Source organism: Pristiophorus japonicus, chromosome 6 (assembly GCF_044704955.1).
Source record: "Pristiophorus japonicus isolate sPriJap1 chromosome 6, sPriJap1.hap1, whole genome shotgun sequence".
Taxonomy (NCBI): Eukaryota; Metazoa; Chordata; class Chondrichthyes; family Pristiophoridae; genus Pristiophorus; species Pristiophorus japonicus.
The window spans coordinates 83,604,954-83,727,597 of record NC_091982.1 but is presented as its reverse complement, the minus strand read 5'-3'; the positions used below and the strand labels follow the sequence as shown (position 1 = coordinate 83,727,597).

Sequence of the window (122,644 nt, the reverse complement as noted above, 5' to 3'; positions counted from 1 at the left end):
TCCCTCTCCTCCTCTCCCCCTCCCTCTCCTCCGCACCACCTCCCTTTCCCCTTCCCCCTTTCCCCTTCCCCTTCCTCCTTTCCCCCTTTCCACCTTCTCTCCTCTCTCCCTCTTTTTCCTCTCCCTCTCATCCTCTCCCCTCTCCCCCTCCATCCCCCTCCATCCCTCTCATCCCTCTCATCCCCCTCATCCCTCTCATCCCTCTCATCCCTCTCATCCTCTCACCCTCCCTCTCCCTCTCCTCCTCTCCCCTCCCTCCCTCTCCTCTCCTCTTCCCTCTCTCTCCTCCCTCCTTCTCCCTCCCTCTCCTCCTCCTTCTCCCCTCCCTCTCTCCTCTCCTCTCCCCTCCCTCTCCTCCTCTCCTCTCTCCTCCTCTCCCCTCCCTCTCCCCTCCCTCTCCTCCCTCTCTCCTCCTCTCCTCTCCCTCCCTCTCCTCTCCTCTCCTCTCCCCTCCCTCTCCTCCTCGCCTCCTCCTCTCCTCTCCCCTCCCCTCTCCTCCTCTCCTCCCCTCTCCTCCTCCCCTCTCCCCTCCCTCTCTCCTCCTCTCCCCTCCCTCTCCTCCTCTCCCCCTCCCTCTCCTCCTCCTCCTCCTCCTCCTCCTCCTCCTCCTCCTCCTCCTCCTCCTCCTCCTCCTCCTCCTCTCCCTCTCCTCATCCCCTTCTCTCCCCCTCTCCCTCTTCCCCTCTCCTCTTCCCCTCTCCCTCCCTCTCCCTCTCCCTCTTCTCCTCTCCCTCTCCCTCTCCCCCTCCCTCTCCTCTTCCCTCCCTCTCCTCCTGCATGTTACTGGGGGCACCTATGATCCTGTCTGATGATGGATTATTTTATATCTTGGCTATAGGTTGTTTTGATATAGTGATGGGTTTTGTTTGTAAAAGTAACCTTTCTACACACATCAAAAATGCTGCACAATAATTTGAAAAATGTGACACTGCCATAAAATTCAACAGAGTAGAGTGTGTTCACTCTGAACTAGAAAATGTTAACGAACAATAATCTATTTGGCTGAAGTCTAAGGTGAATTTTTTGTGTGCAGGTGCAGGATGGTCAGCAACATTATCAACGGGGCAATGGTGTCATCTATGAACAGAACAGTGTGGGTCAAGTGGGACTGCCGAACCCCGCAGAGGTATGAGTGATCGTTTTACAAGAATGTCCAAACAGAACCTGTTCTTATCTTGACATTTTTATTTTTGCTATATAACTTTAAAAATGGTAGAGTGGCGGATTTAACCCGAGTTCGCTTAATGATAATTGTGCATGAGAACAAAATAAAGTTAAACCTAAGCTTATTTGTTTGAGTTTTTGTAGAATCTACTGAGGAGGTAATTCCTTAGAATATATAAAATGATCTTTTTGAAGATTTGTTTATTTTTCAAAACCACTTGTGTTTATTGCAATATAATCTTTACAACAACAGTTGTATATCTTTAATTCTGCCTAAGGGAGTGGTTATACTACATTACTATACGGAGACAAGTAACCTCAGAGTGTGAGCCACAGCTGCAAGGGAAGAGTTATATGGGGCAGTTTGCACTCTCCCCGTCATTGTAGTCATCATCATCATAGGCGGTCCCTCGTATCAAGGATGACTTGCTTCCACGCCAAAAAAGGATGAGTTCACAGGTCTTTCAATGAAGGACCTAATATTCCAGGTCCAGAACTACATGTTGAAGGGTGGAAGATGCCTGTGCATGGATTTCTTTTAACGTGTGGTGGCCGTTGCACACCAGCCACCACACAGGCTTGACAGAGCTAGGTCTTGGTCCAGTGGCAAGGAGTAACCAAGATGATTGCATGGACCTAGTGTGCACACACATTGCTGCGTGGGCTGGTCTGTACTGCCCCTGGGCCCTCGCCTCTTCTGGGCCCCGAAGTATGTGCTTATCTGCACGTGTGAAGCTTTGCTCCCCAGTGATTGTCCACAGGACAGAATGGGTGGCAGCATCACTTTCTCAATGCTGAAAACAGCTGAAGCTCCAAGAGCTCCCAACAGTTTCACAGCAGAGTGAAGTCGTACAATACTGAGTACAAAATTCAAACAGTAATACATCTTCCTTGGAAAGGGTCCCCACTGATTGGCTATAATGCTCTTGGGAATAAGTTCAGGGCGATGTTATATATGCAGACTACAGATATACTCTCTGTATAGTCACTGTATAGTTGCAAAAGATGGAGACTGGTTTACCTGATGTACTCTCAATAAGGTTTACACTGTCTATATACTTTGCTGGCATCACTGGAGGGTGCAACTGGTGGAGACCGGGGTTTCCTGCCCTGGTGGCAGAGGCTGTATAAAAGTGTAGCCATCATGTGGCTGCCTCACTCTGGAGTTACGAATAAAGGACCAAGGTCACTACAGTTTGAGTACAACACATTGCCTCGTGGAGTAGATTACAGACATAACAACTGGCAATGAGTATACGGACCTTCACACGATTATGGCTACCTTTGGCACACTAAAAGACTTTGCAGAGGGTGATGATTGGGATGCCTTCACGGAAAGGCTCGAGCAATAATTCGTGGCAAACGACCTGGCAGGGGAGAAGGACACATTGGCAGAGAAGCGCAGATACTGCTGACCAGTTGTGGGCCCAAGGTCTACCGCCTTGTCAGGGACTTGCTGGCACCCACGAAGGCCAAGGATAAGACATATGATGAGCTGACTGAACTAATTTGCAACCAACTAAAACCAAAACAGAGCATCCTCACGGCCAGGCACAGATTTTACACTCACCGCAGACCTGAGGGTGAGGAGATTGCAAAATATGCTGCCGACCTCAGAAGACTTGTGGCACTGTGTGATTTTGACACGCACCTCAACGAAGCATTGTGAGACATCTTCGTTATGGGAATTGGCCACCTTCACAAGCTATTATCTGCTGACACCACAGTCAACCTGCAGAAGGCCATCAGCATCAGTCAGGCGTTCATGACCTCGACCTGCAGCACCAAGCAAATTATTCAGCCCGTGAACTCAAACCCGGCAAGTACTGTACACAGAATGGTGCCTTTCACAGGCAAGACTGTAGAATGTGGCTCTGCCCAGGACAGAGAGCACAGACCTCAGGGTTCCAGAACTCAGAGTCCGCTAAGGGGTGCTAATCGAATAGCATCATGCTGGCGTTGCGGAAGAAACCATAGGATGCACCAGTGTCGGTTTGCTGAGTACGTATGCAAAACTTGTAACACGAAGGACCACCTCCAGCGTATGTGTAAAAGAAATACGACTCACCGTCTAGCAGAGGAGTCGGTGGGGGGTATGATGATTTGGCCAGAGAGACAGCTCAGCCCCAAGAAGAAGTTTATGGAGTGTATACCTGCACCACCGATTGTACTCCAGTGAAGATGGAAGTTGAGATAAATGGCGTTCCAGTCTTCATAGAAGTGGACACGGGAGTGAGCCAGTCAGTGATGAGCCAGGTTGCCTTTGAGAGGCTATGGAATGAAAAATGACCCGAGCTGGTTCCAGTACAAGAAAAGTTGCGCACCTACACCAAGGAGCTGATCCCAGTCCTTGGTAGTGCGGATGTAAGTGTAATCCATAATGATGTGGTGCACAAGTTACCTCTGTGGATTGTTGCAGGTAATGGTCCAACACTACTTGGAAGAAGGTGGATGGGGAAGATCCAGTGGAAATGGGAAGACCTCTTCACTCCGCGTGCTCAGAGGCAGAGCAAAACCTCACCTTCGCTTGGGCCAGGCACTAGAGAACAGATCAGCGCAGCACCAGAAGCACAGACCGTCCATCACGACTGGTGGCAATGATCCGACCGGAACGAACTAAAAGCACCTTCCTGGCTCCAGTGGCAGGACTCCTGGGGAGGAAGATCGAATTCACAGGCACTCTTCCAGCTTTTGTGGCAGAATCGCAGGAGAGAAGGATTAAGGCAGTCGACCTCGAGGACAGAGGCATATGACGTCCCTGCTGCAGCGAGGTGCAGCGTGGCTGAAAAAAAAGATGGCCATGTCAATATCACGAGGTGCAATGCTGAGGGACCAATACGTGGTGTCTAACAAAGGATTTGATTGGGATAAAGCCAGCAATGAACCGAACTTAAAGAGACATTGTATGCATTGCAATCAATGTAACAAACCGATTAAGATTGTGAACAAAATATTGTTGCGAGATGTCGAGAATAGAGTGTCCCCAAAAGTAGCAAGCGAGTGAATTCGGGAGGGTGAAAGCACTGATCCTGATACCCTGCCCTAGGTCTATCTCATGCTGCAGGCACCCGATGGCACCATTCGCCACGGACCTGGAAACGAAAACGGCGTCAATACGTGTAGTCGGCCGCCGTTGCCCACCACCCGGGTGGAGACGGCGCAGCCCCCAGACCCAGTCGCTACCTCGGCCATGTCCGGGAGTGAAAGGTCAGAACCAACCAGTTCCCCAAACGGAACCTGGAACAGCCAGTTTCCCAAGAACATTAGAAAGCAGGCAGAGGATTCTGCAGCCCTCAAAGGAGGACAGGGAGACCATACACATCTGTGGCTCTGCCCACCACTAGGCAACGGCAAAGGCCCCCAGTCCTGGCAAGGTGAGCGAACCAAGCCCACCCCTCTAGCAGGGAGCACAGCGCCTTCATCAGACGACTAGGACCCTGTCCGGTTGTTCTGGAGCCAGCGTCCTCGCATACCTGTACTGCTACCTCAGTACTGACCATGATTGAACCATGAATGCAATCAACCCAATCTTGGCGCATGACCGTAAAACATAACTAATGTAAGTCACTGAACCAAGGTGTCACGATACAAACTGTGTCTGATCTTGCTGTGGGTGGTGGGTGGGGTTGGAAATGGATGTATGTAGCCATGGACACACACATGGATCACACCCAGAACCCACTGGAACCTCCACTGCATCATCGAACCATCCAAACTGGTAACCACTACCCAATGTTGTGACAAAGGAACTTGGGGGTTAACAGGAAGAGAGCCAAGCTAAAGAACAGCCAAGGTGCAAGGGCTATTGGCACTCAAGTCGCGGGAGAGCTAAGCCAGAGCACATAGTGCAAAGGTAATTGGCACAAAGGACTTGGGGGAGAGTGATGTTATATATGCAGACTATAGATATACTCTCTGTGTTGTCACTGTATAGTTGCATAAGATGGAGACTTGTTTACCCTCTCAATAAGGTTTCCACTGTGTATATACTATGCTGGCACCACTAGAGGGTGCAACTGCTGGAGACCAGGGTTGCCTGCCCTGGTGGCAGGGGCTATATAAAAGGGTAGTCACCAAGCGGCTGCCTCACTCTGGAGTTACAAATAAAGAACCAAGATCACTACAGTTTGAGTACAGCACATTGCCTCGTGGAGTCATTCATAAGTACATAAGTACCGGCATGAGTCCAGAATTATCTTACCAGTACCATGCTTGGGCTTCAAGATTCAGTTGTTTTAAGAACTTTACCAACTGTTTATAGTTCACACATCAAAATCCATGGAATCATAAGCAGCCAGTGGATATCTGACCACGTGAATTCACACTGCTGCCTACTCCCATTGGGAGAATGCCAGTGGACACATTATATTGTATGTCCATTTATAAAAGTTGACAAAAAATTATTTGTAACCAATGTGGCTTCTAAACAAAAAGTTGAATCATCAGATTAATTCATTTGCAACCACTGTTATGTTCTTTTTACTAATGTGGTTACACTTGCATTAAAGCATGAGAAAAGACTTATCCCTCCATTATGTTTGTAATCATTGCACAATCCGTGGGTCCATTTATTAGCTGTGAAGTGCTTTTGGGACATCCTGAGGATATGAAAAACTCTATATAAATGTAATTTATTTATTTTGTTTTCAAAAATGTTTTCTTTGTTTTGATTGGGTGATGCGTCATGGTGTGTGCATGTCTGGGCTGCTGAAGCCTTGGCTGTGCTGTGGGTGCGTAGGTGGTTTCAGTTCATCACTTTAAAATCTTGCCTAAACTACCATTTGTTTGTGGTACAGATACAGAACAGACAGCATCAATATGTACTGGCTCAAAGCATGAAAGGATTAAATATTCCGAACGATTCTGAAGTCATAGTGCATAAAACCTATGTGACATTTGATCCAACCACTCCTGTACAGGTATGAATTATCATGATGCGATTGTCAATTTTATAACCATATCAGGGCATAACCTTTTTTATATTCTCTTAGAAATTGAAGAAGTAATAAAATAGCAGAATTAATTCCAATAAATGTAATTTCCATTCGCTTGTATCTTTTATAATAAAGTTGAATCATTAGGTTAATTCATTTGTAACCATTGTAAGGCAGATTGGCCTATTGAAACTTGTCCCTCTAATTGTGCTCAATTTGGAGCCTGTGGGTCGACTGGGCTTCTGTTGCTGTCTCCAGGAAGATTGAAGTCAGTCCCTCTTTTTCTCCCCATTGCATTTTTGTTCCCACCAACCAGCTGATGTCCTCATCAAGACTGTTGATTTTGGTGAGGTTTTTTGTCATATGAATGAAACCCTTTTGACTGGACAAAATATATTTGTATACAAAGAGCAACAGACAATGGGGGCAAAATTCGATAGCACCCCATCCGCTAACTTTTAAAAGGTTGAAAAGTTAGCACCAAGCACAAACGATTCTGAACCAGTGTTAAATTGGGCTTTAGCATCCCTGGAAGAAGGGGGGCGTAAATGAGGTGCTAATAGCCTCAGTGGGGTGGTGCAGGGGGGCTAATCACAGAGCACTAATCAATTTCAGCTGACTTGTATTCAGCAATCATCCTTCAATCCTGCACACTGGTTGATTCCAGCTCTTAAAGGGGAGGTACTATCAAGCTGCAGTTGCTCATTTTCAGAATTGCTACGCTTGAGTGAGATCTGTGAACGACTGAGAGAACTTTGTCGGATGGCTGGTGGAAATCCTGCTGTAAGGGATAGGGCCAGGTGTTTCAACGACATGGCATTGAAGATACTGGTGGGGGCAGTGGAGCGAAGGAGGGAATCGCTGTTCCCTGCATCTGGATGGAGGCCATCAGCACGGGTCTTCAGGGCTATATGGAGAGAGCTGGCCGAGGAGGTGTCGGCCAGCACTGTTGTTGATCGAACTCTGACACAGTGTCGCAAGAAGTACAACGACCTCAGTTAGGTGGTCCCGGTGAGTACATGCTTCTACACCACCTATATACCAGCCACTGAACCTCTGTCTGTGCACACTGAGCAAACCACCACTCAACCACCAAACATATGCAGCTACTCAGACTTGCATCCTCCTCTCATGCCTTCCCTACGTTCACAGCTATCTTCCACATACATGGCTGGACTTGTACTCGCAAGTTCACTTCTTTTGCGGGCCAAGATGGCACATAACAGGAAAGAGCAGCAGAGGACTGGCGGGGTTGAACCTGAACTGCGTGAGCTAAGTGACCTTAAGGAGTGAGTGCTGTGGCTCATTGGCCCATGGGTGGTGGGTGCCATAGCCGGTGATGATGTCTGCCCTGCTGGGGACATCAGTATCTTTAACTCCTCTCCTTTTCTCATCCCACTTTCCCGTCACACCAAAAGGCTTTATCGCTTTCTAGCTTCTGATACTGTCTGCCTTCGTTGCTTCATTCCTGCTCCCCTGCCCTCACCTTAACATGAGTCTTGCGCCATTTATGCTTTCAGATAATCAGCAAGCAGTTGTGCAGCCTGTACCTGAGCCAGCACCTCCCCCCCCCCCCCCCCCCCCCCCCCCCCCCCAGTACATTCAGGAGGTGGAAGAGGAAGAGGACTCAAGCACTGCATCATTGCGCATCTCACCCACAGGCACCAGCTCAGAGATTGACACTACGTGGTCCTTCGAGGTTAGCTTAGCAGAGGGGTCTGCACTGGGTGATGCACTGGGGCCTAACGGGCTGCAGCAAGATCAAGGGGAAAGAGTACCTCGGGAGCTAGCTCTGCTGCAAAGGAGTCAGATGAGGACATCGATGGGGAGGCAGTCACAAGAAAGGTGATGGCTGTAAACTCTGACATGATGGGTGCAATGGCAAGGGTACCTGAGAGCCTCTCCGCTATGGTAAGGAGCATGAAGGAATCCGCCTCCAGCATTGCACAGAGCTCTGCGCACACCATGGAGCCCATCATTTCCAGTCTGCAGACAATGGTGGACTCCCAGAGAGACCGTGCAGATTCAGACCTCATCAGCGATGTGGCAGCTTCCATTGCAGCACTGGCAGAAGCAACACAACGTCTTGGTGCTGTAATGCAAACAGTGGTTGGTGGCATTGAATCTCAGACTGCTCTCATGCAGTCTCAGCTGGATGCCATGCAATGTCTTGGTGCTGTCATGCAGTCAATGACAGCTGGCATCGAATCTCAGACTGCTCTCATGCAATCGCAACTGGATGCCACATGCACTCTGACTGCTGCCATTGCCGCTGGGTCCACCACAGTCCACCGGGGATTGCTGAGGTGCTTCCCCAGTGGAGTTGCAGTCGAGTGGATCAGTGGAGCACGATGACAGCATTCCTGATCCCATCACTGCTACCCCGCCATTGCACTTGTCGCTGCCTGTCACCCAGCCAGCCCAGACTGCCGCCGCCCAGCCTGAGCAGTCTACACCCAGGCCTTGCAGGCCCAGAGCTGGTCGAGGGCGTCCTGCATGGCCATCTGTAATCTCTGGCCCTAACACACAGCAGTCTTCCACCAGCCGTGTTGCAGCCACAGGGGACATACTGCGGAGGTGCTGTAGAATAGTTAACAAAAGAGGGGATATAAGGAAATGCACAAGAGTGATTCTTAAATACATTTGTTCTTTATGATAACCTTAAATGTTATGACAAATTTTAATTGGAATATTTTATCTTTGCTGGTGCCTCTCATTTCAGTTTTGGGGCTTTGGTATGGAAGGGCAAATTGATGTGGTGATGGAACTGGGAAGTGGGATGGAATTCACTGGAACTGAAGTCTGATGTGTATCCAGGATTGTTTCTTTGAACAGTATGTTGCAGAACAAACCAGGGAGCAGGCTATTTTAGATCTGGTACTGTGTAATGAGACAGGATTAATAAATGATCTCCTTGTAAAGGATCGTCTAGGAAAGAGTGATCATAGCATGGTTGAGTTTCAAATTCAGTTGTAGGGTGACAAAGTTGGATCTCAAACCAGTGTCCTAAGCTTAAATAAAGGAGACTACAAAGGTATGAGGGCAGAGTTGGCTAAAGTGAACTGGGAAAATACATTAACGTGTGGGACGGTTGATGAGCAGTGGTGGACACTTAAGGAAGGAGATATTTCATAACTCTCAACAAAAATATATTCCAATGAGAAGGAAAGACTAAAAGAAGGGATAACCATCCGTGGCTAACTAAGGAAATAAAGGATGGTATCAAATTGAAAACAATGGCCTACAAAGTGATCAAGATTAGTGGGAGGCCAGAGAATTGGGAAACTTTTAAAAACCAGCAAAGAACGACTAAAACAATTATAAAGAGCGAAGATAGATTTTGAAAGTAAGCTAGCAAAAAATATAAAAACAGATAGTAAGCATTTCTACAGTTATATAAAAAGGAAGAGACTGGTGTTAAAGTAATTGTTGGTTCATTAGAGGATGAGACTGGAGAAGTAATAATGTGGAATAGGGAAATGGCAGAGACTTTGAACAAATATTTTGTATCAGTCTTCATGGTAAACAACACTCAAAATATCCCAATAATGGATAATCAAGGGGCTATAGGGAGGGAGAAACTTAAAACAATCACCATCACTAAAGAAGAAGTACTCGGTAAAATAATGGGACTAAAGGTGGACAAGGCCACTGGACATGATGGCTTGCATCCTAAGGTCTTAAAAGAAGTGGCTGCAGAGACAGTGAATGCATTGGTTGTAATCTACCAAAATTCCCTAGATTCTGGGGAGGTCCCAGCAGATTGGAAAACTGCAAATGTAACGCCCCTATTTTTTTTTAAAAAAGGAGGCAGACAGAAAGCAGGAAACTGTAGACCAGTTAGCCTAACATCTGTCGTTGGGAAAATGCTGGAGTCCATTATTAAGGAAACAGTAGTAGGACATTTGGAAAAGCATGGTTCAATCAAGCAGAGTCAACATGGCTTTATGAAAGAGAAATCATGTTTGACACACTTTCTGGAGTTCTTTGAGGATGTAACGAGTAGGGTGGATAAGGGGGAACCAGTGGATGTGGTGTATTTGGATTTCCAGAAGGCATTCCATAAGGTGCCACATAAAAGGTTACTACACAAGATAAAAGTTCACTGGGTTGGGGGCATGGATAGAGGATTGGCTAACTAACAGAGAACAGAGAGTCAGGATAAATGGGTCATTTTCCAGTTGGCAAATAGTAACCAGTGGGGTGCTGCAGGGATCAGTGCTGGAGCCTCAATTATTTACAATTTATATTAATAATTTGGATGAAGGGACCGAGTGTAATGTAGCCAAGTTTGCTGATAGAAAGATGGGTGGGAAAGCAAGTTGTGAGGAGGACACAGAAATTCTGCAAAGGGATATAGACAGGCTAAGTGAGTGGGCAAAAATTTGGCAGATGGAGTATAATGTGGGAAAGTGTGAGGTTATCCACTTTGGCAGAAAAAATAAAAAAGCAAATTATTATTTAAATGGAGAAAAATGACAATGCTGCAGTACAGAGGTCCTTGTGCATGAAACACAAAAAGTTAGTATGCAGATACAGCAAGTAATCAGGAAGGCAAATGCAATGTTGGCCTTTATTGCAAGGGGGATGGAATATAAAAGCAGAGAAGTCCTGCTACAACTGGAGTGCTGCGTACAGTTTTGGTCTCCTTATTTAAGGAAGGATATACCTGCATTCGGGGCTGTTCAGAGAAGGTTCGCTAGGTTGATTCCGGAGATGAGGTTGTTGACATGAAGATAGGTTGAGCAGGTTGGGCCTATACACATTGGAGTTGCGAAGAATGAGAGGTGATCTTATCGAAACATGTAAGATAATGAGGGGGCTCGACAAGGTAGATGCAGAGAGGATGTTTCCACTCATGGGGGAATCTAGAACTATTGGGCATAGTTTCAGAATAAGGGGATGCCCATTTAAAACTGATGAGGAGGAATTTCTTCTCTGAGGGTTGTAAGTCTGAGGAATACTCTGCCCCAAGAGAGCTGTAGAGGTTGGGTCTTTGAATATATTTAAGGTGGAGATAGACAGATTTTTGAATGATGAGAGTTAAGGGTTATGGGGAGTGGGCGGGGAAATGGAGTTGAGGCCAAGATCAGATCAGCCATGATCGTGTTTGTTGTGTATCTGTAAACCATGCACTCCCATGTTCCGCCACCAGGGAGCGCATCCCCTGAAGTCCCAAGGGATCCCAGCATCCCTTGGGAGCTCTGTATATAAGCCGGCCCCTAAGGCCTGTTCCTTACTCTGGAGTGTCTTATTAAAGACTGAGGTCATTGTTACTTTAACCTCCCTGTGTGCAGTCTCATCTGTGTTAGGAACACAATAACTGGCGACGAGTATACGAATCCAACGCAAAGATGCAGCAAACTTGGGCATCCTGGAGAAGTTCTCGGAGGGTGAGGACTGGGAAGCCTATGTCGAACGGCTAGACCAGTACTTTGTAGCCAATGAGCTGGATGGAGAAGGAAGCGCTGCAAAAAGGAGAGCGGTTCTGCTCATGGTCTGCGGGGCACCGACCTACAGCCTCATGAAGAATCTTCTGGCTCCGGTGAAACCCACAGATAAGTCATATGAGGAGCTGTGTACACTGGCTCAGGAGCATCTTAACCCGAGGTAGAGTGTGCTGCTGGCGAGATATCAGTTCTACACGTGCCAGCGATCTGAAGATCAGGAAGTGGCGAGCTACGTCGCTGAGCTAAGGTGACGTGCAGGGCAATGTGAGTTTGATGGCTACCTGGAGCAAATGCTCAGACTTTTTTTATACTGGGCATTGGTCACGTGACCATCCTACAAAAACTTTTGACTAGAGACACCAACCCTCAGTAAGGCCATTGCAATAGCACAGGCGTTTATGCACACCAGTGATGACATCAAACAAATCTCTCAGCACACAAGTGCTAGCAATATTCATAAATTATCTGGAACTATGTTTGCGAGCAGAAACCACGAGTCTGCAACTGCCAGCAGGCCTCCGATGACCCAGATGACTGAGTCTGCAACAAAGGATGAATGCAAGGCAATTCACACCTTGTTGGCGTTGTGGAGGCTTCCATTCAACCTATTCATGCCGCTTCAAAACCTGCTAACCACCATGTGGCAGAGGAAGATCGGTCCATGGTGGATCAAAGCAATTTCAAGCCTCAAAGAGGAGGCAAATGCTGAAGTACACAGGGTGCACACATTTTCGACAAAATGTCCACTTATAATGCTAAACGTAAAATTGAATGGCTTACCCGTAGCCATGGAACCAGCCAATCCATCATCAGTAAAAAGATGTTTGATAGACTGTGGTGCAACAAGACACTCAGACCAGCCCTGAGCCCCATCCACACGAAACTGAGCATGTATACCAAAGATCTCATCACTGTCCTGGGCAGCGCCATGGTCAAGGTCACCTACGAGGGCACGGTGCACGAACTGCCACTCTGGATTGTCCTGGGCGATGGCCCCACACTGCTTGGAAGGAGCTGGCTGGGCAAAATCCACTGGAACTGGGATGACATCCGAGCGCTATCACATGTCGATGAGGCCTCATGTACCCAGGTTCTTAACAAATTTCCTTCCCTTTTTGAGCCAGGCATTGGAAACTTTTCCGGGATGAAGGTGCGGATCCATTTGGTCCCAGAGGCACGACCCATTCACCACAAGGCGCGAGCGGTACCTCACATGATGAGCGAGAGAGTGGAAATCGAGCTGGGCAGGCTGCAACGCAAGGCATCATCTCCCCAGTGGAATTCGGCGAGTGGGCCAGCCCGATTGTTCCAGTACTCAAAAGTGATGGCACGGTCAGGATTTGCGGTGATTATAAAGTAATTATTAATCATTTCGCGCTACAGGACCAATACCCGCTACCTAAGGCAGATGACCTATTTGCAACGCTGGCAGGAGGCAAGACGTTTACCAAGCTCGACCTGACTTCAGCCTACATAACGCAGGAGCTGGAGGAGTCTTCGAAGGGCCTCACCTGCAAGAACATGCACAAGGGACTATTCATCTACAACAGATGCCCGTTTGGAATTCGATCGGCTGCAGCGATATTCCAGAGAAACATGGAGAGCCCACTCAAGTCGGTACCACGCACGGTGGTTTTTCAGAACAACATATTGGTCACAGGTCGGGACACCGTCGAGCACCTACAAAACCTGGAGGAGGTCCTCCAGCGACTGGATCGCGTAGGACTGCGGCTGAAGAGGTCAAAATGCGTCTTCATGGCAAAAGGAATGGAATTTTTGGGGAGAAAGATTGCGGCGGACAGCATTCGGCCCACAGACGCCAAGACAGAGGCTATCAGGAACGCGCCCAGGCCACAGAACATCACGGAGCTGCGGTCGTTCCTGGGACTCCTCAGCTATTTTGGTAACTTCCTACCGGGGTTAAGCACCCTCTTAGAGCCCCTACATGTGTTATTGCGTAAAGGTGAGAACTGGGAATGGGAAAAAAACAAGTAATTGCTTTTGAGAAAGCCAGAACATTTTATGCTCCAACAAACTGCTTGTATTGTATAATCCGTGTAAAAGACTTGTGCTAGCATGTGATGCATCGTCGTACGGAGTCTGGTATGTATTACAATAAGCTAACGTTGCGGGGAAGTTGCAACCTGTCGCCTATGCTTCCAGGAGCTTGTCTAAGGCCGAGAGGGCCTACAGCATGATTGAGAAAGAGGCATTAGCGTGTGTGTTCGGGGTAATGAAAATGCATCAGTACCTGTTTGGCCTCAAATTTGAGCTGGAAACCGATCACAAGCCCCTCATCCCTGTTTGCTGAAAACAAGGGGATAAATACTAATGCCTCAGCGTGAGTACCCACCTTTGTATGCGGGCTATCAGCGTATAACTATACCATCCGCCACAGGCCAGGCACTGAGAACTGTGCAGATACTCTCAGTCAGTTACCATTGCCCACCACGGGTGGAAATGGCGCAGCCTGCAAACTTGTTGATGGTGGCGCAGCCCGCAGACTTGTTGATGGTCATGGAAGCGTTTGAAAATGATAAATCACCTGTCACGCCCCGCCAGATTAGGACTTGGACCAGCCAAGATCTTCTGCTGTCCCGAGTAAAAAAAAAACTGTGTACTGCAAGGGAGCTGGGCCAGCATCCCCGTTGAAATGCAAGATCTAATCAAGCCGTTCCAGCTGCGAAAGGCCGAGCTGTCCAATCAGGCAGGCTGCCTGTTGTGGGGTAACCGCGTAGTGCTACCCAAAAAGGGCAGGGAGACGTTCATCTCAGATCTCCACAGCACACACCCAGGTATAGTAATGAGAGCGATAGCCAAATCCCACGTGTGGTGGCCCGGTATCGACACTGACTTAGAGTCCTGTGTACAGCAATGCAGCGTGTGTGCTCCGTTGAGCAACGCGCCCAGAGAGGCACGACTAAGTTTGTGGTCCTGGCCCTCCAGACCATGGTCAAGAATCCATGTCGACTATGCGGGCCCGTTTCTCGGTAAAATGTTCTTGGTGGCGGTGGATGCTTTTTCCAAATGGGTTGAAAGTGAAATAATGTCGGGAAGCCCCGTCACCATCACCATTGAAAGCCTGAGGGCCATGTTTGCCACCCACAGCCTGCCTGACATACTGGTCAGTGACAATGGGCCATGTTTTAAAGAATTCATGACCCGCAATGGGATCAAACATGTCACCTCGGCCCAGTTTAAACCAGCCTCCAATGGGCAGGCAGAACTGGCAATACAAACAATCAAACAGAGCCTCAAACAAGTCACAGAATGCTCACTCCAAACCCACCTGTCCCGAGTACTGCTCAGCTACCACACGAGACCCCACTCACTCACAGGGATGCCCCCGGCTGAGCTACTCATGAAAAGGACACTTAAAATCAGACTCTCGCTGGTTCACCCCAACCTGCATGATCAGGTAGAGAGCAGGCGGCAGCAACAGAATGTAAATGATGGTCGCGCCACTGTCACGGGAAATTGATCTGAATGACCCTGTGTATGTGCTAAACTATAGACATGGTCCCAAGTGGATCGCGGGTACGGTGATAGCAAAAGAAGGGAGTAGGGTGTTTGTAGTCAAACTAGACAATGGACAAATTTGCAGAAAGCACCTGGACCAAACGAGGCTGCGGTTCACAGACTATCCTGAACAACCCACAGCAGACACCAACTTTTTCGAGCCCACAACACATACCCAAAGGATCAACGACACCACGCCGGACCAGGAAATCGAACCCATCACGCCCTACAGCCCAGCAAGGCCAGGCTCATACAGCAGCTCTGCAGGGCCAACAACACGCCAGCCCAGTGTGGGCACAGCCAACACACCAGAACAGACATTTGTACCAAGGCGGTCCACCAGGGAGAGAAAGGCTCCCGACCGCCTCACCTTGTAAATATTTTTCACTTTCACTTTGGGGTGAGTGATGTTGTGTATCTGTAAAGCATGCACTCTCATGTTCTGCCACCAGGGAGCGCATCCCCTGAAGTCCCAAGAGATCCCAGCATCCCTTGGGAGCACTGTATGGAAGCCGGCCCCTAAGACCTGTTCCTCACTCTGGAGTGTCTTATTAAAGACTGAGGTCACTGTTATTTTAACCTCCCTGTGTGCAGTTCATCTGTGTTAGGAACACAATAGTGTTGAATGGTGGAGCAAGCTCGAGGGGCCAGTTGGCCTACTCCTGCTCCTATTTCTTATGTTCTAAGACGGTCAAGAATTACCCTTTCAGAATTGCACTTGTTTGCCTGCCTCCTTCATTGCTGGTATTGCTGCTCCTGCACCTCTTTTTCTTTGTCCTCATCCTCATCCTCATCCTCTTCCTGAGGTGCTGCTGTTAAGTCTGGTGGCAATGGCTGCGCCCTCATACTGGCCAAGTTGTGCAGTACACAGCAGACGATGACGAATAGGGACACATGCTCAGGTGAGTACTGGAGGACTCCTCCCAAGCGGTCAAGGCAGCAGAACCATTGCTTGAGCCCTCTGATGGTCTGCTCAATGATGTTCCTGGCAGCGGCATGTCTCTCTAGGCCGGAGCGTTGGGGTTGCAGAGAGGTCATAAGCCAGGTGGAGAGCGGATAGCCCTGGTCTCCGAGCAGCCAGCTGCGAGCTTGATGTGGTGACTGGAAGAGAGCTGGCACTCCGGTCTGGAGCAGAACGAATGCATCGTGGCTGCTGCCAGGATAGCAGGCATTGTCGGTGAGGATTTGTCGTGTGTGGTCGCACACCGACTGCACAGTAAGTGGTAGCCTTTGCAGTTATGGAATACCTCAGGATTGTTGTGCGGTGCTCTCAAAGCGCCGTGGGTGCAGTCAATGGCGCCCTGCACTATAGGGAAGCCCACTAACCTGGTAAAGTCACATGCACGCTGCAGCTGCTTCTCTCTGATCATGGGGAAGGAAATGTATTCCCTTCTCCTTCTGTACAGAGCATCTGTGGCATTGCAGATGCAGGAATGGATGGCAAATTGGGAGATGTTGGAGATGTCTCCTGTTGCTCACTGGAAGGATCCATTGGCATAGAAATTGAGCGCGATGGTGACCTTGATTGCCACTGAGAGCCGTCCTCACCCTGGTCTGAGGCTCGAGGTCTGGGTGCAGGAGGTGGCAGAGCTCTGTGACCAGGTCCTTCCTGAAATGCAGCCTTCGAACACACTGTGCCTCAGTGAAATTGATGTAGGAGAACTGCTGCCAGAATATCCTGGGAGGGTAAGGTCTCCTGTTGCCAGCCCTGTTGAGCCTCCTCTCTCTGGCCACATTTTGTTGTCCTTCTCCCTACCTTTCTCTCTGCCTTTCTCACTGCCTTTTGCCCTCTATTTCTCTCAGCCTTTCTCTCTATCTAAGTTGCCTCTGACGGTGACATCGGAGCATGAGGTCAAGTGCCAATGCAGCCCCCATGAAACAATATAAATGTTGTCGTTTCAAATCTGCCCTCAATGAAACACATGAATGGTTAAAAGGCAGAACACACCTTCAACTGAAAATTGCTCACAACAGCCAGTCTGCCTATGTGTTAGTATGCTGCGTCAGTAATGGTCGACAAAAATGTTTTCTAAAGATAGCATCTTTTTAAATAGTGCTCCTCCAGCTGACTGAAACTCAACGCTGAAGCTGTCGTCAGCGCCAGGCATTAAGTTAGGGGGCGTGACCTGATTTAGCTTCCAGGGCTGTAACAGGACGCTGCGCTCGGCGATGACGTCATCATCGCTGGGCGCAGCCGAGCGGGGTGCTACCTGTTGGCGCCTTCACAAACCCCCGCCCAATTTAGCAGGAGGCGTTGTTCTTGCTGCACCCGGGTGAAAACTCATTTACACCCCATTAGTGCCCCCCCAACGGGCGCCAACGGGAGGCGCAAAGTGCCCATATTTCACCCGCAATGATTTTAGACCAGTCTGCAAAAGAGTAAATGCCCCTTAAGATAAAATTTGTTAATTCCAAAACCAGCGTCTCTTTTTTTTATTAGTGCAATAAAGAATATATTCTAAACTCTTTTAAAAACCACATGCTGTCCTATAATTTGACCATATTATATTTAGTTTTCTCTTCTCCAATATGTTCATAAATTAACTGCAATTTAGATGGCTATTGTTTTATTCAGATTTAGATAAGGGGAGCTGTTTAAAAAAATCAACATTTACACACTACAGTAGTTCAATACAAAATCATTCAGGCAATTGCTGGGGTGTCTGATCTATTTCACTATCATTTTATAGAAGTTGAATAGTCTATTAATTGACCCTAGTAATCAAAAATGCCTGTGGATTGAGAAGATTTTGTTCAATGGATTAAGAGTACAGGCGGTTCCTATCTTTAATTTTCAGGGGTTCAGTCCTTGAAAACTGGTATGACAAATAATACAGTATGGGATATTGAGTTTGGATTTAAGACACATTGGGGGTCATTTTTACCTTCAGTGCCTAGACAGTAACCTGGCAGAGTGGATTACCTGTCCATTGTAGAACCCATTGTATAAAGCAGGTGGATTTTAGAATGGGCAGAGGAATCTGTTTCGCCAGATGTTACCATGCAGGTAATGAAGGTGAAGATGACACTCAGTATCCGGATAGGTTTGAGGAGGTTTAACCTTCTAGCTTATCTATACTGTACTGGATCTGGAAGTGTTCAGTGCTAACATCGGGAGGCCGATGTGGGGGAAATTGTCAGCAACCGTATCCCTAAATTTGAGCATGATTTAAAAAAAAACCCTCAAGTTTTTTGAACAAGTTAATCACGCAAATTGAATTTTAAATATTCGTTAATAGTGAAGTTTACAAGGTGGATGTTGTCTGCGATGGCGAGTTCTGTCTTTTGAAGCCACCCTGGGATGATGAAGTCAATCCTAACTAGCACTTACTTCTGTTACAGACATACAACAACACACAGGATTTCCAATGGTGTCCGAGTCAGAGCACGGGATGCTCGCAAACTAACTGGAAAAATGTCCACAGTCAGCAAAGCCACATAATAAATGTGCAGAGTCCTGTACAGGTACAAATGACTACCTGATTTCAAGTTTTTTAACAATGTAGTTTTTCATGCTAGTTGGTGAGAATTTTAAAGACTATCGTCGTATTGTAATTGACTTCGATAAGAGTAATAGAGGCCCCCATTGGTTATCTCCATGTTTACATGACTAATGCATTCTGGCTGCAAATTGGCAGCAATGAATAAAATAAGAGATTAGAGGTCGGTGAGTAGGCGCACTGCTTGATAATTGTGGATTTCCTTTGATTTGGTGCGGCTAGGTTGGAGCTTTCTCTTCTTGAGGCCAGCTCTGAAGTAAGGACCTGTGACATCCTCCGCTTTGTGAAAATTGATGCACTGAAATTAATGAGCAAAACCTTGCTTCAGTTCACATTATTTCTTTTGTTGGATGTGGCTTCACCAAAAATCCAGACTAAGATAACTAATTCAATGTCACATTCTCCTCAATGTGACTTAATTTGCATAGTTTTAGTATAAATAACCTGGGTCAGTGTTTTCTATTCATAAGCTGAATGCATTTAAAACCTCTTTACCAAATATGATTGTTTTTTGTACTTTGTTTAGAAATGGGACAGCATATTCATGTTATGAGTTTCAAATCGAATAAAATTATTTTATGGAAAAGTTTTGAGCAACCTGTTAACTTGAAAAACAAAATTAAAATCCAACAAATGAATTGTAAAATGACAAAATTGATGCAACCAGTGGCTACTAGTTTGGTGCTTGAGATCTGCTTGGAGATGCCTGGCGTTGGAGAATGCAAGTCTGAACTAATATTTGTTTGTGTTGCAGATCGTGAGCTCTCCAAGTGAACACATAAGGTCTCTGAGTGCACGAAGCTCCGTCACTTCCCAGGATTATGATCTGCACTATGATGAAACCCAGTTGAGAGGCTCAGGACAACGGAGTCCTATACCACCCAGAGTGCTGAGTCCTCAACTGACCCAGGTACTATACTTGCACGGGAAAGGTGGCATAGTGGTTATGTCACTGGACTAGAAATGTAGAGGCCTGAACTAATGGTCCGGAGACAGGAGGTCACATCCCAGCATGGCACCTGGGTAATTTAAATTCAATTAATTGAATAATTTTGAAATTAAAAAGCCAGTACAGGGGTATCCGTAATGGTGTCTATGAAACTACCAGATTGTCAGAAAAACACATCTGGTTCACTGATGTCCTTTAGGGAAGGAAACTTGCCATTCTTACCTGGTCTGGCCTATACGTGACTCCAGACCACACAGCAATATGGTTGACTCTTAACTGCCATCTGAAATAGCCTAGCAGGTCACTCAGTTGTCAAGAAGGCTTCTCACTACCACCTTCTTGGGGACGGGGCAATTAGAGATGGGCAATAAATGCTGGTCTTGCCAGCGACACCCACATCCTGTGAATTAATTTAAAAGAATTTGAAGATTTCTAATTATGCTGTCTGTTTCACATTACTGTTAGGTATTTAAAGACTGTATTAAACTAAGACTGTTCATTCCAGAAAGAGGTTTACTTTCTTCAAAAAAAATCCAAAAAGAATAATCAGTACTGTGCCTGCAGTTTGGAGGGAAAATATTTGAGGTGGGGTTTTATAGCTGGTGTTTAGAGAGAGCCTTTTAGAGGTTGGGTATTGTGGCTGCATTGCAGGATGGGGAAGGAGTGAAGATGCATGAAGTCAGGTACCGTGGCTGTGGTCCTGGGATAGGGTAGATGGCATAATTGAATTCATGTAGTAGTGAAACATCTTTAGCTTGTAAGGCACTCTCCATAATCCATCGCTGAAGTCTATTCAGACTTTATATAATAATAATTTATAACTTGAAATTGTTCTCAGTAATTGGTTGTTCTATCAGAGATCAATCTACCTAGCAATCGGGAATTGCCATTGGATTCACCCGCCCCCAGCTACAGAACACTAAAGTGACTTTACCTTATCCGAATGCGTATTGGCATAATCATAATTTTAATTAAGTATCTGCAGATCTTCGTACAGTGTTATGAATTGCATATATGTCGTATTTCTCCCATTAAGTTACATACAGGTATCTAATGTATATTACTGTACTTTACTTTCCTAATTACACCAATTAACCATGAACATTTCCAGGCTAACTGAAGTGAGTGTCCCCATTATTTTGTATCATCCATCCTGAAAATATTAAGATTGAGAATGGGTTGTTTTGGTTAAAGCTTTGAAGGCCCGAATCCTGTGTATTCGCAAAGTCAAGAGCTTGTGTCTGAGAACAAGGTCTAACATTTAAAGAACAGATGAGGGAAATGCAAAGCATTTGGTTCTGGGATAGGGTAGCTGACATAATTGAATTCATGCAGTAGTGAACCATCTTTAGCTTGTAAGGCACTCTCCATAAATCATTGCTAAAGTCTGTTCAGACTTTATATAGTAAGATGAATAATGTATAACTTGTAATTGGTTGTTATGTCAGAGCAACTTACCTAGCAATTGGGAATGTGACTTTAAATCTGAAAAATAAGTTAACACTTCAAGTGTAACTCCACCAGAACTGGCCAACTCTCTCTGATGGCACTCTCAGTCTTATTCCTGCTGAGTAGATCAGTATTAGATGCTTACTCAGTATCAGACTGTTGGAGAAAATGGCCAGGTATAAGCAAATTTCAGGATATTTATACACTTTCAGGAAGGCAGGGAAGAGCGTACACCTTCATAGTCCTTCCACTACTCAGCAGCAAGATGGGCAGACTGTTCGAATTGTTCAGCTCTGCATAAATGTTGCAAAGTTTTTTTGTAAAGAGCTGAGATGTGCACATCACTGTTATAAAACCTTTCTCTGCCCATTTCATCAGCTAGACATCCTGTACTTGTTTCACAATCTCCTTGGCCACGATAATGTCCTCTATTTTGGAGAAGTTCAGCCTATAACAGAATGCATTGATGGTTAGGAAAATTCTGGGGATGGAGGTAAAGTGTTAGTGACAGGGGGATATCATCTAGTCTAAGACTATATCTGTATTGTGCTGCTCCAGTCTGCATACCATGGATACTCATTAAAATGGAAAATTTCAGTTCTGGGAAAAGAAACATTTATCTCCTTTTGTCACATTGTATCAACATCTCAAATGCTCATATCAGGTATAATATGCTTCAGGTTATACCTGATCATCTGGTGATGAACATATAGGCAAGAGTGGAACCATGCAGTGGCAGTCTCTCAGAGCTGGGCAACAGAGCTAGAGGCACTGGAAAAGGATGACATGGTCAATCATGTCAAAGGTTGCAGAAATCTCGAACGATTATGCACTATGGTGACAATCTCAGAGAATGCCATTTATGACTTTGGTGACTGCCACTTCAGTGTCGTTGGAGGGGCAAAAGCTGGAGTGGAAAGATTCAACTGGCGTTGTGGAGGAGATGGGCATGGAGCTTGGAGGCAACAACACAAGAGCGTTGAAGATGAAAGGGAAACAGGAGATAGGGTTGTAGTTAGTGAGGACAGAGAGTAGGTTTCAGTTTTGAAAGGGAGATTTGTGAGAGATAATAAAACTGTTACTTAAATGCAAGTTTCTCGGTTTGAGTTAAGTCAGGTTGAAATTCAAATTCCCTTAATGTCAAAATTGGTTTGTTGTTCATTGTTTTTCCAGTTAGTCTGTTTTGTTGGCATTTAGAGGTTGGAGTACTGAAAAAGTGGACACCATTTTTTGAGGAGGGGTTGTCTGCTTTGGGTGAGATTGCTAACATTAGGTATTGTGGCTGCAGTTTTGAGGAAATGGCTGAGTTTGTGAAAATACAGCTGTAGTTAAGATGGTGATGCCATTACCTGATGTGCCCAGCGGTTGCATGTAATGACTGAATCACTGCTGAAATAATTATCAATGCTGCAAAAAACAATGATTTCACATAATTTATTGTTTTGTAGATTAATCTACACAGTAATTGAGCCCTCCATTTAGATGCTAATTCCACACCCTATGGAGCATAAAATCTGATATTTATATTCACTAAAATGAGCATAATTGTAATTGCTCTGGAAACAATAATCAACTTTCAACAAATCCACCCAGAATAATTGAAGGTTGGATGTGACTAAGCTAAGCTTTCTCATCGAATTCAAGCCAAGTTAGCTTTTCAGCCAAGTAATGAGCTCACTCTTGGAAATTATTTGGCTTTAATAACCCCAGTATGAAATGAATCATTCAAACTCCATGCTTCTCATGCTATGTGATATCTTTTTTGACAACTTGTGTGACATTAGTATCTGATTACATATCTTTGGAATAATGATGCAACATGAATGAACATACTGGATTTAGTTCCGAAACTATATCCTGTACCCTGATGGCTTTAGGACTTTATCCGTTAATTAGCAGAAGCTGCAGACCAGGAAAGTTCCAACCTGTACTTATCACAGGCTGATCTCATCAAGGGCAGCAGTGAGGGTGCTACGATTGTTCTACGTGTCCCCAGGTTAGCGAGGGAGAAATCATTATCTGGATTATTACCCCTATTTGCCATCCAGTGACTTCTACTGGAAGTGCACATATATAGACATCAGCTGAGGACAGAATTAAGCTCAGTTGTGATTCACAGCCAAGGCTGTCACATGAATCGTATTATTTGGGCAAGGTATAAGTGAATGCGTGACATCTGTGGAACCATAACTAGTTCGGAGTCAACTTCTTCTTCAGTAGTAGAAGAAAGAAAACAAACTCATCTTGGGAACAATAACATGAGGTTTCCAGAAAGTAGCTAGTGTTGGATGATACATCTGCAAATTAATCATAAATTTCAGCCTTCAGTGGGTTTGCTGGAAAAAATGCTATGCAGTTTCCAACCATGCCAAGACATATAAGCCAAAGGTTAGAAAAGACCCCCGTACCACACCAAAATAAAAGCAAGTCTTTTTATTTTGTTTATCTGCTATGTTCCTACATTCTAAATTTATATAGAGAATATTGCTGGGTGGTTTGTTTGCTGGGCTACCAAAATCTGTATTCTGTTAGACCTCTTAGTTTTACAGAATGCAAGAACTCTTGAATTCTCTAAGCCCTGTTTTTCTCAGAGTTGACAAATTAGATTAAATTCTGATCTTCTTTGGGTGGGGAGAAAGGTGGTTCTTTGTGGCGTGCTTTTTAGGGTGGTGCTAAGTTATCAGTGTAGAGAGATTGTGGGTGGTGAAGTTGAAATTACTCCCTATGTCTAATAGAAATCATGAGGCTGGTATATATTGCACATTGTCATTCTTCAGCAAAAGCAAATGTGCTGATGTTTTATATGCTTTATTCAACTATAGCTGGTGTTCTTTGCTTTTTAAAAAAAAATCAAACATCTTTCTGTTTAATTTTAAAAAAAATACATTTTAACAAAAAGCAAATTCAATTACAAATAGTTTAATAAAAAGGAATTGATGAATGAATTAAAGTCATGTGAAATTAATTGTTTGGGAATGTTTCCATTTAAAGCTGTACATAAACTTAAGTTGCCAAAGAGAGTGTTCTGGTTAAATTAACTCAAAATGATGCAATTTAGGAGGTGTGGTTTTCATTAATGCCTTCTAGCTGGCCTGTTGAAACATTTATGAATTGCAACATTGTATTGCTGTGAACACCTTAAAAGGAACAGATTCTTTTGTGTGGTCTTGTGCTTAGTCTAGGAAGAGTTCCTGTTGTCATCCAAATTATTTGTTGTGGTCCTTTTACCAAATGGTTAATCGAATCTGCTTTGAATGAAAGGATTTTGATGTAAAACAAAGCCAGGTGAATTTTAAAAAGCCTAGAGTGTGTGAGATGAAGCAATACATTTTGTTACATCACACACAAATCTTTTTGATCTCCTTGCATGATGTAACTATTATGTTTATTCTTTACAGGATGCTTATTATTAAAGAACATTCAGCAGACTTGGTGTATTCCCCAATCTGTTGTTATAGGTAGCTAGTTGCATTAACGATAACTTGCAATGGCCCAGAATTTATGATTGTAATGACAGCGTTCGCCATCATTACTGTGTAAAACTGACCGCAACCTCTCGCACTCGCACATGCGCAATTAAACGCCGAAATCCAGAAGTTGCTGTCTGAGATATGCTACTCCTCTACAGGGTGCGCTCTTGCAATCTTCGCACTTACAATCAACACAAAATCAGTGATATGACGTGAACTTCAATCTTTTACGCACTAGTCCCGCTGTAAAATCCATTGAAAAAGTTAAGCCTTGTTGAATGAGTTGTAATTGAGTTTTTAATGCCATACTAAGTCGGAATTACTGCTGAACAAGCTCTCTGGCCCTGAAAATCTAATTTTAAGTATGGAGTGTCATTCCCTCCATTCAATAAAAAAATCCATAGATTTTTAAAATAATAAAAATGAATTTTTATTTGTTTTTCAGTTTCAGCTTCTACCTTAATCCCGTATGCATGTCCCAATCTTTATTTCACTTTCTGTAAAATGATTAAAAAGTTAATGATAAAACCCGCTTTTTACTTCCTGGTTTGCTGTCTGAGAATTCTTCAGTATGATTGGCTGCTCAGCCTGCTTCATGACATCACTGTTGCCCTATACCACAGATCCCCGATAGATAGAAAGTCACATCGGAAAAGGGGAGATCGACGCCACAAATCCCGCTAAAAATTTGTGGGCATCTTTCTTCAAGGTTATCGGCAAGCGCTGTCACTTATCCCCTGACCGCAATATTTGGGCCTATCTCTTATAAGCAATTGAAAATTCCTTTGAGTTTGAAAGTCCAAGTGTTTGAGTATTATTTGGCTTGATGTATGTGAACAGATGTTGACATTGCTGTAATAAAATCTCAATAGCAATCAGAGCCATTATATAAAAACTAGATTCAAGAGTTAAATACTAAAATTAATGCTACGGTTTTTGCCCTTTGCACTGATGGTCTGATGTATATCTTTAAGTGGTATTTGCTATTGTTAGCATGAGTAATTTCTGATTATTAATCATAGAGCTTGCATTACTCTCCAATTTAAAAATAAATTATTCCTCCTTCCTGTGAAGAATGCAAGTTAGGAAAAAAAATAAAAACATTTATTTTCTTCTCCTTATCCGTCCCCTCCCTTGCAGGCTTCCACTATTCATTTGCTTCAGCTAGAGCAGTGGGATGACTACTTTAGTCCTTGGCTGTTTGAGCAGCTCTGCTCCAATAAAAGTAATGTTGGGTGATGGTTCCTATCCAGGTGAGACAAAATGTGCTGATAGTAAATGGAACCTATCACAGCAGGAAGTTCAGTCCACTTGTTAAAGCCACATTTGTATCTTATTTTTTCTAAAATACCTTGGGCTGGATTTTCTGCTTTGACGATTTTGAGCCAGTAATGGCGGTGGGGTGGTAAGGTTTGCGCCCAGTGATAGTTTGCACCTCAGTCATCAAAATTGGGCAGCTGGGCCGTGAGTCTGGGGCACAGTGCTAAGGGAGGCGTTGTACACCTCTCTCAGGCGTTTGCATGGGATGATCCTGAACTGAAGAGCCGGCCTGGGAGCATTCCAAGAGATGCCTGGGGAGAAAAAAAAAACCTCTGAAAAAAACATTCCCAATACATAGCCCATGCCACCACAACATAAATTGCAAAACTAATTAAAAGAAAAAACAATCACACTTGCCTTGGGACGCTATTACTTACCTCTCTGCAGTTGGTATAGGCAGGCGGTCACTGCAGGGTGTGCTGCGGGGCATATGGGTTGGGCAGGAGTCAAAAAGCACGCCGGTATTGCAACCAGGGGCTTCGCTCTTCTGGGTGGTGCTACTCCGTACCACCACAAAACCGGCCCCGAAAACTCCCGTTGGGCACTAGAGGCTGACCAACCGCCCAGAAGACTCCACTGCCACCATTGTCACTGCTCCGGGGCAAAAAATGGATGCAAAAGACCCAAAAATCCACCCCAAGCTTGATTTTTATATTATTTATAATGAAATAGGAAAATATAGGGCACGAGGGATGCAGAGAAGTAAAGTTAGATGAAGAATTGGAGTTTTCCTGCAGTACAAGTTGAGGAGCAGGCAGACACAAAACTTGGGTGTTGTAAGTTATCACTGGTGGGAGTGACACATTTACAAAGACAGATTTTATAGTATAAATGTGGATATAGACATTTATATATATCTCTAATCCCTCTCTATACTTTAAACAGTATATTTCTGATAATGCAAAGTTGTTTTTGCATATAAAAATTTGAATTATCGGATAAGTTGAATGAAGCGACTTGAAATAAGAGTGTATCATTTGTCTAGTTTTACAGCATTTTACAGAGGGTATGATTTTAGCCCTATTTATTTTGTCCATGAATCTTGTTGCTTCTGGCTGGTTGTACTGATTTACCTACATAGCACTGTTTGCCAGCACCACCTATTAAAAGTTGTTGCAGTTTGGCAATACTTCAAAGCCAATGCTTTTTAGAGCTCAATTTGCATATTCTTCAGCTAGAATCTTGATTGACTGGTTGGAAATTGTTTGCAACAAACGCCTAAAACGTGGGAACAAGACACGTTGAAAATATTTTAATCATAACAATTTTTTATTTATCAAAAAACCATTGTACTTATCTTTATAGATGACTAGCCATTGCCTTATTTAAATGTTGTGCTGGAATAGTTATTTAACAAATTTATAGGGTTTACAACTAATGCAAAATAAAATACTGCTTTGTGCTAATTGCTAAATTTCTTTGGCATGATGGAGGAATGGAAATGGCAGAACTCAAATTCCAACAGCAATGAGTTAAACCGAATTCCACACCTGAAATGGAAGATTTGGATTTGTGTAAAAAGCCTGAAAATGCTCTAAATTTAGATCAATTCAATATCAATGGGGAAAAGGGAAAGCAATCACCTGTACTTGCAGCATCATTCTGAACTTGCTCCTCTGAACAAGAAAGTAGAGATGAAGACCTTCCAATTCATATGATCTAGCCCATAGTTTTAGATCCATATGTTGAACCTGTTTTTATTCCTTTCTTAAAGGTATTGGGAAAAGGAACATCTATCAATTTAGATTTCATCATTCTGGCCTAGTTTGTTTCAGCAGTTCGTTACTTTTCTTGCTGGTTATCAGGTAACCAGTGATTAAGTTTTTGAGGTTGCTGAAGCAGTACACAATCTGAAAAATTATTTTTGGTTACCTGATGGGATATTTTTCAATATGACAAGATATTAAAGTAAATGCACGAGAGTAAGTGAACACTTCAGAATTTTCCTTTGGTCTTGTACAGCATTACAAAGGATGAAAGGCTGTTGCAAGCACATGAATTACAATTTCCTGGTGTAGTTTTGTAAAGGTCCTAAAGAGTGGTGAGCAACTCTTTGGCCAAGTGTAAACTTTTTACCATAAGTCCTGCAGGTCTCAAACACAACAAGTAGATGTATTTGCATAGTGCCTTTCATGTACTAAAAACCCCACGATGCTTCAGAGAAGCGAAAAGGACCAAGTGCTAAAGTATTTCAGAGAGTTGGTCAGAGGTAGAAACAAAAAAGTAGGTTTTGAGGACATTTTTAAAGGAAGGGAGGGAAGTAGCATGACAAATGTAACCCCGCTAGTCAAGAAAGGAAGGAAAGAGACAACCGGGGACTACAGGTCAGTTAGCCTGACATCAATCGTCGGAAAAATGCTGGAATCCATTATTAACGAAGTGGTAACAGGGCACTTAGAAAATCATCATATGATTAGGCAGAGTCAACATGGTTTTAAGAAAGTTAAATTGTGTTTCACAAATTTATTAGAGTTTTTTGAGGATGTAACTAGCAGGGTAGTCAAAGGGGAATCAGTGGATGTATTGTATTTGGATTTAGAAAAGGCATTCGATAAGGTGTCATATAAAAGGTTGATAAGCAAGATAAGGGCACATGGGGTTGGTGGTAATGTGTTAGCATGGATAGAAGATTGGTTAATAAACAGAAACTATCCAATGAGGCATAAATCTGTCCTAGAATTGAATACTTCTGCCACAGCTTGGTCTCCTCAGACATACCTATTGGGTCGGATAGAAGAAAGACCATATCATGTGCTATCATCATCACATCAGTCTTCGATCTTCTTCATTCACTTTTTCTTTCTGTGTTTGTGTCTCCTCTCTTTTTCTTGTCTCTCGATTTTACGACTCCCCTCTCTCCTTCCTATTAAATACCACATAGAGCATCCTACATGCTCCTCAGCTTCACTGTGCTGAAATCATGACCCGTCATACAATCTAGGTCATTATTTCCCAGGACCTCAAAATTAGTGAACTTCTTACTTGCCTTGGGCTTCCCTTCCTCATACAATCTAAAGGCTTTCAAAATCCAAGCTTGGTAACACCTAGTTGCTTCTTGATTGTGTCTCCTTTCTCTCTTTTCAACCTTGTTTATGGCCTATGCTATGGGGCTTTGTCAAATGTAAAAATTTTTTTGTCTCATCATCCATCAAAGGCTGTCCGTTGAAATCGAAGAATACTTGCTTCCACTCTAAAAGTGAGTTGTTAGGTGACTGAACAGTCCAATCCAGGAATTACAGTCTCTGTCACAGGTGGGACAGACAGTCGTTGAAGGAAAAGATGGGGTGGGACTGGTTTGCTCCTTCTGCTGCCTGCGCTTGTTTTCTGCATGCTCTCGGCGACGAGACTTGGTGCTCAGCGCCCTCCTGGATGCTCTTCCTCCATTTAGGGCAGTCTTTGGCCAGGGACTCCCAGGTGTCAGTGGGGTTGTTGCATTTTATCAAGGAGGCTTTGAGGGTGTCCTTCAAACATTTCCTCTGCTTTCCTGGGGCTCGCTTGCTTTGGGAGTCTTGTGTTAGGCATGCGAACAATGTGGCCCGCCCAATGTTACTTTTGTGAAGTGCCTTGGGACATTTCACTACGTTAAAGGCGCTATATAAACACAAGTTGTTGTCTTAGTCTTTCACCTAGGCTTTTCAAAAAAGAATGACCTAAGTAGAATATGATGGCCCTGTACACTCCAATTATTTTTTACTTGTGTGCAAGTTTATTTTTACCTTTTTAGAAATGTTTCAATCGGAATGTTACCAATCTGGTTTAACCAAGCACTAACTGAAGAATTTTAAACTAATATTGGTAAACTTATCCAGACATGCAGGCACTTAGTATGGAATATTAAGATCCACGCTCAACTTATTACCAAGTAGCTTTCAATTGTGAAGCAATCGAGTAAAACCTAGCACTCCGTTCTAATGATGGCTCTAGACAGTTACGTTAATATATTGCCTCACATATTTCAACCTTATTTGTAAATTGTTTAAATTGGATAACTATGATAGTTGGGATTAATGAGTTAGCGCTTGGTTAAATTAGAATTTAAAAAAAAGCCAAGCCCATCAAACTGGGAGCCAAACCAAACTTTAAATCTCCTTGATTGGTAACACTAGTCCATTGAAGGCCGCATTCAAAACTGAGCATTCAGAGACGCCACCACTTGATGGTGAAGCCAGCCTACCCTTTTTAAAAAAAATTCATTCATGGGATATGGGTGTCGCTGACAAGGTCAGCATTTATTGCCCATCCCTTATTGCCTTTGAGAAGGTGGTGGTGAGCCGACGCCTTGAACCACTTCAACATTGGAGTGGTTTGCTACAACAGAGTGGCTTCCTGGGCCATTTCAGAGGGCAGTTAAGAGTCAACCACATTACTATAGGTCTGGAATCGGGTAAGGATGGCAGATTTCCTTCCATAAAGGACATTAAAGAACCAGATGGGTTTTTCAACAATCTGATAGTTACATGGTCACCATTACTGATACAACGTACTAGTTTTTTATTACAGATTTGTTTAATTAAATGAATTTAAATTCCCCAGTTGCTAATAATTTGTTGTGATTTGAACTCATGTCTCCGGATCATTAGTCCAGGCCTCTGGATTACTCATTCAGTAACATAACCACTATGTTACCATTCCCAAATTTTATGCAAGAACTGATTTTACCAATAGAAAGGAAGAAAATGCAATGGTGAAAAACATGATACCGGCAAGCTTAACTGTTTCCTGCCCTGCTGAAACAATGCTTTTCCTCAATTGTACTGTCCTCCCATTCAGTGGTTTTAACGGGCCCAAGTTTCCACATGATTTGCGCCTGATTTTTAGGAGCAACTGGTGGAGAACGGACTATCTTAGAAATCGCAATTCTCCACATTTTTTTTCTGCAGTTCTAGTCAGTTAGAACAGTTTCACTTTGGAACAGAATTTTTTCTTCAAAAGGGGGCGTGTCCGGCCACTGACACCTGATTTGAAAGTTTCCACAGTGAAAACGTACTCCAAACTAACTTAGAATGGAGCAAGTGAAGATTTTTGTAGAACTGAAAAAACCTTGCCTACACATTAAAAAATCAGGCGCAGGTTACAAATTAGGGGTCCAGAACGTGGTGGGGAGGGGGTGGAAGGGAAGTCATTCAATTCTACAATAAATCCTTATTTATACTTATACAAATATTATACAAATAAATCCAACCGGAATAAACATTTATTAGCAAAGAAAAGATTAAATAAACCATCTTCCTACCTGTGTGAAAGTGCTTCAGTCAGCTCAGCAGTGTGGCATCGTTCCCGCGAACGGGAGGGAGGGAGGGAGGGGCAGTCGGGCAGTAAGCAAGCAGCCTTCCACTTGAGGTGGAAGCCTTACAGTCACCTCAGCGGTGTGGCGTCGTTCCTGCGAACTGGAGGGAGGGGCAGTAAGCAGCCATTTGTGCAGCCTTCCACTTGAGGTGGAAGCCTTACAGTCAGCTCAGCGGTGTGGCGTCGTTCCCGCGAACGGGAGAAGGGAGGAGGCAGCCGTTCCCGACGGCGGGCGGGGGGGGAAGGAGGCAGTGAGAAGGCTGCAGGAAGCCTCAAAAGTTGAGCAGCCGTTTCCCGACGGCCTCTTCCCCTCCCCCCTGCCGTCGGGAAACGGCTGCTCAACTTTTGAGGCTTCCTGCAGCCTTCTCACTGCTGCAAGAAGCCTCAGTGCTGATCATAGAAGGGCAATGTGCTTTTATTAAAAAATGTTCAAAAATTAAACAGCTACAAAGAACTACAAAAATGGCCGAGTGCCAATGTTTCCTTCACACTGCGCATGCGCGAACGCTCCAATGCGCACGCGCAGGGTTGCCGGCACGAAAAAAACTAATTTAAATGGTACCCGCCTCCTCCCACTTACAAAATCGGCGCGAGTGGTAGGCTCCGCCCCACTGGGCGCCGCGCCAAGCAGACATGGAGCTGCAGGGCGCTCCAGAATCACGCGTTTTTTTTCAGGCGCCGTTTTTGGCGCGAAAAACGGACGCCCAGCTCGGAGGGGCGCCTGTTTTGTAGCGTGTGGAAACTTGAGGCCAACATGTTAGTGCATGTATTGATTTTGTATACACATTGTTCCATATTCCTTCTCACCTCTACATTTTTAAATATGAAGGCAAGCATAAGAAGAAATACCATCATGGTGAAATGTCCTGCATCATAGTAAAGAAGTACAGTTTAAAAATGCTCACATTTAGTATAATTTCAGCTTTCACCAACGTAACTATAGGACCCATTAGTGAGCAACACTATGTAAGGTCATTGACATTCTTTGTCATCTTGATCCAAGACTGTTCAGTGCCTTGTGCCCATTTAAAAAAGACAGCAGGCTAGAATTTCCAGTGTTTCACCGCCCGGTTTCTTGGCGGTATTGGCTGTTTTGGGCGAGAACTGGATCAGCGAAAAATTCCCCAGTTGAGGCACGCCGGCGGTTTTGAAGTACTGCTGCGGACCGGTCCGCTGGCGTGCACCGTCCACCGATCGCCCTGGCACGATCTTTGGCTGAGCGGGGACGCTGACTAGGATCAGCGGAGCTGGGCGGTAGGTAAGTTGGTCTGCAAGAAAAAGGTAAGTGATTGGTTTTTTTACTATTTATTTTCAAAATCTGTTGGGATAATTTGATTTTAAACTGTCTTGGGAATGTTTTTAAGATTTTTTTAGTTCAGTTTTTTGAAAAATTATATTTTTTTGGTGTTAGGCCCAACCCATAGCCTCGGTATAAATTTTTATAGATTTAAAAAAAAAATTTTCACCCATTTTCTTTAGGCACCGCCAATCTAGCCAAAATTGCACTTTTCCGCCCAGAGTGGGGGTGCAAGGCCCATATTTTTCGCCGGGTGGATTTAAAAAAAAAAAAAAATTTCGGTAAGTTTTCGCCGGCGATAATCTTCCCAGCCTTAGCGTTCTTTTGGGCAGCAATTGGGCGCTGGCGGGCTGATAGGAAATTCTAGCCCACTGTCTTTACGGAAAGGCAAATTTCAGCAAAGAACCAGAATATTAGTGACATTTTCATCATGATTCTGCTACGAACAGATGTACAAATTTGGCAAATAACCAAAAAATGGAGATTTTAACTCTGCCCAATGGAAACCAGATGATATCCCAGAAGGGATGATATGTTAGAGGGGTCATCAAACGAGGCCATTATGGTTTGAATTGAAGACGGAAAAAAAGGGGTGATCACACTACTGGGAGTGTACTATCGACCCGCAAACAGTCAGAGGGAGATAGAAGAACTAATATGTGGGCAAATTGCTGCGAAGTGCAAAAACTATAGAGCTGTAATAGTGGGAGATTTCAACTACCCTAATATTAACTGGGAAAAAAGCAGTGTGAATGGTATGGAGGGACTTCCAAAATTGAGTCACTAGGGATCAATATATGAAGAATAGAAACACTGTGGTTGATCCTGTAATCATCCCCTTGTAAGGGGTTCTCAGGGAGTGTTGTTGTGCCTTGGGTGTCTCCCTCTCTGGGCTTCTGCCCTCACAGCTTATGCCTGGCCGAGCACCCCTGGAGAGATTGTGTCCACAGCTTATGAAGGGGGTTTTGAGACTCGTGCATCCCCACAGCTTATGCCTAGCCTGTGAGGCACCTGTGAGCGTCAAACACTCCTAATCCCTTCTTCCTTGGCCTGTGACACACAGTTGAGCGTTTTCGAGGCGCTCCTAGCTTCCCTTACACTGTTCTGCCATAAGACTCATGATCAGATGTAGAAACATAGAAACATAGAAAATAGGTGCAGGAGTAGGCCATTCGGCCCTTCTAGCCTGCACCGCCATTCAATGAGTTCATGGCTGAACATGCAACTTCAGTACCCCATTCCTGCTTTCTCACCATACCCCTTGATTCCCCTAGTAGTAAGGACTTCATCTAACTCCTTTTTGAATATATTTAGTGAATTGGCCTCAACAACTTTCTGTGGTAGAGAATTCCACAGGTTCACCACTCTCTGGGTGAAGAAATTCCTCCTCATCTCGGTCCTAAATGGCTTCCCCCTTATCCTTAGACTGTGTCCCCTGGTTCTGGACTTCCCCAACATTGGGAACATTCTTCCTGCATCTAACCTGTCTAAACCCGTCAGAATTTTAAACGTTTCTATGAGGTCCCCTCTCATTCTTCTGAACTCCAGTGAATACAAGCCCAGTTGATCCAGTCTTTCTTGATAGGTCAGTCCCGCCATCCCGGGAATCAGTCTGGTGAACCTTCGCTGCACTCCCTCAATAGCAAGAATGTCCTTCCTCAGGTTAGGAGACCAAAACTGTACACAATACTCCAGGTGTGGCCTCACCAAGGCCTTGTACAATTGTAGCAACACCTCCCTGTCCTTGTACTCAAATCCCCTCGCTATGAAGGCCAACATGCCATTTGCTTTCTTAACCGCCTGCTGTACCTGCATGCCAACCTTCAATGACTGATGTACCATGACACCCAGGTCTCTTTGCACCTCCCCTTTTCCTAATCTGTCACCATTCAGATAATAGTCTGTCTCTCTGTTTTTACCACCAAAGTGGATAACCTCACATTTATCCACATTATACTTCATCTGCCATGCATTTGCCCACTCACCAAACCTATCCAAGTCACTCTGCAGCCTCATAGAATCCTCCTTGCAGCTCACACTGCCACCCAACTTAGTGTCATCCGCAAATTTGGAGATACTACATTTAATCCCCTCGTCTAAATCATTAATGTACAGTGTAAACAGCTGGGGCCCCAGCACAGAACCTTGCGGTACCCCACTAGTCACTGCCTGCCATTCTGAAAAGTCCCCATTTACTCCTACTCTTTGCTTCCTGTCTGACAACCAGTTCTCAATCCATGTCAGCACACTACCCCCAATCCCATGTGCTTTAACTTTGTAATACAATAGAACTGAGACAAGGTGATTCCAAGAGGAACTTAGGCTTCCAATTTATTTGACAAGGTGTATCTCAACAAACAGCAATACACCAACAAAACAATCACCCTAAATCCCACTAAACGGACACAACGAAAATCTTTACACAAGTTTAGCAGTACAATGCCCAACCTTCCACCTTTCCTGGCCTAACTGAGTTGGGAGTTCCAGGGACCAGAGGTTATACTCACTACTGTGCCTTCTGCAGTCTGGTGGTTTGTTTCTTCTATCTTCGGTGTCTTCGGGCACTGGTTTTCCTTCAGTGTCGCGAGGCTTGCTGGTTGTTGGATCATGAGAGCAGGGAAGCACCCACACTACGTCAGAAACCCCTTTTTATAGCCAGATTATCCAGTCCGCCTCTCCTGCTGAAATCGATTCTTCCCATTGGTGGGCTTTGTGATTTTGAAAAATGCAGCAGTTTTAGATTATTGTGGGTTTTTTCCACTGATAACCTACTCAAGGTTTGAGTGGGTGTTAATTGGGTTGGCCTCCTGTAGCCATTGTGTAGGCCCTTGGTTTGTTTTGGGTTCCCTAGTTTTCTGAAGGTCTGCATAATTTCCTTCCATAGTGTAAACATGGGGAAGACAATAGTATGAGTCAGTCCCACAGTTTTCGAGCAAGTGCTCTCCCATTGGCTTGAAAGCCCCATGCTTTGGGCTGACTCTGTCCCACCATTGGCCCTCCGGTATCCTCCCCCGTCCAATCACTGCTCTGCCAATGTCAAACCGTCTCGGTTTCAATTCACAGCACAGACCGATCCCACAGCCCTTTTCCTTTTGGGTAAAATGAGGGGGTTTTCGTCCTCCCCTACACCCTGCTGATTAAGAGCAGTCCTGGGGCAGGATATTGTTGGCCCACAGCTCATAATTGTTCATCCATTAAATTAACTGGGTTAGTGCCAGAGTTAAAATAGCACTGATTGCAAAATCCAGGCTCCAAAGTTCACTTCTTAAAAGGAGGTCCTTTTTCCCCACTTACTCAAAATGACAATATTTGTTTATTGCAATCATGTCATCACCCAGGAAATCATGGCATTCCTACCAAATTTCTCTAACAACCTGTGGTGGTGTGGCCTGTGATTTGCTATCACAGATTTGAAATTTATAAACATTGCTGCATTTTCTGTTGTACTTGATAACCTTTTTGAAGTTGATCTTTAAAGGAGAGGCTGCAGTCTCTGAATTTGCCTGAATTAGACTTTGGACTTGACAAAAGGTAACGCCCCATTTTACACCCTTAACTTCTCCCTGCATTCCTAACTTTGGTTATACCATCAAGGGAGGCAGTAGAGAGTCCAGACTTTTGCCCGACATGGATGGAGAGCCAATCAGCTACCATTTTCCTGTATGTTCAGTTTGTGTCTAAGTGCTGAGTAAGCTAGCAGTACTCAAAACTTCTGAAATAAATATTGCCCATTGTCCAGTGCATACCTGTAAACTGAAAGCTTTGGTCACTTTCCTGAACTAAACCATGGCTTATTTTGTCAGAGAAGACTGGCAATGCTGAAATAAGCTATTAAACCTTTGACATGATACAATCCTCTGGATCATTGGTAAACTGTATGATGTTGTCCCCGCCCCCAATTCATCAGAACATTGCAAATGCTTGACAATATTGCTGTCATAGACTGTGGAATCTGAAACATTAAGTTTCTTGGAAAGTAGAAATTAGATTAAATCATCAAACAAAACAATGATGAGGCTTGAGATATGAGCTTGTGTCATTTGAGTTGCTCACCCTGGCTACATCAAGTCTAGCTAAACTTATGTATTCATCCTATTCCTGTGGCTGTATCTGTAAGTTATTGCCAAAAGCATCTTGTTTAAATTGCCTTCCAAACTATACTCCATGCTGTATGCAGTACTTAATAATTATTATTCTGAATAACATACCAACCTATCTAGCTGTGTAATAACTTTCTGTCACCAGATCAAGAGTGCCATGGATTATGAGAGTGGTAACATTGACAAGTTGGATCCCCGATACTTTGGTGAACTGCTGGCTGAGCTGACGTGCAAAACCACAGACCTCCATAACATGCTGCTTGAAAACATGCAGAAAATCAAGGGAAAGTAAGTGTACGCTTCCGTTTATTATTTCTGAACTATGCAATTTGAGCTGAAGGATTTAGTATTTTTTTAAGTAGGTAAGAGTGATTGCTAAATATCAGACTGCACTGTGAACGCTCTATAGAAACCCTGTAAGAGTCTTCAGATTTATCTTGAATCAAAGGTAGTAGTTATTTTAGGGATTGCTAGATTTGCACCAGCCCCATGTCACTGAACCGGCCAGCCACACCTATCCATCCAGGTGTATGCTTCCACATCACAAAGCCCACAGTCTCAACGTGCTTGCTTTCAGATACCTGCCCTGCTTACCTGGTCTAAAGAAGGCGATGTAAGAGGAGCATAGTTGGCACCAATTTTTAGACAGTGAAATCATTTACAATGCAGAATAATTTAAATTGGAAAATCCTTGCATATGTTCCTACAACTTAACGAAGTGCTTTCCGGTATGAAATTCAGTTTGGATGAGATCACTTAAATGGGAGGGCCCGAAATTCAGTACCACGGGAAAGCTGGTGCTCCCCCCACCTTTTTGTGGCCATTAGCGCCAAAATTTTTTTGTGGCTAGGCCACCCCATATTCAGCTCCAAAATGGAATAAATGGGTTCTAGCGTTAATGAATCCTTCCAAAGTGGATTTTTCAGCGGTGTGGCTGTCTTAATTTGAGCGTTATCACTGTTGTGTCCTTGCACACTACAGCAAATCAACACGCGGCACATACTGGAGACAAGGTCACTCTGTGACCTGTACCTTTATTCACAGGACCAAGGAGTGATGACCCTGCGTGGGATCTCCCTTTACATACCTGGATGACCAGGTGAGGAGTGTCTCCCACAAGTTCACCCCCTGTGGTCAAGGTGTGCATTTCTCAGGTGTATACAGTGTACGGTGTTGTTACAGAAAGGTTCTGAGATCCATTATGTGTGATCAACAACCTTGCATTGGGATGATCTCTTTGGTGTACGTCCGTAATTGCGTGTCAATGCGTTCAAGTTTGGGTCTGCTAGCTCTGAGTGGCCACAGTTTCTCGAATTGTTGGGCACTCATGAGTGACTGGCTGGCTCCTGTGTCCAGCTCCATGCGTACCAGGATGCCGTTTAACATTACTCTCATCATCATAGGTGGCGTTCTTGTGTATGAGCTGTGGATGTTTGCCACCTGAACCCGCTGAACTTCAGCATCCATTGCTGTGTCCCAGGCATAGCCCTGCCTTGCAGACCCCTCTTGTGGTTCATCCACTTTGTAAACCAGCCTCGCTGCGGGCTTCCTGCACATCCTGGCTAAACATCCACTCAAGTTACAATTTCTGCAGATGAATTGTTGAAATCGGCAGGTCTTCGCAGCATGTTTGTCCCCGCACCTCCAGCATGAGCTGAGATTGTTGTGAACAAAAGAGCTGTTACCAAGCATTCTTCTCTGATTGTCTCTTTGATTACTCTTGAGCACTCTGTTTGTGGGTGTCAATGGTCCCATCCTGGGACGTATTGTCCCTTGTGATGGTGTAAATGTCGGTTCAACCTGCCATTGTCTCTGTTGCGGACCCACCCTAGAGTCTGTTGCAGCCTGGTTGGTGTCAAATTGCCCTTGCCTGCCTGCGGGGTTCTGAGTCGCGTTTACCATCTTAACTCCCTGCTCCATCGCCACGTTGGGAGCAGAGTAGCGCGCGTATATGATCTTGGTTTTCTCCTCCCCCGCCATGAAGATTTGAGCCATCAATGCTGCCGCTTCCAAGATCAAGTCCTTGGTCTCAATTAGCTTCCTAAAAATCCCAGCATGACCAATGCCCTCAATGAAGAAATCTCCCCCCTGCAGGCATCTGTGAACTTAGAGGCTGGCCAAGCACTGAAGGTCCACAACGAAGTCCGGTATGCTCTGCCCTTCCTGACGTTGGTGCGTATAGAATTGGTGTTGGGCCATGTGTATACTACTCGCCGGTTTGAGGTACTCACCGATCAGTTTGCTGAGCTCCTCGAAGGTCTTGTCCGCAGGCTTCTCGGGCACGAACAGGTCTTTCATCAGCGCGTATGTCTTAGGTCCACAGCTGGTCAGTCGATGCGCCCTTCGCTTGTCAGCCACTGCCGCTCCCAGCCAGTCCTTCGTGACAAAGCTCTGCTGGAGCCTCTCAACGAAATTGTCCCAGTCCTCACCAACACAGTACCATTCCTCCGTGCTACCGGTGGCCATTCTCTTGAGTCGTTGATTCCCGTTTCTCGTTGCCAAATGTTGTGTCCTTATACATTACAGCAAATCAACACGAGGCACATACTGGAGACAAGGTCACTCTGACCTGTACCTTTATTCACAGGACAAAGAAGTGATGACCCTGCGTGGGACCTCCCTTTATAAACCTGGATGACCAGGTGAGGAGTGTCTCCCACAAGTTCAGCCCCTGTGGTCAAGGTGTGCATTTCTCGGGTGTATACAGTGTACAGTGTTGTTACATAAATGTTTGTCATGTTTGTAACCTTCACATAACTATCACCACTGAGAAATTCAGCATGCAGGTAAGGATTTCTAACGAGCCAGCTGCTCCAGGGTTTGCAGCAAGGCCCTGAGGTTGGAAGAAGTTTGGAAGGATGGCTGGTGTAAGAGGTGCAAGGAGAGCCAACAGGTTCACTGATATGGAGCTGGAGACACCGATGGACGGTGTAGAGGACAGAGGAAGAATACTGTCTCCTGACGTGGGAAGACCTGGCAGACAGGCAGTACATAATGCATGGAGGGAGATTGCAGGGGAGATGTCAGGCACCTCCATATATGTGAGGACACTCCCTCCAAAGAGGGTGCTGGCCAGTCTTCACCCGGCCCTTCCAGGGTGGCGATGGTTCGACGCCTCCTAGCTCTGGGGAGATGGAGATCCTCCTCCTCCTCCTCCTCCTGTGCCTCTTCCTCCTCCTCCTCCTCGGGTGGTACTGCTGGCTCGACCTCCAGCGGCAGTCCTCTCATGATGGCCAGGTTGTGCAGCATGCAGCAGTCCACAAAGATGATGGAGACCCATTGAGGAGAGTACTGCAAGGTGCCACCAGAGCGGTCCAGGCACTGGAATCTCTGCTTAAGGATGCCTATGCACTACTCGATGATGCACCTGATGGCACAATGAGCGTCATTGGATGCATGCTCTGGCGCTGTCCTGGGGTTCAGCAGTGGAGTGAGCAGCCAAGTGGACAGGGTATATTCCTTGTCCCCAAGCAGCCAACCGCAATCCTGATTCGGGCCGATGAAGACAGCGGGCACACTGGTCTGGCATGGAATGAATGAATCATGGCTGCAGCCTCCCTTGCCCACTGCCTCTCTGCACAGTGCTGATGGTGACGCCATCTCCTGCATGCAGCCCTGCTTCTGAGCAGGTGTACAGGTGTGTCACCCTCCCAACACTCCTCCCATCCTCAGGGTGAACCCTACCAAGCAGGTCTCTGCAGCCTACAGGCCTCCACTAAAGTGTCCGACCTGAAGGTTGTACAAAAGTCTGTGAAAACCTCTGAGCAGCACTCAGCAGGTTGAATGGAGCCAAAACAATTAATAAAACTATTAAAAGATAAATACAGTGGATGCTGTAATCTGAAATAAAAACACTAAAATTAATAAAACTATTTCCCTACCAAAGGACCCCGATCGCGGCAACACTCCAGCGGTGTTTTGTTTGAGCACCTTGCGGGGGCACCACTGGGAAAAGTCTTACTTTTTTGCAGCTGAAAATCCCTGACCTTGCTGCTTTCCAGCGTCCCGCACACTGCAGAGCTCGCCGCTAGGATGTAACCTTTACAGTGGCTTCACCGCACCGTTTCTGATGGAAGTGCGCACCGCTCAAATCCCCCCCCCCCCCGAGCTGAATATGGCTCGAGGAGGGAAAATCATCCGACCGCGGCAGACGATTTTTTTTTTTTCGGTCGACCGCTCAAACTCCGCGATAGCCGTCCCTTCGGGGACGGTGAATTTCGGCCTCTCTGAGTCTCTTCACTCTCCATCCTACTGAACTCATTCTCGTTCCTCATAATTAAATTCCAGTCCTAATTTGAATTTCGATCAAGCTTGTGACATGGAAATTTTGCAGCATAGAAGGAAGCTATGTGGTCTGGAGCAATCCAAAATTACTCCTACTGCCTTGCCCTGTCGCCTCAGTCCTGTATTTTCCTTTGCTTCAGATATTTATTCAATTTTCCCTTAAGCAAAGCAATAGTCTCTGTCTCAACCACGCCACATGGTAAAGCATCTCTTGCTCTGAGTAAAGGAATTTCTCCGAACCCCTCTCCTCATCCTTCGTGAAAATTTAAATTCAATTTAATAATCTAGCTTGATAGATATTCTTTTGTGTATTATTGCTCTGAAATGAACATACTACCGTATGCATTGTAAACACAAGTAGTGTGAGGTAATCAATGCACATAAATAGCTTGAGCAGGTTGGAATTTTATTCATGTTAATTGTTGAGGAAGGCACTTCATGTGGTGGGAAATTTGGTATATGTTTGATAACTTGGCAAATATCTAAGTAGCATTTTTATCAACTTGAGCGCATGCAATGGAAAGTCATATGCTGCCTTCCTGAAATGGCTGACATGTTAAAAAATGTGCAAACAACCACACCTGTAAAACTTGTTTAGTGACATGAACATTTGCAACACAATGAATTTTTGGATATAAAGCATTTTTGTACAACCATATTTAAATACTTTACCTGATTTCTACAACACAGCTTGCTTTCTTTTAATTTCACTTATTTTAAACAGCTTTTTGGACTGGAGAAATCTACCCTAATATCTTCAGCTACAGTGACCTCATGTAAAAAAAAAACGACATTGTACGAGTTTTTTAATATTCTCTAGATTGCCTTGATAGCTTTAGTCATAACCATCTTTGATCAAACAACAGATAAAACTTTAGATTCACTCATCACTACATAAGCTGCTGTAGTTTTAAGTTTCATTCCTCACTGTATTCCTGACCCTGCTTGGACTGTCAGATGTTTGGTAATGTCAGTCAATCTCCAGTGGTGTTAACCATAGGCAGGAAAGATTTATATATTGATTGTATTATTTTGATATTTCCAACAGATGCAATAAAATCACTTCATAAGGTAGTGCATGGCAAAAATTCAAAGTAATATGACATGGAATAGCAGAAATTAAATTAATGTGAATTGTGGGGGTATCATGGCATTTATTTGGAACAGGAAAGATTGACATATATTAGTTTATGTATATTTTGAATGGGGAGATCAAGATATTTAATTATCAGAGTGCATTGACTGTAGTCATCCTGCATCAATGTCCCAATGACTTGGCATCGCAGCCTTCCTAAAACGCACACATGACTTGGGTTAGGATTGGGGGCTGGGGCTTAAAGTTAGGGGTCAGTGTGTTCAAGGTAGGGTTAGGAATTGGGGTTATTGATTAGGCCTAGGGGGCTTGGGGTTAAGGTTAGGGTTTCAGAGATATGAAGATTATTAGCGTTGTGCATTACGTGACGCCTGTGCAGTTACCTCTATTGCCTGCAAAAAATGCCTTTGACGCTAATATTATCACTAAACACATCCTTTATTTATATATCTCCAAAAAGAAGATTGTGCTATTTTGTTTATAGTGAAGCAGCAAGCAAGGGCCAAACTGAAGTCTGAGACTGCTGAAATGCCTGAGAGGCATGGGAGGGGTCTTTAAGGCAAAAAAAAATATTTAAAAACATCATAAATAAAAAGTTAAAAGTCATACAAATTAAGCTACTTAATTTGCTGCTTGTCTCACACCATAGAGACGAACATGACTGACAGCATTCTTCTGAGGAAACAATGGTGAGAGAAAATGCTCTTCAGCACTACCTGGTAGTGATTTTAAGAAACTGTCTATTTCTGTCTTAAATGTATTCACTGTTCCAGCTTCCACTGCTCTCTGAGGCAGCGAATTCCACAGATTTACAACGCTCAGAAGAAATTTCTCCTCGTCTCAGTTTTAAATGGGCGGCCCCTTATTCTAAGATTATGCCCTCTAGTTCTAGTCTCCCCCATCAGTGGAAACATCCTCTTTGCATCCACCTGGTCAAGCCCCCTCATAATCTTATATGTTTCGATAGGATCACCTCTCATTCTTCTGAATTCCAATGAGTAGAGGCCCAACCTACTCAACCTTTCCTCATAAGTCAACCCCCTCATCCCCGCAATCAACCTAGTGAACCTTCTCTGAACTGCCTCCAAAGCAAGATACCATTGGCCTTCCTGATCACTTGCTGCACCTGCATACTATCCTTTTGTGTTTCATGTACAAGTACCCCCGGGTCCCGTTGTACTGCAGCACTTTGCAATCTTTCTCCATTTAAATAATAACTTGCTCTTTGATTTTTTTTCTGCCAAAGTGCATGACCTCACACTTTCCAACATTATACTCCATCTGCCAAATTGTTGCCCACTTACTTAGCCTGTCTATGTCCTTTTGCAGGTTTTTTGTGTCCTCCTCACCACTGCTTTTCCTCCCATCTTTGTATCATCAGCAAACTTGGCGACGTTACACTCAGTCCCTTCTTCCAAGTCGTTAATATAGATTGTAAATAGTTGGGGTCCCAGCACTGATCCCTGCGGCACCCCACTAGTTACTGGTTGCCAACCAGAGAATGAACCATTTTATCCCGACTCTCTGTTTTCTGTTAGTTAGCCAATCCTCTATCCATCCTAATATATTACCCCCAACCCCGTGAACTTTTATCTTGTGCAGTAACCTTTTATGTGGCACCTTGTTAAATGCCTTCTGGAAGTCCAAATACACTACATCCACTGGTTCCCCTTTATCCACCCTGTTCGTTACATCCTCAAAGAACTCCAGAAAATTTGTTAAACATGACTTCCCCTTCATAAATCCATGCTGACTCTGCCTGACCGAATTTTGCTTTTCCAAATGTCCTGCTACTGCTTCTTTAATAATGGACTCCAACATTTTTCCAACCACAGATGTTAGGCTAACTGGTCTATAGTTTCCTGCTTTTTGTCTGCCTCCTTTTTTTAAATAGGGGCATTACATTTGCAGTTTTCCAATCTGCTGGGACCTCCCCAGAATCCAGGGAATTTTGGTAAATTACAACCAATGCATTCACAATCCCTGCCACTACTTATCTTAAGACCCTAGGATGCAAGCCATAGGATGCAAGCCATCAGGTCCAGGGGATTTAGCTGCCTTCCGTCCCATTATCTTACCCAGTACTACCTCCTTAGTGATTGTGATTGTGTTAAGTTCCTCCCCTCCCCCACCCATAGCCCCTTGACTATCCACCGTTGGAATAATATTGTTAGTGTCCTCTACTGTAAAGACTGATACAAAATATTTGTTCAGAGTTTCTGCCATCTTCATGTTCTCCATTACTAATTCCCCGGTCTTGTCCTCTAAGGGACCAATATTTACTTTAGCCACTCTTTTCCTTTCTTTTTACCTATAGAAACTCTTGCTATCTATTTTTATATTTTGTGCTAGTTTACTTTCATAGTCTATCTTCCCTTAAACATTTTTTTAGTCCTTCTTTGCTGGCTTTTAAAAGCTTCCCAATCTTCTGTCCTTCCACTAGTTTTGGCCACTCTGTATGCCCTTGTTTTTAATTGGATACTGTCCTTTATTTCTTTAGTTAGCCAAGGGTGGCTATCTTTTCTCTTACACTCTTTCCTCCTCACTGGAATATATTTTTCTTGAGTTGTGAAATATCTCCTTAAATTTTCATCACTGTTCATCCACTGTCCTACACTTTAATCTATTTTCCCAGTTCACTTTAGCCAACTCTGCCCTCATACCTTCATAGTCTCCTTTTATTTAAGCTTAGTACGCTGGTTAGAGATCCAACTTTCTCACCCTCTATCTGAATTTGAAATTCAATCATGCAATGATCACTCATTCCAAGGAGATCCTTTACGAGGAGATTGTTTATTAATCCTGTCTCATTACGCAGGACCAGATCTAAGATAGCCTGCCCCCTGATTGGTTTCGCTACATACTGCTCAAGGAATCCATCCCTTATGTATTCTATGAACTCCTCCTCAAGGCTACCCTGACCAATTTGATTTGTCCAATCAATATGGAGGTTAAAATCAGACACAAAGCAGTCTTTTTCCAGTAGATTTCTCTGAGATTATGCACCCACTATTTATAGGGGGGCAGCGAGGGAGTGCAGTAGCGCAGGGAAAACCTGGCCAGGCCGGGAGCGCAGAGGTCCTGATGACGGTGTTTCCCATCTGGCAGCCGGTTTAATGGACAGCTTGTCTGGCGGTCAAGAAGGAAAATCAGCGGCAGGTCCCCGGCAATCGGGAGGGAGGGAGCTACAAATCAGGGTTTGTGTGGGGGAGGTTGCCGATTGTGGCAGAGGGGAGAGAGGCGCTGAGTTGGGGGGGGAGGGTGTAGAGCGGGGAAGCCCAAAGGTTTCCTTGGGGGCTGGGGAGGGCACTCCTGCTCAACCTGGCCCACAAGGAGTGCTGTAAAAAGCACTTGCCTCCTGGAACCGGCAGCTCCCGCCTTCATTTTGCTGCCGAGTTTTCCAAGCCCTGGGAAAACCGGTTGGCAACTGTTAAATTTAAATCAGGCTCCCAATCACTGTGTGGGAGCCTAATTTAAATATGTTGCTGAAGTGTACCGCCTCTCACGGGCAGGCCACTTGCATGCCACACTACCCGCCTTAAAAATGGCAAAGGGCCCGTACACGGCAGGCTATGGACTCGTTCCTCATTTCAAATTTTTAACCCACGCTCATCGTGAGAGGGGTTAATACTGAGGCCTGTGTATCTGTTTGCTTTGTGTACAGCAATGCTGGCCAAGACACAGGTTCTTCATATAGTGCCATGGGACCTTTAACAGCCACCTGAGCAACTTGAATAAGGCCGTGGCTCACGGATGTAGGAAAGCCAATTGCATATTCATTTCAGGGTAATGATGACACCACCAACAGATCGGTGATTTTGAAACTGAGTAAAAAAAAAAAGCCCACTGAGGGGTAAGCATGAGCAGACCATCATCCCAAATTTAAATATAGTTAAAACACTCAGCAGGCCATCCAGCATCTGTGCAGAGAGAAACCGAGTTCATCGACCGAAACGTTAACTCTGTTTCTCGCTCCTCAGATGCTACCTGACTTGCTGAGTGTTTTCCAGCATTTTCTATTTTTATTTCCGATTTCCAGCATCCGCAATATTTTCCTTTTTGTTTAAGAATAATTATTTGGGTCCCACCTGGTTCCGGCAGGAGGGCTGGCTGCTTAAATTGAGGCCCACTCAAAACTAGCAACAGCTAGGCCTTTGATGACAGGTTTATTTCATTTTGGATGTCCCTCCTGCTACTGCCCCGTTAACGCAAGAAATCGGGTGGGAAGCAGACGAAAATTGGTTGGGTGGCCATTAAAATAGCATTGGTGACAAGTGAATCACAATGATTGCAATTGGTATAAACACTGAGTGGGGAGTTTGGAGGAAAATGGATCATGTCAAGAGGTCATCAGTGCAATTGTCTTATGTCATCAGTGCTGTGCAGCAGATGTACTGTAGGAGGGGGCCCTCTTAACCTGCACCACTCTAACACATTTCCACCACAGCAGAGATAATATAGAAAGGCTGGAAACGGGAGATAATTAAGACGTCTGTATGATTTCTATCAATGTAATTGCACATTATTCCTTTTACATAAAAGTCTAGGAACATTTACTCCAATATCAATGCTTGTAGGTTACGTATTATGCCTTTAATAGCATCAATTAAAGAAAGGAAATCCGTTGTCCACAATAGGTGTGTTCCCATGATGAGGCTACATGATGATACTCCTGCACCTATATGGCTTAAACAAAACATCCGTAGGAAAGTATTGACCTATGTTTATAATTGAAGAGCCGCTTTGTGGACTAACAGTGGGAAAATCCAAAATACGTCAGGGCTATTTCTCCCTTCAGATTAGGTTATAAATGTATTGCTCCCGCCCATATTGCGTGATCAGTGTAAGAGCAGCAGTAAGCTGCAGACTAGAATGCAATAAAATAGCATGCAGGTTTGTCTATTCCATGATGACATCCTGCATTTCTGTCTTTATTAAGAAGCACTTCCATATTATAAATAACAACATGCAACATCTATTAGAGTTCATTTGACTGTGTTGAGCTTGTTGGTTTAGTTTACTATTGCAAATGTAAGTATAGAACTGGATGCTTCTTACTTTATTAATACTAATCAACCAGTGAACAGTGCTTTATCTCTCCCTAATTAGGCTTGAGAATTTTACTTCCTTGTCACCTCACACCATTTTGAGTGGTGTTCCAGGCTGTGCTTTCTTCCGTCGCTCTTCCTCTTTTTTTTAAAACCGTCTTTCTTTCTCCTTTATAAGCTATTTATAGCTACTTCATTGTTTCTGCCCATTTTCTCCCCTCCCTCCCTCCCTCCCTTATCTCTTGAAGATGTTGACGTCTTGTTGGCATATGGTTCCACAGCCATTGAGCTCACTGTCACACCTTGCTTAAATATCCATTATTCATGCAAGAGCCTTGATACCGCGTGTCGGCCGACTATTCATTTTTCGGGCCACAGCAGAAAAGCCTAAATATATCCTCTCCTGATGTCTACATGTTTTAATTCTAATAGAACATGCGGAAAGCAATCTGAACATTGGCTAATTTTGTCCTTCTAAATGAAGGTGCTGAGGCCAATTGCAGTGCCCGTCCCCTGAGATCAGCCAACTCACACAGACTAAGGACTGAACTTGGAACATTCCTAATATATATGGTTCAGTTACTCATTGCCTTAACCAGCTGAACCATTCTGAGAGTGCCTATTTGTAGCTATTTATATCAAGAATATCCAATAAAGATCAAAATGTAACCAAGATAATGGCCCGGATTTTGCAGTTATAATGACGATGAAACTGTCAGTGGCATACTAAGTCAGAAGTACTGCTGAACATTCTCTCTGGGCCAAAAAACTAATTTTATATTTGTGGAATGTCAAATTTTTTCGTTATAAAAATTCCATGGTTTTTAATTTTTTTAAGTTTATTTATGATATTTCAGCTCCTACCTTAATCCCTTGTGTATGTCCCAATCTTTATTTCACTCTCTATAAAATGATTAAAAAGTGAAGGATAATTGGTGTATTTTACTTCCTGGTTTGCTGTCTGAGAGAATTCTTCAATGTGATTGGCTGGAGATCCACTAGAGTTGGTGCCAGATTCAAATTAATATCGGGAGAGGTGAAATCAACGCGACAGATCACTAGCTCTTTGTGGGCCAGTCTGGTCGTTCATGAATTTTATCCTTTGTGACCCTACATATTTTTACAATTGAATAGCAAATACTAGGTTCATTTTTTAACTCTCCAATAAGGCAACAACTGCAGTCCAGTTTGGCATTTTCTGGAGGAAGAAGCACATTGTAGAATCATAGAATGATACAGCACAGAAGGAGGCCATTCAGCCCACCATGCCTGTTAGTTGTGTACTAAAATGAAAACATATTTTAATCGCCCTCCGTGGTAGTGTCAGATGAAGCACAATAAACAATGTAAACTGTATTCTGGCATAGAGAATATACTCTCGAGATTTGAATAAATGTGCCCCTCTTGTACCTCGCCATATGCTGGTTTTAGTGCCATTTGTACATGATGATCGCAGAGGATGTTTGTAGTGGCGCCTTTCACAGAGGTTTGCAGACATTTTTTAGATATTTTGTTTAATAATAATTAGGAAAAAACTTGAAATAGAATTTTGATTTTAGTAATACGAAAAACACAATGTGCCAGAGCGTGGCTGGTTACTGTTCGAATACCTTAAGTATGATAGTTGTTGGTGTAAAGGTTCATGATGGTACTGTATGTGTAACCAAAGAACAAGCTTATGTTTCCCTTGTACTGTTACTTCTATTAATGCATCATTTATAGAAAATCATTAAATTTTAACTTATGGGGGAAATATAGGAGCCTCAGCCCACGGTTCGAAGGGTAGGCCCAATCTGGAGCCCTCCATAATTAACAGCTCAGAGAGCCAAACCCCTGACCACATAGAGTTAATTAAGGCAGAGGACACAAACAATATATCTCCCTCTTTCTCACTTCCTTCTGTACAGCAATTAACATCACAATTGGAATAACTGTCCTATTTGTAAAGCTTTATTTTTGAGATCATTTAGAGTGCTGTGGGGTGGTTCCTGGGTTTGGACGAGCAGTTATTACTCAGGAGCATTTTATAAATGTTTAGTGCTTGGGAGAAGAATTTACAAACTGGTTTTAAGCTAGACACTTCAGACATGGAAATGTCAGAAATTAGTCTAACATATATGAACAAAACCTCTCCAAATAGGACAGGACGAAGGAGGATTGAAGCACGAGAGAATACCAAATCATGTAAAATTGGCTGATGGCCTAGTTTCCTGCTCTGAATTGTGTGTGCCTGTATGATGCTGATAAAATAATCTGCAAATAGTGCTGTTATGATAAAGCTGTTTACACTGGCACGCTGAGATCACTCAGGTAGAAGACTTGGAGTCGACAAACCAGCTCGAATGAAATTTCATGATTGGGTTTGTAACTGAGATGACAGTCTAGCCAGTTATAGTCTCGACCCCTCCCCATGTCCCCAGGCAGTTCTTTGGCTGTCAATTTGATGCCATTTTTTTCTTGTTCATGGAACTAATGAAAACCTTAACCTTTGACAGGAAAAAAAAGTTCAGTCAATTTAAAATCCTAGTGCAAACCATTTCTGCATTTTGTTGTGATATGTCAAACTTCTAGTGAAAGCAATCCATATTTTACAGTAGAGGTTGATGTACTTTCTGCACTGATGCATGCAGAACTTGCATTCATCCCAAAATATGTGACTGTCTTAGAAGATTTATTTACTTAAATTTAAAAAAATAGTTTCATTAAATGATGATACTAAAGAGTTTCTCTGGGTCTGTGATACAAATGACACATTGTACTATGGCGGTCTAGCAATGGTGGAAATCCAACATTTTATGGCATGGAATTGACAAGTGTGCAATTTCTCCCCCCCGCTCCCCTGGCCCTGTGTGTAACTTACAGTGCGGTCTCCTCTTGTCAGTACTCGGTGTAACTTGTGCTGCATCCACCGTGTGTGTGCTCGGTGTAACTTGTGCTGCATCCACTGTGTGTGTGCTCGGTGTAACTTGTGCTGCATCCAGCGTGTGTGTGCTCGGTGTAACTTGTGCTGCATCTACCCTGTGTGTGCTCGGTGTAACTTGTGCTGCATCCAGCGTGTGTGTGCTCGGTGCAACTTGTGCTGCATCCACCCTGTGTGTACTCGGTGTAACTTGTGCTGCATCCAGCGTGTGTGTACTCGGTGTAACTTGTGCTGCATCCAGCGTGTGTGTGCTCGGTGTAACTTGTGCTGCATCCAGCGTGTGTGTGCTCGGTGTAACTTGTGCTGCATCCACCCTGTGTGTACTCGGTGTAACTTGTGCTGCATCCACCCTGTGTGTACTCGGTGTAACTTGTGCTGCACCCACCCTGTGTGTACTCGGTGTAACTTGTGCTGCATCCACCCTGTGTGTGTTCGGTGTAACTTGTGCTGCACCCACCCTGTGTGTACTCGGTGTAACTTGTGCTGCATCCACCCTGTGTGTACTCGGTGTAACTTGTGCTGCATCCACCCTGTGTGTACTCGGTGTAACTTGTGCTGCATCCACCCTGTGTGTACTCGGTGTATCTTGTGCTGCATCCACCCTGTGTGTACTCGGTGTAACTTGTGCTGCATCCACCCTGTGTGAACTCGGTGTAACTCACGCTGCACCCACCCTGTGTGTACTCTATAGCCCCAAGTTTCCACATGATTTGCTCCTGATTTTTAGGAGCAACTGGTGTAGAACGGAGTATCTTAGAAATCGGAATTCTCGACATTTAGTTTGCTCCAGTTCTAGTCATTAAAACAGTTTCACTTTGGAACACAATTTTTTTTTCAAAAGGGGGCGTGTCCGGCCACTTGCGCCTGTTTTCAAAGTTTCGGCAGTGAAAAATTACTCCAAACTAACTTAGAATGGAGTAAGTGAAGATTTTTGTACGCTCGAAAAAAACCTTGTCTACACTTTAGAAAATCAGGCGTAGGTTACAAATTAGGCATAGGGAATGAGGTGGGGGGGGGGGAGGGGGGGGGAAGGGAAGTCATTAAATTCTACAATCAATCCTTAGTTATACTTATACAAATATTATACAAATAAATCCAACCTGAATAAAAATTTAGAAGCAAAGAAAAGATTAAATAAACCATGTTCCTACCTGTGCGAAATAGCATCAGCCTTCGAGCTGCTGTGCTTCAGGCAGACCTTTCATGTTGGAGACAGGCAGGGGTGTGGCGTCAGTGTCTCAACGGCAGCGGCAGCAAGCTTCGAGCTGAGCTGCAGTGCTTGAGGCAGGCCTTCATTCCCTTCGTGGCTGGCCGCAAAGAAGCAACACCGGACGGACCCGAGGCCATTCGGCTATGAGATATCAGCGGTGTCAGTGGCTGGCCGGCAGCCGAAGAATCAACACCTGACACACGCAGCTCTTTATGGTGCTTTAGGCCATTCAGCCATGCTTTAGGGGCGGCGTCAGTGGCTCGACGGCAGCCGAAGATACAGCAGCAGCCTTCGAGCTGTGAGGGGGCTGAAGCCATTTGGACAGGGAGAGGCAGCCACATCGACAGTTTTATATTTAAATTAGCAGAATGGGTGCTGCATTGTCAACACCACGTATTATGCAATGGTTTGCCATCAATTCACTGCATAGGAGAGAATTGATTAAAGCTCACCGCACCAGGAACGTCGTAGCCCGTAGGTTGATGGGCAGGAGACCTTACCCACGTCGACAATATCGAGCCAGGCGCTCGTACCTGGACATGAGCGAGGCTGATTGTGTGAAAAGGCTGTGTTTTCGCAGAGAAGTTGTCACTGAGATCTGTGATATGGTGAGAGCAGATTTGCAGTCCAGAAGCAGAAGGACAACTGCCGTGTCTGTTGAAGTGAAGATAACAGCTGCACTTTCTTTCTATGCCTCGGGATCGTTTCAGGCTACAACTGGAGATGTGTGTGCCATATCTCAACGTGTAATACATGCCTGCGTTTACCAGGTCACGGCTGCACTTTATGCGCGAAGGAATTACTTCATCAATTTCCCAATGACCGCACAAGCGATCCATGAGAGGGCTGTGGGCTTCTTTAGGATTGCCGGCTTCCCAAAGGTACAGGGCTGCATTGATTGTACCCACATAGCCTTGCGAGCACCTGTGGAGGAATCTGAGCAGTACCGAAATAGGAAAGGTTTCCACTCTATCAATGTGCAGCTTGTGTGTGACGACAAGCAGCGCATCATGTCAGTCGATGCGAGATACCCTGGCAGCACCCACGATGCGTTCATCCTACGTGACAGCATTCTATCTGACATGTTTGAGCAGCAGCCAGAAGGGCAGAGCTGGCTACTGAGAGACAAAGGGTACGGCCTGACCACCTGGCTCATGACGCCCCTACGCGTGACACGGACAGAAGCTGACCGTCAATACAACATGGCGCACATTGCGACGCGCAGCATCATTGAGAGGACCATTGGCATATTGAAACAGCGATTCCGATGCCTGGACCATTCCGGAGGACAGTTGCTATACTCTCCTCAGATTGTCGGTCACTTCACTGGTGTGCTGCATGCTTCATAACTTAGCCATCATGAGGCAGCAGGAGCTGGTAGTGGAACCAGAAGACCTACGTGAGGGTCCAGTGCATGATGATAGTATTACGGAACAGCAGGATGTGGATGATAACAACGATCAGGAAAGCATGCAAGTGCCTGATGCCGAAGCACGAGGTCGGAGGAGGGCCGTCCATCGTGCCACTTTAACGATTGCTCGAGACTTGCGCCAGCAGCTCATTCGTGAACGCTTCAACTACTGATGCCTGAGGGCTCTGCGACCACTTTTGCGTATGGACATGTTTATTCTTTGCAGTTGTTCCTACGTTGTGTTGTGTTAATGGAACATGAAACAGTTTTAATGAAAAAATATTTTATTGAAAAGTTAACGTCACTCTAATAAAATATTTGTTGTATCAAACTATACTTTTTAATATGACTCTTGAAGATCACTTAAAAACTTGTAAAGTTACAAAACACTTTCTATGTGAAAAATTTTACACTAAGATCACTTACACTTCAAGATCACTTTTTAGATGCAAAATTAAATAATTTACAGAATGTGAGAGCATTTACACTATAAGATCACTTAACCATAAGATCCCTTATAAGTTGTAAAGTTACAAAACTTACAAAACAATTTCAATTTGAAAAACGCTACTACAGCTACATCAAGAACAAAAGCAGCAAAGAAAGGCTGCAACCATGTCTCATCCATATCTCAGTGAATGTTCACTTCCTCATGGGGATGTCATTTGATTGGCTGGGCTGTGTGCCCTTATTGCAGCAGCTACCTCACCCAGGCCCACCCTGATGGCCTGTGCCGACACTTGCATGCCCTCCCTGACGGTCTGTGCCGTCGATTGCACTCCCTCGGACATTCCCTCTCTAAGTTCCCGTGTCATTACTGCTATTTCTCCTGTCAGGACCGTCAACTCTTCACCTACTGCACTGACGCCACCGATGAGTGATCTGGTAAGCTCATTGGTCTCCATACCCATTGCCACAACCTGAGTCGCATCTGTTGCACGCTGCATCTCAGGAGAGCGTGTCTCCAATCTCCTTCTCCTCTGCCTGGGTCTGCCTTGTGGCACCACTAAACTGGGAGGCATAGGCACGGACGGTGGGATGCTCGGTGTTGCAAGCGGCACCACTACACAGGGAGGCGCGGGCTGGGACTGTGGGACGCTTTGTGTTCCAGACGGCTGAACTGGAGGGAGAGGCTCGGGCTGGAATGGTGGGATGCTCTGTGTTGCAGATGGCAGAACTGGAGGGAGAGGCTCGGGTTGGAACGGTAGAGCGCTCGGTGTTCCAGACGACAGCACTCGAGTGCGAGCCATGGGCTGGGATGTTGGACGAATGGGTGTAAACTGCTCCATGATATCAGCAGCAACACTGGGACCCGAAGCGTCGGAATCAAAACCATAGTAGGTGGAACCAGAACCTGTGCGAGAGGGAGGCACAGGCTCGGACGGTAGTGCACTGACTGTAGAATGCTGCATTATACCAGCAGCACCACTGGGACCCGCAATATCGGAAGCTAAACCATGGAAGGTGGAACCAAGACCTATGCTCGGGGTTGAAACTCTAATGCTCCTTGATGGGGGCTCATAAACATTAAATTGGAAGCTCTGCAGACATTTCAGTCATCGCTGCCATCATCCAGTCTGGATCGTCCGCAGCTGGTTGTACTGGTTCTTGTTCTGTACCCCCAGGATCCTCAGGGTTGGCAGCAGCAGCATCGTCATCATCATCATCATGTGCTGCAAAATACATCAGAACAGTCAAATGCTTAACAGCAAGGGAGGGGGCCGGATGGGTGGTATGAGTACTCTCACACATAGCAGGCCAGGCAGCAGGTTGATTTAAAGGGCCATGATGCATTTTCAGGACTTGCCCTCTTCCTCGCGTGCGGGCCCAACTTGTGCTGTACCAATTGCTTTACTCCATGTCCGACTCATCATAGCAGCTACCCTTTGTTCCAAGGGTGTCAGTGGATGCAGATTGGGCATGCCTCCTCCTGTCCAAGTTGCCTCCCTTTTTGTTGTGGGCCAATTTCTTCTGCAAAGAGTAAAATATAACTTTTTACAGTGTGTGTCAGTCTGCAAGGTGGGACATACAGATAGCCAGGTTACAATTACGATTAAATTAAAAATGGGAAATATTACTTACACTAACTACTTGACCAAGGTCGTGCCATTTCTTTTTACACTGACTTCCAGATCTCATGGTATGCACCACTGCGCAGTAATCTTCTGCAACTTGGTTCCAGCGTTGTTTCTTTTCTTTTGGTGGCACTTTTATGCGACCTCTGTTGCTGGTATCTAGCTCCTGCCATCTCTGCTCAATTACGTTGACTAATATCTCCACTTCCTCATGCAAGAAATTCTTTGTTCTTGGTGGACGTTGATCCATTGCAAAGTTGAATTGGCACTCTTATTTCTCCAAACACACAGTCCTTAATTTGCATGCACCAATGCAGCACCGGTTCTGCAAGTTTAGCAGTGAAAAGCTGCATTCACTGATTTCAGCAGGTGATTTATTCAGCAGTGCTGCTAAAAGCACTCCCTCACACACAGAAACATCAAAAAAAATTAAATACAAGCCTTTGCAGGGGTCCAAGAAACAAATCTTCACTTTTTCTGCAGTCCTTTTAAAAATGGCCGAGTGCCAATGTTTGTGTGAGACTACGCATGTGCGCATGCTCCAACGCGCACGCACAGGGTTGCCGACACCACGAAGGCTAATTTAAATTGTACCCGCCCCCTGCTACTTAGAAAATCGGCGCGAGTGTTAGGCTCCGCCCCCTGCTGCGAAGAGCGTGCCGCGCCAAGCAGACATCGAGCTCCAAGGAGCTCGAGAATATCGGACTTTTTTTTAGGCGCAGTTTTCGGCGCCCAGCTCTGAAGTGCGCCATTTTCGCCACGGGACGAAACTTGGGGCCTATGTAACTTGTGCTGCATCCACCCTGTGTGTGCTCGGTGTAACTCACGCTGCACCCACCCTGTGTGTGCTCGGCGTAACTCACACTGCAGTCTTCTCCTGTCTGTGCTCTGTGTAACTTGTTGGGCCGGATTTTCGAGAGGTTTGCGATCGGATTTTCGCCGCGATTTGACCCTTGCAAAGCCCAGGTGCGCTAACATGATTGAGTTTCGGCTCTCACCCGACCCATACGCGTGTTCCGAACACCAACAGGTCAAACTTGTTGGTGCAGCAAAAAAGGTAAGTTAAAGTTTAAATTTTTCTTAAATTTTTTGCAGCGATTGTTAGTTAAGGGTCTTGTAAATGTTTTTGGAATGTTTGGTGGAATTTTTTTCCCCTACCCAAGGCCTCTTTCTCAGCATTGCCGAGCCCGCACTAATGTTGGCGAGGATCGCGTTTTTGCGCCGAGAACAGTTGTGCAACGTCTCCCTTTGTGATGCGCCAAAGGCTGAAAGTGAGGCCTTAAATCGTTAGCGCAGCAAAAACCTTAATTTTCACATCACTTGTTTTCGCCCAAAAACCCGAAAATCCAGCCCATGGTGCTGTGCCTCAATGACCTTTGTTTATCTCTCTTTGGCTTCCCGTGTGTGCAACCTGTCGGTTCCCATCAATAATTGAGATTTCATTTTATAAATAAACGTTAATAAGCTCCTAAAACTACCTATATTTATTCTGTTACTTATTAAATAGAAAAAGCATTGAAAATAAGAAACCTTGACTGTCAGACCATGCGGTTATGCACACTGATACCGGTTTGTTAATGAATACTAAAATTCAATAACTTGTAACTGTTCCTGTATCCATGCAATGCAATTTATCTTGACTCAATACTGTACACGTTTAAATATATTTATTATAATTGCATTTTTTGACAGGCAAAGCAGGTTGGATGTGAATATTGACTACAATGTAAGTATTGCAGTTTCCATTTATAAGCTAATATATAAAGAAAACACTTGCTCTATTATTATTGCTCTGTTATATGGAGTTCATTGCCCCTGAATGCAGAAACAATTAATGCAAAAACAAGGACAGGAAAAAAACACATTTTAGTGGTTATAAAAGGCAACCCATAATCAGATTAATTCAGGGGAAAATATAATGCAGCAAGCCCACAGTGGGAAATATTACAAGATGAGTAGGGTGCAATCTCAAACCATCCGAACTAGGAATAAAGAGTTTGTGAATGAATAAGGAGATTAGGCAAAAAATTAAAGTCCAAGAAGGAGATGTACAACAAAATGATGGCTTCTAATGTGGAAGAAATTCCAAGAGCACAGATGAGTAACAAAAAGGGAGCGTATAAACAGGTAGGAAAATAGTGGCTTCTGCTTTTCAAGATGGGCTGTTAACTTGTTTTGGTGGTTACAGAGATGGAGCTGATACAAAGTAATGCTCCTAGCAGTTGGAATCAATTCATTTAAGCATTATTGTATTTGTACTTTAGCTCTCTTTAGCAATAATTTAGTTGGACTTTAAACAAATTCCAAAATATTTTAAGATTGGATCAGCTAGATGCCATTTTGAGTATTACAGTGAGAGGTACTCGAGAGTTTGAACACAACATAATCCATATGTCATTGTTGACTTCTCGTGCAATATTTTCCAGTTTTGGCTAGCTATTTATACAGTACTGTCCTTTAACAGTGGGAAGTATCTGGATTAAAAATAGATAAGCACATCATCTGTATTTCTTTACAATTCAACTGGGATTCACTTCATGTCTGCATTATATCTGTTTTAAAAGTTTGTGTACTCTTGTAAAGATGATCTGCTTGAGTGATCGCAACTGAAAGCGTAGCTGAGCATGACCATGTGAGAACCTGAATTATAAATAGTTGAAGCAGGAATGGTGGAAGGAGACCGAGTTTTAAAAAAAACATTTTGTGATTGAAGACCCGCAATGGCCGTCCAAGATGTTTTTTATTTGTAAATATATATATTCTTAAAATTCATTGATTTAAAATATGTATTTAAAAAAGAAACCTTTAGTGGCTAGTCTTCCGGATTGCTGACTCAGAGATTGGTGGCTCTCAACCTCCCGGGATCTCCCCCCACCATTGCTCAATGAAAGGAAATGAGGAGAGAAGTGCTGGGCGGGTGAGACTGAACTCTCCAACACCACCTCTGCACTCGGCAGCCTACCATTTTCCACCCTTTCACTTTAATGGACACGGGCTGGCGAGCAGAGAGGGGTCATTTCTACTCCCGTGCACTAGAGTGGGTTCAGAGAAAAGTGGAATGGATGATTGTAGGACGTGTGGCTCAAAATACTCAATGAAATGCACAGAACTAACCTTTATACGAGAACAGAAAAAGGTACTAATAATGAGAATTATTTCAGTTAGATTATAAACTAGGTGACAGAAGTAAAAAATTAACAAACCTCAAGGAAGACTTGAGATTAATATTTATTTTTTCAACTGAGTAGTGGAAGGTTAATGTAGAACGCCACGAGAAACTTAGTAAAGCATGTAAAGAAGCATCTCCTGGAAGTTGACAACACTTGGGAGGAGGTGTACCAGCCAGCCAAAAACAGGAGAATGGAATGGAGAAAACTGGTGCTGGCCCTGTGTATCTGGGACACTATAGGACTCACTGATGGACAAAGTAGTGGATATGCAGAATAAAATTTAGTTTAAAAGAACATTCTACTTCATTGATTTATGCCTCCTACTATGAAGGAGACTATGGCCCATCACAGGCTGAAGGAACAAGCGGGACTATACGGGGGTGGGGGGGAATCGTGGAGGAGCAAGGAAGAGATCTGATGGAGTCATTCTTTTTGTTTTTCATATTCTATTCATAGTACGACCATTTTGCTAAAATATTCACGTATAAGAATTTTAGGACCAGAATAATTAAGTTACCTTCTTGAGTAATTAGGGATGGGCAATAAATGCTGGCCTTACCAGCGACGCTCATCTCCTATGAATGAATAAAAGAAAAATTACTGGTCAGATATTTTCAAGCAGAACTTTTGTAGAGATCTTTTAGATTAGTTAGAATGTCAATGTGTTTTAAAAATATATCGAGCCCTAAAGAGAATGTGTTTATTTTCCAGGGCACCAATGAAAATGTTGAAACTTTGATACCAAAAGGGCTATCTGAATTGACAAAACAACATTTGCGCTATCTCTTGCAGGTAAAACTGATATAGCCATGGCAACAGTTATAGAACTGTCAGTGTAAAGTGAAGATAGGTTTATTATGTTTGCGGAAGTAAGCACTGGAATAGCCATCGTACTTGAAGGAAAAGTCCAGTTAACATAATAGCAACTATTCTACCAAGTGTGGACTTCCCATTTCACTGTGACCTTTATATCATGTGCCTGGCATTCATCCGAGAATTCTTCACTGTTTGTTATGAGTGCCATGTTATAGAAAGGCATTTTAATGCATTGAAAGAAGGAAACAGCCAAGATTTTGTCTAAGGCTGTGAATGCCTCTTGCTTACTTCAAGCTTTAACTCTGCAGTACAACAGTAACTATGTACCGAAGAGTGAGACACAGATCTCTATGGATTAGGTCAATGGTTTTCAAAGTTTTCATTGTGTAAGTATTGACATCTTCCCTTGCATCCCCAATCTCCGGAATCTAACTTCCAAAAAATAGTGTCAGCTCGTACGTTGCCCCACTTCCCCTGCCCCCAATCCCCACCCCCAACCACCACCAAAAGGAAACCAGTGGTGTCTTATGAGAAAATGCATCTTATTAGCATACGCTAATAGAAATAATAAGCCAATGAGTCAAGTATTTTTTTTTTAAAGTAGGGTCTCTAATGACACCACACACAGTAACCTCACCTCCCTAGAGGCAAGACACCTTTTTTGAAAACCTATAGATTAGATTGCAAAAGGTAGTTAGTGTTGTTAGTACAAATCATGGGAGTTTCTGTAGGTTGTGAACTAAAATATCTTCCTTCTGCATGCCCTCCAGTGAAGATAATTGGGAAAACTTTTTCTTTGATAGTACAATCCAAGATAGACTTGAGGAGTGGAATTTCCTGTGGTGCCGTAATCGGGAAGTTACACCTGAAATTAAGCCCATTCATGCACCCACGACGGAGCTTAAAATGGGCATAAACAATGGGAGTCCGAGGAAAGCGCTATACTCACGTCATATATTCCTTGAAAATTAAAGTTTCAAGCCATTTAACTATCATTCATGCACATTCGAAAGTACAATCATGGAAGCTTTTGAACTTTTAATGTGACTTATACTGATGCCATAAAAATGCATTCAAAGCAACACAAAATACAGTGCAGGTCTCGGAGGGCTTTGTTTCCTGCTGCACCTAAAATTTTGGGCTTAATTTTACAGTCGTTTTGAAGCAATGTAATGGCAGGAAATTTTCATGTACAGCTCTTTAACCTGGAAGCAGACCAATTATAATGAGCCGAGATGCGTTAAGGGGCAATGATCAATAGACCGGTGTAAAAGCAAGGACATTTGCACATACACACGTAACCTACTTGTGTCTGAGTTTCCTCGCAAGTAGAATTAATTGATTCTTGACTATCTTATGAAAAATGGTTGAAAATAGATCAAAAATTTGGAGAAAGTAATAACAAATCACACATTCTCCACATTATTGGAATGCAGTTGAATATAACGCCAAATATTTGCTTTATGCCCTGATTACATGTGCCTCTAGGCACAAATATCCAGGAATTTCCACCCTGAGATTTTTACACTCACTGGTACAGGAGAACACTTACTTTACAATCCATTTGTATACGTACAGAAACAGGATCATTACCATAAAAGAGAGTGCTTTCAATGTAAAGAGTTCTCTCCTCCACCCCACAAGCAGTCTCCTTCCCCTAACAACCCTCCCATTTCCCAAGGGACCCATCATTTTATGCCATTATTATTTGAAAGTAGCCATTCTGCTGACACCAGCAACAAGACCAATCACTAAGCAGCTTCTAGAGATTATCATCTGGGCCAGTTGTGGTGCTGGACAGAAGGTATCTGGTCCAGCAAAATCCAGTACATGAACAAACTAGCAGAATTAATTGATTCTTGACTATCTTATGAAAAATAGTTGAAAATAGATCAAAAATTTGGAGAAAGTAATAACAAATCACAAATTCTCCACATTACTGGAATGCAGTTGAATATGAAATTTATTTCCTCATCCTTTTTGTACCAATGTTCTACCCTCCTTCTTCCCTCAATGCATTGACTCCTTTTCTCCAAATGGTCATTATTCATGTGGTAGCAGGTTATTCAGGAATCCTGAACAAGCTTGATCCTTTCTTCACATAACGTCCACACAAACATTTCTACAAGAGTTCAGTGGATAGCACATAGGAGCAAGAATTATGGCTGATTTCTCCTATTCCGAGACTGTAGAGGTCAACCACTGTCCTGGCTGAGATCAGTTACCTCAGCACAAGCTGTAGATTGAATTTGAGACTTTGCTGGTCTGTACGACTCAGCTAATTGCTTAATAAACTCAGGGAGCCAAGGGGAGATTCTGCCTGGACGTTTCTAAAAAGGTAATGTTCAGGTTTGTAATTTTGTAACTTGAAAGTGGTGCTAATTTTATGTTCTCTATCACTCAACAGTCAACATTTCACAGACACAGCCTCCAAACAATCATTACGGTTGTCTTGCAGTTACAGGTTAAAGGAAGATACTTAATATCATAAATGATTAATTTTACAGAAAATCCATTCACACTGCCTTCAATTTGTAACTGTCACTGTGCTCTGTTAGCTATTGATCAGCCATTAAAAAAACACGACCATATCTGACTTACCATTGCTTGTTGGGAGGTTAGTTGTCAGGTTTCTGCAGTTGTGATGTTTACAGTTCAGTGACTAGGCTTGAAGGAACCAGTACCTCGTTCGTAGAATATTACAGATGGCGGAACTGATGTGTGTGATTTTTTTTTTTTTAGACAAGAATTACTGTGGACAAGTCCCTACGACTACTTTTGGCCACATTCAGCAGCCTACGTGAAGACCTGCTCCATCTGCATGATGACCTAAATGTATGTCCAAGGGGTTGCAACAATTCGGTGTCTGAAATGAAATACTTATATTAAATTTTAACTGTTTGCTTAAGTGCACCTAATATTGAGGATGATCACTAGAACTGTATACATCAAAATTAAATCCATACAGTGTTTGTGGTTATAAATCTCAACTATATTATAGATATGTTCAAGAAGGTGGCTCACCTTCTCCAGGGCAATTAGGGATGGGCAATAAATACTGGCCTTGCCAGCGACGTCCACATCCCATGAACGAATTAACAAAAATATGTTTGAACTCAATATATTTAAGGCGGAGATGGACAGATTTTTAAATGATAAGGGAGTCGAGGGCTATGGGGAGTGAGCGGGGAAGTGGAGTTGAGGCCAGGATCAGATCAGCCATGATCTTATTGAATGGCAGAGCAGGCTCAAGGGGCCGAACGGCCTACCCCTGCTCCTATTTCTTATGTTCTTAAGTTTGTTAAAATAGTACCAAGAAAGTAAGACATTAGAGGGTGTGCATTATCACAACAAAATCCCCATTCTTCATGTGTGAGCCAAGGTAATGAGAGTTGGAAGCCTATGGGGTCATCACAGCCAACCCAAGCCTTGTTTTCACCTGCTGTCAACAAGAAAGCACTTTTCAGGATGGGTATGTGGATAGAGATCAGCAATAGAAACCCTTGTTATTTTCCCTCTTCTCCATAATCCAGGGACACTAATGACAACAGCTAATTCAGCATAAACTAGAGGTTGAACCTATCTTGTATGACTCAGTGCCACATCATGGGGGCGATTTTAACCCGACCCACTCAGCGTAAACTGGGCGGGAGAGTAATTAAAATCGTCTTTAATCAACTTACCTGCTAACATTCTGAACAGGCAGCAAGGACACCCACCTGAAGCTGGCAGGGTCCTCCTTTAAATATCCAGATCAGAGTTTGATGATGCTGTCGGACCCTGACTGCAATTTTAGCTGGTGGCCTGAGCAGGTAAGCACTTGTGGCCTTCCAGCCAGGTGAAGACAGCGGGAAGAAAATCCAGGGCCAGGCGAGGCCCAAACAGATAAGTTGTAGTATTTTTTAAACTATTTCCTTGTAGGGCTAGGTGGAACAGGAGTACCTCCGCTGCCCTAAGCTTCCCCGCATTTCCTCCTGTGAAACCCTCCCAAAAAACCACATAAGAAATAGGAGCAGGAGTAGGCCATTTGGCCTCTCGAGCCTACTCCACCATTTAATATAATGGCTGATCAGACTATAGACACAGCTCCACTTCCCTGCCCACTCCCCAACGCTTGCCCCAACCCGCGTAACAACCCCCGGAGTTAGCAGGCAGAGACGGATGGCAAGGTATAACGATCTTTTATTACAAACATACGGGAACACCTCTTATCACAGCCGCCTATGAGTGGAGATGCTCCCCGAACAGCACAATTATACAACTTTTATACATTACAAAAACCCCTCCGTTCCCTGGTAAGACCTCCCTAGATCTCTAATTGGACTGCCTTATCAGTGCTACTTCTCTAATTGGACTACCTTATTAGTGCTACTTTGGATTGACAGGCCAAGACCCTCATGACCACCTTAGGCCGTGACTAGAATGACTTCATTAGGTCAGAATTTGTTGATTCTCCTTGATGCCCGTGAGTCCGCCTCGAGCTTCTTCGCAAGGTCTTATCAATGTCTGTTTAGGTTCTCACATCGTATCCTGTCGGAATATTATTGAATTGATAACTTCTGGAGCCTTGGTACAGGGCCGAAGAGAGACCCTTTACCTCCTTATGGGTCGGTGCAGGAACCAGCACTTTAACCCTTGTCCCGCTGGTACCCCAATGCCAAATTTCTCTTACAATTCCCTCCTTTTGGCCCTTGGCTATATGCCAAGCTGGCCATATTTCCCGATAACTATTTCCCTGTAGGCAAGTTCCAAATAGGTCCGTTCACCTGGGTGGCCATCTCCCAAGCTTCAGGACTTCCTGAGACCTTTCCTGCAGAGTTAAAAAAGGTAAGTCCTGTAGGACTGCTTAAATTTTCATCCCTTATGGCCTTAATCATAGTGCGTGCCCTGACGTATTGTTTGGCCTGCTTAATTCGTGCACGTGTTAATCCCATCATGACCATCAGAACCAGGCCCTGTATTACTACAAGTACATGTGATATAATTCTTATCCATGGGTGGATCTGAATATTAAGTCCAATGTTCCACAGCTTTGAGTACCAGGGCTGATCAGCCAGCATCGCGTTAGTGTCTCTCTCTAGGTTGTCTACTTCTTCCATCAGCTGGATATACTGTTGTCTTTGATTCTGGATTCCTTGCACCAAACGTTTAATTCCGGTGCCTTGCGGTTCCCATACCGCCTCCTTGTACCCCTCTCTGAGGGTATCCGTGACCGTTCCGTGGATGATTTCCATTGCCTTGGGATGTATGTGGTATCCATTTATGTCTATTTTTCCCATGGGCCTGAAACAGAAGTTAGGGTTGGTGATGACACAGGGGGTGACTCCTCCCCTGGTCTTAATCGTCGGGTTGGCTACTCCTGTGCTCACGCACCAAATCTCCATTCTCTTGTGGAGCAGCGATTGTTTCAGAATCGTGTTCGAGAGGAGTGATACTCAGCATGTTTGGTGGAATCTGCAATCATCATACCTCGACATAAAATCACTTGATTATTTTTATAGCAATCAATTATGTCAATGCCTTTCGTACTAATTTAATTTTAATCACCTGTCTGGCAGGCTGATGGTAACGCAACCGAGTTTGGTTTCTTACTTCACCGATATTATCGATCTGGTATAAGGGGTCTCCCTTTGTTACATCATACTGTGGTATGGACAACGCAAATCCAATCATATTCACCCGCCCAGTAATACATCTGAAATTTGGCACCCATGCGTGATTATTCCTTCGTACCTCGCATTTGTCATTCATTTTTTTATCTAGAGTCCAATTGTTAAGTATGCTGTTCGGGATCCAATCTGGTATGTCCCCATTCTGGATTTGCTCCAAGTTATGTTGTACTTCACTTAATCCAGGCCCCATACCCGGAGCAAACTATCTCAGCTTGTAATCGTTTACTTATGTTGTTCCCCATTGCGTGGATCAAATTTATTGTCTTGGCATGCTTCTGTAATGTATGGGCCACTTGTAGGGCTTGGTTATCCAAGTCCCTCCCCAGTAAACCCTTCAAGACTACGCCATTAAGTTGTTAGCCTGGTCATATATTGCATACAGGTCTATGGAATTCATCATCGTAACCCCTGCCGCATAACCCGTGCCTAGTGTTTCCATTATTCCTCTTTTTGTTCGACCTTGTCCTGTTCCCTTTCTGACATTAAATCTCAGGGTAGTGGATTCCGGGCCTTCGAGGATCCCTTGTGCCAGGTTCTGGTATAGACTTATAGTTTCATTCCCACTGAAGCTAGGAAGAATGATATCCATTAGATTTAGGTTAAGTAGTCGCTGATGCGCCCCAATTATATCCTTTCTTTAGATTCTTTTATTACTAGCCCCCCTTTGGCTCCAGTCTTTATGGACGGGCTTATGGGGGGACTTGCGTGGTTGTGCTGGGAAGAGTTGTTGTCCCCAGGGTGGTTGTTGGGGCAGTGGTAGGGCTTCCCAGGGTCCCTTTGGGCGTGTTTGGTGTCCCAGCCGGACCTTTATTGTCATCTTTCCTCCACACTCCATTCCCCCCCCTTTTTAGGTTGTATTCCTTCTTGTTTGCGCTGCGCATGATCAATACCGGCTTCTCCGTGTTATAACCGTGTCACGCTTCAGGACATACAAGAGACCTCCCTTGGTCTTCTTTTTATCCCACTGGCCAGTTTTCCTAAACATCCTGGTGTCCCACCCCCCTTTTGCCCCGTTCTGTTCCCACCCTTCTGTTTCTCTTGCGGGGTGGATTTGGCTGCTTGTTTTGCAGCTTTGTCCGTCCAGACATGAGCTTCTAGAACTGAAATTCCATCCAGTTGGATTTCTGCGCCCTTTCCCTTTTGGTCCTATGAACTTGCTCCTGTCCTCGGAATCTACTGGCGCCCATGGCATCGGCAGCCTGCTGCATTACAACCTTACTTAATACACTATACATAGCCATGCGTTAAAATAAGTTCTGTCCTTGCTCTAGTCCTTGGCTGCTGGGATGCATATTTCGGCAGTTAAATTAAACAAAGTTAGGTTATGTAGTTGTGTCTTTCCTGCGTGTGCTATATCTCTCGTAGTCCATCCAGTATTATCCAGTGCTTGTGTGGGCCTTAAGGTTCCCAATATCCTGAGTTTCCAGAGTCGAAGTAGCCGCTGCGGTCCCATCTCGGTGAGTGTTTTATCTGCAAATTTTAAACAGATAGCCTGGTCGTCACCAGGTGTTAGGTTCTGGTCTACGCATCTTTTATCCATGTATGTTGAGGTCACTCTGTGAAATCGGAGGTAAGGATTAGGCTGGGTTTGTAGACTACACTTACCCACCGTGGGCTCTACTGCCATAGGTGATGGTGCTATGGCTGTGCACTGCACTATCCGTCTGGTCCTATTTAAAAAAAATATCTTCCAGCTTATTTATCTTAGCTTTTAACTCTTGAATTTGTTTTGTTTGAGTATCTTTCTTTTATTTGTATCAGGCGAGTATTATTACATAGGCTAGTTCTGTTTTTATTTTTATTCTGACTATCCCACCATTTCCTCTATCTGTCAGGTGAGTCTTTTTTATTCTATTTAGAAATCCAAATTAATAATGTCCAGTATAAAACATCTGTCAATGGAAAGGGTTAACTCATTTACAGGTTTGTAAGAAAGCCTGATGTCATTACGTGACTTCGCGTAATCATCCGAAAAATTCTTTATTAAGTCTTTGTGCCTTCAAAACTTGCTTAGATATTAGGAATCCGTTAAAACAGCAGAAATCATTAGTAAAGCCGTCATAATAAAAGTACTCTCATCAGGAAAGAAGGCATTTTAGATTGAACTCCAATTTTTTCTTAACTTCTAATTCAAGTACTTGCCAAAGATTCTTTTTTAATTGATATAAAACGAGACCACACATTTTTAATAGCTATTTTGTTTACTGAAATCCAATTTTCACATACAATGTATACATTCCAACATTTCGTTTTATTTTACGGTCCCGTTCACTGGGCAAATCTTGTGTTTTATTTCTCTCTCAGCACAAAATCTAAACATCCGTGCCAGTTCCATTTTCTATAAGAATTTAAAAATTCAGTAAGATTCTCTAATTCCCAGTTTTTTCTTTCTGTGCTGAGTTCGCATAGCTTAGATCTTTTCTCCTCGTTATTTTCAAAACCCTCCTGCTTTTTAGACTGTTGGGGACTTATCTTGATAAACAACGTCCATTTTGGAAATCTTTCAAACTGCAGTGAAACTTTCTCGTAATTTAAAATCATTATCAATGGAGAGTGTCTTTTACCTCTTCAAATTGTATTTTTTTTCAATTAAACCAATATCTTTTTCACAGCCAAGTTATGTCTTTTTCCATCGCAAACACCCCCTTTTTTTTCCAGCACCTAATTAGTGCGTTACGTCTTTTTTTTTCAAATCACCTTTCTTCAAATTAGGTTTTGTATTTTACACGGAGGGCTCGTGATTCCGTAAATTTGTTAATTTAAAATCATCAGACAATCGAAGACACTTTTTCTTTCAAATTCGTTCAATTTGTTTACTTTCAAAGTGGCGTCTTTATCTTTTTCTTTTCTCCATGACTAGAATGGAGTCTAGCACGTAGGCTTTGAGGGCTGCTTTTCGTTATCTCAAAATGTTCCAGTTTCAAGGTCGTTACAATGTCTTTTTCTAAACTGCTAAAGCTTGCTGTTTTAACATTTTTCAAAAGTCCCTTTTACACCTTCGCAGATAACTCACCACTCGCCCAGGATTTTGACCTGATCCGTGAAGGTATTTCTAGATTGTTTCCAAACCTTTTAGTTTTATTTCTTTTTTTTTAAAGAGATCAGATTTAATTTAATATTTTTTTTACTTTGAATCCATCTCAGTATTTTGCTGTGCCTTCTCTTAATATATTAAAATCCCAATTCAAATTTTGTAATTTCAATCTTTATTTAAAACTTTTTTTTTTTACTGAGCTAGAAGCTTTTGCGTCAAGGTTTTACACAAAGGAAAAGTGGAGCGTACTTCCCCAGCCCACAGCCACGAGAGATCCTCACAGACCTTTTTTTAAAAGGCATTCTTTATCTCATTCCTAGACTAAATTTATGTCTTTCAACCCAATGTAATCAATGATTGCGTGTTTTCTTTTGACAAGTAAGTGAGCATGTCAAATAAATTCTTTTTTTTTTTAACCACCGGGACCATGTATTTTTTGACCTTTTGCTCAACAAACCTATCCTTTGTGCATTTCCTAGCTCCATAACTTAGCATCCAAATAAATCCACACCTGCGTTTCTAACTTAAAATGTCTTAAAACTTCCCACATACAGGACAACACTAAAAAGGATTAAAAAAATCTTTCACTCTGTTTAGAAAAGTGGGTGGAGCTGCACTATTTTTCCAAACAGGCTTTCAGAAACATGAAAAATTCATTCCGCAGTCAAAAAATCACACAAGAACTCTCACTCAACGACAGACATTCACAAAAGTCTCTCTTCATTCAACAAAGCCTATTAATTGTTTGGCCAGCTCTATTTTTGGATCATATGTCACTTAAGATGGTCACTATCAGCTTTTTTATGGCATTACATAGTTACGCAAGTTACAATTGGTTTTATTCTCCTTTTTAATAGCCGTGTTACCCATCTTCTTCGGGGCTATCTTGGGCACTCCCTTTAATTCGTGTTAGGTATGCAGGACGTTATTTATATCTATATGTCTTCCCTTGGCGCCGTACACTCATACTGCCACGCTTTGGGTCAATATGTCTCATCCCTGCACCGTGCGCTCGTATCGCTTCGGGTCAACAGACCTTCCTCTATATCTTCCCTTGCGTCATACCCTCGCACTACCGTGCTACCTCCACACGCGCGTTTTAGGATGCACCTTTTGACCCTCTTCTACCCCTAGATCGTCCCTGTCCTCCGTCTCCGTCCCTCCTGGACCTGCTATAAATGGTTATTTGTACAGATGTCCTTCCCTTGTGGTTTACAATGCCACAGCTCTAACTTGAAGGTGGTAAATTAAAACATACTCACCCCAACAGCTGGGTCATTGTTCCGTTCAGGAAATCCATACCCTGCTCGCAGCGCCAAATGTAAGGGAAAATGGGAAGGCTTCTCCTCCCACGAGCGGGCCCCCTGATATAGAGGATCGATGCTCGCCCCAACCTGCGTAACAGCCCCCGGAGGCAGAGACGGATGGCAAGGTATAACGATCTTTTATTATGAACATCCAGGAACACCTCTTATCACAGCCGCCTATGAGTGGAGATGCTCCCCGAACAGCACAATCATACAGCTTTTATACATTTCAAAAACCCCTCCATTCCCTGGTAAGACCTCCCTAGATCTCGAATTGGACTGCCTTATCAGTGCTACTTCTCTAATTTGACTACCTTATTGGTGCTACTTTGGATTGACAGGCCAAGACCCTCGTGACCACCTTAGGCCGTGACTAGAATGACTTCATTAGGTCAGAATTTGTTGATTCTCCTTGGTGCCCGTGAGTCCGCCTCAAGCCTCTTCGCAAGGTCTTATCAATGTCTGTTTAGGTTCTCACATCGTATCCTGTCGGAATATTATTGAATTGATAACTTCTGGAGCCTTGGTACAAGGCCGAAGAGAGGCCTTTTACCTCCTTATGCGTCGGTGCAGGAACCAGCACTTTAACCCTTGTCCCGCTGGTACCCCTAATGCCAAATTTCTCTTACACCTTGGGACTCCAGGGAATGGGCCCTCTGGTGGCTGTACAGAGTATATACAAGTCCAGATACATAACAACATTCCCCCTTAAAGTCAATAGTGTAACTATTTACAATGTGAGTCGATCTGGGGCCCTTCTTGCCCTGGTTGATCGTCTCGGTGTGAAGGTTGGTGTTGTTGAGTCATTTGTTGGGCCCTCGCTGGGCTGCCTGGTGTGTTGGGCCCTGCAGGGCTGCTGTGGTTGATGGGTTCTGCTTCGTGGTCAACCGTGGTGTCGGTTGCCACTGGTGTGTGTGTTGGGGGATCAAACAAGGTAGGGTCCAAGGTGGGTTGCTCAGGGTAGTCCGTGAATCTGAGTTTGATTTGATCCAAGTGTTTCCGGTGAATGAGCCCATTTGAAAGTTTGACCCGAAACACCCTGCTCCCCTCTTTGGCCATGACTGTGAAACCACTTGGGACCTTGTCCATAATTCAATACAAATACAGGATCGTTGACTTTAATCTCGCGTGACACATTTGCGCTATCATGGTATGCACTTTGTTGAAGCCGCCTGCTCTCTACCTGTTCATGTAGATCAGGGTGAACTAATGAGAGCCTTGTCTTAAGTGCTCTTTTCATGAGCAGTTCAGCAGGGGGATCCCGGTGAGTGAGTGTGGTCTTGTGCAGTAGCTAAGCAGGACTTGGGTAGGCAAGTCTGCAGTGAGCCTTCAGTTACCCTCTCCAAGCCTTGCTTGATGGTTTGCACTGCTCTCTCTGCCTGACCATTGGACGCTGGTTTAAACGGGGCAGATGTGACATATTTGATCCCATTACGGGTCAGAAATTCTTTGAACTCAGCACTGGTAAAACATGGCCCATTGTCGCTCACCAGGACATTGGGTAAGCCATGTGTGGCAGCAGGCTTTCAGTGGTGGCAGCAGACCGTGCTAGCTGATATTATCTCACATTCAATCCACTTGGAGTATGCGTCTACAACCACAAGGAACATTTTACCCAAGAACGGGCCTGCATAGTCGGCGTGTACCCTAGACCACGGTTTGGAGGGTCAAGACCATAAACTTAGCGGCGCCTCCCTGGGTACATTGCTTAACTGTGAGCATGTATTTCACCTGTAAATGCAGGACTACGCATCGATGCCGGGCCACCACACGTGGGATCTGGCTATCGCTTTCATCATTACAATGCCTGGGTGGGTACTGTGGAAGTCATTGATGAAGGTGTCTCTACCCTTCTTGGGGACCACTACTCGATTGCCCCACAGAAGGCAGTTCATGTTTGTGCCGCTGGAACGGCTTTATTTCTTCCTGCATTTCCACTGGGACACTGGACGTGAAGTACACAGCTTTTGACTAGAGATAATAAGTGGTCCTGGCTTGTCCAGGTTTTGATTTGTCAGGCAGTGATGGGTGATTGCTCACTCTCAAATGCTTCCATAACCATGGCTAGATCTGCGGGCTGTGCCATTTCCACCCCCGTGGTGGGCAATGGCAGCCTACTGAGAGCATCGGCGCAGTTTTCTGTGCCTGGCCTGTGGCGGATGGCGTAGTTGTATGCGGACAACGTGAGAGCCCATCTCTGGATGCGGGCCGATGCATTGGTATTTATCCCTTTGCTCTCAGAAAACAGGGATATAATTGGCTTATGGTCAGTTTCCAATTCGAATTTTAGCCCAAACAGGTATTGATGCATTTTCTTTACCCCATTGACACATGCTAACGCTTCATTTTCAATCATGCTTTAGGCTCTCTCAGCCTTAGACAGACTCCTGGATGCATAATCCACCGGTTGCAGTTTCCCGAAATCATTAGCTTGTTGCAATACACACCCGACGCCATATGACGACACATCACATGCTAGTACCAAACGCTTACATGGATCATACTACACAAGCAATTTGTTTGCGCATAACAATTTTCTCGCTTTTACAAAGGCATTTTCTTGGCTTTTGCCTCAAACCCATTTGCCCCCTTTTCGTAGTAAGACATGTAGTGGTTCTAGCAGGGTGCTGAGACCTGGTAAGAAGTTACCAAAGTAGTTCAAGAATCCCAGGAACAACTGCAGCTCCCTCACATTCTGTGGATTCGGTGCGTTCTCTATTGCGTTCGTCTTCGCGTTGGTGGGCCTGATGCCATCCGCCGCGATCCTCCTTCCTAAGAACTTCACTTCAGGCGCCAGGAAAACGCACTTTGAGTGTTTTAACCTGAACCCCACACGGTTGAGTCGACTATGAACCACCTCCAGGTTCTGTTGATGCTTGACTGTGTTCAGACCTGTGACCAAGATGTCGTCCTGGGAGACCACGGTGTGCGGGATCAACTTCAGTAAACTTTCCATGTTTCTCTGGAATATCGCCGCCGCTGAGCAGATTCCAAACGGGCATCTGTTATAAACAAAAAGACCTTTGTGCGTGTTGATGCAGCTGAGGGCCTTCGATGATTCCTCCAGTTCCTGCATCATGTAGGCTGAGGTCAGATCCAGCTTTGTGAACGTCTTTCCTCCCGCCAGCATTGCAAAGAGGTCGTCTGCTTTTGGAAGTGGGTACTGGTCCTACAGGGAGAAACGATTGATAGTTACTTTGTAATCGCCACAGATTCTGACGGTGCCGTCTCCCTTGAGGACTGGGACAATAGGACTGGCCCACTCGCTGAACTCGATCGGTGAGATGATGCCCTCTCTTTTTGTAGCCGGTCGAGCTCAATTTCTACCCTTTCTCTCATCATGTACGGTACTGCTCTCGCCTTATGATGGATGGGTCGTGCCCCCGGAATTAGATGGATCTGCACTTTTGCTCTTTGGAATTTCCCGATGCCTGGTTCGAACAGCGAAGGAAATTTGTTTAAGACCTGTGCACACGAAGTGTCGACAGCGGTCGATAGCGCTCGGATGTCGTCCCAGTTCCAGCGTATCTTTCCCAGCCAGCTCCTACCGAGCAGCGTGGGACCATCGCCCAGTACCACCCAGAGTGGTAGCTTGTGCACCGCTCCATCGTAGGAGACCTTTAAGGTAGCACTGCCAATTACAGGAATCAGTTCTTTCGTGTACATTCTTAGTTTCGTGCAAATTGGAGTTAAGACTGACCTTGAGGCCTTGTTGCACCACAACCTTTCAAAAGTCTTTTTGCCCATGATGGACTGGCTCGGGCCCATGTCCTGCTCCATTGACACCGGGAGTCCATTTAGTTCAACATTCAGTATTATTGGGGGACAATTCATGGTGAATGTGTGCACCCCATGTACCTCTGCCTCCTCTATCAGAGGTTCTGTTTTGTTGTGATCCTCCGTGGATCTGTCCTCCTCTGCAACATGGTGGTTTACAGGTTTAGCAGGCCTAACAGCTCGCCTACACACTCGTTGGAAGTGTCCCATTGTTCCACAGCCCTTGCAAATGTATCTTTTGAATCAGCATGAATGGAAATGATGATTACCCCCGCAGCGCCAACAAGGTGTTAATGGCCTTGCATTCATCACCCTTGATGGTGGACTCTGAGACATCTGCGGACGTGTAGCTGCATGCATGTGTGACCTGCCCTGTCCATTACGATTCGAAAACAACATCACTTTGTTCACAGTACTTGTAGCAGCACTTGTATGTTGAGAGATTTGCTTCGTATTGTCACTGGTGGCAATGAACGCCTAGGCTATTGCTATGGCCTTACTCAAGGTTGGGATCTCTACAGTCAAAAGTTTGCGAAGTATGGTTTCGTGGCCAATGCCAAGTACGAAAAAGTCTCTGAGCATGTGCTCCAAATTCGCAATGTCCTGTAAGGCGTCTTAGCTCGGCGACATAACTCACCACTTCCTGGCCTTCAGATCTTTTGCAGGTGTAGAACCGGTACCTCGCCATCAGGACGCTTTCCTTCGGGTTCAAATGCTCTTGGACCAGTGTGCACAAATCATCGTACAATTTCTCCGTGGGTTTCACTGGAGTGAGCAGATTGTTCATGAGGCCATACGTTGGTGCCCCACAGAGGGTGAGGAGGATCGCTCTGTTTGGCAGTGCTCTCTTCCCCATTTAGCTCGTTGGCCACGAAGTATTGGTCGAGTCGCTCCACAAAAGTTTCCCAATCATCTCCCTCCGAGAATTTCTCCAGGATGCCCACTGTTCTCTGCATCTTTGGGTTCGCTATTTGTATCTCATCGCCAGTTGTGGTGTATGGAGAAAGAGTCAGACTGAACACTGTGAGCTCAAAGTAAAGTGTGACCTTAGTCTTTTATTGCAGGTCTCCAGAGTGCCTCTCCAACCTGTGAAGCACTCTTAACTACATGTGCTCCCAAGGGATTATGAGATCCCTTGGGACTCCGGGGAATGAGCCGTACAGAGTATATATAAGTCCAGATACATAACCCTATCGACCTCCGCCTTAAATGTATTCAATGACCCAGCCTCCACAGCTCTCTAAGGAAGAGAATTCCACACATTTACAACCCTCTGACCGAAGAAATTCCTCCTCATCTCAGTTTTAAATGGGCGGCCCCTTATTCTATGCCCCCTAGTTTTAGTTTCCCCTATGAGTGCAAATATCTTTTCTGCATGCACCTTGTCGAGCCCCCTCATTATCTTATGTTTTGTAAGGTCACCTCTCATTCTTCTGAACTCCAATGAGTATAGGCCCAAACTACTCAACATATCGTCATAAGTCAGTCCCCTCATCTCCGGAATCAACCTAGTGAACCTTCTCTGAACAGCTTCCAATGCAAGTATATCCTTCCTTAAATACGGAGAACAAAACTGGATGCAGTACTCTAGGTGTGTCCTCACCAATACCCTGTACAGCTGTAGCAGGACTTCTCTGCTTTTATACTCCATTCCCCCTTGCAATAAAGGCCAATATTCCATTTTCCTTCCTGATTACTTGCTGTACCTGCATACTAACTTTGTGTTTCATGCACAAGAACCCCCAGGTCCCTCTGTACTGCAGCACTTTGCAATTTTTTTCCATTTAAATTATAATTTGCTTTTCTATTTTTTTTCTGCCTAAGTGGATAACCTCACATTTTCCCATATTATATTCCCAAATTTTTGCCCGCTCACTTAGCCTGTCTATATCCGTTTGCAGATTTTTTGTGTCCTCCTTACAATTTTCCCACTCATCTTTGTATCATCAGCAAATTTGGCGGCATTACACTCGGTCTCTTCATCCAAATCATTAATATAGATAGTAAATAGTTGAGGCCCCAGCACCGATCCCTGAGGCACCCCACTAGTTACTGTTTGCCAACCGGAAAATGACCCATTTATCCTGACTCTGTTTTCTGTTAGTTAGCCAATCCTCTATCCATGCTAATATATCACCCCCAACCCCATAAACTTTTATCGTGTTCAGTAACCCTTTATGTTGCACCTTATCGAATGCCTTCTGGAAATCCAAATACACCACATCCACTGGTTCCCCCTTATCCACCCTGCTCGTTACATCCTCAAAGAACTCCAGAAAATTTGTCAAACATGATTTCCCTTTCATAAAACCATGCTGACTCTGCTTGATTGAATAATGCTTTTCCAAATGTCCTGTTAATGCTTCCTTAATAATGGATTCCAGCATTTTCCCAACGACAGATGTTAGGCTAACTGGTCTATAGTTTCCTGCTTTCTGTCTGCCTCCTTTTTTAAATCAATATCATAGGCAGTCCCTCGAAGCGAGGATGACTTGCTTCCACGCTAAAAAGGAATGAGTTCACAGATGTTTCAATGAAGGACCAAATATTCCACATCCCGAATTACATCTTGGAGGGTGGAAGATGCCTGTGCTTGGATTTTTTTAACGTGTGGTGGCCGTTGCACACCAGTCACCACACGGGCTTGACAGAGTTAGATCTTGGTCCAGTGACAAGGATTACCCAAGATGACTGGTGACCAGCTCTGCTGCATGGACCGAGTGTGCACACATATCGCAGTGTGGGCTGGCCCATGCTGTCCTTGGACCCTTGCCTCTTCTGAGCCCCAGACTCATGCCTCTCCTGGGCCCCGGTCACTTCCTTCTACAAACTCTTGCCGCTCCTTCGCCCTTCCTGCTGTTCTGCCCGCACTGCAATCTGCGACCTGACTTCGCAGCCGTTGCCCTCCTGCAGTGGTATGTTGCCACACGCTGCTCCCTCTGATGGCCACGGTCAACTGTCTAATCTTTGATCAGATCTGCACAAACTGTATCTTTAGAATTCACAAATATAAAGACAAAACAACAGGACTCCCTACCCACCACAGCAGCACCTCGATGCACCAGCATAATAGTACAGGGAGTTGGATACACGGCTTAATAGCATAGAGATGCATGTAGAAATATTTGAGCAAGTTGTGCTGCTTTGAAGAGCGGATATTCCTACATCTCCCCACTACTAGTCCTGTCACATCATTCATGAATATCTTCAGGACTAGCATCACAAACTCTGCAATACTCTTTGTCCTGTGACATTATTTTTCTCTTCAGATAGTAGGGAGGGTTGTGCTTGAAACCATGTTGTTTTCTGTTTGAGAAAGAGGCGCCCGCATTCAGTTTGAATATTGATGGGTCAAATTGTTCTGCTTTTGGTTAGTGATGGGCATTTTATAGAAACAAGTTGAGGCATAAACTGTGGAGTTGAATCTGAAAACTGGAGGTGGCGAATGCCAATTTCATTTTAATTCAAGTTGTTTCGATCTTACATTGTGTGTTTATTTTAAATATAAAATAATTGTAAATTATGCTACCTTAGTGTTGCAGCTGGAAAGTATTAAAACAAATTTACGTTATGGTTTCAACTGACGAGCAGAACAATAAATGTCATTTTTTAATTTGAAGGAATGTTTACCCTTTTATTTCCATAGAGACTTACAAAAGACAAGGAGACGCTGGAAAGGGACCTGGGTTGTAAATCTCAGCAAGTGACAGAATATTTGCAGCTGTTGGAGTCCGTGCGAGACAACAACCGACAGTTGCAGGTAGAGCATTAGCACAGTGGTTGTGGCTGTTGCACTCAGTTCTTGGGTTATTAATTCAAACAGGAGACATTAATACAGCAGCTGATTATTAATCAGGAATTCTCATGAGAGTGTTCATTTTATAGGCCCTGAATCATTCTCTCTTTACATTCTACTCTTCTTACAAAGAGTCTTTTGTTGTTTGGGGAGCCAGAAGTGTCCAGCATTATTTTCATCACATTTCAGACAACTGAGCCAAAAGTTATAGTTGTGCAGTTGGAACACATCCGGACTGAGTATCATCACCTGCTGCTGACTGTCGTTGTTAATGTGGTATATTATGTAGACATTATGGTATATCTCCATCAATTACAATAATATCCCCATAGTAATGCTTGTGAAATCAAGTATAATGTCACTACTTATCAATTCACATGATTCAATTGCACAGATCTACCATCTGTAACTGATGTCCATACCAGTAAAAAAAAAAAATAGAATATAGAAAATAATCACCATGGGGTTTAACTCACATTGTGTGATACTGGTGACAAACATCAACATCTACCTGCTATTTTACTAAAGGTGTTGCCCATGAAAATAGCAGGACTGCAGAATGTCATACAAGTGGGTTAATGTATTTGTTACCAATATCACATAATATAATTTTACCTCCTGTAGCGATTACTTTCTGTATTTCATTTCCTTTTTTGCTGCCAGGAGCATCAGTAACAGACGTTCCTATATATTATAAAAGCACAATATTGCAGATACTGGAATCTGAAATAAAAACAGAAAATGCTGGAATCTCAGCAGGTTAGGAAGCATCTGTGGAGGGAAAAACAGAGTTAACGGGCCCAAGTTTCCACAAGAAAAAAAACGGGCGCCCCTCCGAGCTGGGCGCCCGTTTTTTGCGCCTAAAAAAAAAAAAAATTGCGATTCTGGAGCGTTCTGCAGCTCCTTCTTTGCCTGGCGCGGCGTGCAGGGGGGCGGAGCCTACACTCGCGGGTACTATTTAAATTAGTTTTTTTTCCTGCCGGCAACGCTGCACGTGCGCGTTGGAGCGTTCGTGCATGCTCAATGTGAAAAAAACATTGGCACTCGGCCATTTTTGTAGTTCTTTGTAACTGTTTAGTTTTAAAAAATTTTTAATAAAAGTACATTGCCATCAGCACAGAGGCTTCTTGTAGCAGTGAGAAGGGTGCAGGAAGCCTCAGAAAGTTGAGGCAGCCGTTTCCCGACGACCTCCGCCTTTTGCCGTCGGGAAATGGCTCCTCAATTTCTGAGGCTTCCTGCAGCCTTCTCTCTTTCCCGCCAGCCGTCTGGAACGGCTCCATTCCCCCCCCTCCCCCCCCCCCCCCCCCCGCGTTTGGTAGGCTCCCCCCCCCCCCCCAGCATTTGGTCGGCTCCCGCTCGCCCACGTTTGTCGGCTCCCTTCCCTCCCCCCCCCACCCCGCGTTCATCGGCTCCCTTCCCTCCCCCCCCCCCCCCCCCCTCCCTCCCGCGTTCATCGGTTCCCTTCCCTCCCTCCTCCCGCCCGCCCCCCCGGCCCGCGTTCGGTCGGCTCCCTCGTTTTGTGAGGCTTGCTGCACCATTCTTCCTGCCTGAAGCACTTTCACACAGGTAGGAAGATGGTTTATTTAATCTTTTCCTTGCTTATAAATGTTTATTCAGGTTGGATTTATTTGTATAAGTATAAATAAGGATTGATTGTAGAATTTAATGAGTTCCCTTCCTTCCCCCCCCACCTCGTTCTGGACGCCTGATTTGTAACCTGCTCCTGATTTTTTAATGTGTAGAACAGGTTTTTTCAGTTCTACAAAAATCTTCACTTGCTCCATTCTACTTTAGTTTGGAGTACATTTTCACTGTGGAAACTTTCAAATCAGGCGTCAGTAGCCGGACACGCCCCCTTTTGAAGAAAAAATTCTGTTCCAAAGTAGAACTGTCCTACCTGACTAGAACTGCAGAAAAAAAATGTGGAGAATTGCGATTTCTAAGATAGTCCGTTCTCCACCAGTTGCTCCTAAAAAATCAGGCGCAAATCATGTGGAAACTTGGGCCCAACGTTTCAGGTCGATGACCCTTTATCAGAACTGGCGAACGTTTGAAAAAAACAGTTTCTTAAGGAGCACTGAAAGGGGGAGGGGAAGAAAGAACAAAGGGGAAGGTCTGTGATAGGGTGGAAGACAGGAGAGATAGGAGAGATTAGAGAGACAAAAGGGACGATGGGCTGACTTGAAATGGTAATGGCAGAAGTTAGAAAAAGGTTAGTCTAGATAGGGTGAAAAATATTCCTATAATATTTCTATGTAATAATCCTATATATTATGCAGAATCTGCTATGGAGTGCGTTCCAAGCAGTTACACAATTTGTGGCTTGTATGACATCTCAACCTCGTATCCTACTGACTTGCAAAATACCATCTATTCATCCTGTATACCTAGAGGCAGAATGGCAGTGTCATCTCCCAAAGATTGTATACTGCTGTTTTGTAATGGATGGGATTGTAAGTCCTGTATCTTCCTCTTTATTCCTGCCATGAAACATAATTTCCAGCATGGGCAGTATTTTGTTTTTGTATACCTCATTAGTTCATTTAGTAGTCAATTAATGAACTGAGCTGTGAAAATCACTTATCTTTTCTCTTGACATCTTTTGGGGAAAAGAATTCTGGACACTTACAGTAGTGTTGTACAGTGCCTGTTATAGTAACAGTCAAGTCACCAATTTTTACATGAGTATTGCAGCTGCATTAACAGTGCAGTGTGCAGTTTAATAAATCACATAGTGTTTGTTAAATTAACCTATTGTCAGTATTACAAAACGGTGCAGGGGAGCGGGAGATGTGGGCAAAAGGACACATAAAGGGCATACTCTCAACATGTGTCTCTTTTTTTTTTTGGTGTTTTGGTTTAGAATACCATTAAGGAGAGCAGTTCAGGTAACCGAACTCTTGAGGATTTGATCTTAACTCTGAGGAACTCCGAGGCAGATAAAGAATTCCGTGTGAAAGAGTTGGAATACAGCAAGCGAGCTTTGGAACAAGAAAATGAGGCACTCCGACAACAGGTAAGGAACAGTTCACTGAGTATTCAAATATTTTTCAAGTTAAATTGAGAGAATAAAACCTATTCCAGTTACACTGAGTTAATTCACTTACCTGATCACTGCCAAAAGGTACACCTGCTCTGTCTTGCACGTGACGACTGTGGACATCATTTTAATTTTTCATTAAATTCTAGCATTATAGTTTTAAAACTATATAATGTTTTACTTTACTTTCTTATAATGTTTCTATTAAAATGGCATCTAGGGGAATGTGTAGCCTACAATAACCTCCTTCGGAGCGAGCTCTCTCTTAATGAAAAAGGAGGCAATGCATGTTTTTCTTGGTAATGAACAACTCACTAACAAAATGCAAGAACACTGTTAGAGGAAACCAGCCATTCTTACACTTTAGCAGAATTTCCTTCCTAAGTGACCATTTAATACCTGTGTAATGTATTTACCTGTGAGTCTGCTCATAGGTTGGTAGAACTGTTGAGTTGTGAGTGGCTTAGCCAGTCACGTGATGTTCACAAGACTCAATAAAACCCCAGCCAGTTGGGTTCAGGGGGCCCACGATGAGGCAGGTGGTTGTGAGCCTGGTGGATGAACCAGTAATGTGTAGTGTGATTGTTAAATCTTTGCTAATAAACCAACTGGTTCTTAATAGCAATGTGTTGCTATGAATTCTTAAGCAAAGAACCCATGAAGCAAATACATTACAACCTGTTTCACATGAATTCATGGGAATGGCCATGTGTGAAATAGGACTTGTTAACATAATCTAGATTCAAACCATTTGAAAAGTCTTGCTTCATTATATGTTAATATCCTCTTAACTATGTAAATATGCTTATATGCCTTCTGGTACTGTGCCAAAAAATTATTTCTGAAAGAAAGTTTCTGAAATGTTTGGACCATGTACCAGCCTATCTTTGCATTTAATAGGTTTCCTGCCAGAAATTCCTTAAATCCCGAACACAAGTAGATTATTTGATGTTACAGTTTGTTTGTAAATGTATTATAATCCTGCTGACTAGAGAATATGTGAACCCATCAAAATGCTCCCCTCCCCTCAGCCTGTTCTGAACTAAAGATCAAATATAAAGCAAGGTCATTTTTGGAATATATTGTTTTTTTTTAAAACGACTACTCTACTCGGTAGCTATAGTAAAACTGAATGCACTCAAATCCCGTAGAACATGAGGGCATTGTGCTTGAGGATTCCATCAGTTTAGAAAAGAAGAATCAATTGACAAAGCTCTGTAATTGTGCTCAGTCAAAAAAATGAAGACCATGAACAACAATTCCATTATACATGTTGAAAGCAAGGACACGACTGCTGCCAACGAACCGGAAGTGGTCACGCATGTGCAATTCCAGTATTTTTTAAAAAGACGGTGAAGTTGAGCATGCACCCTGCTTAGATGATAGAAAAGATGGTTGGAAAAATAACTCATTAAACTTGAGATAAAGTTGAGCCTGGGTTGCTAATGGGAAAATTATGTGCGTTTTAAATTTTATTTGCATTTCTTTATAATAAAATTATTTCCAACAAGGGAAAAAAAATGCTATAAGACACCTTAAAATAACGAGGATGTTTATCGAGCCAATCCAACGGGAGTGTTTCAATATTCGTTTCCCTGTTTATTCTCAAATCGGGGTCTCCACAGAACTACAAATCTTAACTGTAAAGATGGAAAATATTACAAATAATAAATGGATTTTGATCATCAAAAACAAATAAGAATTGGCATTTACCCATTCCTCCGTCTGTTGTGAATGTTATTTTTTAAATTTAGGACCTTCTGGTAGCTTCTGATTCGTTGGCAGGCGCCCCTCCATAAAAACAATGAAACTTCTAAGGAATGCTGCCTTATTTCAGTAAAATTAGCCAGCAGGCTATTGTATTTAATGTGCTCAAAAAAACTGGTTAAACTTTCAGTATTATGTGGTACCCTGGCCCCACTGAGAAGGTGATCTCTTGTGGTGCATTTAATGAGCCGTTGAACAGGATGCACAACTTAAAATACGAACTTGTAACACGTCTATAAGAGGCTCTCGAGTAAGTGCACTTGATCCCTTAATGTTTCATAGCAGAAATAATGCTCTCTGTCAATGACATCGCCATCTCTGAGAGGTTAGTTCTGTATCAGAAAATAGACAGCGTGTGAATAAATGGCGCGTTATCTTGATCACCACAATAATCCAGTCTCGGTGACTATTTTAAAGATTGACTGTGATGTTGCTCACCTATCTATACTTTGTAAGGATTATAAACTCCTTAGAATCTGTTGAATAGTTTTAGTTTATATGACTATAGATTGGTTATCGCATGCTATAAATTGCGGCTGGCTACTCCTGATGATAGCTGGAAAACATGTTGGGAGTAGTAATTCTCAAGAAAGTCTAGTTTGTAATTTGTTGACTGTGATCCACCCAAAATCTGCCCAGTGCTGGAATATGATTGATTTATTGGCAGCCTGCAGGAAAACGTCATCACTTACACAGAAACGTAGCATGACCTAAAGCTTTGCTAATCAATGGACATGCTGGAGCCTATTCTTTCTACCATCAGAAATTTTTGCTACTTCACAGCAACTCTCGACGCCGAACTGGGGTGTCAGCCCTTGTTACAGTTGTCTCTGCCTGCAACTAATGTTTAGTTAAAAAAAATAAAATGGGGAATATTTCACGCTGAAAAATTGTTCAAAAAAAAATTCTGTATTCCCTGATACTCTGATGATTAACTCTGGCCTTCATTAACGAAGCAATATCACAGTTTAGCAACCTCAGTAAGATTATTCGCCTCACTGGAAGGAATTATCGCAGCAGTCTATTAATGAAACCACAATGCTTTCGGATGAGACCTTAAACCGAGGCCCTGTCTGCTTTCTCAAGTGGACGTAAAAGATCGAAGTGACTATTTGTACTGTGCTTTTTCTGTCGAGTTCCTGCCCCCGATGCCTCCCGCCCGAACCGGAAGTGCCGGAACCAGAAGTGCGGCCCCGGACCGGAATCAGTCCGACCACGTGAGCTGCTGATCCTCCAAGAGCCTGCTTATACTCAGACAGCCGGGCAGGCAGGCAGAGAGGCAGCCGAACACCCCACTGGGCCACCAAGCCCCGAACTCCCCGCTGGGCCATCGGGAAGGCAGCGGGCAGAAAGAGCTGGCAGGCAACTGCGGGGGAGAGGGAGCCTGGTTTTGGGGGGGTGGGGGAAAGAGAGAGAACTCGGAAGACAAATCACGTTCTTCCAACTCCATTTACTCCTAGACCTGACATCATTGGAGTGGATGAAATCCAGAAGTCACAACACTGACACTTCATGCCCTATAAACCTGCTAACAATCCGCACACAATGCCCCATCACTTGCACTTAGGAGGGACTTAGGCTGGGGAAGGGATGCACTCGCACTGGGGGGGCAAAGGACTTTGGCTGGGGATGGGATGCATTTGCGCTAGTATAAGGGACACTGGCTGGCACTTGGTGGCTTCTGGGCGATCTATCCTCTGTGTGGCTTCTGGAAGTCAAAGTGAATCGAGTTGCAATTTGCGAAGTTAGTGCGAAGTTAGTGAGAACTTGGGCTGGCCCGTTCCAGTTACACATTCCAAAGAAACTTCAGGGTGTGGCTTATCCTCCAAGAAAACCAATCAGAGACCAGGGACGGCCATTTTTACAATACAAATAAATGCATCTGTAAAATATCCCATGGCACTATTTCGAAGAAGAGCAGGGGAGTTATCCACATTGTCCTACCCAATATTTATCCCTCAATCAACAACAAAAAAACAGATAATCTGGTCACTATCATCATAGGCAGTCCCTCAAAATCGAGAAAGACTTGCTTCCACTCTAAAAGTGAGTTCTTCGGTGACTGTGAACAGTCCAATATGGGAATTACAGTCTGTCACAGGTGGGACAGACATTCAAGGAAAGGGTGGGTGGGACTGGTTTGCTGCAAGCTCCTTCCACTGCCTGCGCTTGGTTTCTGCATGCTCTCAGCAATGAGACTCGAGGTGCTCAGCGCCCTCCCGGCTGCACTTCCTCCACTTAGGGCGGTCTTTGGCCAGGGACTCCCAGGTGTCGGTGGGGATGTTGCATTTTATCAAGGAGGCTTTGAGGGTATCCTGGAAACGTTTCCTCTGCCCACCTGGGGCTTGCTTGCCATGCAGGAGTTCCGAGCAGAGCGCCTGCCTTGGGAGTCTTGTGTCAGGCATGCCAACAATGTGGCCCGCCCAACAGAGCTGGTCGAGTGTGGTCAGTGCTTCGATGTTGGGGATGTTGGCCTGTTCGAGGACGCTAACATTGGTGCATCTGTCCTCCCAGGGGATTTGCAGGATCTTGTGGAGACCTAGTTGGTGGCATTTCTCCAGAGATTTGAGGTGTCTACTCTATATGGTCCACGTCTCTGAGACATGCAGGAGGGCGGGAGAAATATTACCAACGATTTCTCTGCCAGATCCTGGTCACTATCACATTGCTATTTGTAGGAGCTTGCTGTGCGCAAATTGGCTGACCCGTTTCCCACATTACAACAGTGACTACACTCCAAAAGTACTTAATTGGCTGTAAAGCGCTTTGAGATGTCCGGTGGTCATGAAAGGCGCTATATAAATCCAAGTCTTTCTTTAAAACGGCAACAGATGCATTGTCGTAATTTGTAAATTTTATGTAGCTAAGATGCTTCAATACATCTTCATTATTTTTGTGGCAAAAACACACGAGCCTATACATTCCTGTAAGGACCACAAATGGCTGGAAAAGAGTGCAAAGCTCCCCAGAAGGGGGTCATTTTAACTTTTATCACTGTGTTTAAAAAAAAAATAGACGCTAGCAAATCGGCCGTCCGATTTACACCTGCCCAATTTTCTTTTATATTGACTTCAGGTGCAGCTTTGTACGTGAGCAGGCAGTAGTGGGATTGGACAATTGCAATTTAGGTGAAATTTAAAGGGATGTGGATAATTAAAAAAAGGGGGCCAGAAGTTTTTGCAGCATTTGGACACTGATTATAATACTTACTGTTTACAGCTGACCAAGAGCCCAACAAGTCAATCTTCCAGCTCAATATTTACTACGGAAATCACAAATAATTACTATGAAATGGTCAACAAGCTGCGTGAAGAAAAGGACAAGGAGATCGGTTCTTTGAGGGTACGGAAATTATTTTCTTGTTCTCACTGTTTTCAATATAACATGATCATTATCCTTTGCAAGTCCACATTGGAAATTATAAATGCTGATCATATAATCTTACAGCACAGAAGGAGACCATTTGGCACATCGTGCCTGTGCCAGCACTTTGAAAGAGCTATCCAATTAGTCTCACCCCCCTGCTCTTTCCCCATAACCCAGCATTTTTCCCTTTTCAAGTATTTATCCAATTCTCTTTTGAATGTTACTATTGAATCTGCTTCCACCAGCCTTTCAGGCATTGCATTCCATAAGAACATATTCCAGGAGAAGGCCATCTAGCCCCTCGAGCCTGCTCTGCCATTCAATAAGATCATGGCTGATCTGATCTTGGCCTCAACTCCACTTCCCTGCCCTTTCCTCATAACCCTTGACTCCCTTATCGTTCCAGATCACAACACCAAAGTACATTGACCTTGGTTTTAGTTATAGAATTCACTGGCCAATTAAAATGTCTCACTCTCACTGGCCAATTAAAATGTCTCACTTTCACTGGCCAATTAAATGACAATTAACACAAAAGTGTAAGAAAAAGGGTGATGTGGGCCCTTTGAAACAGATGCAAGTAATATTGCAAATGAAAATAGAGAAATTGCAGACTTGTTGAATAATTACTTTGTGCCAGTCTTTCCAGTAGAGAAAGAGAATAATATACCTGGCATTCCAGGGAGACTAATAATCAATCAAGGACTGGAACTCACTGAAGTTAAAGTAAGCAAGTATTTTAAAAAAATAATTGCGCTAAAGACTGATACATCCCCAGGACCTGATGGTTTCCACCCCAGGATTTTAAAGGAAGTAGGTGAGGAAATTGCAGATGCTTTAACTATAGTCTTCCAAAGGTCTCCCATTTCAGGAATTGCCCCTTTTTAGATTGGACAATTGCAAATGTAACTCCACTATTTAAAAAAAGGTGATTGAACAAAACCAGGAAATTATAGACCTGTTAGTCTAACATCTGTTGTGAGGAAGTTATTGGAATCTATAAGGTGAGAGTGACTGAGCACTTGAAGAGATCTGAGCTGATTAGAGAGAGCCAACATGGATTTGTAAAGGGTCGGTTATGTCTAACCTAGTTGAATCTTTTGAGGAAGTAACTAAAGTAGTTGACTAGGGAATGTCTATGGATGTCATTTATATGGACTTCCAGAAGATATCCAATAAGGTTCCACATAAGAGACTGTTAGTTAAAATTAAAGCTCATGGAATTGAAGGCAAATTACTGACTTGATTTGGAGATTGGTTGGGTGGTAGAAGACCGAGAGTAGGGATAATGGGTATTTACTCGAACTGGAATGAAATGACTCGTGGTGTCCCACAAGGATCTGTGCTGGGCCTCAACTATTCACTATATTTACTAATGGCTTAGATAACACAATAGAGAGCCATATATCTAGGTTTGCCAATGACACGGAGATTGGTGGCATAGCAAGTAGTGTGGATGGAAGCATAAAGTTACAAAGAAACATTGAAATATTCAATGAGTGTGGAAAAAGGATAGTTCCAAGTATTTTTAAATAGTGAAAAGCTAGTAACAGTGGAGGTCTAAAGTGATTTAGGGGTCTATGTGCGCAGATCACTAAAATGCAGTTGTCCGGTGCAAACAATAATCAAAATGGCTAATGGATTGCTGGCCTTTATAACTAGAGGGCTAGAATATATACAAAAGCCCTAGTTGGACCACATCTGGAGTACTGAGTAGAGTTCTAGACAGTACAATTTAGAAAGGATACATTGGCCTTGGAAGGAGTGCAGTGCAGATTCACCAGAATGTTACCGGGGCTCCAAGGGTTAGATTATTAGGAGAGATTACATAAACTAGGCCTGTATACCCTGGACTATAGAAGGTTAAGGGGTGATTTGATTGAAATTTTTAGGATTTTGAAAGGAATTTATAGGGTAGATAGAGACAATCTATTTTCACTGGTGGGGAGTCTGGGACAGGGGGACATGGTCTTAAAATCAGAGCCAGGCCATTCAGAGAGAAGTTAGGAAACACCACTTCTTGCAAAGTGTGGCAGAAGTGTGGAACTCCTCTCCCACCAAAAGCAGTAGATGTTAGCTCAGTTCATTTTCATAGGTCGTTGCTGGACAAGGGTTTTAAGGTATATGGGGCGAAGGTGGGTAAATGGAGTTAGGCTACAGATCAGCCATGTTCTCTGAATGGCAGAACAGGCTCGAGGGGCTGAATGGCCTACTCCTGTTCCAATGACTCACTCACACTGATCAATTAACTGAGTCACTCTTAAATGAGCTTAAGTGGGGCTATCAATTAACGTGTAGCTGATTCATAAGAACATAAGAAACAGGAACAGGAGTAGGCCATACGGCCCCTTGAGCCTGCTCCGCCATTCAACAAGATCATGGCTGATCTAATCATGGACTCGCTCCACTTCCCCGCCCGCTCCCCATAATCCCTTATCGCTCAAGAAACTGTCTATTTCTGTCTTAAATTTATTCAATGTCCCAGCTTCTACAGTTCTCCGAGGCAGCAAATTCCACAGATTTACAACCCTCAGAGAAGAAATTCCTCCTCATCTCTGGACGGCTCCTTATTCTAAGATCATGTCCTCTAGTTCTAGTCTCCCCCATCAGTGGAAACATCCTCTCTGCATCCACCTCGTCAAGCCCCCTCATAATCTTATATGTTCCGATAAGATCACCTCCTCTTCTGAATTCCAGTGAGTAGCAGCCCAACCTACTCAACTTTTTCTCATAAGTCAACCCCCTCATCCCCAGAATCAACCTAGTGAACCTTCTCTGAACTGCCTCCAAAGCAAGTATATCCTTTCGTAAATATGGAAACCAAAACTGCCCACAGTATTCCAGCTGTGGCCTCACCAATACCTTGTATAGCTGTAGCAAGACTTCCCTGCTTTTATACTCCATCCCCTTTGCAATAAAGGCCAAGATACCATTGGCCTTCTGATCACTTGCTGTACCTGCTTTTTGTGTTTTCTTTTGTGTTTCATGCACAAGTACCCCCAGGTCCCGCTGTATTGCAGCACTTTGCAATCTTTCTCCATTTAAATAATAACTTGCTTTTTGATTATTTTCAGCCAAAGTGCATGACCTCACTTTCCAACATTATATTCCATCTGCCAAATTTTTGCCCACTCACTTAATCTGTTCATGTCCTTTTGCAGATTTTTTGGTGTCCTCCTCACACATTGCTTTTCCTCCCATCTTTGTATCGTCAGCAAACTTCGCTACATTACACTCAGTCCCTTCTTCTAAGTCATTAATATAGATTGTAAATAGTTGGGGTCCCAGCACTGATCCCTGCAGCACCCTACTAGTTACTGGTTGCCAACCAGAGAATGAACCATTTATCCTGACTCTCTGTTTTCTGTTAGTTATCCAATCTTCTATCCATGCTAATATATTACCCCCAACCCCGTGAACTTTTATCTTGTGCAGTAACCTTTTATGTGGCACCTTGTCAAATGCCTTCTAGAAGTCCAAATACACCACATCCACTGGTTCCCCTTTATCCATCCTGTTTGTTACATCCTCAAAGAAGTCCAGCAAATTTGTCAAACATGACTTCCCCTTCATAAATCCATGCCGACTCTGCCTGACTGAATTTTGCTTATCCAAATGTCCTGCTACTGCTTTAATAATGGACTCCCAACATTATCAACCACAGATGTTAGGCTAACTGGTCTATAGTTTCCTGCTTTTTGTGTGCCTCCCTTTTTAAATAGAGACATTACATTTGCAGTTTTCCAATCTGTTGGGACCTCCCCAGAATCAGGGAATTTTGGTAAATTATAACCAATGCATCCACTATCCCTGCCGCTACTTCACTTAACACCCTAGGATGCAAACCATCAGGTCTAGGGAATCTATCTGCCTTTAGTCCCATTATCTTACTGAGTACCACCTCTTTAGTGATGGTGATTGTGTTAAGTTCCTCCCCCTCTATAGCCCCTTGACTATTCACTGTTGGAATATTGTTAGTGTCCTCTACCGTAAAGACTGATACAAAATATTTGTTCAGAGTTTCTGCCATCTCCATGTTCCCCATTACTAGTTCCCTGGTCTCGTCCTCTAAGGGACCAACATTGACTTTAGCCATTCTCTCTTTTTTTTTTTTTTCCTTTTTATATACCTAATATGAACTCTTTCTATCTGTTTTTATAATTTGTGCTAGTTCACTTTCATAGTCTATCTTCCCTTTCTTAATCATTTTTTTAGTCATTCTTTGCTGGCTTTTAAAAGCTTCCCAGTCTTCTGTCCTCCCACTAGTTTTGGCCACTTTGTATGCCCTTGTTTTTAATTGGATACCGTTGTTTATTTCTTTAGTTAACCAAGGGTGACTATCTTTTCTCTTACACCCTTCCCTCCTCACTGGAATATATTTTTCTTGAGAGTTGTGAAATATCTCCTTAAATATATCCCACTATTCATCAACCGTCCTACACTTTTTTCCCAGTCCATTTTACCCAACTCTGCCCTCATACCTCATAGTCTCCTTTATTTAAGCTTAGTACGCTGGTTAGAGATCCAGCTTTCTCACCCTCCGCCTGAATTTGAAATTCAACATGCTATGATCATTCATTCCAAGCGGATCCTTTACTAGGAGATTGTTTATTAATCCTGTCTCATTACACAGGACCAGATCTGAGATAGCCTGCCCTCTGGTTGGTTCCGTTACATACTGCTCAAGAAACCCGTCCCTTATGTACTCTATGAACTCCTCCTCAAGGCTACCCTGACCAATTTAATTTGTCCAATCAATATAGAGGTTAAAATCACCCATGATTATTGCTGTTCCCTTTTTACAAGTCCCCACTATTTCCTGGTTTATGCTCCGACCAACAGAATTGCTACTGTTAGGGGATCGATAGACTATGCCCACCAGTGACTTTTTCCCCTTATTGTTCCTTATCTCCACCCAAACTGTTTCAACACCCTTATCATTTGAGCCAATATCGTTTCTTACTATTACAGTGATTCCATCCTTTATCAATAGTGCTACCCGACCTCCTTTTCCTTGCTGTCTTTCCTTCCGGATGGTCAAATACCCCTGAAGATTTAATTCCCAGTCCTGGTCACCTTGTAACCATGTCTCTGTAATGGCTATCAGATCATACCTGTTTGTCTCAATTTGTGCCGTCAACTCATCTATTTTGTTACAAATGCTACGTGCATTTAGACAAAGTGCCTTTAAGTTTGTTTTTTTACTTTTTTTTCTTGCTTGCTTCCTCTCTCCTTCAAACTCACTTTCTTTATTTTTGCTTGCTAATTCCAGCTTTACTCCCCTTCCGACTGAATCTATTTTCAGGTTCCCATCCCCCTGCCAAGCTAGTTTAAACCCTCCCCAACAGCACTAGCAAAGCCCCTTTGCGAGGATATTGGTCCCGGCTCTGTTGTGGTGCAACCTGTCCGGCTTGTACAGGTCCCACCTCCCCCAGAAGCGGTCCCAATGCCTCAGGAAACTAAAGCCCTCCCGCCTGCACCATCTCTCTCCAGCCATGTATTAAACATAGAAACATAGAAAATAGGTGCAGGAGCAGGCCATTCAGCCCTTCTAGCCTGCACCGCCATTCAATGAGTTCATGGCTGAACATGAAACTTTAGTACCCCCTTCCTGCTTTCTCGCCATAACCCTTGATCCCCCGAGTAGTAAGGACTTCATCTAACTCCCTTTTGAATATATTTAGTGAATTGGCCTCAACTACTTTCTGTGGTAGAGAATTCCACAGGTTCACCACTCTCTGGGTGAAGAAGTTTCTCTTCATCTCGGTCCTAAATGGCTTACCCCTTATCCTTAGACTGTGACCCCTGGTTCTGGACTTCCCCAACATTGGGAACATTCTTCCTGCATCCAACCTGTCCAAACCCGTCAGAATTTTAAACGTTTCTATGAGGTCTCCTCTCACTCTTCTGAACTCCAGTGAATACAAGCCCAGTTGATCCAGTCTTTCTTGATAGATCAGTCCCACCATCCCGGGAATCAGTCTGGTGAATCTTTGCTGCACTTCCTCAATAGCAAGAATGTCCTTCCTCAAGTTAGGAGACCAAAACTGTACACAATACTCCAGCTGTGGCCTCACCAAGGCCCTGTACAACTGTAGCAACACCTCCCTGCCCCTGTATTCAAATCCCCTCGCTATGAAGGCCAACATGCCATTTGCTTTCTTAACCGCCTGCTGTACCTGCATGCCAACCTTCAATGACTGATGTACCATGACACCCAGGTCTCGTTGCACTTTCCCTTTTCCTAATCTGTCACCATTCAGATAATAGTCTGTCTCTCTGTTTTTACCACCAAAGTGGATAACCTCACATTTATCCACATTATACTTCATCTGCCATGCATTTGCCCATACACCTAACCTATCCAAGTCACTCTGCAGCCTCATAGCATCCTCCTCGCAGCTCACACTGCCACCCAACTTAGTGTCATCCACAAATTTGGAGATACTACATTTAATCCCCTCATCTAAATCATTAATGTACAATGTATTCATCTGCTCTATCCTCCTATTTCTGTACTCACTAGCTCGTGGCACTGAGAGTAATCCGGAGATTACTACTTTTGAGGTCCTGTTTTGTAATCTCTCTCCTAGCTCCCTAAACTCTGCCTGCAGGACCTCATCCCACTTCCTACCTATGTAATTGGTACCAATGTGGACCACGACCTCTGGCTGTTCACCCTCTCCTCCCAGAATGCCCTGTAGCCGCTCGTTGACATCCTTGACCCTGGCACCAGGGAGGCAACATACCATCCTGGAGTTACTGTGAATATAGTTTATATTAATTTTAATAAATGAGCTTGTATACACCAGCATTATGATTTACTCTTAGATAGAAAAGATTCTGTGGAGGAGCTATAAAAAGCTTTTGGTGCTGAACTACATTACTTGTTCCATAGTGCACTGTGAGTAGCAGGACTGTTCCTTGATTATTATGGCATCATGATATCTGTTCATACATCACATCATATTGTGTATATGAAGTTTGGTAGTGGACAAGTTAATGGATATGAAGTCTGTGAAACAGTTTCACAGGAATTACTTTTTCATGAGGTACTATGTATTGGTTTTAATGTCCCTTCGTCTCTCATCTCTCCTCCCCTCCCTTGCCCATACTGCAAATATCTGATTTGTTTGCTAATTTTGCTGAATCCAACATCATTCTTGGTAAAGTAATTACCTTTCTGGTTCTGACTGTACTTTGAAGCAACAGCTTTTTAAAAAAAAAATGTATTTGTTCAATAAGAACATAAGAAATAGGAGCAGGAATAGGTCATTTGGCCCATTGAGCCTGATCCGCCATTCGATAAGATCATAGCCGATCTTCTACCTCACCTCCACCTTCTCCCCATATCCCTTGAGTCCCTTAATATCCAAAAATCTATCGATCTCTGTCTTGAATATACTCAATGACTGAGCATCCACAGCTGACAGGGGTAGAGAATTCCAAAGATTCACAACTCTTTAAGTGAAGAAATTTCTCCTCATCTCAGTCCTAAATGGCAATCCCTTATTCTGACACTGACCGATAGTTCTCGAGTCCCCAACAAGTGGAAACACCCTCCCAATCAAGCCCTTTCAGAATTTTATATGTTTCAATGAGATCTCTCATTCTTCTAAACTCTAGAGAATATAGGCCTGGTCTACTCAATCTCTCATCATAGGACAATCCCCTCATCCCATGAATCAGTCGAGTGAACCTTCATTGCACTCCTTCTAAGGCAAGTATATCCTTCCTTAGGTAAGGGGACCAAAACTGTTGACAGTACTCCAGATGTGATCTCACTACAACTGTAGGACTTCTCTACTCTAATACTCCAATTCCTTTGTAATAAAGGCTAATGTACCATTTGCTTTCATAATTGCTTGCTGTATCTGCACATGTTAACTTTCTGTGATTTGTGTATAAGGACACCCAGGTCCCTTTTGAATACCAATATTTCCCAGTCTCTCTCCATTTAAAAAATATTCTGGTTTTCTATTTTTCCTACCAAAGTGGATAACTTCTCCACATTATGGGCTCAATTTTTCCCAGTATTTGCGTTGTTTTTTTTTGGAGCAGGCTGCTTTTTCTCCCCTAACTTAAAAATCCCCAGTTTCCCCAATCAATTTGCACCAGCGTAATTGAGTTGGTTACGAATTTTTTAAGTCCGTTTTTTTTTCAGCCAAAGGGGTTGTAACCAGCCACCTACGCCACTTCTGGCCATTTAGGGAAGTTTGGCCAGCTGAGAGTTACTCCAGTTCTGATTAGGCCAGTGTATGTGGCCTGTCCTGAAAAACCTTTCCTAGAGTTAAGGAAATTGGCGCAGTAAGGAAAGCAGCACAGCAGATGCCTGGACACACTGAAAGAATTGAAAAACACATAACAGCAACTTGCCTCCAACCTCACCTGAAGGCTGTCCGGCCCCATTCTCGGTCCCCGTTCACACACACAGTCCGTCCCATTCTCGGTCCCCAGAGAGAGAGTAAGTCGAACCAGTGACCGAGAATGGGACTGAACAGCCTTCAGGTGGGGTTGGAAGTAAGTTGGTGCTATGTGTTTTTCAATTCTTTTAACGTGATGGGAGGTGGCTGTATGCTTCACTTTGCAGCCTCAGCTCGCATTGTACATTGTGTCCCTGGTTACCATGGTAGCCCGATCTTTTTGGCGCAGATCAAGGCTCCACCCCCAAAACTAAAGGTCGGGTTAGGCCATGCCAAAATGAAGAGATCCAATGGGGAAACTTACAACACTTTTTTTTGGCGTTCTTGGGCTCAAAAAAATCGGGCGGAACTCTTCAATGCTTTGGGGAAAATTGAGCCCTATATGCCATCTGCCATGTTCTTGCCCAATCATTTAACCTGTCTATATCTCTTTACAGCCTCTTTACATCCTTCTCACAGTTTATTTTCACACCCAGTAAACTTGGATACATTAAACTCAGTCCCCTCATCTAATTCATTGATATAGATAAATAGCTGAGGCTGAAGCACTGATCCTTGCGGTACCCCACTAGTTACAGCCTGCCAACCTGACCTCTACATTTTCTGTCCATTAACCAATCCTCAATCCACGCTAGTATATTGCCCCCAATCCCATGAGCCCTAATTTTGTGAAAAAACCTCTTGTATGGCACCTTATCGAATGCTTCTTGAAAATACAAATACAATGCATCCACTGATTTTTCCCTTATCTACCCTGCTAGTTACAACCTCAAAAAACTCTTAACAGATTTGTTAAATACAATTCATCAATCCATGTTGACTCTGCCCAATCATATTATGATTTTCTAAGTGCCCTGTTCCCACTTCCCTAATAATATATTCTAGCATTTTCCCTACTACTGATGTCAGGCTAACTGGCCTATAGTTCCCTATTTTCTCCAGTACAATTTCTTTACTAATACTAATTTCTTTAAGTTCCTCATTCTTGCTAGATCCTTGTTTCCCCATTATTTCCAGAATGTTTTTTGTCTGCTATCATGAAGACAGATACAAAGTATTTGTTTAATGTCCCTGCCATTTCCTTTATTCCCCATTATAATTTTTCCTGTCTCTGCCTCCAGGGCACCCACATTTACTTTTGCTATTCTTTTCCTTTTTACATACCTATAGAAGTTTTTATAATCTGTTATTATATGTCTTGCTAGTTTACTCTCATTCTCTCTTGCTTCATCAATTTCTTGGTCATCCTTTGCTGAATTCTAAAATCTTCCCAATCCTCAGGCTTACTACTCCTTTTGGCAACATTATAAGCCTCTTCCTTTCATCTAATACTATCTTTAACCTCTCATCTTAGGCAGAATTTGATCACTTTACCCATGAGGTTTTTATTCCTGAGGGAAATGTATATTCTTTGTGACTATGAATTAATTCTTTAAATGTTTGTCATTATCTACCATCATATTTTTCAATCTATGTTAGGCAACTCGTCCCTCATACCTACATAGTTTTCTTTGTTCAAATTTAAGACCCTCGTTTCAGATTTAGCTAAATCACACTCAAACTCCATATAAAATTCTATCATATTATGATCACTCTTCTCCAGAGGCTCCTTTACTACAATTTTATTAATTAACCCTTTCTCATTGCATGATAGTAGATCTAAAATGGCTGTTCTCTAGTTGGTTATTCGACATCCTGATCAAGAAAATGATCTTGAATACATTCCATGAACCCATCCTCCACAGTATTATTGCAAATTTGGTTTGCTCAGTCTATGTAAACATTAAAGTTCCCCCATGATTATTGTATTACCCTTGTTTCACGCACCTCTAATTTCCTGATTTATATTCTGCCCAACACTACAACTTTTGTTAGGGGGCTAATAAGCTACTACCAGCAGTGTTTTCTGCCCCGTGCTGTTTCTTAGCTCCATCCAAACTGATTCTACGTGTTGATTTTCCGAGCCAAGATCCTTTCACTCTACTATATTTATCCCATCCTTTTATTATCGGACTATCCCCACCCCACCCATTTCCATTTTGCCTATCTCTTCTAAATGTCAAATATCCTGGAATATTTAGTTCCCAACCTTGTTCATTCTGCAACCACATCTCCATAATGATTATTAAATCAAACCCATTTATTTCTTAATATCACCTGAGTACATTATTATGCATCAATTGTCTTTAGTTTCTTATTTCAAAATCCAGTGTATTTCCTCAGTCAGCCTCACTGTTGCAATTAAGTTTGCATTTTCTTGCTTGACTTGCTCTCCCCACCCAGACTGATTCCCTTTGTTAAAGAATATGTTCCTACCTGAATTACTCTCCCAAATGAAGTGTGTTTCTCCCAAGTGTTCCTTACTTTGATTCTACTGACTTGTATTCACATTTTAGAACACACATATCCAGTTCACATTTCTCATACCCATCTCCTGCTTCCTTGACCCCATTCCCACTAAAGTGCTGAGCACCCAACTTCCACTCCTGGCCACCAGTATTAATGGTTCCTTCTTCTCGAGTACTGTGCGCATTCCTTTCAAGGCAGCCATCATTAATTGCCGCCTCAAAAAAAAACACCCTTGATCCCTCTGTCCTTGCACACTACCACACCAAGTCCTGCTCACCCATCACCCCTGTCCTCGTTGCCTCCAAAGTACCTCAAATTAAAACTTCTCATCCTCTTGTTTAAATCTCTTAATGGCTTCACTCCTCCCTATGTAACCTCCTCCACCCCCCAAAACTCTTCGTTACTCTGACTCTGAACTCTTGTATATCCCCCCAGCTTCACACCACCAAAGACAGCCTGCCTTCAACAGCTTAGGTACAGGCTCAGGAATCTCCACATCCTTTTCCTCCTTTCAGATCCACTTCCACCCCTCCAAATATTTCCTCTTTTGGCTCGGCATCTAGTTTTCTGATTAGACCTCTCTGAAATGCCTTGGGATGTTTTTCTATGTTAGTGCAAGTTGTTGATGATTATTGTCCAGCCCAGTCTCTCCTATGCTTTTATTTGAAGATAGATTAGTGTAGGCAAAGGACTGGGGACCTAAATGTGTAAAGAAATTGGAATTTAAAAAAGTGTTAATCTAATTATTAGGGTTTCCAAGTGCAATAACAATTTGGTTGCAAAAATACTGTTTAAACAGAAAATAGGAGAAAGCTGAAGTTAACATGCTGTTGTAATGTTCCTTCTCGGAAGAGGGTTCATTGTTCAGGTATGAGCTGTGGATCTGACTCATCTTTTAATATAACTTATTTGTCTCTTTTAGTCACAAATCAGCAATATGAAACGTGAAATGTCATCAGGACAAGACAGTTCCAGCAGCATGCAATTTAAATTGATGCAATACAGTAATAGCCTGAGTGAGATGGAGACCATCATCAAACAAAAGAATGAGGTGAGTAAGGTCCTGTGGCTTCTCTTTAATTTCAATGACACTGTCATGGCAGTGTAAGAATGAATCCAGTACAGAATCTGCTGTGAAACACCTGGTTATTGTGGCTTTGGATTAGCATTGCAGTGTTCTATGGAATGGAGTGCTGGAATGGCACAATAGGTAGGGACCCAAATCAAAATTAAGAATCACCAATCAAACACTTTTTCTTGGTAAACTGCTAACAAGGTACTATCAAATGTGGCTGGTGTGCAGTGGCCACCAGACATTAAAAAAATCCACGCACAGGCATCTTCCAACCTTCAAGATTTAGTTCGGGACCTGGAATATTAGGGCCTTTATTGAAACATCTGTGAACTTTTTGGCATGGAAGCAAGTCATCCTCGACTTGAGGGGCTACCTATGAAGATGACTATCAAATGTGCCTGACATCATCCGGCTGGCATCCTTCCAAGCTTTGACAATGCTTTCAGTATCACTAACTATAAATTCTAACTAGTACCACTGCCGCGACCGTGAGGAGCAGAATAATTAGAACTGCTATATTTTTATTGTGTTTCTACTTCTGTGCCTGGAGTAGATTGCAGCAAATTCATTCCTGGTGCAAACATAAATGTGACATTTTACCCCATTCGTCCTAAATCTATTTCTCTTTCACATGTGATTCTTAACCCTTTCAGTACTAGATTTCCTTGGTAACATGTAGACTTGCTTTTTAATGGGGTAGAATTTCCGCTGAGTTTTCCTGATCTCCCTCGTGACTTAGACGGACGATCAGGAGAAAAGCTGCGGAAATGATGTAAACCGCTGTTAACGTCATTTCTCTGGGATTTTCCCTGAAGCTATGGTGGGAGATCAAGAGAATCCCAGTGGAAATTCCTGGAGAAGATTTGTAAACCTGATCTTCTGATATTTTTACAGCAATATTTCATTTGAGTTTATTCCATCTCCAATTTTGTAAGTTTTTCTTATCACACAATGAACCACCCCAAAGCTGTGCCCTACAATTGATTACAAAGAGATGTATAGGGATAATGTGATGATTCTTTCAAAATACTGGGAAAGTAGCTGGGCACGGCTCATAAGTCCTTTGCAGTGTGAAGCATTGTGGGTATGAAGTGTTGACCGAGCACCCGTGTGCTGATAAGGCAGTGATGTCACTAATGCGGCAGCCTACACTTATGGAAGTTGAAGGCAGCAACTGTAATTTTAGGGATTGATAATCTTAAGACATCGTCTAGATTTGTAATCGGAGATTGGCCGCATCTAATGAAAAGCTGCCAACCGATAGTACCACCAGAACTTTAATAAGTGGTTAAAACTATAATTCAACCTGATTATTACAATCTCACTTGGATGGGAAATATTACACTTACTTGAGGTCCAGGCCTGATGATAGTGTAGCTTCTGCCAAGATCAAAGAAAACATTTGTTACAAAGAGATTTGCAACAGAATTGATAGTTGTGAGGCTCCTTGGGGTGGGCTCCCTGTCCTCATAGGGCTAAAATAAATCCTGATGTTATTGATGAATAATTTCAGTAGGTAGGTAACTTGGCAGCCTGTTACCATCAAGGATCAGAGGAGCATACCTCATTTTGTGGGAGCTAAATGCAGCAGTAGTAAATGCAGGGACTGACAACCTTATACACATCAACTTGAACTTGGCTACACCTAATACCAGGAAGCTGCCTTGGTGCATGCAGTGTGACTGTGTGGTGCATCTGCCAAGCAAGTGCAGTGAAATCTTTTATAATCACACTTCATTTGTCAGCCACACTTAGAATACAAAAGAGTGAAATTGTATTAAAACTGATATTTTTATTTAAAAAAGACAAGCAGAAGGAAAAATTATAAAAAATAGGATAAAGAAGTGATGTCAAAAATCTTCAAAATAAGTCAGCCAGGATCAAAGAATTAATGTAATTAAATAAATAGTCCAGCAAGCATTTCATGAGGAATTTTAAAACGAGTCAGTGGAGTACTGGCCATTCAGCATCACTTATACAGAGGCTGAACTCCAGGACATAGTTGACGTATTTACTGAGGCGTACGAAAGCATAGGCCTTGCGCTAAGCATCCGTAAGACAAAGGTCCTCCACCAGCCTGTCCTCACCACACAGCACTGCCCCCAGTCATCAAGATCTACGGCGCGGCCCTGGACACCGTGGACCACTTCCCATATCTCGGGAGTCTCCTATCAACAAGAGCAGGCATCAGCGATGAGATCCAACACCGCCTGCAGTGCAGCCTTCGGTCGCCTGAGAAAGAGAGTGTTTGAAGACCAGGCCCTCAAAACTGCCACCAAGCTCATGGTCTACAGGGCTGCAGTAATACCTGCCCTCCTGTATGGTTCAGAGACATGGGCCATGTACAGCAGACACCTCAAGTTGCTGGAGAAATATCACCAACGATGTCTCCGCAAGATCCTACAAATCCCCTGCGAGGACAGGCGCACCAACATCCCCAGCATTGAAGCACTGACCACACTCGATCAGCTCCGCTGGGCAGGCCACATAGTCCGCATGCCAGACACGAGACTCCCAAAGCAAGTACTCTACTCTGAGCTCCTTCATGGCAAACAAGCCAAAGGTGGGCAGCGGAAACGCTATAAGGACACCCTCAAAGCCTCCCTGATAAAGTGCGACATCCCCACTGACACCTGGGAGTCCCTGGCCCAAGACCGTCCCAAGTGGAGGAAGTGCATCCGAGAGGGCGCTGAGCACCTCGAGTCTCAATGCCGAGAGCATGCAGAAATCAAGCGCAGGCAGCGGAAAGAGCGTGCGGCGAACCAGTCCCACCCACCCCTTCCCTCAATGACTATCTGTCCCACTTGTGACAGAATCTGTGGCTCTCGTATTGAACTGTTCAGCCACCAAAGAACTCACTTCAGGAGTGGAAGCAAGTCTTCCTTGATTCCGAGGGACTGCCTATGATGATGATGATGATGAATTAGAATAGTGCCTGCTTCAATGCCAGATATACCCTTTTCTTCAAAGGGGCGTCAATGCCAGAATCACCTGTTTAAAAACAGCACCACTAGAAAAAACCCTTTTTATTTGTTCTTGGGATATTTGCATTGCTGGCAAGGTTATATTTATTGCCCAGCTTGTCCTGAGAAGGTGTAGGTGGTGAGCCTTCTCCTTGAACTGCTGCAATCCATGCAGGTCATCCCACAATGGAGTTAGGCTAGTGAATTCCAGTTTATTGACCCAGCAATATTGAAGGAACGAATGATAAATCTCCAAGTCAAGATGTGTAACTTGGCGGTGATGATATTCCCACAACATTGTTGCTTTTGTTCTCCTCGGTGCGAGGTGTCACAGCCAAAGGAGGTGGTGTCAAAATAAGTTTGGTAAGTTGCTGCAATCAACTCCTGTAGGTTATAAAATACTATATAGCCACAGTGCACCGGTGATGGAGGAGGTAGCAGAGATATTAATCAAACAAATTGCTCTGTTATGTCAAGCTTCTTGAGTGTTAGTGCTACACCCATCTAGGCAAGTGCTGAGTATTCCATCATACTCATGATGGGCCTTGTAGATAGTGGAGAGGCTTTGAGGGGTCAGGAAGTGAGCTGCACATCAGAGTACCAAGCCTTTGCCTGCTCTTGCAGCCACAGTGTTGGTATAGATGGTCTGTTAAGCTTTTGATCAGTATTACACCCAAGACGTTGATGGTGTGGTACTCTGTGATGGCTGTGACATTGAAGGTCGAGGAGATGACCAAGCTTTTTCTCATTGGAAATGGTCATTACTCGGCCAGTACGAGATACAAATGTTACCTTACCACTTGTCAGCCCAAACTTAGATGTTATCCAGACCCTTCTGTAGGCTGGCATTGGCTGCTTAATTTAAACACAATTGTGAGATGGTAAGACTCTATTTGGAAGGGGAACAAATGCCAGGATCTCCTCTAAAATAATACATTTTAGAAGGGGTTCCGATGGCAGGAAGCCTTCAGTGATAGCAGTTCTCACTAAGGAGAACATGCTTTTCTGAACATTGAGAGAGCATTGAAAAGCAAGAGGGCTCAGATATAAATGATCGTGGTTGAAATCCCAGACTGAATCTAATAACTTTGATCCCTTTAATCTCTCTTCCAGGAAATCATGAGACTGAAATCTTTATCACATGGGACAGACAAGAATGTGACGCACACCATCATCACGAAGCGGTAATCGATGTTATTAACATTGCTTAGAAATTACAAGATTATTTAACTTATTACAGACCTGTCACTGTAATTTTCCTGTCAGCAATCCAATTCAAATACTTATTGGGGAGTTTGGGGTGTGGGTTCGAATCCACACTCCCCTTGGGTTCTGTACGTGCGATTTATGAGAGTGGGTGAGTAATGAGGCACCAGACACAGTGGGTAAGAGTGCAAAATGGCTAATGTTGTTTAATTAGAATAGTAAACATAAAGATAGAGGGCATAGGAAGAGGTCATAAAATAGCAGTAATGGCAAAATCTCATTCAACAACCCGAAAAATCTCGCAACAAGGAAGGGGAAAACAAGAGGTTAAAACATCCCACTCACACACAACCACACCTCCCATTCCCACCCTTCCTACCAATTCCTATCCTAAATTGAGTCTGTGAGGGGGTTTGGGCCATACTCACAATCCTATCAACTCCGGGGTTCTGAAGCACTTATTTCAGCTCAGGGTCCCTCTGGGGTGGGTTTTATGTTGTTCGGTTTTCCTCTTTGATGTTGCGTCGGTTTCTTCTATCTGCCTCTCGGTTATCGTCAGACTACAGCTGTGAATCCAGGTTATTGAACCAGGTGTCCAGGTCTGCACAGCTCTGTGTGCCCCAGCCTGATGCTTCGGCTATTCTCGCCCTGTCCAGTGTGTTCAGGGCGAACAGCAGCACCTGCTGCCACTTATTAACCAGGAGCTTGGCTCGTGGGTTTATAGTCTCGACCAAAATCAAAGTTTGTAAAACTCTCTCGGCTCCTTTCCCCCCAGCAGCCAGCAGCCCTTTCAAGAACTGACCCCAAACTGTTTTTCCTACTGCTCCAGCTGCATTCCCCCTCCAGCAGCCAGCAGTTTTTTCAACAACTGAACCCAAACTGTTTTTCTCCACAACTCCTGCAAGTCTTCCTCTCCACACCTTTCCTCCCCTGTGAACTCTGCCCACAACTCTTTTTGGTCCACAACTCCTTTTTCTCCAGCTTTCTGCAAGTTTTTCATACAACTACTTTTCTGGTGGTTCTGTGTCCTATATTTGTATTCAATTCAGTTCTGGTCTTTTCGTGCTCAAACCCAGTGGGTGGTCCATTGTGTAAGTTTGGGTGGGGAGATAGCTTTGAATATTTAATCAGAAGATGTCACAGGTACACGCTGGTGTGAGGACCAGGGTATTGTTTCAGTGCACATAGGTGCCTGAAAGTCTTTGGGTCCTTTGTTATAGTCCTGGGAGTCAGTGGGCCATTCCTGCAGTGATTCATAGTTTTGATTCAGAGCTATTGTCCATATTAATTAGGTAGATAATGGCCCACATTCGTAGTTTGATTTGGGGGGGAAGTCATTTTCAAACTGGGCCGGGGAGTCCTTATTGGTTGAAGATTTCCCCACTTCAGGTCCAACTCGACCCCTGATTGGCCTGCCAGAATGCACTTTTCCCCCATTGGCTAGTGCCTCGGTCTCGCTTGTGAGCCAGACTCCACAATGTCTGTATCCGCCCACACGTTTTCCCAGCCTGCTTTTACTTGGCCAAAAATGTTCATTTAGTGTATGGAACGATCCCATGTTAGTTTTCTTGTCCTTGGGGTGTTTCAAATGCGGCCGTGGATTTTCGAACCTTGCACTTAGTATTATCAAAATCGATCAAATGTACAAATTGTTTTAATTTTTTTGACCTTTGAAAAGTTAACAAAAAAAAATCACTGATGCAAATTGTCACACAGCAATCAAATTAATGTAAAAGATATCAAATGAAAGGAATATTGTACTGACATGGCTGTGTTGTACTGACATGACACCACTGTAGGTTATTTATACATGAATAATGCAGCTTCATCAGTGTCTGATAACCATGACAGAAATGACACTGGGGTAGAAATTCACCTCTGCCGGAAACTGGTCGCACCTACTGTTTTTCCTGTGTTTTCACTGTCGCCGTGGATGAGGTGGCCTCTTGCGTGAAATTCAGCTCTTTATCTTTTTTTTCCCGAGCGGAGCGTAAGTCGGTCATAACGGGGGCGGAAGTGGGGCGGTGAGCAGAAGATCGGTCATAAGAGGGTGCGGGACAGACTCTCCACCGCTGTCAGTCATCAGCGTAGGGCTGATGATGTCATCACGCTAGCGCGTCACCACGTCTCTCCTCTTCAGTGAGCTCTATGATTATTGTAGTTAGACCCACTGGGCCACCAGGGAAGATTTCGGCTGGGACAGTCGCCTGGCACCCAAGATTGGGTGCCAGGCTGCCTGTTGGCGACGCGGTTGAACCTGAGGGCATAATTGTTGGGCTGACCTGGCAGTCGGTTGACGAAGAAAAAAAAGATGGCGGCCGCTCACCCTCCCCTTTAATGGAGGTTGCACCGCCATTTTGCACACACTGCACCAACAGAAAAAACTGTCGGGGACACCGTGCGGTGGCCACAAGATTTATTTTTACCTGAATTTTGCTTGCGGGGCGAGAGATTGGCGGTGTGCGCTTTAATGACGCACTTGAGAGAGTTCGGCAGCAGTGGGGTGGAAGGGAGGACCACTGGAAAAACCACCGAGGAGAATTTTGGGAGCAGCGGCCAGTCAACACTGCCGCGTGACCGCCGGGGCTTTCCGGCGTAACAGGCCTTAGTGGGAGGTTGAATTTTGGCCTCTCTGTCTTAACATTGCAGCTACCTGTCCAGCACCAACGGTATTTCAACAGTGGTGCAAGTATTGAGCTGTACTCACATTACCTACTTGCAACGGTGAAGATTTTTGGTGGGCATAGGAGGAAGGTTTCAATTTTGTTTTAAACACACAAGCATGTGCAAGCTGTTGTCTGTGCATCTTACAGGCATGTACAACCCTTATATTTAAAAAAAAATGTACTTTCCCTAACAATTTTTCAATGGTAGAGGCGTGTATCATACAAATAAGTGCTGCAAAAAGCACTCGCTGCTGGTACAACAGAAGAACACGATGGCTCCCAGTGGATCAAGCTGGTGTTTTGTTTGGCCATCACACGCTTCACTTTTCCTGCAATCGATGTTTATTATGATCTGAATTTGAAGTCTTGAGCTATGTATGATTCCTTTAGCTCTTAAAAGTGCACCAAAAACTAAGTATCAAACAAATGATGTGTTCATGCTTATTGCTGTGACATGGATACTACAACAAAAGAATGTGTGGTGTCTGTGTAGGATTATACTAACTAGTTACACTGGCTTTGGGTGGATCATTTCTTGAGGCTTACGTGATACATTTTACAAAATAAAAGTACTTCACTGCAGAATAGTTGATTTGCACCAAATCCCGTTCACCCCTGTGCTTGCTGACTTACATTATTTCCCAGTCTGGCAACACCTTGATTTTAAAATTCTCATCCTTCTTTACAAATCTCTCCATGGCCTCGCCCCTCTATCTCTGTAACCTCCATCAGCCCTACAATCTTCCAAGATCTCTGCACTCCTCCAATTCTGGTCTTTTACGCTTCCCGATTTTAATCACTCCACCTTTGGCGGCAGTGCTTTCAGCGGCCGAGGCCCTAAGCTGTGGCATTCCCTCCCTAAACCTTTCCATCTCTCTCTTCCTTCAAGACGCTCCTTAAAACCTAGATCTTTGACTGAGCTTTTAGTCATATGTCCTAATATCTTCTTGTGTGGCTCGGTGTCAAATTTTGTTTGATAACGCTCCTGTGAAGCGCCTTGGGAGGTTTAACTACATTAAAGGCATTATATAAATGCAAGTTGTTGTTGCTAACTGATCCTAAGCTTGATGCAGGGAAGGAAAGGGTGGTACCAGTTAAGCGTTTGTATTTTGTTCTGAACTCATCAGTACATTTCTTCAATGTAATACTCCATTAGATGCAGTGTTTGCATATACATTTTTTTTTTAAATACAGCATTTTTTTCAGTCATTTACCCCAGTAAATTAGAGGAACAAATAAAATTTGGGTGTGTAAGCAGGCAATGAGTGGCCAAAAAAAGAGAAATAGTAGCCATATTTATGTATACATGTAGGTTATGGGTTTGAAAACTGTATATCATTATGTGCGACTATTTTAACTTGGTCTTAGTCTCAGAATATGATCTGCGATATGTATGGGGTAGCTCAGAGTCTCTCTGGTTTTTAGATGATTTAAGCTAGAATTTTGCCGACTTTGCGACCGGGTTTTCAGCGCGATTTGTCCCTCTGTGGCAAAAACCCGGTCGATGGGATCTTCGGGCACCTTTTTGCAGTGACGCTTTCATGTACCGCCGGAGAGGTGCAACGCCGCAGATTGTGTTAGTCGTACTTTAGGCACTTTCCACAACGCCCAGAATACCGACCGGTAAGCCCTGCTAGCAGCGCTAAGTATGAAGACCTACAAAAAAAGTAAGTTAACATTTTTATTTTAAAATTCTTTTTCAGCAATTTAGTAGGTAAGGATTTTGTGAATGTTTTTTGCAATTTTTTTTTCCCCCTCCCTCCTAAGGCCTCTGTCTCAGCACCTCAGACTAAAGTTGCCGAAACTTGCGGTTTGCGCCGCAAATCCTCGTGCAACGCCAACTTTACCGATGGCGCAGAAGTAAAAGCTGAAATTTAGGCCTAAACGGTAGCGCAGCAAAAACGGTAATTTTGCCATAAAACTACCGTTTTTGCCAACAACTGAAATTCTAGCCCTTAGTGTCCCAAAAAGGGTCAGATTTAGTAAATCAGCTTGCAAATCTGTCAATTTTATTGGACTAAACAGGCTAAAAGCAATAGTCAGGTAAGTAAGCTGTTTCATCATGTTGCAATTTTGGTTATTCTATTTAAAATTACTATATGAAAGGTTTGATGGTATTAAGGAACTTTACTATGCAGTGAAAATTACTTACCCAGAGCAATCGCTGTGTTTATAATTCTAATCAACACACCAAGGTTTGCATGAAATCAGAACCAAAAATATACATTTTAGTACATCACTGCTTTCCCAATTCCTTTTTGTTTGTTTCATATCAGATGTGATTTGCAAACTCAGGCTCTTTACGGATAATTTTACTTTTTGTTTTAATAAATATAGGTACCTTGACTATCCAATGCTGGGCCTTTTGAAAGATAGTAGACAGACTTCATCTTCTAAAGAATTCCAGACTGTTCTCATTAACAAGGCTGACAGAATATAAAACAGGTACATTAATATTATTATCTTCAGTTGGTTCTTTCACCCTTTAAATGGCCAACAAAATGTTGGTCCACTGTGATTCTTTCTTAGAAAGCTTTTAGGAGGAAAATAAGAGTGAAATGTAGAAGTGTTTAAAATTGTTAATGCTGCAAATGCAGATATATATTTGCACAGTAGGTAAGGACTCTTCTACGGAATAACCTTTCATAAAATCTGTTTTGTTTTGTTTTTACATTAGGAATTCTTTTCATGAAATTGAAGACACATTGAATACTTCGGGTAGCCAGTGTTTACTATTTTGAAACTGAAATTACTCAGCATTTTCTCCATTTTATGACATCCTCTCTTAGCCTGTGATTAAAAGTTTAAAATAGTTGAAATATGCTGAATTTTTTATGGGTTTGTGTCATTTATTCAATTTATTTTTACTGCTAATGTTGGAGGTTTTGGGTGTGAGGGCTTTGTTTTTTTTATCTTGATGTAAGAATGAAAAAGATTTAATACTAGAGTTAAGTAGGAGTTTGGTGTATGGTGTAAAGACTTAATTAAGCATGTAAACTGTAATAAGAGCGCGGTAGGGTATGAATTAGAACAATGTTGTCCAATATGTGACCCACTAGCCACATGTGGCTAATTGTATTTCTGATTAGCAAATAAAAAATGAGTAATATACACACCATTATTGGGCATGTGATTGATTGCACATACTTGCGAATGAGTTACACTTTTACCATTTTATTAACAAACATACAAAAAGGTTAGATTAAAAAGCAGAGCATGCAAGTGCTTTATTTCCTTGGTTATTGAATTGTGGTAGATGTTTGTTAACTACCTGTATTTTATAAGTGTCTGTAAGGCATTTTCTACTAAAATTAGCGCATGTGGCTAGTCACCAATTTCTATTGGACAACACTGATTTAGAAGTAGCAATGCACAGGACAGCAATGCCTTTTATTTGTGATTATTCCTTTTTCAAGGAAATTAGAAGAATAATAAGTATATATGCCAAAAAACAAGCATTGCCAATGACAGATCAGGTGTTTTATAAAAATGGGTAGCCTTTTGTTCTGAAGGAGTTTGACTATGCAAAATAGTTCAGAGAAGTTTGGCATTTTTGGTTAAGAATTCTAGTATTGTGAATGACTGAGGTTTATTGGCCTTGGAAATAGACGTTAAAAATTGTATAGAATTTTTTGGTGACTGAGCAAAATTATTCAGAAGATTAACTAAATTCTATTTATATTTAAGAAAACTATGCCAGTTAAAGAAAATGCTCTCTGGAAATTCATGCATGTTAATTTACAATAGCCAGGATGATTTCAATCATCCTACTTTCACCAAGAGTAGAAGCTATCAATCATTTGTTTTACTCAAACCACCATGGTTGTTCAAATTAACAATTATTTATCATGATTCCAATTTAAATCTGATTCAAATTTTAATGATCTGAGAATCAAATTGAGCTGTAAAGTGTAAAATGGGCATTGTGTTTACTCCTTTAAAGCTGAAGAAATTATTTTCTGCAGAGTCTGCTTAATTTATAGATTTTCTAGTGCAATAAAGCAACTTTGAAATATCAGAAGTAGAACTGTTACATTTTTTTACTATTGGGAATCCACAACTTTCTACTTGATGGATGATGTTATCTAAATAATAGACTGTACACATTCATTAGCCAATTGTATAAATCTAGCTCTGCATATTTCCTCCTTGGAGTGTTGTACAATTTATTAAGTGAGAAGTAAAATGCTCTGTTCTGAGTTTAAATAAATAGGTGAATTCTATATCACTTGGTAATTCTTCCAATTCTGTGCTTGAATGCTTTTACAAGCTGCCTGTCCAATCAACAGGTAACAAAAGCCAGCAACTAAATGTATCTGTGGAATTCAAAAAATAAAAATGTTAGATAGAAAAATGCCTTTTGACTCAGTTTGTTACTTGTTCTGTGGTTGTGTTTTTACAGTTTTAGATTTTAGGTGTGGACTCCAATGCATTCACCATTGTTCTAATGCCAAATTAACTGAGACTGGCTTCCGAAGCACATTCGTCGTTGCTATGTTTCATCCTGCTCACACCTGTAATTTAAAACTAATTGAAAAATACCACTCTACATTTGTGGTTCTAAAATGACAGCTTTCCGCATCTTTTTGATGTTCTAACGTTGCTCACAGAGATAGATTTCTAAAAATGGATCTATACTTAAAGGATTTGCACGGCTACGGCGAAAGAGCAGGGGAGTGGAGCTAATTGGTCTTTCAAAGATGGGCCAAATGGTCTCTTCCTGTGCTGTGTGATTCTGTGGTGTTCCATGCCTACTTCTAACAGGCAGACATGCCTCCATTCAGCTTCATAACTATTTTCTTGGTGAGACATGTATCCAATCAAAAAAATAGAAAATTAAAGGGGATCAGGATGCCCCCAACTGCCACATCTATTTCCTGTGGCCTTGATCTAATAACATGTCTCATGATACTTTAGAAGGGCAATGTCCCTACTCCAGTATTCATGCCTTCCACCCATGAGGACTATCTACTAGTGCAGCACACTGCCCGGGCTGGGTGGTACTAAACATCTACTTAAAGAAAAAATGTAAAAACTGAAATAAAAACAGAAAATGCTTGAAATGCACAGGAGGTCAATTATCATCTATTTAGGGGAAATACATATCTTTGTAGTGGAACCATTTTTCAGAACTCAAAAGTGAAAGATAAACCAGGATTTTAGTAAAAAGGTGGGGGGAGAGTAGATACTCCAATCAGAGAGGAAGTCAAATGGCCTGTAATTTCATGGGGGTTAGAGCACAAGAGTAAGGAAGTATTTCAGCAAAGGCTTTGGTGAGACCACGCCTGTACAGTTTTGGTCGCCATAACTGAGAAAGGATATTGCCTTAGAGGGGGTGCAACAAAGGTTCACTAGATTGATTCCTGGGCTATGAGGAGAGATTGAATAGAGTGATGCCTATATTCTTCTAAACTCTGAAGAATGAGAGGTGATCTCATAACATTCTGAGAGGGCTTGACAGGATAGATGCTGAGAGGCTGTTCCCCTGGCTGGAGAGTCTAGAACTAGGGGGCATAGTCTCAGGATAATGGGGCGATGATCTAGGACTGATGAGAAATTTATTTATTCAGCTGGTTGTGAATCTTTGGCATCCTCTACCCCAAAGAGCTGTGGATGCTCAATCGTTGAGTATATTCAAGGCTGAGATACAATTGTTTTGGACTCTAAGGGGAATCAAGCGGGAAAGTGGAGATGAGGTCAGATCAGTCATGATCTTACTGAATGGCAGAGCAGGCTCAGGGGACTCTATGGCCTACTTCTGCTCCTATTTCTTATGTTGGTCATGCACCTGCCCCATCAGCTCTTGCTGTAAAGTAAATGGCGGATATAGCTAATGTTTAAAGCAATAGATTTTCAAATCTGGATTGTAACTAGTCCCATGGTGAGTAAACGTGCTTTTCTTCCGAATATTACATACCTGGTAAAATGGAGCCATATAATGAGCATTTAGTGAAAACACCTTACATTTTTCTTTAAATTATAGGGCAAATGAAACTATTCACACACCATAAACATTGTACTGTCAGTTGTGCCGTTCAATACTTTTGCTCTGATAATGGCATACAAATTGCAGTTGGAGGCGTACTTCCGGAATTGTTTCACGGGTCGGGGAAGTACCTCCTGGCGCCCAGCCTGCGAAGAGTTTCAGTCTTGGGCCTCCAGGCAGATGGCAGCGTAAAGGCTCACAGATCTCAGGGACACCAAGCATATGTGGAAATCTGAAAGTTGCAGGGCCTTTCAAATGGATTATGATGGCATACTCTGAGAGTACGCCATTATGGAGACCGCAATTTCAGTGCCAATATATTTCTATCTCCCCTACGGTGATCTACAGGTTAACTTTGTTACTCCCATGTTTAGTTGAGCTGCAAGTGAACTTTTCTTCCTATTAAACAAGACATAACTAAATGCAGCAAGTCCCATCTGTTGGATACCTTAACAGCACAGGAGTACAATATAACCTAGTATACAGGTTTAGGCAAGGAATTTTTAGGGTATGAAGGCTGAGCTTAGTAACATGAAGTGAATTTTACATAGTGCCTTTCACGACCTCAGGATGTCCCAAAGTGCTTTACAGCCAATGAAGTACTTTTTAAGTATATTCAGTGTTGTAATGCAGGAAACGCAGCAGCCAATTGTGCACAGCAAGCTCCCACAAACAGCAATGCCATAATGACCGGATAATCTGTTTTTGAGGGATAACTATTGGCCAGGACACTGGGGATAACTCATCTTCTCTTCGAAATAGTGCCGAGACATCTTTTACATCCACCTGAGAAAGCAAACCAAAAGATGGCAACTCTGCCAGTGCAGTACTCCCTCTGCACTGCACTGGGGTGTCCGTCTAGATTTATTTTACTCAATTCTCTGGAGTGGGTCTATGGACCCACAACCTTCTGACTCCGAGGTGAGGGTGCTACCCACTGAGCCACAGCTGACACTTGAGGATAAATCAACATAATTTGAAAGCTTACAGGACAAGTACATACCCAAGTGATGGAAGGGGAGCTTCCTCGGTCATGTTTTTGTCTATCCCTTTTCAAGCTCGCCCAATCTTTAGGGAGTGAAGCAAATGGTTAACAGGTGTATAAGATCACAGCTATTCCAGTGGAGAATGCCTAAAAAGCATTTCAAAGTAAGCAATGTATGAGTGATACTGAAAAGTTCAAACTTGTATGCAAATTAAGATACGGTTACAAGTATCTATTGTCATATTAAATTATGGTATATTCTATAGACAGACAATTGCATCATTGCAAATTTAAATCTATGCAACTACATCACAAGACAACACAACTTCTAAATGCAAATATTAAACAAATCAGGATCCAGAGGATAGAAAAAGCACTACTTGTGCAAAAGGGAAAGTGAAAGTATGAAGGATTTGTGTCTTTAAAAATAAAATGATAATGGCCAATGCACACTGAGAAAAAGGGACGACGAGACTGGAGAATAATGTATTTTAAAATTATTGGTCAACATGACAATTTTTTTAAAAAGTACTGATAACACTTTAAGAGAATGGAACATTATACGATCCTCCACAGGATTATCTAAATGAGACAGCGTTTCAGTTGAAAGTCCTTTCCAACTATCATGCTGGTTATTGTCCTCCCAGGACTTGATGGAGCTGAGAACAGGAGTTCTGGAAACATATCAGCATATGGTGTCTGAAATTCCATTTGGACCTGAGCGTGGATCTGCAGACAAGGACTGGAACTGGGGTGGAAACAATTTTTACAACTAAAGGCTTGCTTAGGAACTTTACATTTTTTTTTAAAATCTGATGTTATCTTCAGTCAAGGAGGGTATAAGGATCAGCTTTGTGTTGCTCCAGATTGGCACTCTCACAAACGCCGGCTGCCCAGCCTAACTACACAAATTACCTCGTCCCCTCAATTTGAGATAGGGTACAGAACCTATTGGTATACTTACAACCCACTCTGCCACACTCATGCTGGTGGAGTAGGCATATCAATGTTTGGGCTCATGGAAAGAGCAAGCTTACTTGGCTAACTTTATCCAGTCTACTTGAATTAGGTGCAAGGCAAGTGATTTGACGTGACACAACAATCCACAATAAATCCTGCAAATTTCAACTCTTACTGTCATTAGTACAATTTTCTGCCTGAGTACTTCAATTTTCACAAGGTGAATGATGAAGGCTATTCGACCCATCTCAGTTCATCCATCCAGAAAGATCCTAAAGTTTTCCATTGCAGCATCCAATTGTGTCTTCCAGAGTTTTCACCACCATTCCATCGAGAAGTCCATTGGTCACTCTTTATGCGAAGAAAAACTTACTGATATCAGTCCTAAGTTTAAAGTTGTGGCCCTTTATCCTGTTCCCCCAGTTTAATTTAAAGTAATGTTCCAAATTTCCATTATATCTCTATAAGATCACTGCTCTTATCTTTTTTCTAAGCTGAAAAGCTGCTACCTTTTCAGTCTTTCCTCATAACTCAGATCCCTGATATTAGGAATCAGCCTTGTGGGTCTTCTCTGCACTGCCTCCAGCTTGTGAATGTCTCCCTTGTGTCTCAGTGACACGAGTGGACACTACTCAAGTATAGTCTGACCAAAGCACTGTACAGTTTGGTCGTGGTTTCCTCTGACTTATATTCTACGGTTTTGCCTGGAAAAGTCATGGAGGCAATGACAATGGCAGTATCAGTGATAAATCATTGTTGCAACAACTCAGTTGCCTAATTTATGTGATACAAAGAATGCCAATAAAGCATTTAACAAGAAAAATCACTCTTTCAACAGGCCATATCCAATTTATCCTCTTACGTGTTCCACATAACCTACCTTATCTCCCAGAGAGGTGAACTGTTACGGTGAAAGTGTGGAATAATTACCTGAGAAGATGTGAAATTAAGATTAATTAAGATGCTGCTTATAACTTTTCATTATTGCAGAAGGTTTTTAAAAAAAAAAATCAAGATTGTATCATACCATTGAACAAATTCTTCCTTAAAAAGCTCTCCAGGATTCTTTGGACTATGAGCATTATATTTGGAGTTTTGGTGAACTATATAATGTGTTTTGGCATACATGTCACAATATTCAACATTATATTTAGTAAATTACATAAAATAGTAAATATGAAATTAACTCATCAAAAAAGACTGAGTGAAACTTTTGTTTTTCTTGCAGAAAAGGTGGAATATTTTAAGGATTTATGGGCCATTTAAGCTCTGTCATCACTTTGACAACAATTTTACAAGCCATAAAAAAGAAAACCTCACTCCTCTTTGGACGAGTTTATCCAGCGAGCAGGTGACCAGGAAGGCCCCAGTTTCGATCTTTGGTTTGTACTGAGTAAATTGATCTTAGCCAGAGTAGTAGTAAGGGTAAGAGAGGGAAGATAGATTATGAAAGTAAACTAACATGAAATATAAAAACAGATAGGAAGAGTTTCTACAGTTACATAAAAAGGAAAAGAACGGCTAAAATAAATGTTGGTCCCCTAGGGGATGAGACTGGGGAATTAATAATGGGGAACAGGCAAATGGCAGAGACTTTGAATAAATATTTTGTATCAGTCTTCACGATAGAACACACTAAAAACGTCCCGAGTGGATAATCAAGGGGCTATAGGGAGGGAGGAACTAAATACAATCACTATCACTAATGAAGTAGTAGTCGATAAAATAATGGGACTAAAGGCAGACAAGTCCCCTGGACCTGATGGCTTACATCCCAGGGTCCTAAAAGAAGTGGCTGCAGAGATAGTGGATGCATTGGTTGTAATCTACCAAAATTCCCGAGATTCTGGGGAGGTCCGAGCGGATTGGAAAACCGCAAATGTAACATCCCTATTAAAAAAGGAGGCAGACAATAATCGGGAAACTATAGACTGGTTAGCCTAACATCTGTCGCTGGGAAAATGGTGGAGTCCATTATTAAGGAAGTAATAGCAAGACATTTGGAAAAGCATAATTCAATCAAGCAGAGTCAGCATGGTTTTATGAAAGGGAAATCGTGTTTGACAAATTTGCTGGAGTTCTTTGAGAATGTAACGAACAGGGTGGATAAGGGGAACCAGTGGATGTGGTGTATTTGGATTTCCAGAAGGCATTCCATAAGGTGCCACATAAAAGGTTACTGCATAAGATAAAAGTTCACGGGGTTGGGGGTAACATATTAGCATGGCTAACTAACAGAAAACAGAGAGTTTGGATAAACGGGTCATTTTCCGGATGGCAAACAGTAACTAGTGGGGTACCGCAGGGATCGATGCTGGGGTCTCAACTATTTACAATCTATATTAATGACTTGGATGAAGGGACCGAGTGTAATGTAGCCAAGTTTGCTGATGATACAAAGGTGGGTGGGAAAGCAAATTGTGAGGAAGACACAAAAAATCTGCAAAGGGATATAGACAGGCTAAGTGAGTGGGCAAAAATTTGACAGCTGGAGTACAATGTTGGCAGAAAAAATAGAAAAGCAAATTATAATATAAATGGGGTCCTTATGCATGAAACACAAAAAGTAGGTACAGCAAGTAATCAGGAAGGCAAATGGAATGTTGGCCTTTATTGCAAGGGGGATAGAATATAAAAGCAGAGAAGTCCTGCAATAACTGTACAGGATTTTGGTGAGGCCATACCTAGAATACTGTGTAATTTTGGTCTCTGTATTTAAGGGAGGATATAGTTGCATTGGAGGCTGTTCAGAGAAGGTTCACTAGAAGGGCTATAAATAGAGCTGGAGCACCAGGCCCTAGAACATTGTGGGCAAAAGTGCGGCGAATGAGGGTACGGGGCCCAGAAGAGCCGAGGGCCCAGAGGCAGCACGGGCCTGCCCACTCTGTGATGTGTGTGCGCACTAGGTCCGTGCAGCAGAGCAGGCCTCCAGTCATCCTGGTTCAAACCTTGCCACTGGATAAAAGCCTAGCTCTGTCGAGCCCGTGTGGTGGCTGATGTGCAACGGTCACCACACGTTAAAAAAATCCACGCACAGGCATCTTCCACCCCCTCAATTAGAGTTCAGGACTGGAACATCGGGTCCTTCATTGAAACATCTGGAAATTCTTGTGGAAGCAAGTCATCCTTATTCGAGGGACCACCTATGTTGATGGTGACTAGGTTGATTCCGGAGACGAGGGTGTTGACTTATGAAGATAGGTTGAGTAGGTTGGGCCTATACTCATAAGAAATAGGAGCAGGAGAAGGCCAAACGACCCCTCGAGCTTGCCCCACCATTTAATACGATCATGGCTGATCCGATCATGGACTCAGGTCCACTTCCCGGCCCGGACACCATAACCCCTTATTCCATTATCATTTAACAAACTGTCTATTTCTGACTTAAATTTATTCAATGTCCCATCTTCCACAGCTCTCTGAGGCAGCGAATTCCACAGATCCACAACCCTTTGAGAGAATAAATTTCTCATCTCATTTTTAAATGGGCGGCCCCTTATTCTAAGATTAAGCCCTCTAGTTCTAGTCTCCCCCATCAGTGGAAACATCCTCTCTGCATCCACCTTGTCAAGCCCCCTCATAATCTTATACGTTTCGATAAGATCACCTCTCCTTTTTCTGAATTCCAATGAGTAGAGGCCCAACCTACTCAACCTTTCCTCTAAGTCAACCCCCTCATCTCTGGGATCAACCTTGTGAACCCTCTCTGAACTGCCTCCAAAGCAAGTATATCCTTTCATAAATATGGAAACCAAAACTGCACGCAGTATTCCAGGTCTCACCAATACCCTGTACAACTGTAGCAAGACTTCCCTGCTTTTATACTCCATTCCCTTTGCAATAAAGGCCAAGATACCATTGACCTTCATGATCACTTGCTGTACCTGCATACTAACCTTTTGTGTTTCATGCACAAGTACCCACAGCTGTACTGCAGCACTTTGCAATTTTTCTCCATTTAAATAATAACTTGCTCTTTGATTTTTTTTCTGCCAAAGTACATGATCTCATACTTTCCAACATTGTACTCCAGCTGCCAAATTTTTGCCCACTCACTTAGCCTGTCTATGTCCTTTTGCAGATTTTGTGTGTCCTCATAACACATTGCTTTTCCTCCTATCTTTGTATCGTCAGCAAACTTGGCTACGTTACACTCAGTCCCTTCCTCCAAGTCATTAATATAGATTGTAAATAGTTGGGGTCGCATCATTGATCTCTGCAGCACCCCACTGGTTACTGATTACCAACCCGAGAATGAACCATTTATCCCTACTCTCTGTTTTCTGTTAGTTAGCCAATCCTCTATCCATGCTAATATATTACCCACAACCCCGTGAACTTTTATCATGTGCAGTAACCTTTTATGTGGCACCTTGTCAAATGCCTTCTGGAAGTCCAAATACACTACATCCACTGGTTCCCCTTTATCCACCCTGTTCGTTACATCCTCAAAGATTTCTAGCAAATTTGTCAAACATGACTTCCCCTTCATAAATCCATGCTGACTCTGCCTGACCGAATTTTGCTTTTCCAAATGTCCTGCTACTGCTTCTTTAATAATAGACTCCAACATCTTCCCAGCCACAGATGTTAGGCTAACTGGTCTATAGTTTCCTGCTTTTTGTCTGCCTCCTTTTTTAAATAGGGGCGTTACATTTGCTTTTCCAATCTGCTGAGATCTCATAGAATTTTGGATTCACTATCCCTGCCGCTACTTCTCTTAAGACCCTAGGATGCAAGCCATCAGGTCCTGGGGATTTATCCGCCTTTGTCCTATTATCTTGCTGAGTACCATCTCCTTAGTGATTGTGATTGTGTTAAGTTCCTCCACCCCTATAGCCCCTTGACTATCCACTGTTGGAATATTGTTAGTGTCCTCTACCATAAAGACTGATGCAAAAGAATGAGAGGCGATCTTATTTTAACATATAAGATAATGAGGGGACTCGACAAGATGGATGCAGAGAGGTTATTTCCACTCAAAGGGGAAACGAAAACCAGGGGGCATAGTCTCAGAATAAGGGGCCGCCCATTTACAACAAAGAAGAGGAATCTCTTCTCTCAGAGTGTTGTAAATCTATGCCCCAGAGAGCTGTGGAGGCTGGGTCATTGAATATATTTAAGGCGGAGATACAGATTTTTGAGCTAGAAGGGAATAAAGGGTTATGGGGAGCGGGCAGGGAAGTGGAGCGGAGTCCATGATCAGATCAGCCATGATCTTATTAAATGGGGGAGCAGGCTCGAGGGACCAAATGGCTTACTCCTGATCCTATTTCTTATGTACTTACAATTGCTCTTTGGTAATTTGTTCAGGATTCCCAGTTCAGCAATTCCTACTGGAAGTGTGCATCTTCAAGTACATCAACTGTGAGAGCCCCTGGTACCTCACCATGGTAAGAACAGCTTGCTGGCAGTCACTGTCAAGACAACCAGAGGTTGACCAACACCTGTGGAACAGTACTCTGACAAGGGATCAACACTTTCAGAAGAGTAATGTGAACGAGTATATTTTTGGAGGAAAGAAGTATATCCTAAATGTTAGTATTCTTAAGAGTGAAGGAACAAAGTAACTTAGGCATATAGATACATAGATTGTTGAAGGTGGGAGTCCAGAGGAAATCTGGCAAATTAGTTGGTGGGATTTGTACATTGGGGTGCTAAAGATAAAGCAAAGAAGTAATGCTGAATATGTATAAGCTGTTAGGATGTTTTAAGATGATTTTAAAAGTCAATCTATTCCAGCCTTGCTTTCATTTGCCATTTTTAGTGGTAGTGCAATTGTGAGAGAAAACAAAATCTTAATCTTTTTTCTCTGCAGGGCATTCTGGTGAGGGAAGGGGAACAGACAGTGGTTGTGGTCCACATTGGTACCAACGACATATGCAGAAAGAGGGGTGAGATCCTGAAAGCTGAGTTTAGGGAGCTAAGAGCTAGGAGTAAGATTGAAAGCCAGGACCTCAAAGGTGGTAATCTCGGGATTACTGCCAGTGCCACGTACTAGTGAGGGTAGAAATAGGAAGGCTAGTCAGATAAATACGTGGCTGGGGCATTGGTGTAGGAGGGAGGGCTTTAGTTTCCTGAACAATTGGGACCGCTTCTGGGGTAGGTGGGACCTGTACAAGTCAGACAGGTTACGTCTCAACAGAGACGGGACCAATGTTCTCGCGGGTGGTTTTGATAGTGCGGTTGAGAGGGCTTTAAACTAGCTTGGCAGGGGGATGGGAACCCAGGAGAGGGCTCTGAGCTAGTTAGAGTGGGTGAGAGCTCAGATGATCAGAACCCCAAGAAAGGATGCAAAAGGCAGGAGGCAACAGAGCAGAGTAGCACTGGGGTAAGTGTAAACCACAAGGTGATAGGAAGGGACAATATGTTTGAATACAAAGGGGCTGCAAGAGGAGTCAAAACTAAAAATCATGGTTTAAAAATGAGTATTAAAACACTTTACCTAAACGCACGCAGCATTCGAAACAAAGTAAATGAGTTGATGGCACAAATCATTACAAATGGGTATGATTTGGTGGCCATTACAGAAACGTGGTTGCCGGGTGGCCAAGACTCGGAATTAAACATACAGGAGTATCTGACAATTCGGAAAGATAGACAAGAAGGGAAAGGAGGTGGGGTAGCTCTGTTAATAAAGGATGATATCAGGACAATTGTGAGAGATGATATTGACTCTAATGAACAAAATGTTGAATCATTGTGGGTGGAGATTGGAGATAGTAATGGGAAAAAGTCACTGGTGGGCGTAGTTTATAGGCCCCCAAATAATAACTTCACGGTGGGGCGGACAATAATCAAGGGAATAATGGAGGCATGTGAAAAAGGAATGGCAGTAATCATGGGGGATTTTAACATACATATCGATTGGTCAAATCAAATCGCACGGGGTAGCCTTGAGGAGGAATTCATAGAATGCATACGGGATTGTTTCTTAGAACAGTATGTTACAGAACTTACAAAGGAGCAAGCTATCTTAGATCTGGTCCTGTGTAATGAGACAGGAATAATAAACGATCTCCTAGTAAAAGATCCTCTCGGAATGAGTGATAACAATATGGTTAAATTTGTAATACAGATTGAGGGTGAGGAAGTAGTGTCTCAAACGAGCGTACTATGTTTAAACAAAGGGGACTACAGTGGGATGAGGGCAGAGTTGGCTAAAGTAGACTGGGAACACAGACTAAACGGTGGCACAATTGAGGAACAGTGGAGGACTTTTAAGGAGCTCTTTCATAGTGCTCAACAAAAATATATTCCAGTGAAAAAGAAGGGCGGTAAGAGAAGGGATAACCAGCCGTGGATAACCAAGGAAATAAAGGAGAGTATCAAATTAAAAACCAATGCGTATAAGGTGGCCAAGGTTAGTGGGAAACTAGAAGATTGGGAAAATTTTAAACGACAGCAAAGAATGACTAAGAAAGCAATAAAGAAAGGAAAGACAGATGACGAAAGTAAACTTGCGCAAAACATAAAAACAGATAGTAAAAGCTTTTGCCGATATATAAAACGGAAAAGAGTGACTAAAGTAAATGTTGGTCCCTTAGAAGATGAGAAGGGGGATTTAATAATGGGAAATGTGGAAATGGCTGAGACCTTAAACAATTATTTTGCTTCCGTCTTCACAGTGGAAGACACAAAAACCATGCCAAAAATTGCTGGTCACGGGAATGTGGAAAGGGAGGACCTTGAGATAATCACTATCACTAGGGGAGTAGTGCTGGGCAGGCTAATGGATCTCAAGGTAGACAAGTCCCCTGGTCCAGATGAAATGCATCCCAGGGTATTAAAAGAGATGGCGGAAGTTATAGCAGATGCATTGGTTATAATCTACCAAAATTCTCTGGACTCTGGGGAGGTACCATCGGATTGGAAAGCAGCTAATGTAATGCCTCTGTTTAAAAAAGGGGGGCAGACAAAGGCAGGTAACTATAGGCCGGTTAGTTTAACATCTGTAGTGGGGAAAATGCTTGAAGCTATCATTAAGGAAGAAATAGCGGGACATCTCGATAGGAATAGTGCAATCAAGCAGACGCAACATGGATTAATGAAGGGGAAATCATGTTTAACTAATTTACTGAAATTCTTTGAGGATATAACGAGCATGGTGGATAGAGGTGTACCGATGGATGTGGTGTATTTAGATTTCCAAAAGGCATTCGATAAGGTGCCATACAAAAGGTTACTGCAGAAGATAAAGCTACGCGGAGTCAGAGGAAATGTATTAGCAGGGATAGAGAATTGGCTGGTTAACAGAAAGCAGAGAGTCGGGATGAATGGGTCCTTTTTAGTTTGGAAATCAGTGGTTAGTGGTGTGCCACAGGGATCGGTGCTGGGACCACAACTGTTTACAATATACATAGATGACCTGGAAGAGGGGACAGAGTGTAGTGCAACAAAATTTGCAGATGACACAAAGGTTAGTGGGAAAGCGGGTTGTATAGTGGACACAGAGAGGTTGCAAAGAAATTCAGATAGATTAAGTGAATGGGCTAAGGTTTGGCAGATGGAATACAATGTCGGAAAATGTGAGGTCATCCACCTTGGAAAAAAAAAACAGTGAAAGGGAATATTATTTGAATGGGGAGAAATTACAACATGCTGCAGTGCAGAGGGATCTGGGGGTCCTTGTGCATGAATCCCAAAAAATTAGTTTGCAGGTGCAGCAGGTAATCGGGAAGGCGAATGGAATGTTGGCCTTCATTGCGAGAGGGATGGAGTACAAAAGCAGGGAGGTCCTGCTGCAACTGTATAGGGTATTGGTGAGGCCGCACCTGGAGTACTGCTTGCAGTTTTGGTCACCTTACTTAAGGAAGGATATACTAGCTTTGGAGGGGGTCCAGAGACGATTCACTAGGCAGATTCCGGAGATGAGGGGGTTACCTTATGATGATAGATTGAGTAGACTGGGTCTTTACTCGTTGCAGTTCAGAAGGATGAGGGGTGATCTTATAGAAACATTTAAAATAATGAAAGGGATAGACAAGATAGAGACAGAGAGGTTGTTGCCACTGGTCGGGGAGACTAGAACTCGGGGGCACAGCCTCAAAATACGGGGGAGCCAATTTAAAACCGAGTTAAGAAGGAACTTCTTCTCCCAGAGGGTTGTGAATCTGTGGAATTCTCTGCCCAGGGAAGCAATTGAGGCTAGCTCATTGAATGTATTCAAATCACAGATAGATAGATTTTTAACCAATAAGGGAATTAAGGGTTATGGGGAGCGGGCGGGTAAGTGGAGCTGAGTCCAAGGCCAGATCAGCTATGATCTTGTTGAGTGGCGGAGCAGGCTCGAGGGGCTAGATGGCCTACTCCCGTTCCTAATTCTTATGTTCTTATGTATATCTGAACAACAGACAGTTCTGAAACGCAAGTGCAAAGAATGCAAATATCCAGGTCTGAGCAATGGGACAAACAGTAATTACTACACTATAAACAAAGCTTGCAGCACAGAGGCAAAGGCTGAAATTGGGTAAACACCTAAAAATGTGGCCTCAGTTAAATGTAAAATCTACATATTACGTAACTCCACATTATGTAAGCACAGGCCAAGTTTGTATTATGGTCCACTTTAAGACAGAGCGTTCTCGAGGATCAGATGCAATGCAGCTGCACGGAGGGCAGGAGCTGGTCACTCTATGACTTGTGTTGTTCTCTGACATCAGAGAGCATGCTCGGAGGTAATCGGAGCCTGGGAACCAGCTTGTATTATTTGCATGTCATTTAATATAAATGGAAAACCAAATTGTAATAAAGCTTGTTATTATAAAAAACACTCGTGCGCGATCATAAGTGGAGTTATTGTCGCCGGACTAACAACCCTTTGTTATGGGCAATAAATGCTGGCCTTGCCACCGATGCCCACATCCCAGAAGGAATAAAAAAAAACACTTAAGAAATCTGCAAACACAAGCCATTGGTTAGGTTATGGTCAGAGTATAGCATGTAGTTCTGGGCACTCCATTACAGGAAAGATATTAGAGCTATGGAAAGGGTACAATGAAATTTCATTAAAATGATATCAAGAATGAGCACTTAAGAAAATAAGTGGGAGAAGGGTAGGGAAATGGGAGTAGAGTAGATAATTCCACTTGAAGAGCTAGCCCAAATGACCCACTTGCGATGATTTCTTTAAATTCAGAATAGATGGTAAAGGGACCTTTACCTCAGAAAAATGAATGAAATCAGATTCTGTGGCATAAAATAGATGTTTACGTTCAGAAGAGACTTTAGACTCTTGAAGGCAATGCCACATCCTCCTTAAGACAGGAGATATAGGATGTGGCACGAAAAACATACAAGATCCAAAGCACTAGGAAAAGGATGCTCTGTGACAGTAAGTTTATGTGACATATATGCATATGGCAACTCAACAGTTGCAACAATTTTGGATTGGGGCCATCCCCAGCATTCTCAATCATCATAGAAACATAGAAACATAGAAAATAGGTGCAGGAGTAGGCCATTCGGCCCTTCGAGCCTGCACCGCCATTCAATGAGTTCATGGCTGAACATGCAATTTCAGTACCCCATTCCTGCTTTCTCGCCATACCCCTTGATCCCCCTAGTAGTAAGGACTACATCTAACTCCTTTTTGAATATATTTAGTGAATTGGCCTCAACAACTTTCTGTGGTAGAGAATTCCACAGGTTCACCACTCTCTGGTGAAGAAGTTTCTCCTCATCTCGGTCGTAAATAGCTTACCCCTTATCCTTAGACTGTGACTCCTGGTTCTGGACTTCCCCAACATTGGGAACATTCTTCCTGCATCTAACCTGTCTAAACCCGTCAAAATTTTAAACGTTTCTATGAGATCCCCTCTCATTCTTCTGAACTTCAGTGAATACAAGCCCAGTTGATCCAGTCTTTCTTGATATGTCAGTCCTGCCATCCCGGGAATCAGTCTGGTGAACCTTCGCTGCCCTCCCTCAATAGCAAGAATGTCCTTCCTCAAGTTAGGAGACCAAAACTGTACACAGTACTCCAGGTGTGGCCTCACCAAGGCCCTGTACAACTGATGAGGGGGTTACCTTATGATGATAGATTGAGTAGACTGGGTCTTTACTCGTTGGAGTTCAGAAGGATGAGGGGTGATCTTATAGAAACATTTAAAATAATGAAAGGGATAGACAAGATAGAGGCAGAGAGGTTGTTTCCACTGGTCGGGGAGACTCGAACTAGGGGGCACAGCCTCAAAATACGGGGGAGCCAATTTAAAACCGAGTTGAGAAGGAATTTCTTCTCCCAGAGGGTTGTGAATCTGTGGAATTCTCTGCCCAAGGAAGCAGTTGAGGCTAGCTCATTGAATGCATTCAAGTCACAGATAGATAGATTTTTAACCAATAAGGGAATTAAGGGTTCTGGGGAGTGGATAGGTAAGTGGAGCTGAGTCCACGGCCAGATCAGCCATGATCTTGTTGAATGGCGGAGCAGGTTCGAGGGGCTAAATGGCCTCCTCCTGTTCCTAATTCTTATGTTATGTTCTTATGTTATCATAATCACCTTTCCCCTGTGCTATTTCCAGCACACTATTCTTATCCAACTAATTTTTAATATACATTGGTTCAAGGTCCAATTTTTCACATTGCAAAGTGTAATTGACCACATAGAATAGCTAAGCATTCTACTTGTCACCAGTCTGATTTTACAGTTATTCAGAAACAGCTTCATACTGTTAAACGTTTCCTACATTATAATAGTGACTATACTTCAAAAGTACTTCATTGGCTGGAAAGCACTTTGGGACATCCTGAGGTTGTGAAAGGCACTACATAAATGCATGCCTTTCTTGTTTTCTCTCTTTTGTAAT

General features: G+C 43.3%; 1 protein-coding gene across 1 annotated transcript; it reads left to right on the top strand.

Annotated features, from left to right (window-relative positions):
* Window positions 1-1,032: 1,032 nt before the first annotated feature.
* On the top strand, window positions 1,033-107,260 carry pof1b (POF1B actin binding protein). Its single transcript, XM_070882109.1, has 15 exons — window positions 1,033-1,126; window positions 5,961-6,083; window positions 18,410-18,532; window positions 19,322-19,477; window positions 36,584-36,726; window positions 56,172-56,205; window positions 58,361-58,441; window positions 61,208-61,300; window positions 75,902-76,015; window positions 78,915-79,067; window positions 84,078-84,200; window positions 95,919-96,047; window positions 100,148-100,218; window positions 105,244-105,351; window positions 105,584-107,260. The coding sequence occupies exons 2-14, from the start codon at window positions 6,000-6,002 to the stop codon at window positions 105,344-105,346; spliced, it is 1,407 nt and encodes a 468-aa protein (XP_070738210.1). The 5' UTR covers window positions 1,033-1,126; window positions 5,961-5,999; the 3' UTR covers window positions 105,347-105,351; window positions 105,584-107,260.
* The last annotated feature ends 15,384 nt before the right edge of the window (window positions 107,261-122,644 follow it).

What these genes read in the sequence shown, in the direction of transcription:
- pof1b (XM_070882109.1), top strand. Translation starts at nt 6,000, where the DNA reads ATGAAAGGATTAAATATTCCGAACGATTCTGAAGTCATAGTGCATAAA. An exon ending in ACAACAACCGACAGTTGCAG is followed by an intron (nt 76,016 to 78,914) that starts GTAGAGCATTAG and finishes GTTTTGGTTTAG; the next exon opens with AATACCATTAAGGAGAGCAG. An exon ending in AGGAGATCGGTTCTTTGAGG is followed by an intron (nt 84,201 to 95,918) that starts GTACGGAAATTA and finishes TGTCTCTTTTAG; the next exon opens with TCACAAATCAGCAATATGAA.